This window comes from Thunnus maccoyii, chromosome 10, assembly GCF_910596095.1.
Source record: "Thunnus maccoyii chromosome 10, fThuMac1.1, whole genome shotgun sequence".
NCBI lineage: Eukaryota > Metazoa > Chordata > Actinopteri > Scombriformes > Scombridae > Thunnus > Thunnus maccoyii.
The window spans coordinates 1,768,894-1,913,072 of record NC_056542.1 but is presented as its reverse complement, the minus strand read 5'-3'; the positions used below and the strand labels follow the sequence as shown (position 1 = coordinate 1,913,072).

The 144,179-nt window shown below is 39.2% G+C and overlaps 3 protein-coding genes across 9 annotated transcripts in view; 1 reads left to right on the top strand and 2 right to left on the bottom strand.

Annotated features, from left to right (window-relative positions):
• The window catches only part of atp2c1 (ATPase secretory pathway Ca2+ transporting 1), a 46,253-nt gene extending 45,382 nt beyond the window's left edge, over positions 1–871 (bottom strand). The window contains exon 1 of one of the 2 annotated variants that reach the window (XM_042424607.1): positions 685–871. In XM_042424607.1, the coding sequence (XP_042280541.1) occupies positions 685–771 (87 nt within the window). In that variant the 5' untranslated portion in view covers positions 772–871. Of the gene's footprint in view, positions 1–528; positions 657–684 lie in introns of those variants that run through there. The other variant, XM_042424608.1, reaches the window with a different exon arrangement.
• Positions 872–5,255: 4,384 nt separating this feature from the next.
• pik3r4 (phosphoinositide-3-kinase, regulatory subunit 4) lies at positions 5,256–36,241 on the top strand. 3 transcript variants are annotated; one of them, XM_042424604.1, is made up of 22 exons: positions 5,256–5,563; positions 5,750–5,890; positions 6,927–7,661; positions 8,653–8,786; positions 9,695–9,905; positions 9,988–10,392; positions 11,307–11,441; positions 11,571–11,792; positions 12,673–12,846; positions 14,990–15,135; positions 15,233–15,436; positions 21,334–21,535; positions 28,291–28,382; positions 29,533–29,755; positions 29,845–30,010; positions 30,662–30,826; positions 30,920–31,131; positions 32,356–32,487; positions 33,211–33,311; positions 33,883–33,971; positions 34,417–34,537; positions 35,349–36,241. In XM_042424604.1, the coding sequence occupies exons 3-22, from the start codon at positions 6,944–6,946 to the stop codon at positions 35,517–35,519; spliced, it is 4,023 nt and encodes a 1,340-aa protein (XP_042280538.1). In that variant the 5' UTR covers positions 5,256–5,563; positions 5,750–5,890; positions 6,927–6,943; the 3' UTR covers positions 35,520–36,241. The 3 variants fall into 3 exon arrangements, with proteins under 3 accessions (XP_042280538.1, XP_042280537.1, XP_042280540.1); XM_042424603.1 differs by lacking the exon at positions 5,750–5,890; XM_042424606.1 differs by lacking the exon at positions 5,750–5,890 and having other exon boundaries at positions 9,695–9,906; positions 9,992–10,392.
• A 5,809-nt stretch (positions 36,242–42,050) lies between these two features.
• LOC121905978 (collagen alpha-6(VI) chain-like) lies at positions 42,051–124,927 on the bottom strand. Of its 4 annotated transcripts, none has more exons than XM_042424596.1 (43): positions 124,917–124,927; positions 115,904–115,975; positions 96,972–97,076; positions 95,132–95,740; positions 93,666–94,241; positions 90,430–90,999; positions 88,354–88,974; positions 87,594–88,154; positions 85,996–86,547; positions 84,839–85,414; positions 83,469–84,047; positions 82,735–83,096; positions 81,945–82,023; positions 81,708–81,853; positions 79,262–79,354; positions 77,678–77,731; positions 75,935–76,006; positions 75,804–75,830; positions 75,587–75,631; positions 71,977–72,030; positions 70,788–70,850; positions 68,726–68,791; positions 68,139–68,192; positions 67,080–67,115; positions 66,917–66,979; positions 66,745–66,807; positions 62,149–62,211; positions 61,944–62,006; positions 60,967–61,017; positions 60,819–60,854; positions 57,878–57,940; positions 57,716–57,778; positions 57,155–57,190; positions 57,017–57,053; positions 56,869–56,880; positions 55,119–55,612; positions 53,292–53,382; positions 52,069–52,719; positions 51,042–51,129; positions 50,126–50,580; positions 46,654–46,824; positions 45,043–45,090; positions 42,051–43,147 (listed from the first exon to the last, which is right to left on the bottom strand). In XM_042424596.1, exons 3-43 carry the CDS (start codon positions 97,045–97,047, stop codon positions 42,972–42,974), a joined length of 8,595 nt encoding a protein of 2,864 aa, XP_042280530.1. In that variant the 5' UTR covers positions 97,048–97,076; positions 115,904–115,975; positions 124,917–124,927; the 3' UTR covers positions 42,051–42,971. The 4 variants fall into 4 exon arrangements, with proteins under 4 accessions (XP_042280530.1, XP_042280529.1, XP_042280531.1 ...); XM_042424595.1 differs by lacking the exon at positions 124,917–124,927 and adding an exon at positions 124,787–124,884; XM_042424597.1 differs by lacking the exons at positions 46,654–46,824; positions 124,917–124,927 and adding an exon at positions 124,787–124,884.
• Positions 124,928–144,179: the final 19,252 nt, after the last annotated feature.

Genomic DNA, 144,179 nt, shown 5'->3' with positions numbered 1-144,179 from the left:
GCCGATTAATTTTCTGTTGATCGACCAATCGATTAATCTAATTATTGGAGTTCTTATTAATAAACGCCAGGAAATAACAAGCTATGATATTAACTGTTTAGCATCACTAACTTGATGTTGCTGTCTCATAGCCAGGATCCTACTGGTCGTATAATATAAATGTTAAGCATCAGGACAACATGTCAGGCAGCAGCTCAGCTCAGCTCATCCCCCGCAGCATCACGCACACTTCCCGCAGCATCACGCACACTCTCCGGGACGTTTATGTTCATGTTAGCCACAGTTAGCTCGCTAGCTGCCCCCCTCCGCCGGTTAGCTAACAGGTTCAGTGAGACCCAACATGGGCGAACAGAGCCAGAGACAGTGACTCAACATTTTATTAATTCAACTATAAATATGCTGGAGAGACTCGTCCACAGCCATGTCAACAAACAGCCATGTCAGCCCCGGAGCTCATAGCTGGCGTCCCGCGGTGACAGCAGCAGGCTAACAGCCGAAAACAGATCTCCACTCCGGGATGAAACTCACCCAACAAACCTGCCGCCCGCCTGCCGCCCTGGCCGGGTATCAACCTCCGGAGGAGTCGGTGTCACTAATGTGACCGTTTCATGAACCGGGAGGAGGATTCTGTCCCGTAATGACTCTATATTCTATGAGGGAAAAGTCAATAAACGTTAAACTTACCAGCAGCTCCCGTTTCTTCAGCATCTTCCGTGAAATCCCACCGCGGACAGAGTCCATCGTGTCAAGCTCACTGACGGCAGCCGCCATGGCACTTCCGGACAGAGTTTCAAAATAAACGCCGTGTGACGACGCGATGTGCACCGGAAATAAATTCTCTTTTCAATAGGCTATGTTATTTTTGTGTAAAGAATTTTTAAAAATTATATTCAAGGATAAATTTCAAGAAAAAAACAACAGCAGTACATGATAAGCAACAGTACATGGAGTACAAAAATTGATCCAGAGCAGAATTTTTAAAGTCCCGTCCACTCAGAAGCTTCTTGTTCCTGGAGCTGGACGTTTGATCCTCACTGATGGGTGTCTGCAGACTGAAAACTGGGAAAGTTTCTCTGAGCTCACTGAATATCAGATTTTAATGGGCGGGCCTACAAGCAGGATTTTTGACATCACAGCTAGTTTAGAGCCAATCGTGATCCAGTATGCAGCTGACACAAGTGTGATGTGTAAACTTGAAGCCTCCAGTGCACAAACACTGAGAATGGACTTTACAGTGACAGAGGAGACATCTGGTGCCCAGCAGGAAAACTTTAGAAATCTATTTGCAAATTTATAGATTCTTAAAGTTTTAATGAAGGAGAAGGAGAATGTGTAATTTCAAGGATTTTAACCTGGTAATTACACTGTTTTTGTGGGAAAAAAACAACAAATCGTACACACATTATTGTTCCAAGCAGGATATTATTATATGTCTTAATACATGTCTTGAGGGGATCTTTAAATTTTCATATATATATATATATATATATATATATATATATATATATATATACATGCATACCTATAGGCAACTCAAAGTGCTTTACAGAGCATGTCATGCATGTACGAGTGTCCAGCTCACTTGGATTTACAAGACACCAAAATACAGCTGCAGTAGTGAAACATTTTGTCAAACATAGACAAGAACAAAACTTCTTACATTAGAGCACAAACAAAGATCTTTGTCTTCTGCATAAAATCAGCCACACAAAAGGTTTCCTTCCAGAAACACAGCTCAAGTTTTGTTTTTGTTTTTATTTTATAAAATTCATCCAGAAAGACTCTTCAGTAATTAAGAATTTTTTTTACTAGTGTAGCCCTTGAATCATCATATAATAAGCAATAAAATATAAAATTGACTTACAAAATAGCTTATACAGAAGCATTTTACAACATTTTGTTGGAACAAAGTCACTATTTTGCAAGTCACAAGTCTTGGCTAAACTTTGTGTTCAGCCATTTAAAACCAGATGATCAGAATTAATGCTTTTTAAAATGTATATTTATTCATTTCAAATAAACTTTATAGGTTTCATCATAAAACTGATGAGGTGTGTTATTCCTGTGACACAGATGCCATCAGTTTGTTTGTCTGTTTGTCTGCTGCTCTGCTGTCAGATGTATTTATATTTTAGTATATCTGTTGCCTTACAAGTCAAAGTCCAGTTAACTTTAATCAGGTGGAGTCTAAAGTCACCAGAGCAAACAGTCACATTAGACCTGAGCTGCGTTAGAACCCTTCATGTTGGTCTCTATGATGAATTACAGCACTTACATCAACCAATTTAAGTCTACTGGCTGCGATAATTGATCATAAACTATGTTGGAAACCACATATAAATAATGCAAAAACAAAAATGTCTAAAACCATATAAAACTAAAGATATATTGAATCAGAACTATATATATGATATTATTCTCTCATAGCTCCAAACATCACACCCTCCGTGGAGGTTTTTGGGGAAACATACAAAACCAACACAAACCCAGTTTCATGCTGCAGAAGAAGGCAATAAGAACTGTAAATCAATCAGATTATTATGAACCAACAAACGTACTATTCATTAACTTACATACCTTAAAATTTGGTGATCTAGTTTATCTTAAAGCTGCACAGATAATGTACGAAGCACAAGATAATTTACTTCCCAACTGTTTGAATGAAGGAGGATAGATATGTTTAAAAAAAAAAACAAGGAAAAGGACAAATATAAAAAACAGATGAGGAGGTTAACTTGTGGAATAGTTGTGACAAGGAATTAAGAATGTGTAGTTCACTTTGCAAATTAAAAAAAATGTTAAAAATAAGGTGGTAAACAAATATAAAATTGAGGTATGATCATTATTGTGTATGGAACATTTGGAACTTTTATTTTTGTTTCTGTTTTGTGTTGAACCCAGCAGTGAAAGGGTTGATTGTTAGTATGTAATAAGCCTCAGCCTTTTCCATCAATATTTTTGTTTTCCTTTTAATTGAATGCCTTAAATGTATTTATTTGTATGTGCATTCTTTTTGAAAAATTGTCAATAACAACTGAAATATAAAAGCATAATAAAAAATACTACTACTACACTTAGCACTAAATGACTGTGCTCCATCACTTACATTGAAAGCGCATTTGAAGGGGATCTTTTAATATCCAGTATGAACAGGAGGAATGATTACAGCGAGGAAAACCTCTTTCATTGTTCATATGGACACCTGACTGCTGTTTATAGACACACTGGAAGAATTGTGAACCCTCCTTTGATACGAACAGACATGTTTTTGCGGGACAATTTAACGCTCTTATTTTGAAACCCACATCCTCTAATTTCCGGTTACCTCGCGGTTCACTTGACGCAGAGGACGGACGGACGGCGGCTCGCGCGTGCTGTCGGTGTCTAAACAAAGATCGTGTTTGTTAAACAGGCTGTCTTACTCGGTTAATTAAAACATGAAGCAACGTCATATCTGCATTGAAAAAACGTATTTACAATTAAAAACTATTAAAAAGAAATAAAACGAGAAGTATGTTACTGTTGTAGCTGCTGGAGGTGGAGCTAGTTTACACTACTTTATATACAGTTAGCTAGTTTAGTCCAGTGGTTCCCAACCTAGGGGTCGGGCCCCTCCAAAGGGTCAGCAGATAAATCTGAGGGGTGGTGAGATGATTAATGGGAGAGGAAAGAAGAAAAAACAAAGTTCTGATACACAAATCTGTTTTCGGTTTTTGGACTTTTTCTCTAATCTTTGATTTTTGCTGAAATATTGGATCATTTGAACATTTATTGAAATGAAAGCATGTGAGAAGTTTAGAGGGAAAAATCACTATTTGGTGGAGCTGTTAACAACTCATAGACATGTGAAATGTGACCCCGACTACACACTGCTTTTTGTAAGACGTCAAAAGACAAAAAGGTTGGAAACCACTGGTTTCATCTTTAACAATGTGTTGTATTTTAAAAGCTTGTTATATTATCCATTGTGTCAAATCTTCATCTGAAAAGTAACTAAAGCTGTCAAATAAATGAAGTGGAGTAGAAAGTACAATATTTCCCTCTGAAATGTAGTGGAGTGGAAGTATAAAGTAGAATCAGTACCTCAAAATTGTAATTTTAGTAGTAATTGAGTAGATGTACTTTGTTACTTTCCATCACTGACATGGATAAAAGTATATAAAAATACATCTTTTATAACCCATCTGTTTAGTCCGGCTTTTAAGAATTGTTTTGTGATTTTATGGTTTTATTATTATAAAGCTAATTTATTTATTATCATCATTATTATTTGTTATATTTTATTTTATTAACATTTTACTGTTTTATCATAATCTATTTACTTTGTGTAGTATTTTATAATTTGATTTTTATTGTTATTTTTATTGCTTGTATTATCTTTTATTATCTTAACTTCTTTTATTGTTGTCTTATTCAATTAACTCTTTTAAAGTGAGTTTTTGTTGTTATTGTTTTTTTTGGCTTTTTACTTATTGTGGTTTGCTTTAGTCTCCAAATCCATATTTACCATCCTGTACGTTTGTCAGTCACTTATAAATCGCTTTGATTGACACACAAGACGTATTATCACATTTTTGTTTTGTTAAGCTTTATAATACGTCAGAATATTACATTTGACAGACAATCCCCCCTTTTTCACCTCCTTACTTCAGGTAACTGACAGCTGTGACGCCAGTAGGTGTCAGTGTTTGACCTCACGTGCTGCTGGGACTATGGACTCTGTTAATGATTAATCAGTTGACAGTAAACAGTTGGACTGTTGTTATAATACAACAGATCAAGAAAACGATGATAAGAGACGTATTCTTTATTTGGGATCTGATTCGTGGAAGTGATTTAATCGTAAATTTCGAAAAAAAACTACTCACTTCTAAATCTTTGTGGTCACTTTTGTATAACTTTAGTATAAAGATATGATCATTTTGATTCATATGTTGTTGTTTTTTTAATTAAAATGTGTAAATTCGCCCTTTTCCCATTTGAAATAGTTCATAAAATAGTTCATGAAATAGTTGAAGGGAATAATGAACAAGCAGTTAGGAAATAACACTTACTAAACGTTTGGTTGATTGATTGATTGCTTGATTGATTGACTGATTGATTGATTCATTGATTTGATTTATTTTGTGGGTTTAACATAATTTAAAAACAATTTTCCCTTTTTATACCACTGAGTGTTCATCTTCTTAATAGACGATTTTTGAATTAACCGCCGTTGACCAGCAGGAGGCACTGACATCCACTCTGACCTCTGACCCGGATTCATAACAACTGCTCGAAGTAGCTAATCCGGTTAGCTTCGGTTAGCTCCGTGATCCAGGCTGCTGCTTCAGTTTAAACATATACGGTTACCGGCAGTTTACCGCCGCGGTGGTGGAACCGGGTGATAGCTGGGCGGCTATTTTAGCTTCTACACACCGTGCGTGAGATGACATGACGTCAGTGGACGTGACTCTGCGTTCAGGTTGACGTTATATACTGTTCTGCTAGCTTGCTAAAGCTAACACAGCAACAACAACAACAACAACAGTCCTGTCAGCAGCAGCAGCGACAACAGCAGCTGGTAACATCACATTTACAACGTCCTTTAATAACTTTAACACCGACTTTAACTGGTTTGTTGTTACTAATGTTAAAGGTTTGTTTTAGAGAGCTAATAGCGGTTAGCCACCATGCTAAATTAGCGCTTTAAAAGTGAATCATGTGACAGCTGCTACAGTCTAATTAAATCAGATCTGCTTTATTTTAGGTGTAAACACGGTTCACCAGCTGTTAAATCCAGATGTTTGACAGCAGTAAAGACGCAGAGATATCAGAGAAATCAACCTTGTTGCTGTGAATCTGAGCAGAGAATCAGGGAGGACTTGGAGGCTAAACGTGTTTCTTGATGGTGGAGTTCTTCTTTTTAGTTTTTCACTATAAACTGTATGGCCACAGTCTCAGTGCTGATCACATACTTAAGTGAACACGTGGCTGCGTCTGTTTATCCTGGTTTGGTCTAACGGCCTCTTAGTTCAAATTGATTAGTTGTTTGCTCCAAAAAATGTCAGAAAATAGTGAAAAATGTCGATCACTGTTTCCCAAAAAGCCCAAGATGACGTCTTCAATTGTCTTGTTTTGTCCGCAACTCAAAAATATTCAGTTTATTGTCATAAAGGACTAAAGAAACCAGAAAATGTTCACATTACAGACGCTGGAATCAGAGAAGTTTGACATTTTTTTCTTAAAAAATGACTCAAAACGATTAACCGATTATCAAATTAGTTGGCGACTAATTGATTACTCAACTAATCATTGTAGCTCTAGAGTGAAGTAAGAGGCTGTGGGATATATAATATTAAAAGAAGCTGAGCAAATATTGTTATTGATCCAGATTTACTTTGAATACAGGCGGCCAGAAACCGCCTCCAGCTCATCAAACCGAAAATTTTCATTTTGCTTCTCTGCTCACATTGTGATCCTTTATTTTCCTATAATCTCATGAATCTTTTAAATTCTCTCCGCACTGGTTGGTTGTGTTGTGTATCAATAATAAATCATTGGGTTCAGCTCCCTCTGAACAGCCTCCTCTAAACAAATACTGATGAAGCTCAGACATGTTGGTTCTTATTTTCTTAAATGATTGATTATCCTCCTTTGTACAGATGCAGCAGTAAACTAGTAGTTAATGTTGTTTTGTGATTTCACATAATCAGGATTGACTGTTGGCAACTATTTTGATAATCGATTAATAGTTTTAGTCATTCTTTAAGCAGAAATCCTAAACATTTGCTGGTCCCAGCAGAATCTGATGGTTACATGTAGGTGATGTTACAATAAGTTCCTAAAGTGGAAAAAAGGCGAATCCTGATCTTTGTGTTGATTCTTAAAAAAAACGCAACACTGAGCATCTTTTTAAATGATGTTTTCCTGTAAACGTTTCACAGAGGAGCGTTGAGGCGTGATGGGGAATCAGCTGGCTGGCATCGCCCCGTCTCAGATCCTCTCTGTGGACAGCTACTTCTCAGACATCCACGACCATGAGTACGATAAGAGCCTGGGCAGCACTCGCTTCTTCAAGGTGGCCCGAGCCAAACACCGGGAGGGCCTGGTGGTGGTCAAAGTCTTTGCCATCCAGGACCCTTCGCTGCCGCTGACCAGCTACAAACAGGAGCTGGAGGAGCTGAAGATCCGGCTGCACTCCTGTCAGAACTGCCTGCCTTTCCAGAAAACCTCCCTGACGGAGAAAGCCGCCATCTTGTTCCGTCAGTATGTCCGGGACAACCTGTACGACCGAATCAGCACACGTCCCTTCCTCAACAACGTGGAGAAGCGCTGGCTGGCCTTCCAGATCCTCAACGCCGTCGACCAGGCGCACAAGGCCGGTGTCCGCCACGGAGACATCAAGACGGAGAACGTGATGGTGACCAGCTGGAACTGGGTGCTGCTCACCGACTTCGCCAGCTTCAAACCCACGTACCTGCCAGAGGACAACCCCGCGGACTTCAACTACTTCTTCGACACGTCCAGGCGGAGGACGTGCTACATCGCGCCTGAAAGATTTGTGGACGGGAGCATGTTCGCTACAGAGAGCGACCAGAACACACCGCTGGTGGACCTCACCAACAACAACCAGAGGAGCAGAGGGGAGCTCAGACAGGCCATGGACATCTTCTCTGCAGGTAGACGGACACGTTGACATCTGAACATCTGCAAGTAGTCATGCTGACCAACCTTTTTGTCCCATTTTACCAAAACCATTCTACTTGTGACCATCATCACTGGTTGCACGTCATATATGTAGTTATTTGCACATCATAATTTTTTTTAATGATATTGTTCTACATGTTTTAAGTCATATTTTTAGGTAACACAGAGATAAGTCGACTCCCACGTAGAGAACCACTGGCTAAAATAATTAATAAATAATATTTTCCAAATTCTTCCTGGCAGCCATTGTTGCCAGGAAGCTTGCTGCAGATAAATAATCCATCACTGTTTATGTTCAGTAAACTTTATTTTTTTGTTAGTTATTGTAAGTTATTTTTATTGTTATCTGACACTTCTGAAAACTGATTTCATTCAAAGATGCTCTGACTTACAGCAACACAACTGTTGCAATGACAAGTTTTATTGTCAGAAATTAAAACTCCAAAGAGAAACAATAAGCAGACATTGACGTCTATTAGATTTTTTGCATTCAGCAGGTTGCAGTTTGTCAGTAAACTCACCAGCAGGGGGGGTTTTTTGGCCGTCATTTTTCATGAGGCATCTCAACACATATGTGCTGTTAGCCAAGACCACTCAAGTTGTCATTAATAGCAGTTTCTTATATTTCCTATTGACCTATATTATAGTGAATAAAAGACTGAAACAACGCAGCTTCTGCTAATGTGAGTTAATGATGTGAGGACAAAAGGGCAGAAGGATTCACCTCAAATTTGTTTCAAAATTAATAATATGTGTTAGTCATTCACCCTCAAGTCAAGAAAATTAACTCATCAGCCTACATTCTGCATGCAACTGTTTTTTTTTTGTTTTTTTGTTTGATTTACTTCAGTAAATCACCTTTCATGTGACTCTGATATCAGTCTGAGATGTGATCCGTGAAGTGTGTTTGAACTGTATCTAACAGGACTAAACCCCCTGCGGTGTGCGTCTTTGTGTTTTCAGGCTGTGTGATCGCAGAGCTGTTCACGGAGGGCGTCCCGCTGTTCGATCTGTCCCAGCTGCTGGCGTATCGTAAAGGACACTTCCAGACAGAACACGTCCTCACAAAGATCGAGGACCGGAGCATCAGGGAGCTGGTAATGATTCAGGACTCGCCGTGTCCCCCCCCCCCCCCGTCATCGGCATCATCGCGACGCCGGTCGACAGATTAGTTAAAGAGGCGGTCTGACAATGAAGCCACAACAATTTCAATAATAGTTTAGTAATTCATCAAGTCAAAATAGCAGGTTTCAGCCTCATCAAACGAATCCTCTTCAGTCTTTGGCTGAACCACAACAGCCCCTTTAACCTTTAATTGTCTGTGACTGACTGAGTGAGCAGCTTTGGGCCAAGTCAGCAGCCCGTTTTACAAAAACAAGAGTCAAAAACAGATCTAAGCATTTCATACCCGCTCCAGACATTTATTGGTTTTAACATTCATACAAAGTCATTTATTGTAAGACGACTCTTTTCAAGTCCTCCACTCAAAAATGTGTTTTTCTCCTTTTTATTTGGTTATTTGCAAAGTTTGTTTTCACATTCATCTGCTTGAAGGAGGAAAGTTCCTCTGAATTCATCTTAAATCTTCAGTTCGGAGCCAATCGTGGTCCAATATACAACTCAACACCAGCGTGATGATGATGTCGAAACTTGAAGCCTTTCACAGTGAAACAGAGGAAACATCTGGTGTCCAGAGGGGAAAAACTTTTAGAAATCACATATGTTTACATATTCAGAGATTCAGGATTTCTTTTTCATGAGGTAATTGAACTTGTCTGGAGGGCATCTGACTAAACAATCAGTTGATCATTGGAATATAATAATATAATATTTTACACTGTGTTTGTGTCCTGGGATCAGGCTCGGTGTCAGAAATGTCAAACTCTGAAAGAAGAAGAAGAAGAAGTTTTGTAGAAGAACAGATCTATTCTTCATATTGATAAGCAGGATTATCAGTGTGTTGATTCTTTGGTGTCTCAGGTTTGACTCTGGGTTTCTGTCTCAGGTGGCTCAGATGGTGCAGAGGGAGCCAGAGAGGCGTCTGACAGCGGAGGAGTATCTGAAGCACCAGAGAGGGAAAGCCTTCCCCGACATCTTCTACACCTTCCTGCAGCCGTACATGGCTCAGTTCGCCAAAGAGACCTTCCAGTCCGCCGACGAACGAGTGCTCGTCATCCGCAAAGACCTCGACAACATCCTGCACAACCTGCGAGGAGGTGAGAGAGTCTTAACGGTTCCCACAATGAAGAATCTTTTAGTCAGAGAGCATCAGTGTGCTTAAAACCGTTTCCTGTCCAGGCTCCTCCTCCTCCTCCTCCGCCTCTTTGTCTCAGGACGGCGGCGAGTGCGTGCCGAGCTCCCGGGAGGAGCAGGGCCTCATCGTCCTGGTGTCCGTCATCACCTCCTGCCTGCAGACGCTGCACTCCTGCGACTCCAAGCTGGCGGCTCTGGAGCTCATCCTCCACTTGGCGCCGCGGCTGGGCGTCGACATCCTGCTGGACCGCATCACGCCGTACCTGCTGCACTTCTGCAACGACCCGGTGCCGCGCGTGCGCGCTCAGGCCGTGCGCACTCTGGCCAAGGTGCTGGCGCTGGTGAAAGAGGTGCCGCGGAACGATGTCAACATCTACCCGGAGTACATCCTGCCGGGCATCGCGCACCTCGCCCAGGACGACGCCACCATCGTCAGGCTGGCGTACGCAGGTCAGTGGCTCCTCGGCTCTGAAACGATCAATCAATTGATCTTCTGTTGGGTTTACAAACGCCAAATATATCCTCTCATATACATTTTGAGGAAATGTATATGAGAAGAACTCCGTCACTCTGGTTTACTGCTGGAATATTTATTAAATCAGAACGTTTCGGTCTGTCCGACCTTCATCAGACGTGTGAGCAGCATCACAACACTTCCATATATACACATAGGCGATGCCTCGATCGTCCAATCAGAGGACTACAGAAACACCGTATGCCAGCAGTAAACCAGACAGCGTGAGGAAGTTTCTTCTCCTTGTTCTCAAGCTGCACCTGCAGAGATTTGTTTCAAAACTTTTTTTTTGTGTCTATAAAACGATGCACAAGATTTCTACAGCTCCACTTTTTCAACCTAAAAGTTCCAGATACTTTGGAACCAGAGGAGCTAAACTAGGAACGCTGCATTTCCACCACATCTGAAGAACCGTGACGATCAGTCAAATGAACAACAACACAGAGACGTCCTTTGTATTTATTGTGACGTTTGAGTTCATGAATGATTTGAAAAGGAGACGAGAGTTTTACCTTGTTTTATGCATGAAGCAGCCGCAGTGTCAGTTTTTTTCAATCATGGACTTTTTTTTTTACACCTGGAACTATCCTGCAGGAACTAAATCTCCTCCAGTTGAAACGCAGGTTTAGTTCTTGAGTTCCTGAAAAGGTTCTTGGTCCAGTGGGAAAGTTGCTGCAGTGGAAAAGCCCTTTAAGAACATTTGTATTTGTTGTGCTCTCTCTGCTATAAAACATGACAGGAAACCCTCCACGCTGTGTTTATCAGCGTTGTATATAGTGTATCAGCATGTAGCATCAGTTGTTTGCTCCGTTTTTTATTTGTTATTTTCCTTCTTCTGGGTGGTGGTCAGAGAACATCGCCCACCTGGCAGAGAGCGCGCTGCGTTTCCTGGAGTTGGTTCAGGAAAACAACGTGAACACGGAGCAGGACCTGAGCGGCGAGGACGCGGAGGAAACGCTCCACCCCAACGAAAACTACGACTCAGGTACAGACACACACGAGCACACACGAGCCGACGTTCCCGCCGTGGTTTGTTTTTAAAGTGTTGTTCTGTGTCGACATGAGGAACCTCTCTCTCTCTGTGTGTGTGTGTGTGTGTGTGTGTGACGTTCAGAGCTGCAGGCGCTGCACGAGATGGTGCAGCAGAAGGTGGTGACGCTGCTGAGCGACTCGGAGAACATCGTCAAACAGTCGCTGATGGAGAACGGCATCACGCGACTCTGCGTCTTCTTCGGCCGGCAGAAGGCCAACGACGTGCTGCTGTCGCACATGATCACCTTCCTCAACGACAAGAACGACTGGCACCTGCGAGGAGCGTTCTTCGACAGCATCGTGGGTAAGAAACGCTCGTACGGCTCGGATACGACCGCCGTTTTTATTTGAATGTGTGTTTGTTTGGACGGTGGATTGTTCTGCAGGAAGCTGTTTCATCCTTTACCATCAGACCTGCAGGAAACAAGAAGAGACTTTTTAAATGATTCATTTGAAGTTGATTCATCCATCGTTCCATACCTCTTATCTGGGTCCAGGTTGCATTCATTTAATTAATTATATCATCAGGAATTATTGTTGCATGCTGCTGGGAAGTACTGAATAAAATGAGATCTAATAATACATAATTCTAGTCCATATCGCCCGACTGTTTTCTGTCACACTGTCTTGCTTTGGCCGTTATAATCCTGAAGCAGGAATTAAATAGTCTGTGTGGTATTAAAAGAGTCTTAAAAAGTCTTCAATTTAAGCTGAAGATCCTCCGTCGAAAAAAACTGGTTTCAGTTTCTCAAACTTGAATATTTGTTGATCTCTGTTGGTCTTCTGTGATAGAAAACTAAATATCTTTGGATTTTTACACTGTTGGTCGGACAAAACAAGACATCTGAGGATGTCAGATGGATATTTTTTTCCTGATTTTGAAGATTAATCAAGGAAATAGTCAGTTTTGGATGAGAAGTGAGGACTGCTACAGCCAGTATGTTTAGTATTTTTCTCTTAAATTGGACAGTTAAAAGTTTCTCTGAGGCTTTAAGATGCTTTTTGGATTCTCCACCGTATTTAAGAAACAAAACATCAGGTTTGATTTTTGACAAAAAGTAACTTCAGACTAATTCAGATCACTGTTTCCACCACAGAAAGTACAAGAACACATAAAATACAGTTTGTGTTTCCTGTCATCTCACTTCCTCCCCTGTTTGTCTTCTGGTGTCGTTGCGTCGAAGGCGTGGCGGCCTACGTGGGCTGGCAGAGCTCCTCCATCCTGAAGCCTCTCCTGCAGCAGGGCCTGAGCGACACCGAGGAGTTCGTCATCTATAAAGCTCTCAACGCTCTCACCTGCATGTGCCAGCTGGGCCTGCTGCAGAAACCTCACATCTACGAGTTCGTCGGTGACATCGGTAAGATCGACGGGGGGGGGGGCAGCAGCAGCAGCAGCGGCGTGACAGGGAACATGTCACATGATTCACGTTTCCTGCTCATGTCAACCAGTATTTATTAGTTATTAGCTGCGGCAGTCATGTGACTCTGGGGTTGACGGCGTCCGTCTGTCTGTTAGTTGCTTCGACACTTCTGTCCAGGCTGAGATGTGGAGCTGGAATCATTAAAACTTTCCAAGCAAAGCTCCGGTTTCTGCAAAGTGAAGACTTTTCTCTGTTTTATATGATCGTTAACTGAATATTTATGATGTTTTGGACTGTTTGTTTAAACAAAACAAGACATTTGATGACTCACTTTGTACTTTGGGAGGTTTTAATGGACATTTTTTTCACTACTTTATGACATTTCATTGACCAAGTGAAATATCTTGAGATTTATCGGCTGAATAAATATAAAATTGTGCACAGACGTTTATGTTGCTCAGAGGAGAAATTCTAATGAGCGTCTACAGTGACACCAGCAGGTCAAAGGTCATTTCTACTTTCTACTCCGACACTTGAGTTCATGACAGAATACGTCTGAAAACTGCAGCTCTGTTACCTCGGCTCGGATAACATGCTCAAAATAACATAATATGCCGATCTGTAGCTGGTGTAACGTTCACCATGCTCACCGTCACCATAGCAACAAGCAGTTGCATGTTCATAGTTGATTAATCTGACATCTAAGTTAAAGAAAAGCAGCAGATTTTTCACATTTGAGAAGTTAAAATGATGTGATGTTTGGTATTCTTGCTTGAAAAATGAGAATTATCAAAATAGTCGCCAATTAACTTTCTGTTGAGTTGATTGACTAATTGATCAATCGTTTCAGCTCTACCATAAACACAAGCACAGCTGAGGCTGATGGGAGTTTTAACCTGATGATGGTGAAAAGTCAGAGGTTCACCAATCAATTACAATCGATCCTGAGGGGAAACATGAATACCTGCACCAAGTTTCATGAAGATCCATCCAACCATCCAATACCTGCTGATCGCTGAGTCTGGAAAACATGAACGTTTATAAAATGTTGTGCAGATGCATCAAATATTTATCAAGATGTTTCACTCTGGACCAAAGTGATGAAGCAGTACCGTGAGATTGATATTAACTCTAAATATGTAATATGTAGCTGTGCTATGATGCTAAAACTGACTAGCTGATCTTAAACTATTGAGAAGAAATAACAAGTACACCTCCACTGTATGATTTAACATTTTCAATAACAAACACCTCAGTTACAATAAATATTTAAGATTTAAATTTTCAGCATTTATTTCAGGGTTGTTGCATATGTGTCAAACTCGAGGCTCGCGGGCCAAATGTGGCCACGTCATTTTATGTAGAGAGAGAACGAGGTCTGATCGTAAAAGATCAAAAAAATAAGTCAAAAGCGGGCATCGACCGAAAACTACATTTCCCACAATGCATGCCGATTATGTTACACATGAAGTGACGGTATCCCGCCACTAGACTGCGATGTATCCACATCAATGCGATTTTTCCCAACAAGTGGAATTGAGAAATATAAATAAATAAAGACCCCGAAATGTCCAGAAAGAGAAAAACTGATGCAGAAGAAGAAAGACAGGAAGGAGAACTGAGTACGCCAAAAACAGCCTTCAAGAAAAACAACAAGTTGTCCAAGAACTAAAAGGCAAACTGCGACCGCAGCAGCCACAACCAAAAACAATGTGGTGTGTTAATAATAATAATAATAATAATAATAATAATAATAATATGTTGTTTTTCTTTATTCTCTGGGATAGTTTGATGGTTGGTTGATGGAGTCATGTGGGTTTCATAACCTTTCAAATTAAAAAGATTTATGTTATAATTACAAAGCAACAAGCAAACATATTTTTTTTTACATCTATGCAAATGTATATATATATATATATTTGTAACTTGAATAAGTAATACATTCAGAGTTATTTAACATTAAGGAGTAGTTACATTTATTTAACATTACATTTAGTTACATTTAAAAGTTACATCTGGCCCTTTGAGGGCAACGATGATGCTGATGGGGCCCTCGGTGAAAATGAGTTTTACACCTCTGATGTGTTGGATTATGTTGCATTTTATGATTTTATAATTAGAACTGTCTGTGTGTCTGCAGCTCCGTTCTTGTGTCACCCCAACCTGTGGATCCGTTACGGGGCGGTGGGCTTCATCACCGTGGTCGCGCAGCACCTCAACGTGGCCGACGTCTACTGCAAACTGATGCCCCACCTTAACCCCTTCATCACCCAGCCCATTATCCAGGTGAGTGTTCATCATCATCATCATCATCATTACAACACACCTTAACGAGCGTCTCACCAGTCAGCTGACCTCTCTCTGTGTGTCTCTCTCTCCTCAGATCGATAAGGAGCTGGTGCTGTTGAGCGTTCTGAAGGAGCCGGTGAGTCGCTCCATCTTCGACTACGCCCTGCGCTCCAAAGACATCGCCAGCCTCTTCCGACACCTGCTGCTTCGGCAGAAGAAGCGAGCGGGATCCATCCCAGAATGCCCCACTCCTGAAGACCCGGCCATCGCACAGCTCCTCAAGAAGCTGCTCTCACAGGTAGAGAAAAAACGCTAGATGATATGACGTTACGTTAGATGTAAAGCTGAAGACAACAGAACAACTTACTGCATTTTCTGCAAACGCCTGCAGGTCTGAGTCCCAATTAACCAAATTACTCAAAGAAACCAGGTTATGCAGGTGTTTACATGCACTGTGGTAACCTGGTTACTGTAAATCCATCATCACCGTATGCATGCAGCATGCAGAAGATCAGTAACCAGATCTCTCCTCTATCCCCGAGCTTGTATTAATGACAGGAGATGCCAGGTTTCTCTAATCCCCTACTCCGATTACGGAAACCAGGTTTCTTGTTTACATGACAGTTGAGAAATTAACTTCCTGGAGAAAGGAGACTGTAACCTGGTTACTTACATGCATAAAAAAAAAAGCACTGAATGAGCTGCATTTAAAGAAATTTCCAGTCAACTGTCTTTGTTTGTGGTGTTTGTAATGTTCTCAGTTTTATTTGCAGAATCCAACACACTTCACTGTGATTGATTCAATCTGAGGCGATCATGCTGTGAAGTCATTTTACTGTATTTTATCACTGATAGTTGTATTTCAGGTCAGTTTGATGATTATCTTGATACCGTTTACTGTCATTTTTGCCACAATAATTAAATCCACACATCACCTACTCACAGGTCAGAGATTAATGATGACTTTATTATGAATGATAGAGAGTTGAACTCTGGGGAATTTGTTGTGTTCAGTAATGATCAGTGATACTGTCTGTGGTCTGAGGTGACTTCAAACTTTCAACCAGAGAGGGCAGCGAAACACAGCTTTTCAGTCTGATGTTGAAGTTATCATCCCACACACACACACAAACAAACACACACACACACACACACATTTCCAGTAATGCGGTGCCACAGATTTCCCATAATGTGGTCTGAACTTTGTTGTTTTGGTTTTGTGAGTTACCTGAAATGGCTCCATATGGCCTGATGAAAGGAGACAGGGGGGGGAATGGGGCGGTGGTCTGTGTGCTGTTTAGTTTGTTGGGTGCATGCATGTCGCTTTCATTAATTCTGCTTGTCATCAGCTCACAGGACTTTGAAGAACAGACTTAATTTACTGTACTTGCCATTTATTTAACCCAGACGTGTTCCTTCAAAGTCTCTGTTGTTGTTGTTTTAAAACTCAACTATGAACTTTGTTCAGTTGAAAAACTGTGAATAAATCCAGAATCTTGTTGGGCTGTTTTGCATTAAGAAAAAGAAAGTTAGAATTATTATTATTTTGGTAATTTTTTTATGTAGTGGGAAGTGGGGGGGGGGGGGGGAAGTTCTGTTCATTTTCTCATGATGGACATAAAACTCTCTTGGGTTAATTATCAGTACAAAAGATGAACAGGTATGTTAGAAAAGATCTGGTTCTATGATAAAAAGGTCAAAGCAACAAGACAGCTCACTGCGAATGGCCCCCAGCTACTGGTCAGTCCTCCGCTCTGTTGCTGCCTTTGATACGGTTAACCATCAAATCCTCCCCTCCACGCTCATTGAGCTCGGTATCTCAGGATCTGCCCTCTGCTAGTTCATGCTCCACCTCTCAGGGAGATCGTTTAGAGCATTTTGGAGAGGGGAGAGGTGTCCAAAACCGCACAGTTTATCCACAGGGGTTCCTCAAGGGTCAGTGCTTGGTCCCCTTCTCTTCTGAATATACATCATCTCACTTGGTGCAATCACCTGCTCCCATGGTGCTGATGATATCCAGCTCGGATGCATGGATGAAAGAACGCCACCTTCAACTTAACCTCCCCCAAGACTGAGCTACTTGTCGTCCCAGCCGGTCCCTCTATACAACAAAACATCAGCATCCAGCTGGAATCAACCCAACTCATTCCCCCAAAGTCTGCCTGAAACTAGGGTGTCATGATCGATGACGAGCTAGCCTTTAAGGTTAATGTGGCTTTGATTGCTCGGTCGTGTCGATTTGCCCTGTACAACATCAGGAAGATCAGACCCTTCCTGTCTGAGCATGTAGCACAACTCCTGGTACAGACTCTCGTAATATCACGCATCGACTACTGTAACTCCTTACTGGCAGGCCTCCCCCGCATGTACGTTCAAACCTCTGCAGATGATCCAGAACACGGTGGCACGTCTGGTCTTCAACCAACCCAGAACAGCACATGTCATCCCGCTGTTCATATCCCTCCACTGGCTCCCAGTTGCTGCCAGCATCAAATTTAAAACCCTGACACTCGCTTACAAAACAGCAACTAGAACAACTCCCACCTACCTGAACTCCCTCATTCAGGTCTACACTCCCTCCCGCTCACTACGCTCTTCCAATGAAAGGCGCCTGGTACTGCCACCTCAACAGGGCCGTATGTCGCTAGCTAGACTCTTCTCCTCTGTAGTTCCTCAGTGGTGGAACGAGTTACCAAACTCTATTTGATCTGCATCGTCCCTCTCGATCTTTAAGAGAACGCTAAAGACCCAGCTCTTTCGTGAACGCCTCCACACCTGATGAACTGAAAAAAAACAAAAATCCGCTTCTGTGCATTTCATACGTTGCCTCTGTGCACTGCCTGTTGGCACCTATGTCTTATTGGACTTGAACTAAGCTTACTGACGTCGTTCTCTCCTGACTAGATCCCTGCTTGTGTTGTATTAACTGTCAAGATGTACGTCAATGTCGGATGAAATTGTAACACTGTCACTCCCAGGGTGCATTCCGGCAAGAAACATTGAATCAGCAAGCTTCATTGACTTCGTTGTAATTTATACCGCTCATATTTGGCTTCTTCTCCCCACCAGCTGCAGCAGAAAGCTCGTGCTTTTTGTGGTATTCAGAGCCGTCTGCCACGCCAAACTGACAGATAAATTATGATTTCTCAGAAAGAAAGTTAAAATAGCCATCATGATAACAAGTCCCGTTATATAAAAGAGAATAGAGGGCTGTTAAGATGCAAAATAATCTTTTTTTTTTTTCCACATGCAAAAAGTGACACAGTAAAAAAGAATGTGACAAGTGAACGTTTGTCGATGGTCGTCGAAATGGATTCTTTTGCATCTTAAGAACCTCTTTGAGGGAATCGGGTTGGTGAAATGTTTTTCATCACACCTCACATAAAGAAAAGCAGCGTGGGAGATTGTGTGGAAACATACACGCCAATCATTCCCAGATTTTCTGGTCATGTGAAAGGTATTGCTAATTTTTTGGGGGATCACTACATTTTGGGAGAACATATGTTAAATCCATTTTAGGTCATGAAATTCCCTAAGGACGGTGAGATATTGTGTCTCAGATTGATAGCAGTAGAAGTTGTGTTAAGGGGACATAACATGCTTTTTATGAATTTCTGTCAATTAGATACTTTTATAATGTCAGATGTTGGATGTTAAACTTGAGAAAGTCAGGGCTTCAACCTGCTTAAATGCTTCATTTGTAAAGTTACCTCGACTTTTCTCATCGAACTGATGTCAGATTGTTCGCACATCCTCCCAGAAAAAGGCCGTTCATGCTATAGCCTTGGTCGCTAAGGTGGTTGCTAAGGTGTTTCCATGTGTTGTTCACGTTGTCTACTCTCATATTTCAGATCTGATTCAGCTCCAACATGTACAGACGGATTTGAGGAGTTGACATTTGACCAATCAGAACAGAGCGTTTCAGACAGAGGCTGAACTGAGGGGCTGCATGAAGGACCAGCATAAGATAAATAAGGAGGTTTTAACTGCAAATCATGCAAAGATATTCCAGTAGAGCCCCAGAATATAAATAGAGAGCTGGAAATGTGCATGTTATGTCTTCTTTAAGAAGTGACTTGTATCTGTAAAATTGTACTGGTTGCCTACAAAAAAGAGATAAAGTTAGACATTTTCCAACAATGAGACATATGGGAAAGTGAATCTCTGGAGTCTTTTTTCTCAGGGAGGAGAGCACACATGAAAGGGAGTTAAGGAAGGAGGAACATAACATATAAAACAAACTGACAAGCTAAATCATCCTGACCACAACCTTATCTCTGTTTAAAATAAAAAAAAAAACTTAACACAGGTTTTAAACCCATGCAGTCACAGACTCAGACTCCCACAGACATTTTTCTTCAGCTTCCCCTTGATCAAAATGAAAGCCTCTGAGTAACCTTGAAAGCTCCATCATAACGAAACCACCAGGGCCGCCCGTAACAAGATTCCCAAATCCTGAAGGCACTTCCACAGAACTCTGGATATGTAATGCAGTTAGTTTTCGTTCCATCTGAAGTTCAGAGCAGTCCCCATGCAGCCAGATTCAGTGTGTGGAGCGCTGCAGTTTTTTTTGTCTTAATGTTCTTAGGAAAAACCACATTTCTATGAAACATTGTGCAAACACATGGATGACTTTTATAGATCGGGGCCAGATGCATAAAACATATCAAATTTATTAGGCCATGTGCACACATGGTTCTGTTTTATAAATCTCACTCATGGGGGAACTGGGCACACGAGCCTCACTTTCATTCCCACAATGAGTCATAAGTGAATGAATGGATGAAGACACGTCCTTAACAAGCTGTTATTATATCAGTTCACTGCCTGCTCCACCTGTCTGTACAAACAGGAAAGAAGAAGTGGAGTTTCACAGAGTGTGTCTCACCATTGAAGTTCTCCAACAGCCAGAAGAGTTATTACGTGCAACTGTTTGATACAGCTGTGCAGCTGTTTATAGCCACCATGTCATTAATGCATCACACGGACTGTAAAACATCGTCAGCAGTGATATATCCGGAATTTAACATATTTCACAAACAGACTTTACAAGGTCTGTCTCAACTAAAGATAAAAAAAAAAAGAATATTGGCAGCAAAATAAGATGTTGTCTCCTATGTAAATTAAAAGAATGATAAAAATGGATCACAAAAAAAAAGATTGATCAATGTTACGTTTGTAAATGCCCCTTTGATTGGAATTTTACAAATCTGTGCGTAAATGGAAAAATCACACAGTCAGTGCAGTTAACCAAAACAAACGTGTGTATTCTTGTGTGTGGCATTAATAACTAAAGTATGTGAGCGTGTACGAGGTGAGAGACACTAGAATTATTGCTGAAACGGTGTCGGTCCAATATAATCATATAAACGGCTTTCAGTTCAGCCTCTGTCTGAAACAGGCCGTATAAGGCCCCCCCCCTCCTGATGAGCCCACTCTGTTCTGATTGGTCAGCTTCTGGAAGCTACGTCAACAAACCATGAAACAAACTGTAGTAGCAGGATTTCACTATTTTTTTTTTTTCTTGTTCTTTACTCAAATTGTCAAATACATCCAAACATGTTCGAACCAAAAATCAGATCCAAAATATGAGAGGACAGTGTGAACAACACTTGGTACAACCTTAGCAACGACCTTAGCAACCGATGCTTACATCAGCTCGTCAGCAAGGTAGAAAAAACAGTTGCAAACGAAGTGTTCAAGGCACGTTGAAGCCCTGACTTTTGACTTGCAGGCAGCGTTTCTGCATACGTTCACCTCAAGTTTTGGAACTTGGATCATGTTGAACATCAGAACAGGAACAGAAAAGAACAGAAAACCAGATGATGTTCTCTTTTAAATAATTATGCAGCTTTGGTTTACTTCAAAGCTCATTTGCTTATATTTAACCCCGTGAAACATCTTCTTGAGAGTTACAGTATCACATTTCTCTCTCTGTGTTATTGCAGTGAAATAAAAACACAGATCATGTAATGTGACTGTTAAACACACAAAGCGTTGTTAGTGTAGGCTGAACCTCACATGCTGTCGGCCAAACTCGCTATGTTCAAAACTATATCTGTGAACTGCTTTGACCCTGAATCTTGTCGAAAAACACAAATCAATCTTTTAGTTTCCGGTCATGTTGCGGACGCCTCCGTCTGGAGCCAGACGGCCTCGTTCACTCGTTCTTGTTTCCTGTCCTGCGCTGTTCAGGGGATGACCGAGGCGGAGGAGGACAAGCTGCTGGCGCTCAAAGACTTCATGCTGAAATCCAACAAGGCCAAAGCCAACATGGGCGAGCAGAGTCACCTGGGAGAGGCGACCCACACCGGCGTCATCGACCTGGCGACGCTCGGCATCACCGGCCGCCAGGTCGACCTGGTCAAACCCAAAGCCGAGGCCGAGGATAAGAGAGGTAATCAGCAGTCTTTATTTGGGTTAATAGTTCGTAAGACTTTTGTCAGTGTTGCAGAGAAACTATAGACTATTCATTCATCAATGAGTTGATTAACAGAACTTTAATTGATGACAAAAACACTGGTGAATTTCATCCTCTGCATTTGTTTCTTGCTTTCCTTCATTTCCTGATCTTTTAATCATTTTTTGACTTATCACGTTACCTTCTGGCAATGTCAGATAGGAATTTATCGTTATTTTTTAAAGCGTTGGTTCAACCTAAATTTCAAATAACTGAATTTTTTTTTCATTAGCCTTTAGCCAATTAATTAAAAAAAAAAATCAGTAAAACAGTCAAGTTCAAGTTTATTTGTCACTCAACCACACATGAGTTCACACATATAGTAGATGAAAACGTCGTCTCTACAGGGTCCAGTGCAAGTAAACATACATATGAGCAAAAAAGAACACACAATAAATATATATCTATATATATATAATACACAACTCTGCGTCCCTGGATAGTAAAATAACTTAAAACACTGTAGATTAAAAAAAAACCAAACTTAGAAGGCAGGTACTTGTTTTATGTTTAAAGTGTGTGTGTGTGTGTGTGTGTGTGTGTGTGTGTGTGTGTGTGTGTGTGTGTGTGTGTGTGTGTGTGTGTGTGTGTGTGTGTGTGTGTGTTGCCAAGGTGTGTAAGACACAGGGTGAAAGTCAATAACGTACTTGTGAACATGAATAAACCAGTTTGAAATTAAAACAACCAATAGAAATGATGACCAAACTACAAAACATAAAACTTCAAGTTCTAACAAACAGTTGACAGATCTCCTGTCAGGTCTTGGTCCACTAGAAGCGCTCTGGAGCGATCAGTCTGTGACTGAGTTTCTCTTTTTGTCATGCTGTTCCTCTGATGGACAGTCGGTGGCGGTACCGTGTCATCAAAGGCAGTGAAGAAGAAGAATGCAAGCCATCAAACATGGATGTGAAGAACACAGCATTTAAAACATTCTGCTACTTTTTGAAGAGCAGAAATGCTTTTATCATGTTTGTGAACACACTTTGTGTTTTGATGAGAAACACTGACTGTAAACAGAAACTTGTTTACCAAAAAAAAAAAACCTGCACAGAGCAGCTGAAAGTTTATGGGTTTGAAAAAGTGCAACAACCTCAATTACAAATAAAGAAATAAATAAAAGCTTTAAACACGCTCCTGTCAGCACAAAGTCAGTCAGCCAGAAACAGAATGGTTCCCACCCAGAGGGTTTAATAAGGACCTGAGATCTAGAGACAGGAACCCAGAAAGTCATCTGAGGTCATGCAGAAAGCGAAACTATCAGCCTTATATAACCACAGAGTTTTGTTTCCATTTTGTCTCCAAATTAGTTTTCAGTTGGTGTTTCAGTTATAAATAGATCCATCAAAGGGAGATTTGTTGTTTGTTGTTGTTGTTGTTTTTAACTTGTAAACAGTGTATTGTCTTGGTAACAGTAGATGTCATCTGTTTGAAACTGTGAAGCTAAACATTTAAAGTTAAACAAAACAGAAGCATAAGAAAGTCATTCTGGACCTCGGGAATAATATGTGTGAAAAGATCATCTCAACTCAAAGGTCCGGCTTTAAGGAGCTTTCGCCTGCATTTAAAGGTCTTCATCGGCATGAAACTGTGATTACATGAAAGCAGCATCTCAGTTTGAAGTTTTAACAGCATCAAAAATCAAAGAGGATCCTCCGACACAGAGCAGAGCATCTATCAGTGAGGAGGAAGAGGAGGATGAAGAGAGGGAAGCCATCATGACAGCACATGTGACAGCTCGTTGACTGGGATGACAATCCAGTGTGAGTCCGGGAGGCCCTGCCTTATTTTAAAGAAGAGAAATCTGGGTCTTCACTATCAAACACAGGTTTGTGGAAGTGGCTCAAACAAAGGAGATTTCTGAGAACCATAGAAGAAGAGTTGTTGATGCTCACAAGGCTGGAAAAGGTTACAAAACCATTTCTAAAGAGTTTGGACTCCATCAGTCGACTGTCAGGCAGATCGCGTACAAATCGAAGACATCTTACACCACTGTTACCCTCCCCAGGAGTGGTTGAACAACAAAAATCACACCAAGAGCAGGCGTGTAATACTCCAGGAGGTCACAAGGGACCCCAGGGTAACGTCTAGGAAACTAAAGGACTCTCTTGCAGTGGCTCCAGTCAATGTTCATGAGTCCACCATCAGGAGAACATTGAACATCAATGGTGTGTGTGGCAGAGTTACAAGGAAAAAAAGACACTTCTCTCCAAACAGAACATAGCTGTCGTCTACAGTTTGCTCAAAATCAAGCCAAAATCAAACCTTTTGGCTTGAATGAGAAGCGTTCTGTTTGGCGATGAGCAAACACTGCATTCCAGCATTAGAACCTTTCTTACCTCATCTGTGAAACATGGTGGTGGTGGTATCATGGTTTGGGCTGCTTTGCTGCCTCTGAACCAGTACAGCTTGCAATCATTGAAGGAGCTGTGAGTTCTGAGTTGTACCAGCAAATCCTATAAGAAAATGTTGAGGTAGGAACGGGGATAAAATTCCTCCGAGCTGATGTGCACAGCTGATTAACAGTTATTGCTGCAAAAGATCACACCAGTTACTGAAAGCATACTTTTGCCTCCCACAATTATGTAAGATTTAATTATTTTCCTCAATAAATAAATGAAAAAGTTGTTTGTTTTTTTTTGTCTCCTTTGTTTTATTGGATCCACTTTATCTAGTATTAGGACTTGTGTGAATATCCGATTACGGTTTTAGGTCATATTTACGCACAAACTTTCAAGCAGCACTGTACAACCACAAGTTTCCACTCGACTGAAGTCCTGCACTCAGACTCTGCTGTCATCACATGACACGAAGAAGACTGTGAGATGCAGCTGAAATCTCAGCTACTCAGCAGACCTTTTAGTTGAGATTGTTAAGTCAGCAAACTGCTGTTTATCAAATGTGGTTCATGCGTTCCTTTGTGCTAACAGCCATCAGACCGCACAACAGTGCAACTACCCCTCCCTCACCCTTTCATGGACCTTGCCCCCCCCCCCCACCACCTGGTCACTTTGAAGCGAGTATAGCTTATATTGTGTTGTACAGTTTTTATTACTATTTTATCTTATGACATGCACTTTATCTCCTTGTTGACGGCTACATGGTTACTTTTATCTTGCTTGTCTGTCTTTGCTGCTGTGACGCCAGGAATTTCCTCCCTCGGGAGATCAATGAAAGTGTCATCTTATCTTATCTTAAATACAAACTAGTTTAAACCAGAGTCGATCTGCCTCCTCTCTCTGTTTCATATTAAAATTTTGTTTTTATTCATTTCAGAGTCCATCGCTGCAGCATCTGGTACACTGTTTTCATGTGATTTAGTTTGAAGTGATTTGCACGCTTGCTGTGAAAGTAACAAACTGTTCAAGGTCCCATGAAATTAAAAATTCTTCCTCCGTGTTTTGACCTCATGCTTCCGCCACAGTGGCCCACTATCTTATTGCATGATAAAATCCCGTCAACAAATGCATTTTTGCATATTTTAAAATTGGAATTTGTTTTATTTTGCACTCATGCTTTAAAGCTGCAGGTCTTCATTCATGAAGCTTCAAACTGCAGAAGATTTATGATGGCAAAGCTGTTTCATGGGACCTTTTTAATGTCTAACATGTCCCATAACCGCAGAGTCTGAAAGACAACACTACAAACTGCCGAGTCAACTTTACTAAAGTATCTAATCTGTTTGTGTGTCAGCGCTAACAGTTGCGTCCTCACGGTGTGTGGGTTTGTTTTCTGAATCCTCTAACTGAGATGTGACGTTAAAATGTTATCGGAGTTAAGATTCAAATGATCTCAGTTCATTTCTGTATTTATTTTTGATTGTTATTTTGCCTTGTATCTTTTGCTTTCTTTTCAGTGTTTGAATCATTCGATTGCTTCTGTTTGCTTTCTTTTCTTGTTTCTTTTATTTTCTTTTGTTTCTTGCTTTTTTTTCTCTCGTCTCTCTTATTAAGGGACGGCTTCTCAGTTTTTCAAATCTGTGTTAAAACAATATTCAGGGGCCGAAACAAATATTGAAACAGGTTTTCCTTGCTGTTATCATTCCTCCTCTTCATACTAGCCAATAAACTAAATATATGTCACGTCGGGCCTTCAGAGCTTTGAAAATATCTTATTCTCATGCTGCTGGCTCTACTTTAATACAACTTAATACTCAGGTCTGTCTTGCAAAAAGGATCTTGATCTCAATGAGATTACTTAGGATGTAAAATTTGTAATGAGTGTGACACAATAAGAAAGGTCACGGGGTCATTAAAACCAATCGGAATTGTCCACGAGGCAGAGTAAAAGTATAACTTGTTGACGTCCGTCCAGCAGTTGCTCAGGATCACAGTGATTGATGATCAGACTGATCATCAATCACCATCATTAGGCCCCTCCCTCTGTTATTAGGTTGTCCTCCTCTAATGAAAGTCTTTGTAGGATTGATATATTACCTTTCAATAAACAATCAGCTGTAAGATCACCGCACAGGAACATCATTCCATAATTTTACTTATTATTATTCTTTCCTTCCTAAACTACGAGTGGCTGTTCAGGTTCCTCTTTATCTGTTAGAAATCATAATTGAAATATAAGTTAATTCATTTTCTGAATTGTATCTTCCAAATATTTGAATTAATTAAATCAACAGATATGTTTGATTGAATGTGACCTCAACAGACTAAAATTCATGCGTTTTTGGATTTTTCTTTAAATAGCACTTTTTTTGCAAAAACAAAGACCAGAACTGAAACTATGAATCAATTCATCAATCAGCAAAAAATTAATCTGCAACAATTGATAATTTGAAGATTGATAATTTATTAATTGTATTTTTTAAAGCAATAATTCAAACAGTTCATTGGTTCTAGCCTTTGAAATGAGGGAGTTTGACTATATACACACAGATATCACAGATTAAACAAGTAATCAGGAAACTAATATGCAGATTAATCAACAGTGATAATAAAGACTCAGTGTTCATGGAGAAACTCCCTTCAGGGTTTATATGTTCTGTTATATCCATATTCTGTTGTGTCCAGAGCCTCTGGTTCTTCTGTTTTCTTGTTAGCGAGACATTTAAAGGCAGTATGTATTGTTAAAACTCCTATAGAAACAAGACAGATTAGTCATCATTTGTATCTCCACTTGGTTCATGTGTTACTCCACGTCTTTTGTGGAGCCTTTGAATTCACGCTCTGTGTATCTCCATGAACCAAATTACTACTAACTCTGTGTTCCAGATGTCTGAGGTAATTACTGCCGTCTGCCGTCTTGCCAAGCAATTTGAAAGAAAAAGAGCCCGGGGGGAAACTCCTCTAATCACTCACATTAATCACTTTATCTTTGTGTTTTCCAAATATCTGACAGTCTTCAGATTAACTGCCCACTGCAAAACATGTTGAGTCCTGAAACTGAATTTTTTTGTTGAGGTGTGTTAGCTTCAAGTATTTCAAGAGGAGTTCCTTTTATTTCTTACATTTTGCTCAAACACACAAGGACAATCTAACTGTATCATTCTTTATTTGGATTCCCATCAGCTTCCACAAAGTGGTTCCTGGAGTCCACACAACAACAGCAACAATAAAACAAATAACAATTTAAAATCACATTAATCAGTAAAATATAACAATAACTCAACATATGTAAATGCAGACAATACAAACTTACCTTAAAAACTAAATTGTCAAAATAAATAACTGTAAGAAAGTAGAAATATTCAAAAAAGTATCCAAACAGCAACAATTTAAAGTAATAACTAATGTGAGATTCGTCAATTTTTATTGTAAAGGAAATTTTTTAGCACAGTTTTTATTGTGTTTTTAACAGTAAACTCTGAAAACACAACTCTCTACTATAAAATGTAAAATTTTAAATTTATAATAAACAATATATGTCAAACAATACAAATATATAATATACACAGATATTTAAATTCATACTAACAGAGAAAAAGAAAATGGCAATGAATTTTAAAATTGTAAAAAATAATAAAAAATAAAATGAAAAGTAAATAAATAAAAAGGGTCTATATCCTCTGTCAGTAAATACATAGGTGTATCTATAGAGGGTCTGTCTGTATTCTGTTTCTATAATTAAGAGGAATTAACAAGAATATATGTGTAATTAGTAGTAAAGATGGTAATAATGATACTCTATTAATATTTCAGTTTCTGGTCTAGTTAAAGTGATTTATTAAAAGCGACCAAATTTTTATAGAATTTACCCTCCTGTGGTTTTTTTAAAATCTAAATGCATCATGACTTTTCTAACAACATATGGTAAATCATTAAAATAACAATTTAAAATAAAAGTGGACCCAGTGAACTACCCTGTGGAACACCGCAACATATTTTTTTCCCGTCAGAAAAACTGCCATTGAAAAATACTCTTCAACCACTTTAATCCCCCCAAAAATTTTGACTATGGTTGTGCTTTTAACAAAAAACTTTTTCAGTACAGCCTTAAACAGTTTATTTTGTCTCTTCTTTTTATAATGGAGAAAACATTTTTCAGTACATTCTTGATTCCAGAAAATTAATTCCAGTGCGATCATAACCAGCCGTGAAATTCCCAGCATCTGTTCAGCACATGGTGGTGTAACGTGTTTTTTAGAATTTAGAAAAATTTAGACTTTTTTTTAAAATCGTGGCCTAAGAAAGGTCTAACATCCCGTTTTTATTAACCTGTTGTGTTTTTTTTTTTTCCTGCAGCGAGGAAGCACACGAAGCAGGACTCCACCATGAACGAGGAGTGGAAGAGCATGTTTGGATCCCAGGAGCCGTCTTCTGCCCAGCCCATCACGGTAATCCCTCCATTCTGCTGTGTCAGCTGCAGGTGTGGTTTAGGTTTACTTGATGTTTACAGTGCTCAGGTATGTCTGGGCCTGGTCCTGTATCGCCAGAGGCACATTCACACCAACACTGTTTTTACCCTAAATGTGTTAAATTAGTTTGTTTTCACATGTTCTGAGCAATTTTCTTCAGGGTTGTCTCGAGAGTGTGAGATACTCCTCTCAAAAAGCCTAAATTCTCTCAAAAGCTGGTAAATTAAAGTTTTTTTAAAAAGTAGAAAAGGAGTGCAACTAAAGATTATTTTATCATTGATTAATCTTACTTTCTTGATTCATCATTTTGGCTATAAAATGTCAGAAACTAGTAAGAAAACGACCGTTATAAAGGAGATGTGTCGGTTGTCTTACTATCGTAAAAAACAAAGAAAAACATGAAATTCTGTCATTTGAGAAGCTGGACCCAGCTCATGTTTGGCATGTTTGCTTGAAAATTGACTAAAACAATCAATCAATTATTAAAATAGTTGCTGGTTATTTTTCTGTTGATCAACTAATCGATTAATTGAGGAATTAATCGTTGCAACTCTCATGGCCTCTAACAGCTGTTTAGTCCCAAAACCTAACAAATCATTAAAAGAGAAAAGTAAATACATTAAAATTAAGCAAAAATCAAACGAGGAAGAGTTTCTGTCTGATGTTTTTAGGGACTTTAGTGGAATATTTATTGAATTGTCAGAAAAAAGTGAAAGAGTGTTCAGATAACCTGACCGGCAGTCCAAAACCCCAAATTTAAATTTACTATCACAGAAGATACAGTAAGAAAACAGCAAATATTCACATTCAAAAAGCTGCTTGGACCCCTACAATAAAAAGAAGAAACTTCTCTACCCTTACAATGGATGCAGCAGTTATATAATTTCTTTGATTTACAGATGTTTAAAAGAAACAACTAGGAGGCTTTGAATCCAATTTTGAGACATTTCCAAGTAAAATGTGAGACTAACACGTCTATGAAACATGGAGGTAACTGTGAAGACCACAGCTGTGACTTTCCATCCATCCAAAGTGTTACTTCTCTCGAGGGAACTGACTGGACTTGTGCTGATTTGTTGTTCAACACGTGATCAAGCAGTCAGTAAAATAAAACTGGACTGGTTTGCAGGTGGCTGATGGTCCGGGGAGTCAGATCAGGAAGAGCACCGCGGCCCCGTCGGTGCCTGTGTTGCAGTCAGTGGCGAGTGGCCCCGCCTACCAGCGGCGCCTCAACACCTGCAAGGCTGAGCTGCAGCAGTTGGTGCAGCAAAAGAGGGAGCAATGCAGCGCCGAGCGCATGGCCAAACAGATGATGGAGAGCGCCGAGTGGGAGAGTCGTCCTCCTCCGCCAGGTAACATCAACATATACTGTAACCTGATCAACTCCAGGATGCAGACAGACAGGTGAGACTTCACACAGCTGTAAAATGTGTGTTTTCAGGTTGGCACCCCAAAGGGCTGCTGGTCGCCCACCTCCACGAACACAAAGCTGCCGTGAACCGCATCAGAGTCTCGGACGAACACTCCATCTTCGCCACGGCGTCCAACGACGGCACCGTCAAAGTCTGGGACAGTCAGAAGATGGAGGGAAAGACCACAACCACCAGGTGGGTCTTTAAAACTGCACCGAGCATGCAGATCACACATGATGGCAGAGTCAAGTTTCATAAATGATTTGTCTCTTGCAAAGTTACATGCTCTCACATGGGCTGCAAGTATAGCATTTTTTTTTAAATTAAAAGGAGAGGAAACAATCTCATGTTGCTAATTTGCTGAAACAGGCCCCACCAGGATTGTTCTCTGTCAGACTTCCCTGAAGGGATGTCATCTTGTTAACACAGGGAGTATGATGTCATCATAACTGATTGAAACGATGAACAAAACCAGTTGCAGGTTGAATTTAATTAGAATTTCCCTTTTAAAGACACAAAGCGGAAACCAGAAGCAGATTATTTCCACTGTAACCAGGCAATTCATCATCACACTGACTCTGATCTACAGCAAGTTCACCTTCACACGTGTGTGTCAGACTTCATATGTGCATATGTTCAAGGAAACCAGAATAATTCACTTCAGATTTGGTGAAAATGTTGAAGGATTTGTACAACATTGGGTCAGAGTTTTTCCCACAATTCTCCCACATTTGGAGTCCAGCTTCCGATTGTGAAACATTTCAGCAGCGACTGTGAGTCACTTTTTTTTCATTCATTCTCACATATTTATTTCTGGTCTGTTGCGTTTGATCTCTGTGCCTCCAGGTCGGTGTTGACTTATTCTCGTATCGGCGGCCATGTGAAGACGTTGACCTTCTGTCAGGGGTCACATTACTTGGCAGTGGCCTCAGACAACGGATCCATCCAGCTGCTTGCAGTCGAAGCCAATAAACCACCAAAATCCCCCAAAGTCCAGCCCTTCCAGACCAGGTGACCATAACACATCCACAGTTAAAACCTCTGTACCTGACGTCTGACTGGTGACTCGTCTCATTGTCTCTGGGTGTCTTCGGCTCCTCTCAGGTCTCTGGATCTCCAGGAAGACGGCTGTGCGGTCGACATCCACCATTTCAACTCGGGCGCTCAGTCCGTGCTGGCGTACGCCACCGTCAACGGCTCACTGGTCGGATGGGACCTTCGCTCCAACTCCAACGCCTGGACGCTTCGTCACGACCTCCGTCTTGGACTCATCACCTCCTTCACCGTCGACATGCACCAGTGCTGGCTCTGTCTCGGTCTGTGTGTGATAGTAACAGATTAACTGGCGTCTACATAAGTGTACATAAAGTCTTTATGTTGTAGCAGCAGAGAAAACTCCTGTTATATATTTTTATTTTGGCAAATATGTCAGTAATTATTTAGAAAATATTAGAAAAACTGGTGAAAATCTGATAAAAAACTTGCATAAAAAAAAGGGCTGAAGGATGTGTTCACAATTTTTCAAGTGTGTCTTAAAAGAACAGTCAGGATCCCAAATGAACAGTGAAACATGTTTTTCTTGCTGTAATCATTCCTCCTGTTCATAAGAAGATCCCTTCATAATGACCTTACAATTTGCTCTTTTTGTTACTCTACTCCCACCACAGCTCAACAGGGAAACACTGTTCAGGGAAACACAAAGAGAAAAAAAAGAAGAAAAAAAAGACTGTAAAAGTTGCAGATATCCACTTGATATGACTCAGGCCGTATTCAGACCAAATCAGGCAGTACGGGAAAGTCATCCCATTCATTTGAACGGCGGTGGTGCGTTTCAGCTGTGGGCGTTTTTGGCCCCAGTGGCCCCACACTGGGCCTGCAGCCAGAGAGTTGAACCAGAGTCAACTTCTGGTTGAATACAACCCGACGCTGCTGCGGAGCTGTAAATTGCCATGAGGAGGGAGCACATGAAGACGTTACTAAGACGAGGGAGGACATTCCTCTTGGTGTGATAACGTTAAAAGTAAAGTAGACTTTGCTGTCGGCTTTCTGACTCATTTAAAAAAAGATGAGAGAGAGAGAGAGAGCTGAGAGCACCAGTGAGTGAGCTGGAGAGTGAATGAAGACACACATCAACTTTTAAATGACTGTGTGGACACACTGTGGATTTTGGCCTCCATCACTTCCATTAAAGCACATTTGAAGGATCTTTTAATATCCAGTATGAACAGGAGGAATGATTACAGCGAGGAAAACCTCTTTCACTGCTCATATGGACACCTGACTGCTGGTCTAACCGTTATTTATACTTGAATAGAAATTGGGGAATTTCTAGTTGAAGATTTGTAAAAACCGGGGATTCTCTAATTCATGAAATACATTGAAAATTATGGGATTCTGACTCTCATACATTAGAAATTTAGGAAACTTCACTTTACGTGGTTCATGATGGAATTAAAATTTGTCATCATTTTAAACAAGTACAGTGGCAGGACATGTGTTACTGTGTTTTCCAAACAGCCATCCTTGTGTTTCCTCCTCAGGGACGAGCAGTGGCACCATGGCCTGCTGGGATATGCGGTTTCAGCTCCCCATCTCAAACCACTCCCACCCTGTACGAGCACGAATCAGACGGCTGCTAATGCATCCGCTCTACCAATCGTCTGTCATCGCTGGTGAGAGGACGAAGGCTGAATTATCTCACATTTCTCTCTGTCTGTCTGTCTGTCTGTATATTTAACATGTTGACATTTAAATATTATGTCCAAAGAACCTTACAATTGATGAAATTGGTAGTGTATGATTCAGATTTTATTCCCAATAAGATGAAAAATTGGCCTAAAAATTCTTTGAAGGAACATTTAAGAAAACTTTTGTAGGTTTTTACAAATGAGACACTACAGTGACACAGAAAACAGAGGACTTTGATAAGATATAAGTGAGATTCAGGTCATAGTTGTACAATGGATTACAAAGGTTTAAAACACGACAGATAAAGGAGAAATCGGAAGAGGAAGGAAATTTTACATCACAGTTGTAGGAATGTGTAAAAGTAATTAAACAATAATGGAAAACTTAATTTACTTTATCCTGATGAGAATTCAGACAGCAGTACGTCATGTGGACAAATCATTATCATGTGTTCTGGGATTGTCCATTTGCTCCCACAAGTATTGGAAAAAAATCAGGTAGATTATAGAAGAGGTACTGAAAACACAGATACCGAGATATTGTGTTTGGGTAGAACACCAACGGTAAATGTACTTGTTATTCATCTTTATCAACTGCAAGTGAGAAAAAAAACACTGGAAACAAAGTGAAGAAGTTCAGCTGTGTTTGTGGACAGTCAGTAACATCATATCAACCTGACATCTGTGTGTCTGTGTGGATGTGTGTAGCCGTCCAGGGGAACAATGAAGTGTCGATGTGGGACATGGAGACCGGAGATCGTAAATTCACACTGTGGGCGAGTTCTGCACCTCCACTTTCTGAGATGCAGGTAGGTGTGTCAGTGATGAAATGCAACTAAATAACTATATTGTAACTAATAATCTATATTTCTATAACTCCTCAGTCTGATCTATACAGTGAGTAATGTGTTGGTTGTGGCTCGTAGTGATGAACCTACAGAGAATTATCAGAGACTCTGCAGCTCCTCTCGGCTTTACGGAGCTTTATAGTGAGTTTCAGCTCATTGTTTATCTGTCCGGCTGCAACTTTACTGTTCTGGTTCACTCTCAGCGCTCTCAAGCCGCTGTACACTACCTTCTCAGCACCAAACAGACACAGTTAGCTGTATACTAGCTGGTGAACATAGTGGAGCATTTAGCAGCTAAAGAGCCAGATATTTCCCTCAGGAGTTGGTAGAGAGTAAAAACAGAGCTAAAAGAGAGTGAATATTGGACTTACATTCACCAGGTGGACAGAAACACGACTCCACATGAATGATAATGTTGCTCCGTAACTGCTGGATGTGGAAATAAACAACTGTTTGCCAACAAGTTCAACATATCAACTTAAAAGCAGAGTTGTGTTCACTACTTGTTTCTGTGTGTGTGTGTGTTTTTCAGCCGTCTCCTCACAGTGTTCATGGGATTTACTGCAGTCCTGCTGATGGGAACCCTCTGCTGCTTACAGCTGGCTCTGACATGAGGATCAGGTCTGAAACTAAACAGTTCCCTAAATCCATGATTTATATAAAAATCAAGATTAAACATTAATACACAGATCATTTTCTTAAATCCGTGTTCCTACTTGTAAAAAAAACACTTGAGCTCTTAAAACAGTAACTGTGACTTATGTACCAGAAAGAAGGGAGAAACAGTTCCAACCAATGAGTCCCTGATTGACAGGAACTCCTCGCAGCGTCAAAACATCTGCTGCTTAGTGAAATTCGGGGGAAATTCTCCTCACGGCCTCATGAATAAAAACAGATGAGAGTGAGACATGAATTTAAAAAAAAATCTACCGGCTGCCAAAAGCAGCAGATGAGGTCAGACAGCAGATACTGTATCATAACTCTTGAGCTGTATGAGAACAGTTGAATACATTCATTCTAGTAATAACAGTGTAATAAAGGTTATGAGTATTGTTGTGGTTTTCAGGTTCTGGGACTTGGCGTATCCTGAGAGGTCGTACATCGTGGCGGGAGGAGCCAACGACTCACTGCACTGCCCGTCTGTCCTCTACAGCAGAAAGATCATCGAAGGAACTGAAGTCGTACAGGTACACACACACTCTCACTGCTGCTGGATCAATCAATCAATCAATCAACTGAATAACCTGTAAGAGTCAATATGTTAACTGAGTGTCTCAGAGTTTGAATCCTGGATGCTTTAAAGATGGAAAATGGCCTCAGACACAGAGATGACAGTTCAGATGAATGTATAGTTGTTCTTTAAGAGGTTCGGCCTCCTCAATAATATCACTACAAGTTAGAAAGAACTGTGATTTGGATGATTGTGTTTCCAGTTTTTTGACCTGTAACCTGAAGCTTCTCGTAATCTGAACCTTAGAGAACTTGTAGGGTGAAGGTTGGTCGGTTCTGTCTTGCCTTTCTGTTGTATTTTACATATCGGGAAGGTGGCTGTGAATAAGATAAGAACATAAACAGCGAGAGATTAGTGTAATTTAAACAGCTGTCTGTGGAGATTAAGCTTCACTAAATGTGCCAGAGGAGAGAGAGGAGGGCAGCGTGAGAGGAAAAGTCAGAGGATCGACCAAGCGAGTAGAAGAGAGGTGGACTGACCAACACTGACATTCTCCTCGCTTTTCCAAAAAAAATATTTGCCAGTAGATAACGACAGTAATTATTTTCCTAGAATGATTCATCTGCTAAAATCATTACAAACAGCCGTCTAACAGCAGTTTGGTCTTGAGTAACAAACCTCAAAGATTACTGGTCTGATTTCCATGAAACCTGACGTGTATATTCATGAAATATTCCAGAACCTAGATTAGACTTTCCTGTGTATTTCCTGTCAGGCGTCTCTGGGTCAGTGTGAGGTTAAAAAAACAACACTTGCTGTCACTGCAGGAGATCCACAGTAAACAGAAGAGCGGCGTGGTGGAGGACTCGCCTCGCCGCGGCCCAGAATCCCTCCCCGTCGGACACCATGACATTATCACTGACATCGCCACTTTCCAGACCACACAAGGCTTCATTGTCACCTCGTCCAGAGACGGCATCGTCAAGGTCTGGAAGTGAAGAAGAAGAAGAAGAAGAGCGGAAACAACACACGGCGGTCTACGGCACAGAGGATATATCAGGCTTTGATACACACACAATTCTTGTTAGAAGATCAGTTCATTGTTGGTTTGAAAATATAGAAAATCACCAGAATTATGCTTTAATTGAGGCAACAGTTTATAAAACATTTTCCTCCGACACCTCGTGTTTGTCCCGCAGTCACATATTTAAAAAAATATTTTACAAGAACCAAATCTGATCATAAAAAAAAAAAAACCCAAAAAACATGATATCAAGTATTTCAGTTCTCAGTTTAATTCAAAGCCAACGAATATTCATATGAGTATTTGGTGAGATGTCATTACATAAAAAGTGAATAAATAACCAGCCTGACGCTGCACAAAGGCCCTGTTGACTTTAAAACTGACACATTCATGTCGTTTTTTCTGAAACTCTTTATTTGCCGTTAAAAACTGTTTATCAGCTGTTCTTTTTTTTTTTTTTTGAATAACACAAATGAATTCACTCTGTCTCTTTGTTTCTTTCAGTCTACAGCAGTAGATTTTGTACATAAGTTATTTTAAATCTGAATAATATAGTTTGATCAGAAACTTGTACAAAATATCAAATGAAGCATTTTTTTGTTGCAGAAATGTTACTAACTGCAGATGAACCATGTGAGCTGCTTGTTTGTCCATCTGCTCAATAAAATCTGCTGTTTTGACCAGCAGCAAAAATCAGCTGGTGTACGTGTTCTTAATGTGTCCTTTCATTCAGTGAAATAATATACAGTCATTTCAAGACCTGATGATAAGTAACTGGGTGATCTGTCCTGCAGGACGATGTTTCTCAAGATTAAATTTCCTCTAGAAATTTTAAGGAGAAGTTTATGTCTCATGTACCGTTTTAAAAAAAAAAAAGAAAAAAAAAGTTCCCAGTGTGTTAAACCAGCAGTCAGGTGTCTGTAATCATTCCTCCTGTTCATACTGGATATTAAAAGATCCTTCAATTGTGCTTTCAATGGAAGTGATGGAGGCCAAAAAATCCACAGTGTGTCCACACAGTCATTTAAAAGTCTCTGTGAAGCTTCTATTCAGCTTCATCAGTCTGAGTTAGTCATATCAAGTGGATATCTGACACATTTACAGTCTTTTTAGCATCAAATTCCCTCTTTGTGTTTCCTCGGACAGTGTTTCCCTGATGAGCTGCAGGTGGAAGTATAGTAACAAAAAGAGGAACTTTGGCACTAAAAAGACTGTAACGTTGAAAGATATCTACTTGATTTGACTCATTTGGACGCTGAAGCTTCATATTAGCTTCAGATAAACTTTTAAATACATTTTTACACAGAAGGAGGACTGTGGATTTTGTCCTCCATCATTTACATTGTAAGGTCATTATGAAGGGATCTACTACTGGAATATCCTTGCATGATTTGCAGCCTCTGTCTGAAACAGGCTGTTTAAGCTCCTGTCTCTTTAAGGCCCCGCCTCCTGATGAACCCACTCTATTCTGATTGGTCAGCTTCAGGAAGTTGCGTCATGATGACTTCCAGTTGCTCAAGAGGCTTCGTTAACAAACCATGAAACAGACTATAGTACCAGGATTTCACTGTTTTTTCTTGTTCCAAATGTCAACTTCTAAAATCCATCTGTACATGTTGGATCCAAAATATGAGAGTCAACAACGTAAACAACCTTACACTGGGATCAGGCTGCAGGAATTCGGCCCCATTTTGACACAATTTTGTTGTCGCCAACAAATTTCCAGCATCGGGAACGATGTACAGGTGATGTGGTGTCTGGGACGCCCCACAACGCCCCGATGAAAAATCTAATGTCAGAATTTTTGTATTTTCCTGTCTAATTTGACATCTCCTATGATATGTTCCTTGATGTTGACCAATAGGAAGACAGAGGGCTCATATATAAAGACCGATACAGAAAGTCAAAGTTGTTGGCTGTCCAGCTGAGCTGAGCCGCATTTGCAGCGTAGAGCAGCAGCTGCACAAGCTGATTCAGGTAGAAAAACAGTTACTGATGACTATTTTCCTGCCTGAATCAGCCTGTGGAGGAGGTTGAGATGAGCTGCTGCTCTCCCCGCTATCTGAGACACTAAATGTGGCTGCACTCGGCTGGACAGCAGCTGGAGACTTTCTGTGTTGGTGTTTACTTGTGTGTGCCAGAGACCACTTCAGTTATAGAGATTGTGAAACCACCCAAAATTAAAGCTGCAAGCAGCGTTGGTCGGGACCTCACACTCTGATCCGTCGGGATCAGATCATTTTGCTAAAAATGAGGGATATTCCTTACAAGTGTGGTGTGCTTTTATTTTGTAAATTTGATTGAAATGTGTGTGTAGAGACAATAAGTAACTGCAGCTGGACACAGAAATATGCTCATATATTTGAATGGAGAGTGTGAGCGAACCCACACCTTTTTTTTAAAGATACATTTTAGATATAGACTTCATTTGAACTTTAAATGAGTCATGAGACTTTTTTTTCCATGTTTTTTCTATCTTTTACTGTTTTTGAGATATTAGAGTGTGAGTTTTAAAGTCTTTTCTTGCTCCTCCTGTGATTTTATAATGAGAGTGTATTGCGGAATGTTTCACAGCACTGAGGGAGTGACATCACCAGGAGCAGTTGGAGAGGAGGATTTTAGAGTACGCTTCTTGTGAAATATCCTCATAAATCCCATGACTTTGGCCAAAGTGGTCAGACTTATAGTTTACACGTCAGAAGCCTCTGTTTGACACAAAGTTCACGCCTCTCCATTGTTTTACATTGTAAGGGTGATGTGGCACTGCAACTTTGAGGGCTTATAAAATCCAAACTGTTTAAGTTATTACAAAGTTTTTAACAACTTTTTTTCAGCATAGTGTCATAAGTCACCTATTAAAGGTTGAAGCCGATACCATTAACACCCTCGTGGAGATAGCATTTGTTCAGGGGCCAAAATTGGGGCAAAGTCTTATTTTGAAAGGCTAATTGAGGACTACACACACACACACACACACACACACATACATATATATATATGTGTGTGTGTGTGTGTGTCTTGAATGTTTTAATTTCAGACCATGGGCAAAAGTTCATTGCTGTTTCTTGTTGTAAGTGTGTTACAGAATAAATAGAAAACAAAGTTTTATTTGTCTCTCCCTTTTTTTTGCTGATCCTAAAAATGATCCGATCTGTGACTCAAATCCGTGGTACGATCCAAACCGTGAATTTTGTGATCCGTTGCACTCCTGGTGTTAACATGTCAGCTTTGTAAACTATATTTTGTATGTCTTTCACATAGATGAGAGTGTGTAAGTCATGTATTTGATACATTCATTAATACTTTCTGATGTGAACCTACACTTTTAGATCTGTGAATGTTTTTAGTGTTCAGTGTTTCTAGTATTCAGCACTGATCTGTTCCTGTATCACATTATAAGCTTTGTGGTACTTTATATATTTCTGTATACTAAGAAAATACAGGAAACACGTGTAAATCATGTGACATCTTGTCTGTTTTTGATGAGAACATAAATCTGTTGTCACAATAGAACAATACTATAAATTTGAATTTCACTTTGTTGGTAAAATCACACATCTGAACCAGTCCATGGCTAAAATGAGCTCTTCTTTGTTTAGAAACAATATGTATATGCTAAATGTCTTTAAAGAAGCAGCCTTTACACCACTCAGGCTTTTTTTTAAAAAGCAAATTGTTTTATTGGTATATAAAATTGCCCCCCACCCCTCCGATTTCATCAGGTGGGGGACAATGATATAGTTTGATGCGGTTTGTTGGTTTTCCTCCTGTCCTCCCCAATTTTTTGAGTCACTAGCTGCCACTGGTGTGGGGGTTGAATGCAGCTCATTTTTGTAGGATACAGCAGAAAGGCCTATATACATACAGTACATTATATACAAACTTTGTATGAAGTTTGGTGTTATTATCATTTATTTTACAATAATTATAGGTCTTATATTTATAATTCAGTAGTGGGGATGACCTATGAGGGGAAGGGAAAAAATGGAGTGAGGGTGACAGTTTAGTGATAAAATGCTGTAGAAAAATACCATCAAAGCTAAATTTTGTAGCTCTGTACTGCAGTTTTTCCTTTATTAGGCCCCGAGCCCCTAGCGGTTCACTCACACTCTCCATTCAAATATATGAGTATTTTTCTGTGTCCAGCTGCAGTTACTTATTGTCTCTACACACCTTACAGTACACATTTCAATCAAACTTTGACCAGGTCATGTGGGTTAAAAGTCTTTACTTTTCTAAAAATAGACTTAATGAAAATTACACACAAACTCATCAAGAGTTTTCAATTTACTAATTGAAATTCAAGTGAATGGGCCCAAAACTTGCTTAATTTCGATGACACAGGTGTGAGCGAGACAGACATATCTCACCCCGCAGAAAATTCTCATCCTCACACCGTTGAGATTTGATGTTTCACCATGACAGAGGAAGTTGCTATAACTTTATTGTAAATGCTCCAGTCGGCACCAAACTTTACATGTTTGATAAGAGTCCCGGCCTGAACACGTCTACATGACAATATTCCATCAGTGATGCAAACTGGCTGAATAGCGCCCCCTACGAAATTTCAGCGAAGCAGCCCCAGCAGCAGGCAAAATAGTGGACAAAGGAAGTGATGTTTATCTCCTGCTTGCACTGTCTGAAAACAGCCGGGTCTGAAGACATCTACATGCCCGTCACAGAAGCCCTTCGATTGCACCGCAGCCCACTGCGAGGGCCCGTTCAATGCTAATTGCAGCTTTAATCTTTCTTTTCTTTTTCTTTTCAGAACACAACATGGCCAGCATCACACACAGCCATGTAGCCATGATTAACAATTTCCTGACCCTTCCTCCCTGACGACCTATGAACTTGCGCAAGGTCGTGAACGATGATTGGTTGGGGTCATACTCGTAGTGTTGCCAGTCTCCCGACCAAGACACAGCAAGAATTAATGGCACTGTGATTGCCTAATCTGACATGGTGACCATCCTGAAAGACAAAAATATGGTGTAGTGTGATCTCGTCATTAGCAACAACCTGAGCGACCAAGGCTACAGAACTGACGGCCGTTTGTGAGCATGTGTGACGAGCTGACGTCAGCTTGTCAGCAAGGTAAAAAAAACTCTCACAAGCAGGTTGAAACCCTGACTTTTGACTTGCAGGCAGCATTTCAACACATGTTCACCTCGAATTTTTGAATTTTGACCATGTTTAACATCTGACATCAGAACAGGATACAAATGACACAAAATCAACAAAGCAGAAGAAGTCAGCTGCTGGTTTTCAGTCGTCCATAAATCCTCCCCGAACAAGCAAGCACACGTTCAGCGAGAACTCCATAGTTTTCTTCAATTTTTTATTATTGTTTTTTTTTTTTTTTTTTTACATGAAGCACCATTGGTCGGTTTGATAAACAGACAGTGATATTCCACTTCCAAACAGCGAGACAGACGTGACACAGACTTAAAAGCCTCGAGACATTTCAGACCTTTTAAGGTTCAAACTGGAGCTCGCCACTGGAGCCACTTCAAGCATGTGTTTATATTTGTGGAATAAATCAGAGACTGAACAGACAGGAGAAATTACACATTCATACCCTCCCCCCCCCTCCCAATCCAATCCCCCACCCCCACCCCACCCCCCTCCCCCAAGACAAGCGATGATCTGTCCCTCTCAAAAATTGTCCTCAATGTGCCCGCAGCAGCTCGAGTTGAGTCGGATCCTTAAATATGATATGAAAAGACAATTCTGGGTCGTATTTTAAAGTATATTTTATTCAATAGGTTCTTGCTTAGATGTGAGGACGGAAGCTGCAGCTCAGCAACAGTAAATAAAAGTACAGACAAATCCATCAGCTTTTAAACAAATCCAAAGCCGGAGCACAACCTTAAGACGGGACTCTTGAAGCCTCGTTTCCTGTGTTTCTAATGTGAATTATTTTGTTTTAATGACCTGAGTGAATGAACTTCTGTGCAGCTAAAAAAAAATGAAGCAGTACATGTTTTTTTAAAGGCTGACTCAATGTGGACTCAATGTTTTTCATGTAAGATCATTTGGGGGAAAAAAGAGCCCAACAAAGAAGGGCTGTATTTAATAATGAACACATTTTTGGGGAAGATAAGTACAATTTTTAGGGTCTGGTAGTTCGTTTAAAACCCATAATGTTAAACAACGTGTGTACGTGATGTCAAGTGTCTGAATTACAATTTATTTCTAAACACGGGAGCTGATGAACTCAGCAGTTTGGTTTCCACTGGTTGTGATCATGAGAGAACAGTTTCATATTTTTTAAAAAAAACAAATAATTATATCATTATCTCTGGAAAAAAAAACCTAAATAAACATAAAAAATATCATTTGAAATCCTGAGCAGGCTGCAACTTATGATCATTTACATTATTGATTAATCTGTTGATTATTTTCTCTATTAATTGATTAGTTTTGGTTTCTAAAATATCAGAAAATGGTGACAAATGTCAATCACAGTTTCCCAAAGATGACGTCTTCAAATGTTTTGTTTTGTCCACAACTCAAAAATACTCAGTTTACTGTCATAGAGACCAAAGAAACCAGAAAATATTCACATTTAAGAAGCTGCAGTCAGAAATGTTCCTCTGACTCAAAAAAATGACTCAAAACGATGAATCAATTATCAGAATAGTTGCCGATTAATTTAATAATTGGCAACTAATCGATTAATTGACTAATCGTTGCAGCTCTAAATTCTAAGATTTACATATTTGCAACTGAATGACTTCAACTTGTACCTTTACCTGTGAGGATCAGCAGAGTTACACTCGCTTCAACATCCAGCCGCTGTTTGTTTTACAGCAGCTGAACGGATAAACAGCCAAATGTGACATGTTGTGGATACCAAGCTCATTTACAAAAACACACTTGAATTTTTACCAAACCTGATGTGATTCCTTCATACATTCATTTTTGAGTCTCAACAAACTCCTCCGACCGCAACGGCTTCATTAAAAATAGCACCTGAAAGGAAAAAAGTATCCTGATAGAAGTGTGTAACAGCTCTGGAGTCTCTGATGAGCGTCAGTCAGGTGGAATCAACGTCCAACAGTTTGAGTTTTCTATTGTAAAATGTCAGTGAAGGTTTTTAAAAAAGAGCTCTAAAAACAAAAGGTGCTCTCTGGGAAACAAAACACGCGTGTTCAAGAAAAAAAACTAAACAAACTCAACTCTTTCTCAAAGCCTTTTAATTAATCTCACACTGCTGGGACAGTTTAAACTGGCCTGAAGGCCTTTTGTTTTGCAGAAACTAGTGAACAGTTTAACTGTCCCAGAACAGACTCAACACTTTGTGTTTGTGTTTTTCCTTGAAGATGCGTGTTTTTCTTATGTTTTCCTGATACATGTATGGTGAAGAGTGGCGGTTTTCTCCAAAAAATAAAAAAATAAAAAAACAAATCCAGCAGTATCCTTCTCATCGGCTCTCCGTCACACAGAGGTTTTCACACTCCTCCTGCGTCTTGAAGCGGTTGTTGTTGCCGCCGCAGCCGCCGTACCAGAAACGGGAACATTCGCTCTGTACGGTGTCGAAGAACCACATCATGGTGTAGTTCTGGCAGTTGCCGGGGTCCTGGCCGAGGAAACAGGATTCTGGATGAAGACAGGAACGAGAGACTCATTTATTGAGAATTTCTTGGTGATGAAGTCTGAATTTAAGAATCCAAACTGGGTGTTTTGCTTGTTTTACCCAGTTGGCCTCTTTCCTGCTTAACATTTCCCAATCATCATCCATTGTTTGCTCCCAGGCAACTATTTGTTTTGTTTTGTCATTTATGTGGAAATCATCAATCAAAACTGAACTGCAAAGAAATAATGAATAACAAATATCCATCTCCAGCTGAGGTTTGTGGTCGACTACATGTTATTCTCAACAGCTACATTAGATCCTCTTTGGGGATCTCCAGGTGTTTGTAGGCCTGATGGGATATGTTATCTGTCATTAAGAAACACACAGAACAAGTCAGTCAGAGATGTGTTGGACCCAAGAAAAAAATTGGAAAAAGTCTAACATCTCAGCTGGTTACTTTTGAAGGACAGAGACACATGATCACAACTCTGTGTGCTTCATAACATCTGTAACAACAGAGTTTCTCAAAGACGGCTTTCATAGTTTTGGGGGAACTCATGTCCAGGAGACCAGAGCTCATCTAGTCTCTCTAACTTGTGTTCAGGCGGAGTGAAAAGTCGTCTGTCTTAAGGTTTTCCATCCACCTGTTTTTATTCATATTTTCAATTTGTGCATACACCTGAAATTCAGAAGAATCTCTAAATATCTTTAATATTGTATCTTCTTGTCTGAGGTGTAACAGTAGTTGTGTGGTTAAAAATCAAAAGTATGTATGTAACATTCCTCAAATGAATACATGAAACAGACAGAAATGTCGTATTTCCATCATGTTTTCCATCGTTTGAGCTTTGACTGTCGCTCTTTTAATGATGTCATCACATTGTGTCTTCTTCTGCAACGGTTTAATGGTTGGAATTAGTGCCGCAAGCTGTTTATACATTTGCATGGATTATTTCAAAATTTATTTGCTAATTTTCTGGAAACGTGTTTAACATCTGCACTAAATTTGGATGGAAACTTGGCTATTGAGAGAGAAGAAGGAAATAAGGCATATTGTTTAAATATGGGGATAAAGGCGCATATTTTCAAACCGTCTCTCGACATTCATAGTGTTGCATAGTGTATAAAAAGTGACAGAAATAGTTGTTCAAACCCTATTTATGTTCTGTGAGGTGGGTGTGAATGTTGGATCAGTTATAAAAATGGCCGCACACAGGCTTCCTAATCCATGGTTGGAAAGGTGTGGGGAGGTTTCTCAAGCTATTTGACCATCCAACGAGCAGCTCTGAGGAAGAGTTCTGGCAGTTTAAGTCAGACTTGAAGTCTAAGTTGACTTTCATGTAAATGAACTGAAACCAACGGCTGCCCGGAAGGAAGGAAATCAATCTAACAATGGAAAGGATGATATAGAAAATGCTCAACAAGACTGTGACAAATACATTCTGTATAGTGATTTAGCTCCTCCATGGAGCCATGCAGAGTTCAGGAGTGTTTCCTCTTATATACAGTACTGTAAATTATAAAGGTTTTTGAATAAAGAACAAGAGATCATCAGAACCATTTGTCTATAATATATATATTTTGTATGGTGAGTTCTGTGTGTGTGTGTGTGTTTTTTTTTTTTAGCTTTGTACTGTTTGTCGTTGTGCTGTTGTATGTTTTGATTGTGGGGGACTACGGATGCAAATTAGCTTCAGGCTAACTCCGGTGCAGTGCATCATTTATGTTTAAAACTGCACGCTGTCCCAATCAATAAATCAAATCAAATCAAATATTAGAAAATAGTGAGAAATTGCCATCACAATATCCTACAGCTCACAGTGATGTAAGATGAAAAAGGAAGAAAATGATCACATCTGAGAAGCGCATGTTGCAGCTGTAGGAATGACTGAAATGATCCTGAGTGGTGAATCTTTACCTCTGGAGTCGAAGCTGGTCGGCTGCGGCCTCGGCAGGGTGTTCAGATCTGTCAGAGACGACACAGTCAGCCAGAAGCTACAGGTTTTTAATCAACAACATCATCATCATCATCATCATCATCATCATCACTGCAGCGTTACTGGGTGTCCTATTATCCTGGAGAAATCGGTTAAGCTGCTGTTTGTGGTGAAGCAGCTTCATAAAAGAAGTTTACATCATCACACACTGAGTTTAAACTGAATTAAATAAAAGCAGGAACTGAACTAACAACAATTATTAGCCTATAAAATGTAATGGGTCATAGTGCAGTGACCAGAACATGTAAAACTCCCCATGAATGTGTTTCTGAGGCATTTTAAAGTGTCTGAGGTTGAAGTTTCAATTATATATCATTAATGTAGTAAAAAAAAGAAACCTCTAATAAGGTTAAGTAATATCTGACAGGCCAGCCCTCTATAATATTTAAAATGGTAAAAGCTTAATTACAGGCAAATACCCTAAAATCTGGCATTTTTTTGTATATTGGCGTGTAATGAGAAGAACTGCCTCTAGGGGATGCTAGCAGGGTTTTACACTTTTATTACCTTTGTGTACCAGTTATTAATCAACACTTCATGTGTTTCCATCCACCTGTTTCTATTCACATTTTTCAATTTGCGCATAAAAAATGCAGAAAAAATCTCTAAATATCTTTCATATTGTATCTTCTTGTCTGAGAACAGCAGCTGTGTGGATAAAAAAATCAAATGTAAACAGACTGAATAAATAAATGATGAGGGACATGAATCATGTGACTTAAACATCACTGATGAGCTGAAAACGTCAGATCTGTGTGACGTGATGAGGACTGTAACCTTCCTCACATCAATACATGAAACTAACAGAAATATCATATTTCCATCATGTTTTCCATCGTTTGAGCTTTGACTGTCGCTCTTTTAATGACGTCATCTCGTCGTGTCTTCTTCTTCTGCAACAGTTTAATGACACCGACTGTTTGTCTGCTAATATTCACACAACAATAAAATTTGCATTACATTTGGATGGAAACCTGACAACTGTAAACCAGCTAGTAACTGTACAAGAAGAAGTCTTAAACTGTAAAGCTGCTGTGTATTAGATATGTTTTAATACTTGAAAAAAAAGTTTTAAAACCTATTTACAGAATCTACTTTTTGACGTCCAGAGCTCTTGTTGTTTTTTTGTTTTATTTTACCTTTAACCATGTAAACCGAATTATTCTTTTCTTGTTTTTGTGTGTTACCTTTTGTTAATTTCTGCTTTTATAATTATTTTGTCTCTGATCTCAGTTTTATTAGTTCAGTCCTTGTGATATTATGACCCTGTACAGTGGATCGAGCTACAACAGAAAGCATTTCACTGCTGTTATTTACAGAATGTATTTGATGTGTATGTGACAAATATTGATATTGAGATGAAGAAAATAAAGAGCTACTGTATGTTATGAGACATTATAAAAGGGACAAGACACAAACATTCAACCTGACCAAGAATTAAAGTGTCAGTAAAGGACATTAAACATTAAAGGTAGGCAGTCCACAGACAGAGACTGCTTCGCTTTGTGGTCTGGTGTGCAGTCAGGACTTACTATGTGTGCCACATGTCCGGAAACATTCATTTTCCGTTCTAAAGCGGTTGGCGTTACCACCGCAACCACCATACCAGAAGGGAGAACATGCACCGATGGCTTTGTCATAGAACCAACGTTGGACAAAGTCTGTACACGGGATGCCAGTATCAACATCCAGCTGACACGGGGCTGAAAGCAGAACACACACATTTACTACAACCACTAACAAGAACAATCCTCCAGGGCAGCGGCTCTGCAACAGCTTTATTGGTTGTTTTAATGAAACTCGTACGTGTGAAATTAATCAAAAAGTGATGTCCCGTCCACTGGGAGTCTGTGTTTTAAAACTGAGAGTCTGTCAGATGTAAATGATGTTGAGAGCCGCTGCATCAGGAGAACACATGCATCCTGTAGACAAGATCTCATCTCAAACATGTTCCAGGTTTAGTTCATTCAGTGTAGAAGAAGTGTTAATACAAAAAACAAAGGTGACAAACAACGTAAAAGATGTGATTAAAAGTTTGTGCAGTTCAGACACAGTTATGAAGCATGCGTTCAGCTAACAGGAAGTTATGCTGTTAGAGAATTACTTTAGGAGAGAAAACTAAATACTGAAGCTTAAAGCAGCTTTTTCCTGTCACATTTTTGTCCCCAATATGCTGAGGAGGCTTTAAGAAGAGTTAAATCATCAGTATGTTGTTCTGTCTGTCCAGCACTGTTATATTGTTTAGAATAATGACCTCTGCAGCCTCTCTGGATCACTAGCAAGACTTTCAGGCCTCTAATCTCTGCTGGTGCAACAGTATCACCAGGATATTTCCATTTATTGCTAGATTTTGTCTTTTTTGTGATTTTTTTTTTTTTTTTTTTTTTTTTTACATCTTTTGAATGTTTCTGCTTAAGTCTGTACATACAGTATTTATAACTGTAGTGCTGTCTATTAAACCATATGATCTGTAGAAACATCTGTGAAGGTGTTTGGTGCAGTTATGAACTCACTGAGAATCATCACCATTTCTGCAGCTCTTTGCCACTTTCATCCTCTTTCAGCTCATTGTTTCTGGTTCTCCGCCTGCACACAGACTGTCTCTCCTGCTGAGTCTCATGGCTCTCAAAACCCAGAATAACAATATGAGTGAATGTTAAGGCTGCATAATTTCAGCCTTCCAGTGCTGTCCTGACACCCCGTCCAACCTTCAGTGAATTTACATTCACTTCAGTATCCAAGTTACAGCTTGTTTTCTCCAGTCATCTGATTTCTTAACTGTCATATAAACACCTAGATTTCTCTTGGAGAACAAAGATTCCTCCACCATATATACACATTACCTGGTTTATAATCATTTTACAAGTAGTTATTAGTAGCAGTAGTTCTTTATTGCTCTATTGCTTTTTGCTATTTTTAGGGACCGAGCCCAATAGGTTTTACTACTGTAAAACAGTAGTCCTCGCCTAAGGGCGAGCACCCTATTGTTTTTCGTGTGTTTGTTTGTTTCTTTCTTTATTATTACGCCAGTTCAGACCTAAATTTGACCACCTAAGCATGCTCAAAAACTCACCAAATTTGGCACACATATCAGGTTTGGTGAAAAATTTGATAAAATGTAAAAATGAATCCCCAAAGTGCCAAAATGTGCTCTCTAGCGCCACCTATGTAACTAAAATGGCCACCACAGCCCGTAGGAATGTCATAGAGAGATCAAACCAAAACTCAATTATTCGTCTCATGAAGACTTACAAATCATACACTGACACCCCTGACCTAAATCTAACAGGAAGTCTGCAATTAGCCTTTCAAAGTAAGACTTTGCCCCAATTTTGGCCCCTGAACAAACGCTATCTCCTCCGAGGGCGTTAATGGCATCAGCTTCAAACTTTAATAGATGACTTAATAACACTATGCTGAAAAAAAGTTGTTAAAAACTTTGTAATTACTCGAATGATTTGGATTTTATAAGTCCTCAAAGTTGCAGTGCCACATCACCCTTACAATGTAAAACAATGAGGAGGCATGAACTTTGTGTCAAACAGAGGCTTCTGACGTGTAAACTATAAGTCTGACCACTTTCAAACCTGTATCAATGGATTCGCCGCGAAATTTCCTACTAAAATATGATTTTTAATGTAAGATTTGGCCAAAGTAATGGGATTTATGAGGAGATTTCACAAGAAGCGTACTCTAAAATCCTCCTCTCCAACTGCTCCTGGTGATGTCACTCCCTCAGTGCTGTGAAACATTCCGCAATACACTCTCATTATAAAATCACAGGAGAAGCAAGAAAAGACTTTAAAACTCACACTCTAATATCTCAAAAACAGTAAAAGATGGAAAAAACATGTAAATTCAAGATTTGTAGGTCAAAGTCTCATGACTCATTTAAAGTTCAAATGAAGTTTGTATCTAAAACTATGTGGAAGCAGTAAATGTTCAAAAAGGTGTGGGTTCGCTCACACTTTCCATTCAAATATATGAGTATTTTTCTGTGTCCAGCTGCAGTTACTTATTGTCTCTACACACCTGACAGTACGCATGTCAATCAAACTTTCAAAATAAAAGCACACCACACTTGTAAGAAATATCCTTCATTTTTAAAAAGCAAAATGATCTGATCCCGACGGGCCAGAGTGCGAGGTCCCGACCAACGCTGCTTGGAGCTTTAATAATTACTTATTTTTCCTTATTATTGCTTACTGCATTGTCCAGGAGCTGAAACCGAACATTTTTACTCTCTTCTACTTGTGTAATGAGATGTAACAATTAAGAATCTTGAAGTATGAAAGGAGAAGCAGAGAGGCGTCCTCGTATTTAAAATTATTTAATCCAAAATCCAACTGATTCTGAAACACAATGACAACAGTGGCAGCCTCTAAAAGATGAAATGAATTGGTTTCAAATAATTCTAAAATCTGATCATTGTTAGGAAAGATGATCTGCTGCATGTGAATGTGGATTTACAACCCACATGTAACCTGACAGACTCGTTCTCGACCCTACAGGTTAAACAACAACCAAAGCAGGTTTACGGATGAGAGAAGACACATCTTCAACAATCTAAAGCAAGTCCAGTTATCTTTGACTTTACTATTCTATATTTATATTTGGGGTGTTTTATATGTATATATAAAGAGAAGGTTTGTTTTTCTCTCCTAATTTGGCACACGTAACACACAATCTGTGACAACGACAGCCTGCTCCAAATTTACGCTGCTGACTGCACTACAGTAGATTAGAGGCCTTAGTCATCTTTTGTATAAGTCATGAAAAAATACTTCTGCATCAAATCAACAATTTTTAGTAAGTGTGCAGCATGTTTTCAGGTCACACAACAGAGCTGGAGCAAACTGTCCCCTAAAAACTCATTAGTATTATTAATCTGCATGAAGATGGGTGGATTATGTATTATTTATGAGTTTACCTAAAGATAACGGCTCTCATCAACAGCTGCTGACAGAGTGTGTGTATTTGTGTATAAAGTGGTGTGTGTGCTACCGTCGACAGTAGTTTCTGAAAGGAAAGCCTTTTCGTCCCCTCTGGTCAGAGTATCCAAGATGTCCACCTGCTCTGTCGGAATCTTGATGATGTCAACCTGCTCTGTCGGAATCTCGTAGATGTCCACCTGCTCTGTCGGAGTCTCGTGGATGTCCACCTGCTCCGTCTGAGTCTCGTGGATGTCCACCTGCTCCGTGTCAGTCTCGTAGATGTCCACCTGCTCTGTCGGAGTCTCGTAGATGTCCACCTGCTCTGTCGGAGTCTCGTAGATGTCCACCTGCTCCGTCGGAGTCTCGGTGACGTCTACCTGCTCCGTCTGAGTCTCGGTGACGTCTACCTGCTCCGTCTGAGTCTCGGTGACGTCTACCTGCTCCGTCTGACTCACGACTCCCGTCTGCTCCTGGAACCTCTCCTCCACCTCCTCCGTGAACAACTCCTCCTCCGCCGTCTGCTGCCTGGACGCACAGCGGCCAAAATACAATCAGTTATCATTATATTATTGTCATACTATTACAGTCCTGCTGCATTATTTCTGCTCGGCTGTGCTGGATTCTAAATCTTCCCTCTGATATAACCAAAACTGTATATTTCATTTCTGCACACAAGGGCTGCAACTATTGATTATTTTCATACTTGTTCTGCCCATAAAATTCCTCTAACAGTTCCTCAGAGCCTTAGTTGATGTTTTGTAATTGTTTTTTTTTCATTCGACCAACAGTCCGAACCCAAAGATATTTAGTTTTTTCTGTCATAAGACTAAATAACCTTCAAAATAATCACATTTGAGAAGGTGAAACCAGTTAATGTTTGGCATTTTTTCCAAAAAATGACTTCATCAATTATCAACATAGTTGCTGTTAAATAATAAAATAATAGTAAATAATATCACGGTAGTATGTAATTCTGTGTGAGTTACCCGTCGATGATAAACGTTTCTCTCTGTTGTTCTGTCAGCTGGTTGCAGGTCCGTTGTAAAGAAGGAGGAGGATACGTGTTCATTCCCTCTGAAATAAGCACACAACACAAAAATACATTCATGCAGTGTCGAAAGATCATTTACTTTACTCAAAGTAGCAACACCACAATGTAAAAATACTCCATTACAAGTAGAAGTCCTGCTTTTTAAATCATTCCTGGGTATTAGAATTAAAAATACTCATAAGGCAAAAAAATAGAAATTAAATGATGGATTTATGTGTAAGCAGTATTTTTTATGTTGTAGGTGGTCAAAGTGGAGCTAATTTTAACTACTTTATATTTTTCAGGGTAGTTTTAATCTGTAACAATGCATCACACTTTACAAGCTGATGAAGTAACTGTAGTTGTCAAATAAATGTAGTGAAGCAAAAGTACAATATTTCCTTCTGAAAGTAGTGAAGTTGAAGCATAAACTAATATAAAACTAAAGCACTCAAGTTAAGTACAAATACCTCAAAATTCTACTTAAGTACAGTAAGTAATAGAGTAAAAGCAATGTCCACCACTGCATTCATGTTTATTGTTGCTTAGAAACAATATGAAGAAAGACGTTCTGTGATTTTTGGTCACATTTTATCTTGTATTTAGAAAATGCAAAATGCAAAAATAGAATAGATGTTGAGAGTAGAGTAATAGACTTTTGGTAAAGACATTATTTTGGCTTGTTGTATATAATTTAAGTGCTGTTTTTGTTTTTATTTGTTTTGTTTTCATGTTTGTTTCTATGTTTGGTTGTTTGTTTGTGGCCTGGGGGGGGTGATGAAATATATGGGCTGCATTGCTTATAGTATCCACAGTTTGAGGAAATGGAAAATAATAATAAAATATATATTGAAAAAAAAGAAACAATATGTATAAATGTATTAACTAACTTCCTTGTGAACTGGATGATATCTGGAGACAGAAAACTTTGCAGAAAGTTAAAGACAACCTGTGATTTTATGACTGTAACTGTCTGCTCTTACTGTTGAGGGCGGAGAGGAAGACTCTGAAGAAGCGCTGGGTGTAGCCCTGCTCGTTGGCCTTCAGCTGCCCAACATGGACCAAGTGCTGCGGTAAAGGGAAACTGGCCAGCTCCTCCACTTGCGTCCGGTTGTAGCGGTCGCCCACCGTCACCACAAACATGGCCACCCCCTCACACTTGGCCTTCTGGGAGATGTAGTGCAGCTTTGCCTGATCCTTGTAACCCGTCTGGGTGCCCACCACAGTAAGCATTACCTTCTTCCTGCGGGGCGCTTTGCTCTTCAGCAGCACCTCCCTCAGGGAGTACTCCAGCGTTCGTCCCAGTGCCGAGTAGCCGCCCTGCTGGTGCATGTTCTGGACCAGGTGTGTCTTCATCAGCTGGTCGTCCCTGTACTGCTGCAGGCCAAACTCCACCTTAGCCTGAGCGCCGCTCTGCTGGACTACAGCTACTCGGGCCTGGTTGCCGGGCCGCGAGGGCTGCGGACTCACAGCCAGCTGCTCCACCACAGAGCCCAACAGCTGCTGGATGCCTGCGTACTCGTCAGCCTGCACCAGCCTGGAGCTGTCCGCCACCATCACCAGGTCCACATTCACCTCCTGAGGCCGCATTGGTTCCTGGATGGAGGCACACTCCTCTGTACGTCTGCAGGGGTCTGAAGAAACAAGAAACTGTTATCATCCAGAAACCTACCAAACAGTTAAAATATTAAATCCAACTTGCATTTATGCAGGTGAAGTGGGTATCTGCCACATTTACAGTCTTTTTAGCATCAAATGTATACAATTTGAAATTATTAATTAAGTTTTAGCTAAACTCTCTTCCTGTCCACAGAGAATAGATTAGCTTCCTCTCTACTGTCGCTGCAGCAGCGACAGTGTTTGCTGCAGGTCTGATGCTGCTGACTGAAACTTCACAGAAAAGGATGAAACAGCTTCCTGCAGCACAATCCAATGTCGCACCAGTTTCACTTGGAGTTTATAGAAGTGGGACGTCTCCCGACAGCCGCAAACACATACAAAAACATTTTACAAGTAATATAACTAGACTTTTAAAAACCTTCCAAGGTCTTTTCTTGGGGAAACTAAACTGAATACTTACATATGGTGGCTTTTAGTTTAAATAAATCTATAAAACTATATTGTTACTAGAATGTTTTTGACTGCATAATTTATATAAATATAAATTTATATAAATATAAATCCAAGCACAAGCCTCACTGCTTACCGTAACATATAGCACAGTTCTTGGCCTTCCTCAGGTCAGCATCCATGTCCCTCCCCAGCAATAAGAAGATGGAGTTTCCTGTTTCGTCCACCTGGGATGGCACAGCAGTTGTCATTTTTCACAGTGTCGGTACAATCACATAAAGCCACAAGATAAAAATCTCCAGGCTCAAACATGTTTACTCTGCGTGCTCTCTTAAGTAATGATGACGTGATTCTTGGCTTTAGTTATGTCTTCCAGGAACAGCTGCAGTCTCTTAATGCTGGAGACAAATTTCTGGCAGTGGGCAGTGAATGTAATCTTACCTGTAAAAGGGGACTGTAAGCGCAAAGAGAGTTGGAATGAAGTCATGTGTTTGAGAGCCAAACAAGAAACCTTCTTGACTGAAAAATGAGCTGCACAGATGTTCAGTGTGGGTGTCTGAGCTCTGGTGAGAGCAGTACCGTCTGGCTCACTGGATTGACAAACACTGAGACTGACTGCAGTGTCAAAGCGTTAATGACAATCTGTTTGCTGTCTGTCAGACTCGTGATGAGCCTTGAAGACCTGTGTTTGTATTTACTGTCATCATAAAGAGCTGGATCATCACACTCCTCCAATCACACCTGAAAAACCTAGATCCAGATGTTCTCCTGAAGATGATCTCAGCAGCTGACTGACTTTTGCTTGAGGAAATTTGGGCTCAAGTCAGCAGTGAGTTTGGTCATCTCTCTATTAAAAACACATCAGTGAGCCACATCGCTACACTGGGTGACATGTTCCTTCATCACGAAGAGTTTGGTCACGGTAGTTTGCTTAGAAACAGCTTCAAAGACTTATAACAGCATCATGTTTTCAGTCTCCAGAGAGTAGTTCTGTGTAAGGAAGACGTCACTGAGCATGCGCTTACAGCTTCACTAGCTTGTTGTGCTACAGATCACAACCTTGTGACTTTGTGCTACATTATAAATTTGTGAAGCTGTAAACAGAACTGCATTCCCGCACATGTTCAGTGGTGTCTGCCTTACACAGAACTACTCTCTGGAGACTTAAAACACTCAGTGACGTGTTTTTGGACAACAATGGATGTCTACAGCACAGATAAATAAGATTTATCAGACTTTGTTCCTTCCTTTGATCAAGTGTCAGGTCCGACACTATGTCACCCATATTTGTTTACTTCTTTTACTGATGAATCTAATTTGGTTATATATTATCAAGGTAACGTTAGCTTTGTCAGCTGTGCAGTTAACTACACAACAGTTCCACCAGAAAGTGCAAATATTAAGGAACAGCTGATTTTTACATAAGAACTATTTTTTTCGTTTGGAAGAAAGCAGGGAGTTTATATGACTCGTCCAAAAAATGGCCACATGTGGATGTGGAGTGAAAAGCCAGCCTTCATAGAGAAGGGAAGATGCAATAATTGTTAAACACGGGGATGATGCTGCACATTTTCAGACATTCTCTCCTAGAAGACATTAATAGTTTTGCATGAAAATTGGCAGAAATAGTTGTGTGAAGAATGTTAAGATCTTCAGAAAGTAGTTCAGTGTCTCTTCTCTCCCCCGCACTGCTGGCTAATCACTGGATGAAGTGGTTGTGAATGTCGGATTTTTGGTTTTGGAAAGTTTTCAAAGCTATTCGACCATCCAACAAGCGGTTCTGACAGAGTATGCTGGCTGATTAACGCTTGAGACACCTCTGCTGCTGTCCTCACATTTGACTTCTACACTGCTACGGGTTCATGGGTCAGTTTGAAGTGATCGTTCATTCTGTTGTTTGGATGTAAAGCTCCTGAGCTCACTGAGCGATCAGAAACGGCTCTCTGTTTATGAATAAACCCACCTCAATCGCTCGTCTAACATCAGGAGCGTTCCCCAGTGAGATGACTGTAGGGACGATGTTGAGGGCCCGGTACTCCATCACGGCAGTAACAATGTCGCCATTATTCTGTGATGGTCCGTTGGAGAAAAACACGGCCACCTTCCTCATCAGAACTCCTGCCCGGGTGCGTTTGAAGACGTTCTGACCCACGAAGCGCATGGCGGATCCCAGGTAGCGCTGGTTGGATGTGCGCTCCAGGGCGATGTTCTTCACAGATTCAATCAGCTGGGTCTTGCGGTGGTAGTCCTGGAAACGGATCAGGTACTTGGTGTTGGCGCTGTATCCCACCACAGCCACACGGGCGCCTGTCGGACAGTTGCTCTCAGCGATGGCGATGTCCTCCAGCAGAGAGAGGAGGGCTTTGCGCTGCCTCTCGAAGGCATTCTGGTTCACATCCTCCGACATGTCCAGGCCGAACACCAGCTCAGTGGGGTAGGCCGGACACTCTGTCTGACCTGTAAAACAACGAAGAAGAGTTAAAGTACTTGCTTACACATACTGACATATCATCAGCTTTTAAGTTGCTTACTTTACCTTCTTGTCTCGCTCAGGTCCCTTCTGCCTGTTATTCCTGACTTTTAAAGTCAGTCCAGTTTGATAGTTTGACTGAAGCAGCCGGTTATGGTTATTAAGTTGACCGTTACATAATCTGTTTACTAAAGCCATCTTGCCAAAGGAGCTTAAAACTTTTACCAAAAGTCTGTTTCTGATTGTTTCTCACTAATCTTTCTGTTGAGCTGACATCACCAGAATATTTGACTCATATTTCATCACATACAGTGTTCCTCTTGGGGGATGAAAACATGTTTGCAGTGTCTGCAGAATGAAATTCGGCAACAGAAAAACACTTAAGTTTGCGCTTCAGTCCTTTCCAGACATGAGCAATGTACATCCGAACAGAGTCAGCTCTTATTTAGCAGCACGTTAGGTAAATCAGATGAACTGATTTACATCTGCAGTCTCAGTAAATGGTGTTTGTGCTCCTGATGGTAATTGCCACAGGCTTATTAAATATCCCAGTTTATGTTTCTCTGAAGCAGCAACTGTAAATGTCCACTGACTAGACCATCAAATTATCGAACTGTGCAAAGCAAACTGGACATAAACAACAGACACTAAAGTCTCCTTGGTGTGTGTTCAGACAGAACATGAAGCCAATTTTACATGTGGCACAATTACTTGTTAATGATGCACGGAGACATGAATTCACCCGCGGAGTCATGAATTGAAAATGTTTCAACTTGAGCAAATAATTTGTGTTGTATGCTGGAGTTTTATGCATTTGCCAAAAGACTGGATGGAAATAACAGAAAGAACTAAAGTCTCTGGTGAGTTCTGAGTTCAGTCAGAAGTTCAGACAGAACGCAAAGCGACTTCTCGCTTATTATTATTCTTATTTTTAATGTATTAACTTTTGACTGTATGTTGGTAAACCTGCTTATCTTTACTCTACTGCCAGTTAATATTATTGTTTGTATTATCAATTTATCTATGGAGATATTTTTTGGTTTGGGGAATAATGGGTGTTGATAAGTTAAATATGTTCTAAGAAGAGTTTATATCTCAAGAGGACGTTATGTAACTGCCTTTGTCTAAAATCAAGAAACTGGTTTTGAAACAAGATCTGATGTTTGGTGATGATCTCACTCAACAGCAGAAGTTTTGTTGTGGACTCACTGTGTTCTGAGTGAGAAAATGAAGACATACATACCGATGGAACATGCTGTGTGGAGAGAAGAGAATATATATCATTTAAAGTTGAACTGCAGTTTTTGAAACAATAGATGAGATCAGTGCATTTTGTCTTCTGAACAATGTGACTCTTTAAAAAAAGTTCAGCGTTTCTTCTCCACACTTACCACAGTTGTTCCTGATGTAGGTGATCAGCTGACACTCCTGATACAACAGAAAACATGCATGTATGTATAAATGCTGTGTGAAAGATTTAATATTTTTCTTTACCGGCGGCAGGTGATGTGAATTTAAGGCGGACTTACGGTCATGCCTTTGCCTCCAGGAGGACCTCTGGGACCCTGGATGGAAGAAAAGGAGACATTACTAACTTGGACTCTTTCATTCAGTCGATTTTCGATCATTTACCAAAAATTTTCAACAAATCCAAGTTGTCAGACTGTTCACTTTAGTTAGAGGAGGATTTAAGATAGTATATAAAAGTACCAAAGTTAAGGTGGAGCATGAAAATGCCAGAATTATGGCGCTTCAGTAATGATTTTTCTGACACATATCTAACATATAACAAGAGATAACTGAATAATTAACTCAGGGAAACAGGATTAGAGCTTCACTGTGTCTTTAAGACCTTCTGTTTATTCTTTTTTTAATTGAGTATTCATTACATTTACAGCAACATATCAATACAACAAAAAACAAATTCACACTTACCCAAGCAAAAAAAAAAAGTTAAACACAATTACATCATGTAATCACTTTGAAAATAACATGTGTTGTTGTGTTGAAGTCTCAGAGTTAAGGTGGAAGGGATTCAAATTTAAAGGATGAATATTGATGATGAAGATAATAAAAACTTCCTCACTCACCCGGTGTCCTGGATATCCCGGATCTCCCGGCACACCCGATTCTCCCGGCAAGCCTGAGTTCCCCTGCAGCCGATCAGAACAGAACACAAAACTCACCGATGAAACAAAAAACACAGTTATTCATAAAAAAATAATATCACAGGTTTGTTTGTTGTTGCTCACCCCGCGACCTCGGTTCCCTTTACGTCCTGGATGACCTTTGACTCCCTGCAGGCCGTCCTCACCCTGAACACGAGAAAAACACTCTTCATTCATCACATAGTAAATTCACAACAGCAAGCATCTCGGTTCTCATAGCTTGACTCCGTCTTATCTTTGGATATCAAAAAATATAAACATAATCACTCAAAGACGCGATTAAATGTAATTTCAACATCTGACCATCCTGACCAGATAAATTATTACATGTGTTGTTTCTCTTATCTCAAGGCTGCAAGAGAATTTGGACAAATGCCAGAAAACACAACATAAATTCAATATGTCATTAATACAGACATGGCTGAAAATGTTTTTAAATAAAACCTACATTTTCTCTGTATTAAAGTGAAACTGACAGAAGTATATGGTATCCATCATTCTTTTTTTTCATATTGGTACCCTTTACTTAATATTTTGTAGCTCAGCCTTTGGAGGCAATAACTGCAGTCAAGCACTTTCTGTAACTCTGAATATAGTTTCTACTCTTCTTCACTGGTAGTTTGGCCTCTTCTTCAGCAAACTACTCCAATTCTCTCAGGTTTGATGGGTGTCGTCTCCCAGCTGCAAGTTTCAACTCTTTCCACAGATGTTTAATGGGATTCAGATCAGAACTCATGGCACTCATACCAGTTCAGAACTGTCCAGTGTTTTCTTTTCATTCACTCTTGGCTGCTTTTTGATGTATGTTCGGGGTCATTATTCTGCTGGAAGACCCATGACCTACGACTAAGACATAGAAGCAGCAAAGTAACCCCAAAACATCACTGAACCTCCTCCGTAGTAGGCATGCTGTTCTTTTCTCTGAAAGCTTGATTTTTTCCTCTGTAAACAGGGTTGGTGTGATTTACTAAAAAGCTCTACTTTAGTTTCATCTGTCTGAAGCACATTCTCTCAGAAGGACTGTGGCTTGTCAACACGCAAAGGCAAAGTCCAGTCTGGCTTTTTTGTGTCTCCCTCTTAGAAGTGAGGTCTTTCTGGGTCTTTTACCATGGAGTCTGTTTTCATTCAGACAGCAAGGGATGGTGCAACTTGAAACTATCGTACCCTCAACTTGAAGATCAGCTTGGATCTGTGCTGAAGTTTTCCTTGGTTCTTTCTCAACTATTCAAGCGATCCCTCTGTTCAATCTCGGGCCAATTTTCCTCTTGTGACCACATCCAGAGACGTTGGCTACAGTTCCATGGGCCTTAAACTTTCTAATAATATTGGCAACAGTGGTCAAAGGAACATCAAGCTCTTTGGAGATGGTCTTGTGACCTTTTCGTTGACCATGCTTGGCTATTACTTTTTTTCTAATATCTTCAGACTGTCTAGTTTTCCTTCTGTTTATCATGTTCAGTGTGATGTACACAGTGGCACAAAACAAAAGAGTGAGTAACTCTATCGTTTTAAACTGGATGCATGAGTGATTATAAGATTGAAAACACCTGTGATACTACTTAAATCACAATAGTCTGCTTGAAGTATCACTATGAATCAATTATTTCTTACAACTTCTAAAGGGTACCAATAATTTTGTCCAGGCTGCTTTAGAATGTCTTTGTAGAATAAACATGAATTCAGTTATTTTTTACGACTTTTTTGTTTTGTTCCACAGCAAACCAAACATAGACATGCACTGATGATAAAATATCTTGGTGCAGTATTTTAATAAAATGCAAGGGTACCAATAATTTCAGCCACATCTGTAAATCCTCCCATATACAGCTCATCTAATGCAGTTCTGTGACTGAAAACAGTCTGAAAAGGCCTAAATTATGTGTCTCCATGAGAATTCGGTGCTGTGTTTCACTTTTCTTCAAACATCCCTTTTTCAAGTTGTAAAATTAATTGACAGGTTAAAACTTCTGCAGCCAAAAGACTGAAGTTCATTTATGTAATTTTATTTTTTCTACACAGTAAATCTGGCCTTCACTCACCACCTTAAAAATGAGTTTCATCCCTATTCTTCATTGTATTTTTTCCCCAAGAATAAATTCTACTTTGAAGTATAGTGCAGTTTATTTTGATTCAGTCTCACACAAACAGTCCTGCTGCTAGAAATACTCACTAAAGCACCACATGTGGATTCATCCGCTGCTGAAAATAGTCCCTGACAAATTTCCTCCTTTTTGTTAAAAACTACAGCGACTAGTTGTTTTAGAAAATGATTGAGCCTTCAAGTAGAAATCAACGGGCTTGGAGCTGAGAGCCACGGACAGAGTGGGTCTGTGATGTCTCTTATTTCTTTTCCTTGCACTTACAGGAATATAGAGTTGTGAAGTGAGGGGATGCGCTGGTTTCTGAAGTGTTTTTCCTCATTCTGTGTTCCCATTTAAATATTTTCTTTAAACAAACACTGCTCCTAGCAACGCATGGGACCTAATTTTAAGCCCTGTGATTGTTGTGTTGTTTCTTGCTGAAATGCATCTGGGACTTGTAGTTAACTTCTTAGCTTAAATTTTTTGATGTCCACAGCCTTGTAGCTTTGAGTTTTTAATCAAAGAACAAGATATCATCTAACACAGTTGTTCATCTGTTGTTTTGATGATTCAGTCGGTAGAGTTTCATGTTAATCCAAGTTGTTGAACAGCTCCAGGTGTGGGTCACTAATGTCTTCTGTGAGAAAAATAAATGACTTTTATTGCAGGAACAAGGAGCGCCTGTTTCACAGCTCTATTGTTTTGATGCTGAAGCCACTGACGCTCCACATCCGTCCTTCTGATTGCTTGTACTGTTGATAATCTTTGATCTACCGGGGAACGCTGCTGTTTGTCGGTGCATTCACCTCCAGCTGGAGGTTTGGAGCCTACACTGATATCACAGCCAATGTTCCAAACTGAGTCACAGTCCAGACTCATCCATCCTTTCATACTGTAAGGGTTTTATTATCTGAACTGATGTTGGTGAAAATGGATGGACTCACCGGTAAACCAGGGTAACCAGGGAAACCAGGATCTCCCTGTGTAGAGACGGTAAAAGGGAACATTTTTATTATTTAAAAATGAACTGTGGTCATAAAAGTATTAAAATCTAACAAAGGACTTTTTAAAAAATGTGTAAGGTGACTCTACCTTGGCACCTTTGGGTCCTGCAGTTCCATAACCGTCTCTACCATCCTGACCCTGAATACACACACACACACACACACACACATACACAATCATTATCTATTTATACATTAAACAGTTAACATTAAACTGCATTAAACTGCATTAAACTAACATTAAAATGGATCACAACTTGTTCTGGAACAGAACAGTTCCAACAAATCAATCAATGAAATTAAATGAATGACATGAAACGATGATGAACAGTTTAAATCACAAGCAATAAAATACAACCTCACTCAGCGGTTCTACTGTTACAGTTTCACTATGTCTGGTTCATGGTGGCTGATGTCTGAAAACATGTTTACATCAGTTTTCTGACTTTATGGCTCTTTTCTACTTGTGTGTTACACGTTTTTGCTCAGTCAGGTCTCCTGATGATGACGTCTTTCAAGCAGCTGTAATAATGATCATTTTGGAAAATGAAAGGAAATGAAATGCGTTATCCTGTAATTGCAACTTTTGGCTACAGCGGCCGCTGTTCATAAAAAGTTCCATAGTCTTGCTTTAGGTACATTTTGCTTATTTATGTCTATACTTTTGTTTAAAGGTACCTTGTGGAGTTTCACGACTAATAGTAGTGAAATGTTTTAACAAGGAGGTTGAAACATTTTATTTGTATCGTGCGTGAGGATGAAAATGCAGACGGACACATTTCTGTGGTTTTATGTTTTTTCCACTGATCCAAAAATGTTTGTAAACAATGCACAAATATTTTTGCAAACTGGTTCTGCAAATGTTTAATGAAGGAAATATTTTCAGCACATATAAACAAACTATATATAAACAGAAACTCTACAGGGCTTTAATTAAGAATTCAGGACTTTTACATGTAATTTAGTATTTCATAATGTGGTATTACTACTGTACTTTTACTTCAGTAAAGTATCTGAATACTTCTTCCACCCTTGATACAAACACAGCTGATGTTTATGTCTTACCGGCATTCCTATGGGTCCCCGCGATCCAGGAGCACCCTTCACACCTGGCTCTCCTTGTTGACCCTTTAACGACAAACAGAGCAACACGATCATCCAGTTGGAGTAAAAATATTGATTAGTGCAGCTTTAAAATTTTCTGGAGATATAAATCGAATGCTCTGTTGATCAGGATTTAAGTGTCTCAGATGATACTGATGTCACTCACCTTCTGTCCGTTCGGGCCACGGCGTCCGCCTGTTCCCGGGTTTCCAACTGTTCCAGGTCCACCCTGCAGGAAAACCAGAACACTGTTACCGTGTTCATCGCTGTCACACCTAGGGCTGAAACTTATGATTATTTTCATTATTGATTCATTGTTTGGTCTTTAAAATGTCAGGAAGTGGTGAAAAATGTCTCCCAGAGTTTCTCAAAGTCAAGATAACGTCCTCAAAGATCCTGTTATTTTCTGATCAACAGTTGACAACCCAAAGATATTCAATTTACTGTCATAGAGAACTAAAGAAACCAGAAAATATTCACAGTTGAGAAGCTGGAATCAGAGAACATTTTTTTTTTCTTAAAAAATTACTCAAAACAATTAATTGATTATCAAAACGCTGGCTATTAATTTTCTGTCAATTGTCTTATTGTTGCAGCTCTACTCACGTCATGTATACTTTATTACATATATATTACGTATATTTATGTTTATTTAGCAGGGATAATGCATATTCATAAACATGTCTGTCAATGTACTAGAGTTGGCAAGAAAGTTGTTTTTCATCTGAAGTCTCAAAACAAAAGACACTGTGCAGTTAAAACTGCATGCTAGTACACCTCAACAAAAAGATTCAGTTTCACCACTTTTCTAAATAAGTGCTCAAAGGATATTAAACTACAGATAACCTAAGAGTACTCTTTTACTCCTATAACACAGTTGGACTCATGATGGAAATGTGTTTTTTTTTAAAAAAAGGATGAAAATTGATGCACATTCTTCTTCTTTGTCAAAACCTGGTGCCTACATTACCCATAATGCAACTCAACCATGGACAGCTCCTCCTGGATACAGACAAGACTTTATACTACTTTTTAGACAATGAACACCTGGAAACAAGCGCTGAAGTGGAAAATCAACTGACAGCCGGACTTGTTAGTAATAAGTCATTTATAAGTTATTCGTGTGCTTGTAAACGAAGAGTTAATTATTAACTAGTGAGACCTTAAGTCCCCCTACTTATCATTTATAATCACTATATAAACAGTTAATAAATGGTTTTTAACACACTTTATTGTAGTCAAAAGCAGATATAAGGACATTTTAAGTGTCTATTATTGCACAGTTTTTGTCAAAAATTATAACGTCTCCTATGAAGACATATTTTATATTATTACAGCTGTGTGTTACTATATTAATTATCTGTATATATAACAGCAAACACTTCTGCTTATTACATATTGGTATAATAAACACATATCTGCTAACAACGGCATTATAATGTGTTATAAACCATTTAAATAGGGAGTTTTAAAGTTAAGTTTTACCAGTAAATCATTACAAGTTTACAAACACACTAATAACTCCATTATTAGTGAATCTCTAGATGAAGGCATTCCAATGACACTGATAGTTTAGCATATTTTAGCTGATTGAATATATGTTACATTCATGTCATATCGGCTCATTATTTTCAGCTTTTTCTACTGTAGTGCAGTCATGGAGCTAAATTACATGCTACATGATTTATGAGCATCTAGGCTTCATTTGTTATTACTGACAGATATGTAAAGCAAATGTTTGAACTTTTAAATTAAAGCACATTATTATAAAAAAAAGTAAAATCTAAGCTGGTGATTGAATCTCACTGTATTTTCATGAATAATGACCCTGTAAAGTTCACTTTTTCTGCTCATAAATTATGCTGTTGGCTCTGTGCAGTCAGCAGCACTATAATTACTCACAGATTGAATATGAGATCACATTGCCACAAACTGAAAGAAATCTGTTTATTGTAGCTTTTTTGGGCAGTAAAACATGAACAGAAATGTAGCGATAAGCTGAAGAAATGTACGAAATGTTACCTTGTAAGAAAGGTTGAGGCTGGGTTGAAACTGTGAATTATTGTGATTACTTTTGATTAGCTGTTTTTTTTCCAATCAGACCACTGAATGATCTGTGTGGGTGGTTTCACAGTTCAGTTACTGTAAATGGAGCATTTCTTCCCTTACCGAGTTTGTTTAGTTTGTCTGTCCAACACTCAGTTAAAGAGCAAAACATCCCAACAGCTAAAGACCAGATCAGAAATGTCCTGTTAAAGTTCATGTTCCCCAGAGGATGAATCCCAACAGCTCTGGTGACCCCCTGACTTTTCTTCTAGCGCCAACATCAGGCCAAAGTTTCCACTTGCATGTAAGAAATCAAATCAAAGTCTAATTGGCAGTTTGTGACTTTTTTATGATCCCATTGCTGCTCTCCTGAGGACAAACCCTTAAGATTTTAACAAAACTTTACCTTTTTAACTCCAAGCCTCTGAAAACAGATAAATCCTGAACCTTGTCATTGTTACACAGAAGACACCATGTCGAGGACGTACGTTCATAAACAGCCTGACTCTCCAGAAGTTTTCTTTCATTGAATATGTATTTCTTGTTATATCTTGTCTGAAACTGGACTTGTACTGGATTTAACTTTTTTTTACGCTGATACAAATCTGTGGATGAAATGAATATTTAAAATCGACATATGATAGATTTGCACAGTAACTGCTGTAGGAAAATAAACGTATCATAACTTGTAGGTAATGTGCTGCTCTGTTTAAATGCTGTAAGGCATTTTTAAACCTCATCTGAGATTCTGCAGCTCTGTGCTTCTTTCAGTTTGTTGATTTGGGGCGACACAACTCAAGAGTTTCATGACAGACAAACCTCTTTAAATCATCTCAAAAACATCTACTTATATTATTTTTCATTATGGTTAAATCTTTCTCTCTGACATCCAGGGTTTTTCCAGGGCTTTTGGAGGGCTGTGGTTGCAGGGAGGGGGTTGTTTGGTGGGAGGGTTTGGGGGTTCACACTGCACGCCATGAAAAACAATAATCACAAAATAACAACAAGGCTATTATATATTAAAGGGATTTGAACAGTGATTTTCTCTCCTATACTGTAGAGACGGGTATCGTTAGAATTTTGACTTCTATCTGTCTGATTCTTTATTGATTCTCTTATTGGTTCTTTTTCATTACTAAAAAAATGCTTTGTTTTTTTAATTATTATTTTTAAAAAGAATAAATTTAGAACATGATTAGAATTGATTAGATTAAACTGATTGATTTCTTAAACTTGCAGTGCAGAACTTTTATATATAAATGAATGTCTGTGCCAAATGAGTTCACTTAATGCCGATCAAACCTTTAACCACCAGATAAATCTCTCTGTATTTCACAGTATTCAGAGTTTTTAATCTGGTGTCGGGTTTGACATTCCTGTGCTGGCCGGATGAGTCATACTGAGCATGCTCTTTGCTCTATGGGCAGAGCATGCGTACCACAGACCTCCGCCATCCAAGCGGCTAACTTCTGGTTAGCTCTCTGCTAACTTGAATGGGGATAAAGTCGTTTAACCTTGCGGCTCTTAGACTTCCCAAATGTTATCAGACTAAATTCATCAAATTCATCAAACGAGTCATTCTGCAGGGGGTTGTATGACGCTCAGAACTATTTATCCACCATTTTAAAGCCACAACAGTAGTGACGAAGTAGGCTACCGCGGAGCCTATGATGTAAGCACAAGTCGACAGTGTTTTTGTAATTACTCTCACTGCCAGAAGGGGGAGACAAAAGTCCTGCGCTGCAGCTTTAGATATCACTAAATATTGTTACTAGAGCAGCATGTAGAAGTAGTAGTAGCTAAATTTACAAGAATTTGACCAGTTAGTGGGTTAGCGTTAGGGTTAGCTAAGCTAAACTAAGTTAAACAGGTGACATACGGACAGCTTTGGTTTCAGCTTGTTCATAACAATAAGCAGTTGAAAATACCTGCTTTTCTACATGTTTATGCTTGTTGAACAGGTGGTTTGATTAAGTACTCATTGGTTTTTTACTCGTGAAGGTTTTATGACCCTTACATGCAGCTCACCTGTCTGTGTGTCTCTGTGGAAGGAATTATGGCAGGAATCAGCTGTGAGAGGTTATTTCTGCCTCCACATGATTGAGTAACTTAACGAGCTCCATGCAGGACTCATAAATAAAGATAACTGGAGGGCGGGTCAGATCTACACACCACATGGATGAGCCTCAACGACTGAAATAGCTACAATCAGAACCTTTAACGCATATTCTGTGTGATATTAGATGTGATTTCTGTACGTTCCCGCTCGCTGTCCACTTCACAAACCTGATAAGACAGTATTTAAATCACTTTTAGTAGATAAAAGTAAACTGGAACCAGACAACAGATGAGTCCTAGAAGTCAGGTGACAGCTGTGGTGACATCAGACTGTCAGTCTCCATGATTTGTGACTTGCAGTGATGAAACCGTCACATGACAACCGCAGAATTAGCAAACGCTTGTTAAGTAGAGTCGTTGAGGGGATGGGGGCAGGGGGCAGGATACTGCTGTTTTACGGTGAGAATACAAATCAAATTTTGGATGATGTTCCTGTTTCTTTTATGACTTACAACTATGTGTTTGTAGAAGTTTAGAAGAAAAACTGTAAAATCTGATGAAATTCAGGACATTTCTTTAGATTCCTGATGTGAACATATTGGCTGGTCTTGGGTCAGATGTTGGTGAAGTAGAGTCAGTGTTGAGGTGATGTACTGACCTGAGGTCCAGGAAGACCAACGATTCCTCTTGGTCCCGGTTGACCTCTGACCCCTCTGGGACCCTGCAGAGACAACAAGGACAAGTTTAACACAGTGGCACGTGTACGTTATTAATGTCACTATGAGGACAGAACGACTTCATGTTTACTTCATGTTGGTCTGATCACTCACCTGTTGACCTGAAGCACCTGCACTACCTGCGAGTCCTGGATCTCCAGGCTGTCCAGGTGCACCCTGCAGAAACACACATACACAGTGTTCAAAAAGGGTGTTGTTTAGAAGTGATGTAAACCAGCATTAACAGCACTGAATGTTGTTTGTTTTCCACTCGTACCTTCTCACCCAGTGGCCCTCTTCTTCCCTCTGGACCCTGAAAAGCAGAAAAACAGCAGCGTCACACAAAATGTTTGAAGAATAATTAGATATATGTGATGACATTATTCTCTGAGGCTGGGATATTGTGCATACTAGGTGCATTTCCATCCACCTGGAAATGTCAAGCAATCAAAAAAACTCTCGAAATATCTTTAAAATATGTTTGTTGTTGTCTGATGTGTAACAGTAGCTGTGTGGATAAAAAGCAAATGTAAACAGACCGAGTGAATAAATGAATCATGTGACTTAAACGTCATTGAAGAGCTGAAAACATCAGATCTGTGTGGAGCGATGATGATGAGGAGACTGTAACCTTCCTCACATCAATACATGAAACAAACACAAAAGTCATATTTCCATCATGTTTTCCATCGTTTGAGTTTTGACTGTCGCTCTTTTAATGACGTCATCTCGTTGTGTCTTCTTCTTCTGCAACGCTTTAATGGCACCGACTGTTAATCTCTTAATATTCATTCACATTTTTGCAGAAATAAACTGGAGAAGATCTTTGCATAATAAGTTGTGTATTTCTAATGAGGTCAAAATTTTACATAAAATCTATCCAGTGATTCTCCAAATATGTGAATGTAAATACATGATGATAAAACATCTACACATTTTGAAATTACAATAAAATTATAATAACATTTTGATTTGATTTAAATTCTCTCGTTTTCAATGCAACTGATGTTAGTCACCATTTTAATCTTAAAGATATGGTTTGTTACTGTGACAGTAACAAAACTCTAGATGAAGTTAAGTCAGTGGAGTGACTGTTAAACAGCCTATAAGCACTGCTTTAAAAAATGCTGTTAAAGGTTTCCTCTTACATCAGTTTGTAAAAAGCAATAAATTGAAGATTACAAAGATTTTTAATCTCTAATATGTACAATTATACATTAGAATATGCAAATTCAAATTCGCCCCCACAGCTGTGACGTCATCTAGAACCATTTAAAGCAGGTTTCAGCTACTTCCTGTTGTACTGAAGGTAAGAATGAAGGTAAAAAAATCTCACCGGGTTTCCAGTGATTCCATCCTCAGCTCTCAACCCGTCCGGTCCAGGTTGTCCCTGTAGATTTAAACACATCGACTTTCAGCAGAGCGATACGGGAAGAACTGATCTGACCAGAGAAGTTTCAGGGTTTATGACACACTTAAATATTTGTAAACAGGGAATCATTTTCAGTGTAAGAATCACAAACTTGGCAACTAGTTTTCCCCACAATAATCTATTAAATTGGCATTCTTAAGATGTTTCCTGTCAATAAAAACAGAAAAAGTTGCTGCAAACATTAACAAAACACTGCACTAGAGTTTCTGGACTTAATCAAAAGTTGATCCAAAACCACAAATTTATCAAATAACTTGCACAAAGCTTAACCTCCAACGATGCCTGATATGCTCCAACAGACAGTCAGCTGACCGTCTCATATTACTGCTGTTGCTCTTCATTGCATCTTCATAGTGTTGTTTGTCATTTCACTTGTAACTGGTCAGCTATGTGACAATTTGGATAAAATCGTCTGCCAAATGACAAAACGTGAATATAAAATATAAATGCATCAATCTGAACACACACATGCAGTTTGAGATGTTTCTTACCGGTAAACCTGGGTTCCCCCGCTCTCCTTTGGCTCCGGGGACGGTGTTATCAGTACCTGGTTCACCCTGTCAGACAAAACACAAAGCCAAAGTGTTAACTTGAAGATAAACTCAACATCATGTTCCCTGAAGTGGAGCCTCCAGCTGTCCCAGCTGTGTTCCAGCTACACTGCTTTCAGTGACTTTAGATTTGGCTGAGGATGCTGAATGCATGTTTAAGATTTTAATCTGAATTTTCAGCCCAGTATGGTCTTGAGTTTTTAACCATAACAAGCTGACTCTCACTCTCTTCTCTCCAAACATACAGATTTTTTTTTTACTGGGAAGTCAATGGGAGGCTCTCAGATTCATCCTGAAGTACCAGTCAGCACAGTAGTCCTGTTTCTCTAATGCAAATAACAAGACCCAACGTTTTATTGAGATTTGGGGATTTTATGATGTAACACCTCTTTCAATTTGCTCGGCTTTGTTAAGAGGTCAACTCATTATTTATAAATGTAGTGGAGATCTGAAAAAAAGTTACTGAGTCCCTGTTTGATCAGTCTCACACACCGTCTCCTAGAAATGACATTTATAAACTGCTACTGCTGCTCAGATTACCTTTACGGTCAACATAATGAGAAAAAGTTGTTAATAACGTATCTGAACGTATTAATGAAATGTTCATAGACAATTTATTTCATTTGTTTTCTGTCAAAATATCAAATCTTGCTGTAAAATATCTGCTCATAGTAACTACAGCTTTATTAAACATTCTCATGGTTGTGTTCAGACTCTGGCAGCACTCGGTTAAGGTTAGAGACAGATCCTGGTCTCTGTTTAATACACGTGTTTATTAACATTTAAACAAATCTGCAATATCTTTCACTGAGCTGAACCTGAAGTGCTTTTGTGGTCTAAAACTAAAACACACGCACAGGACTCAGGATGTGAACCTCTCTCTCTGATGTCAACGTCCACCATCCACCCTGACCTCCGTCCTGTGACTTAATGCAGTACATAAATGTACATTTCATTCAAAAAGATCTGTTACAAAGCTATTACATATGCAAACGAAGCATAATTGGGAAAATAATTTAGTAATATATAAATGTAATTTCTAGGAGAAAGCGTTGGATGGTGAAGCCGTCAGAATCTTGACCAGAACTATTATGTTGCGTTCATGTAATAGAAACAACTAAAATCTGAGAGCTCCAAGTTAAATAACATTCACATTTTATTCACAGAGAAAATCACCACTCTGTCCTTCCAGGAGATTGTAATCCTGTGACCAGAGAAGTGACAGCAAATTTAACCTTATTAAATTAAATTTATTAATAACAATTTAATAAGTTCAATTCTGCATTTGACTGTGAGAGTTTGACAGTTTTCTGCAATCTCTGTAATATTTATGCACAAATTACTTTCACATCTGTTCAAAATAATCCAATTCAGGACTGATGTTATGAGTCCAAGTTAAACAAAATGAATCCTTGATCTCAGTAAAACAACTTCTCTGTGCTGACATTGTTGCACATGAGACTTTATTTCCCCTGAATTCGTCCTGTCAGGCAGAACTTAGGCAAGGCAAGTTTTATTTATATAGTATATTTCATACTGAGGGGAAAACACAATGTTCTTTACATGGATATTAGAAAGAAAACAGAAGAAGAGAGAGAGAGAGAGAGAAAATAAAATAATAATAATAACAATAGGGATCACGATATTAACAGTAATAATGAAAATAGTATCAATGATAACAACCATTTGCAACAAGCAGACAGGGAGACGCACATCTACATTATTCAGTTACAAAGGATGTATTACATATTTTTGAAAGGAAACAGAGAAAAGAAATGTTAAAGAAATGAGAGACTGAGCACATCTTAGAGTAAACTCAGGGAGACTATTCCAACATTTAGGAGCATGAAACTTAAAGCAGCTTAAGGCATCGGTGATGTCAGTGGAACACAGGTCATTGCACAGAAAATCAGTTATTTGATATGTAATTTTGCAAACAGCATATTTGCCACAAATAGATTTTAAATCCACTCATCCAGAGAGAGAAAACACTGAAACTCACCGGATCTCCTCTCAGTCCTCGCTCTCCTTTCGGTCCCGCCTCTCCTCTGATACCTGGGATACCCTGAGGACGACAGTTCAACCCATTAATCAACCAGCCGGAGGTCAGAGGTCAACACCTCCGAGCTTCACTCCGACATCACTCTGTGATGCCTCATCTGGAGGGTGTGACAGCTAAAGGGGAATTCCACTGAACTAAAGCAAGACAGTTTGTTCTCATATTCTTCTGACAGAGACCTACCTGTCTGTGTGACTAAATAAACAAATAAACACAAAACAATAAAAAGAGGAAAAACAAAAAAAGACAAAATGATAGTAATGCATTTGATTTGTTAATAATTTACATGAAAAACGTTTTTATTCTTTCAAGACTGCAGGCTCTGTAGTATCTGCTAAATACTGTAAATATCAATAATATTCATAAATATAAAAAAGTAATTTATCATAGAAAGTATAAAGATTTAAGGTAAATTAATCAAATCATATGTTTATTTATTGATCTATCAATGTTTTATTTTCTGTCATGAACAAATTGCAGATTCACATGCCCCTAAATTATAAATAAATGTAAGTCATTAAGTTATTTTGTATTTAAAATGTACATATTCATGATGCAAGAATGTAATTATCTTGTAAAAAATGTAAAAATAAAGTGAACTTTTCAATAGTAGTAGCAATATGAAGATGGCAAATATTAATAAGAATATTTAAAAACTAAGTAAAATAGCTTGTTGTTATGTAAATGTTAATTAGTTATTCATATGAATCATGACTTTTTTAATAAACGTTATAGTAACAATATAAAAAGTACTATGAAATATTCAGTATTTCTATGAAATTCTCCAATTCAATTTTTTATCTTTTTCATGAGGACATTATAAATTTAATCATAAATTACATGTAAATGCTAACATGCTAAGTATTAGCATTAATACTGTTGATAATATGTTTAGCTAGTTAGCTTTTACTTTGATTTTGAATTATGTTTATTTCATTGTGTTTAATAATTCAAGCTTTGGTAGAAAAGCATCTTTGTCAATATTCATGATAAAATGGGAAAAATACAGTAAGTTTGAGTTGTACAATGTTGTGTGAAATTTAGTGAGTGGAGGGTTTTCTGGTTTGATGACTATGATGACAGACAGACAATGATCTGAGTTTCATAGAAGAGAAAATATGAAGTATTTTACTGGGTTTCCTTGATGTCCTCTCTCTCCTCGACCTCCATCCCGTCCCGTCACTCCCTGCAAACACAAAACCAGAAACAGCTCAGCACTGAGAGCCCGAAAACCCCCCCGATCAGCTCGTTTCCTGAACACACCCGCTCATTTCCTCCATAATGAAAAAAAAAAACAGAAACATTCAGTGTCTTCACATCATCAGGCTGCTTCATCTGGTCTTATTAGTTTGTTTGCCTTAAGAGGAGCATCTCTTCCGCAGGCAGGTGAGGACTGTGGCCACTAAAACGCTGCTCTGCTGTGACCACAGGGCAAAAATAAAGTGGAGAGAGTCCTCGTTATATAAAGTTTTCAATAAAAAGGGCACTTCAACTCTCACGATTTCAAAATAACACAGTAATCCTAATAATGGTTATTGCGCTGATCTGGGCATATTTTAATGCATCTGTCGGTCTGACTTTCTTCTGTTGGGTTTTCCACCTCTGACTCCTCTGCGTTCAGTGTTATCTGTGAGCTAGTGGATAGTTGTCCAGATGACATGCCAGATACTCTGAGGTTACCTGCCAGATACTATATGGTTATGTGCCAGATACTGTATGGTTATGTGCCAGATACTCTGTGGTTACATGCCAGATACTCTGTGGTTATGTGCCAGATACTCTGTGGTTACATGCCAGATACTCTATGGTTACATGCAAGATACTATATGGTTATGTGCCAGATACTGTGTGGTTACATGCCAGATACTCTATGGTTACATGCCAGATATTCTGTGGTTACATGCCAGATACTATATGGTTACATGCCAGATACTATATGGTTATGTGCCAGATGCTGTGTGGTTACATGCCAGATACTCTATGGTTACATGCAAGATACTGTATGGTTATGTGCCAGATACTGTGTGGTTACATGCCAGATACTGTATGGTTACATGCCAGATACTATATGGTTATGTGCCAGATACTGTGTGGTTACATGCCAGATACTCTATGGTTATATGCAAGATACTGTATGGTTATGTGCCAGATACTGTGTGGTTACATGCCAGACACTCAATGGTTACATGCCAGATACTGTATGGTTACATACCAGATACTGTATGGTTATGTGCCAGATACTGTGTGGTTACATGCCAGATACTCTATGGTTACATGCCAGATACTGTATGGTTATGTGCCAGATACTGTGTGGTTACATGCCAGACACTCTATGGTTACATGCCAGATACTGTATGGTTATGTGCCAGATACTGTGTGGTTACATGCCAGATACTCTGTCGTTACATGCCAGATATTCTGTGGTTACATGCCAGATATTCTGTGGTTACATGCCAGATACTGTGTGAATTCCCGACCTTGGTGGTCCAAGACTGGTTCATTTTCTGGCAACATGAACTGTCTGAGGTCATATTAATATGCTTAACATACAGTGTGTTAAACCACCTGTTAAAGCCTCATTGGTTAATGCTCTGCGCTCCTCGATGCTTTGGGTCAGTAAGGCTCTAGGTCTGAATTGCGTTGGGGTGCTTGGACCATATTATACTTGCCTGCAAGTCTAATTGTATTTGTTTTTTTACCTAATTCTTTTTGTTTTTGTGATTTACGTTAAAGTCCAGATGAAACAGCATCTAGTGAGAGTATCTAACTTCCGTATGGTGACGTATTTCTGAGTGAAACAGGACAGACAGGCAGGACGTAACGTTGTGCTGCTAAAAGTTGAGGATTGATTGATGGGTAGATGTCATGATATTATTGGTTGAAATTGGTTGGTCCACGCCTACATAAGCGCATGTCATATTTTTGTTTTACTGGAAGAAAACATGATTGGATTTTGATATAAGAATACAAAGAAATTGATGTGTTTGTATTTTTTTTGGCAAATATTGTTGAATAGATGCACAATATGACCAGGGATGTGATCTCAAAGGGTTAAAAAGGCATTTTTCATTTCATCTCGACTTTGGCTGGTGTAACACTGTAACTTCTGTTTGGGATTAATAAAGTTCTCTGTCTGTCTTTCTTCACTCTATTGGGTTTTGTCCACCTCAGCCTTCTAATGTTGCATCACTGCTCTCTTTTCTGACAGCCTACGGGCAGCACCTAAATAGGTAAAATACACAAATTCACAATAAAGTCCAGCTTATGGCACCTGGGTCAGCCTCGGTCTCACAATAATGTTCTTTATACTACAAGTGTTTATGGAGTTTTGACCTTTTCAGACTCTTTTCCTTCTCTATGCACCTTGGAAGTACTGAAGATGAAGTTGTGTGAAATCCCTACTCTGCTTTTGTCCCACGTTCTTGTCATATGGGATGGATGACAGAGACAGAAAAGATTGTTTACAACTTGTGAGTATTCACGTCAGACAACTCAGGATAGTTGTATGATTATAGAGTTGCTTGAGTGTGGGTTAAAAATACTGTGCACTGACAGTATTACACCATATTCAGAAAATGTGGGTGGAAACACACTGAATGACAGACTCTGTGTGACATGAGGCGGCCCTGTTTTTATGATTTTCCAGCACTTCTGTATTAAGAGGCACCAAGTCTGATACAGTATATCAGAGTTTTCCAGTCATAATCATGACTTGTAAGTTGCAGAGGTGGAAGAAATCCTTTACTGCAGTAAAAGTACCAATACACCAATGTCAAAATACTCCATTAGAAGTAAAAGTCCTGCATGAAAAATCCTACTACAGTAAAAGAACATCAGTATTATGAGCTTGATGTAGTTAAAGTATTGCAGTAAAAGTAGTGGTTTGGTCCCTCTGACTGATATATTATTATATATGACATCATTAGATTATTAATAGTCAAGCATCAGTGTTAGAGCAGCATGTTACTGTTGTAGCTGCTGGAGGTGGAGCTAGTTTACACTACTTTATATACAGTTAGCTAGTTTAGTCCAGTGGTTCCCAACCTAGGGGTCGGGTCCCTCCAAAGGGTCAGCAGATAAATCTGAGGGGTCGTGAGATGATTAATGGGAGAGGAAAGAAGAAAAAACAAAGTTCTGATACACAAATCTGTTTTCAGTTTTTGGACTTTTTCTCAAATCTTTGATTTTTGCTGAAATATTGGATCATTTGAACATTTATTGAAATGAAAGCATGTGAGAAGTTTAGAGGGAAAAATCACTATTTGGTGGAGCTGTTAACAACTCATAGACATGTGAAATGTGACCCCGACTACACACTGCTTTTTGTAAGACGTCAAAAGACAAAAAGGTTGGAAACCACTGGTTTCATTTTTAACAATGTGTTGTATTTTAAAAGCTTGTTATATTATCCATTGTGTCAAATCTTCATCTGAAAAGTAACTAAAGCTGTCAAATAAATGTAGTGGAGTAGAAAGTACAATATTTCCCTCTGAAATGTAGTGGAGTGGAAGTATAAAGTAGTATCACATGGAAATACTCAAGTAAAGTACAAGTACCTCAGCATTGTACTTGAGTAAATGTACTTAGTTACTTTCCACCATTGGTAAGTTGGTGTGAATTCTATCTACAAGTCGCAATCTCGTAATAACAACAATGCTGATATGACATGAACACAGCATTATTAGTGGAGAGCAGTGTATCATCATCATATACTGTATGTATATATCGTCATATTGTCATACCTGTTGTCCATCGACTCCATCCAGTCCGTCTTCTCCATCCTCGCCCTGCAACGTAGGAACAGAACTGGGTCACAGCTGATTTTTCTTTTCTGTGTGTTTTCCAATGAGACTCTATTTGTGCTTTAATGTTTATTCAAACATTCCTCAGTACATACAACACATCACATTACTTCCTCACTTAATTGATGTTAAAGTTCAGCCAGTCTGAGTCACTCACCCTGTTTCCCCGAAGGCCTCGGTTTCCCTGCAGACACACAACGCAGTTTGATTTACACACACATCATGAATGCTTCTGTCAAGTTAAAATACTACTCACTATTAACATCACAATCTAAAGTATTACTGTACCTTCATTCCTCTGAGTCCAGAACAACCCTGGACACCTTGAGGTCCACTGGGTCCGGGACCCCCACGCTCGCCCTGCAACACATACACAAAGAGACACATGAGAGTCCAGCAGTAGAAGAGATGTTGATTCAGCTGTAATATATCATCACTGTAACAAACACTGATTCATTCGACCCTCTGTTTTACAGTTTACATTTTTTAAAACAGGATTTGGGTGATTTACACACATTGAAAGCCTCAGTGAAGATTTTAGGGCTGCAGCTATTTATGATTATTTTTATTTTTGGATAATCCAGCAATTAAGGCTCTAAGGTTTAATGTTGTCACTTGATGTATACATGTTTTATGTATTTTAGTCTGTGTGCCTCAGTCTCTGTTTTACCTGGCTGCAAGACAAAGTCCCCCTCAGGGTTGGTAAAGTTTCAGTTGAACTTGTAGGGCTGCAACTAATGATTATTTTTATTATCGATTTGTCTGCCAATTGTTTCTTTCTTTTTTTATGAATCATTGGTTGTTTTGTCTATAAAAAAGTCAGAAAACAGTAAAAAACAAAAAAAAAAAAGTCTGTGAATGTTTGTGAAAAATTAACTGGCGCTCAAGGTGATGCAGCTAATTCTCCCATTTGAAAACCAAAAACCATCAAAAATTTGGCCTTTTTGCTTGAAAAAAGACTTAAATGAGTAATCGATTCTCAAAATTATTGCTGATTAATTTTGTGTAGAGCAACTAATTGTTGCAACTCTACCACCAATTATTTTCTCAGTCAATCATTTAAAATACTTAAATCCTGTTAATCAGAGTGTCTGATGCTGTATCACTGATGACAAATGTAGTTCTCCTCATCACTCTCTGTATCACAAAACCGGATGGATTAATCATCTATTATCATCTCTGTTAAAGCTTCCAAACTGCCTCAAATCTCTTCTCTAATTTAAATCTCGTAACGACAGAAACATGACCTAAAAACTACACTAAAACCTTTAAATTAAACCGACCGCAAACTGCCTTCCAGATGGATTCTTCTTAGGGATCTTAAAGTTTTACTATGTGGCATTTTTATTAGTCTTGTAATTGTTTTTATTAACTCTATTTGCTGTTTGATTGTTGGTGAATTTTCTCTGTGCTTACCTTAAATCCAAATAAATGTTATCACTCAACTTAATGGGCGTTATCAGTAGTTATCAGTAGTGGTAGTATAGTAGTTATCAACATAATTATGGGTTAGAAGGAGCCTGCTACGCCTGCTAGTAGGTTCACAAGGACGTTATCATCCATTGGTAAGGTGGACGTCACCTCTGAGTTACAGTCTAGCTGTAACTCAGATCTAGCTGCCGTAGTAATTATGTAATTATGACGTATCTCAGATGACGTCAATATAAGACGACTTGATTGGATGATACTGGTAGGTGCCACGGTTCTATTCCAACGGGTAGATTTGTGACATCACAACTAGTTTGGAGCCAGTCGTGGTCCAGTTTGCAACTTACACAAGTGTGATGTGGAAACTTGAAGCCTCCAGTGTACAAACACTGAGGATGGACTTTACAGTGATGATGTTTTCAGAATTTTTATCCAGGTAATTGGAAGGAACACCATATCAGACACATTTTAGTCAAAGAAGAGTATTTCAGTCTCTCAACATGTCCGGAGAGGATCTTAAAGTTTAAATTTAATGTAATTTTTACATTTAATTTAATGTAAATTTAATGTAAGTATTGATAAAATGAATAAAAATGAACTTACAGCAACACCCTCCTCTCCTGGGAACCCAGGGTGACCCTTCTGTCCAGGCTGACCCTGTAATTAAAACACACACAACAGCTTCAGTGGCAGAAAAATCGAGTGAAAATCTCACAGGTCAAAACTTAATCAAGAAGGACATCCAGCTTTAAAACCAGTTTCCTTGATGATAATAAAATTGAAAGCGTTATGTAAGAAATATTTCTAGCAGAATCTAATTTAAATATCCACTTTTCAGTTTTAGTCTTGAGCAACTTTTGATTCACACAACCATATGAACAGCAGCTAAATTTGTACGTGGTTGCTATCTCAGAATCACATTAACTGTCTCATTCTTTTTCTAATACTTAATTTAGTGATTTTTCCCAAAAAAACAACATCAACAGTTAAAACAACAACAAAGGAAAATACAGAAATACAATACAACAAGGAGATTACAGATGCTGCATGTTGAGGGTGATAAAGTCGATTTGAATATTTTAATGACCATCATATTGCAGAGAACCATTTCTATTGAAAATACTGTCATGGTCCAGCTTGTTCTCTCCCTCTGTCTGTCTGTGTGTGTCTGTCTGGGCGTGGCGCTCTGTTTCCCTCTGCTGCCGATCAACCTGCACACTTGTAACCCATCCACGCATCAAGCTCCTGCAGTATATTTATATCCCGGCTCTACACTCCAGTCTTTGCCAGATTGTTCATTTCGCCAACGTGGTACTATGTTACGGCCAAGTTTAAGTTTGCCTGAACTCTGTTTGACTCTGTGTTTTCCTGTTCCTCAGATCTCAGATGGGTCAGTTATGTCTGGCTCGCCCAGCGTCTAGCCAGCTTGTTTTCCAGCCGACAGCTCAGCTCTCTCTGCCTGCCCGCTCTGCAAACCTCCATCTCTACAACTTCTCAATAAAACTAGATTTGAATTGTTCCAAGCTGTGTGTCTGAGTCCTGCTTTTGGGTCCAAAATTAGCTTAACCTCACAAATACCCAGGTATGGTTGTGTACGGCAAAAAATTTAAGGGATCAAAGCTTATGACTAACATACAACTGAAATAGTACCCACATGGGAAAATAAAATTGCAATAAAACAAAAAAATGTACATGTTATTAGCACTCAAAATAAAAAGGTCAGAATATCAACACATGTATGTTATCAGTGATCAAGATGCTGAAAAGGATCGGAGGAGGATAAAATTATTTCGATAAAATAATCATTAAAATTATTGTAAAACTGTACCTGCAAACATGAAACATTGATTTAACTTAACTTTGACTTAAGTTAGTCTGTATCTCAAGATAACCGGCTGCTATACTTTCATCATGGAGTCCTTCCTCTCAGCCTTGAGGAGAAACATCTTTAACCTTTGTGACTGTTTACTTTTAACACTGACCCCGGAGCAAGTGGAAATGTGAAATGTGTCCTGGTTTTACTTTGAGATATCAACTGCTGAACCAGGCCTGATGTTTTCTTTATGAAATCACTGCTTGTGTCTGCTCGCTCTCAGCACAGACCTGACTTCTTATTGCATTTGACACGTATTCCCAAATGTTCTTGACATCATGTTTGAAAGTTCAAGGCTTGTTTGTATGACTCACCTTTAACCCCAGGGGGCCCCGAGAGCCACGGATACCTTCATGTCCTGAACATTTGCACATGACGCCGCAACACTCCCTGTTTGACACCGTGTCCTGCAGAGAGACAGAGAGAAACAAACAAACATTAAATATCAAACAGAGACATTTTTCATTACTTTTATTTAATGTGATTCTGTTTATCTTCTCTTGAGTCTTTATGGGACGTCTTTGTATCAGCATTTAGCTTCCTACCTCTACAAGGTTTGTTTACTTCATGTATACTTGTGTGTATGTAGATAAAAACGTGCTCATATATACAGTAGCAGACAAAAGTTTGGACACATCTTGAATGAGAAAGTGTGTCCAAACCTTTTGACTGGTACTGTATGTGAATGTATTTGTGTGTACATATCAAATCATTAACTCTTTTGTTAAAATTGTTATTTAAATATGCAAATGAATTAATAAACAAAAGAAATGTAAAAGATTACAGATTGTACTGGCTGCAGATGCAGTGAAAACATACAATGAAAAGCTTTCTGTTCTTTCTGTTCATTAACATCCATGAAATACATATTTAGGGGTTTATTGTATAGTTGTTTTACCACCAAACAAACTGTATTTACAGACTAATTTGGTAGCTTGAAAACATTCCTTTAGAAAGACTTTTTAGGCACTATATTTTATTTAAAAAACAAACAAACAAACAAACAAAAAAAAACCTCCTGCAATGTCCTAATTAATACATCTACAGAAAGGTCACAATCTGCACATGCTGCAGGTTTTGGATACTTTTTTTCTAAATATAACATGACAAGTTCTACATAATATGGAACATCAGAGCATTGTAATGGTACAGTAAATAAAAATCAGGTTCAGTGGATGTTCACAGAGTTTAATTCCATGAAAGCCGTTCAGGCTTACTGGAATCTGCTTTTTGGCCATTCTTTGACTTGGTGAGTAATTTGCATATTTTCTCTAGCCAACACTTCCCTGAGGCTTTTTTCCCTCTTTTTTTCCCATTTCTGCAAACAGACATGCCTGGACAGGAAAACCATTTCTGAAGGAATTAGTTTCTGTGATTCTTATCAGCTGAGGAAGTTAGGAGGAGGGTGACCTCTTATTATTTATTTATTTTCATTTTCATGATTACAAGGAATCTATATCTACCTCAGGAAAAAAAAAAAGTTTTGTATCTGGATGTAACTTGTATCCGTACAAATAGATGAACTCTAACACATATGAGTGATTTAAGAAAAATTGTGGCATTCAATTTTCTCGTTTTTAGAATGAAACTCGCCCATAAATTGAACGGTACAGGTCGCCTTATATGGACATGAACAGGTGACATTCATCACGCTGAAACCACACAAGAAAAAAGAGAAGAGAAGTTTAGTTGAAGAATACAAATATATTCTTCCATGAGGCCAAATGCATAAAATAATCGTCTGAATTAGCTCAGTAAGTGACAATGATCCAGCTGAAAAACACTGCTACCTTTCTGATTGGCAGGTTGTTTAAGCAGTGTGTTTAGAACTCCTTGACATTTTCAGAGAGCAGATTAATATGTATAGTCCTCTTGTTAGTCAGCTTGTCCAGAGTTTGATGAAAAGATGGATATCAGTTTAATATTTGTGTGTCCAGCAGAGATGGAACATATCAGGCCTTGCCAACACAAAGATCGGAAGCAGGGGGAAACTGCTCGCTTAACACCATAAAACGTGAAAAAATAGCTAAATAATGTTGAGAGACTAATTCTTGTATTTTCAACAACAAAATTTCAAATTTATTTCAGTGGAATTGCTGCAATAAGTGGATTCATTCGTGAAGATTTTGTAAGTTTGTGCAAAGCTTCACAGAGTTCAACTTTGGTCAACGTGTAAATATGAATTTGTACAGTTGACCAATATCAAAATGTCTCAACAGTACTGAGCCCAAAATGGAGGCTATCATATTATATGTGTCAAATTGTCTTTTATCTGTCGTGTCTAGTTCTTATTTTATTTTAATTTTAAACCTATTTCATTGGTTTCATTATTTTTTTATCATTATTATTTTTATTTATCATGTGCACTAGTCTCATATTGTTGTACTGTTTGCAATTGTTCTCTCTTATTATCAGTCTGTCAGTCATCTGTAAAGCACTTTGATTTGTACCGACCTGCACAAAAGTTCTGCACAAATAAAGTTTGATTGATTGAATGAAACCATCCAGTTTTAGATTAACCTGCTGTGTTCGAGTATAAAATGCTCCACACAAGACAAGAAGCAATATGGTTTGCAGTCAGCAGTGAAATGAAAGTGGATGAAGTAAATATGTATGTTCTCTTAAATCAATGGCTTTTCCTTGTACAGTTAGCATCCAAGCCAGCTAGTTCATCAAGATATAGCTCCGATGCTAACACTTCTCTGCAGAATTCTGTTGCAGCTGATGTGAATGGACACAACAGTGACATGAATGACTTACAATCTGTTTGAGGATGGTGCTGCCGACACTCGGCATGCCGATGCTGAGAGGAAGTTTGTAGCCGAACCCTCGACCAAACTCCACCATCTGCAGCTGAGCGGGATCATGCACTACATCCAGAGCCACAATCAGCAGAGCGCTGACCCCTGCAGAAAACCCACAAAAAAGATAACAGATTCATGCCTTCATGTGTCATTGATCTGCACAGAAAAAACCTCTGCCTTTCTTAGTTTTTACCAGACTGTCGCAGCTGCTCTGATTGTTGCTCCAGTGTCATCACGTCTTCATCGAGTCCGTCTGAGAAGATCACAAGCACCTGAGGGACAAGGTTGGTCAAATGTTGGACTGTTTAACATGTAAGAGTTCATGGAACAAACTTTTTACTTTTAACTTCTGCTTTGAATCATCCATTCACTTCTCCAGTGTCATTACTCCAACCCTGACAAAAATGTGTCCAATAAAAGCCTGACAGAGTGACAGATTAACACAAATAGTGGTACAGTAGTGTCTTCTTATACTGATCAACCTGCAAATGGGTTGTTCAATCCCGCATTGGGGTCAGATTTGTGGTTTGGGATCAGAAAACACTGAGCACAATGAGAAGCATTTTAAAAAAACTACAAAGAAAATATATGAAAATCTATTGAGAGCAATTTTCCTGACTTCTTGGACTGTATCTAAAGGCTATGACTATAAATCAGACCTTCATGAATGTAATATCTTCTACATTATCTTGAGGTGGACTCATTTTCTAATTTTCTTCAGTTCTATAAAGACTCTTTTCACTTCTCAGTGCTGGTCTTTATTTATTGCAAGTGCAAAACTGTGCAGACTGACCAGTGTAATGTCTTTACTCAACAAGCCACTGATTTGTTAAACAACACTCAAGGTTACCACCAAGAGTACTCAAATCAACGAGAGTTCAGAAAAGTGTCACCTTTACAAAACCGTGTCTTTGGGATGTCGACAAAACAAAGTGAAAGAGTGTTTTTTATGTGTGCAAGATTGTGTTATGTCAAAGACTCACCTTCACACCAGCTCTGGACTGGGCCCTGAACTTCTCCTCAAAGGATCTCAGCAGGTTGGTGTTGAAGACAGTTGCCTCTGCCAAATTCAAAGTCATAACTTTCCTCACCACATCCTCGCTGTAGCCCTCGAAGTTGAAGTCGTCCAGGGTACGTCCATCACGGCTCACCACTCGGAAAGCAATGTTGGTCTTGATGGGGGTGGTGCCAGTGCAGCACATACCTTGCACGGAGGAAACGTAATTGACGATCTCCGGGAGGAAGGTCTGGAGCCTGGTGTGGCCGCTGACCAGCGTCTCACCGGGAAATCCGGTTCTTTGAGAGATATCGAATCCGAATGCGATATCGATGCTGCAGTCTTTTTCTGCAAAAAACAGTTATTTTCATTATCGAATCATCTGCCAATTATGTTCTCAACTAGTCAACTAATCAGTTTATCTGAAAAAAGGAAACATAAAAAAATGTCCATTATAATTTGTTAAAGCTCAAGGCAACATCTTAAAATGTCTCATTTTGTCATATCAACAGTCCAAAATCCAAAGATATTCAGTCTACTACCATATGTGACACAGAAAAGCTTCAAATTCTCACATCTGAGAAGCTGCAATGACTGAATATTTAGCGTTTTTGCTTTAAAAAATAATGAAAGATTATTAGATTATCAAAAGAGTTACTGATTAATTTTTTGACAGTCGACTAATCGTTGCAGCTCTAAAAGACATACTTCTTAACTCACCAGGTTGAATGTCTGGAACTTTGGATTGGCAGATGGTGTCGATCACCTTTCGCTTGATTTCTTTCAAGCTGTCAAAGTTCTGCACGGTGAACACCTTCTGTGGAGTGCCACAGATCTGCAAGAGCTCCAGAAGGTGGACGTTTCCAATGCCGATGGCAAACACCTCGATACCCAGATCCCTGAGACGGTCGGCCGCATCCTCCACATCATCCTGTGATTCCCCGTCAGTGATTAAAACCAGATTCTGGGAGATCTTTTCAGACTTACGACTGCCTCGGTTCGCTGTGAAATATTCCCTGATGGAATCCAGGGCAAATCCGATATTGGTGTCTCCACCACGTTGTTGCATATTAAAGATGTGCTTAGTCATCTCCTGTTCGGTGTTGAACGTGTCTAGATAAAACTCATTCTGGAAAGTACTGCTGAACTGGGCAAGTCCAACACGCACTAAATCCTTACTGACTTCAAAGCTTTGTATCAGTTCTGTTGTGAAATTCTTCATGATGCCGTAGTCCTTCCGGTCGATGCTGGTAGACTGATCGAGTAGGAAGACCAGGTCAGCCTTCTGTTTTTCACAAACTGCAAAAACAAAGAGAGGAATTTTGTCCACATAAATAATAGATAAGGGTATCATAAACTTGGTAACCTTCAAGCCCATCGACTTTGAATTTATGCTTTCCATACTCTTCTATTGGCAAATGCACATAATTTTTAGCTCTGACCTGTCTGGTTTTAATGCCAACACCAAATAAATTCATTACCTCACTCACATCATCTGAATAATACATTAATATTAAGAGCCTAATGGATAAATTGGCAGGATGACATTACTAGGTGATATTTGCTTATCACAAAGAAGAAACATTAGAATTTTCTAATTTGAGAGAACGGTTTGTCAAAATCCCCCCCCCCAACTCTACTTAAGATTCTTTTCCCTCAAATCACAGCTTTCCACTTCAAAAATCAAGTGCAATTAACATCATTATTTTGCTTTGTCTTGCAAAGAAAACTGGAAATTTACTTTGCTCCAGTCGGTCTTGTGAAGCGAGAAAGAAAGTCAGGCTGGAAAGACATTCTGCTGTTGGATTTTTCAAATTTAAATGTTTTTTGACTTCTGTGAGCACCATAAAAGAATTTCCATTCACCTTGATTAAATTGGGATGATGGCCGTTATTGGCAAAAGTATTTGCATGGCTAAATGCTTAAAGTGAGAGAATATGGAGCATTTTGTGGCTGGTTAATTGACCCGTTAAATGTGTAGCAAAAGTTTTGTTGTAGGTTAGCTTTGTGATGCTGTAAATCTTTGTATCCTAACTTTGAAGATGTAGACCTACTGTGTACAAAGGTGGGATTACACTGTTGTGTGTTACCTGGCTTGGTGGAGTTACAGAAGACATCAGAGATATTCTTGTACAGAGTTTCCAGGGCCTTAAAATTGTCCACATAGAAAACTCTGGATGTCTCGCCAGCCATGATCTCCAGCTGGACCTTGTTGGCTCCCTCCACTCCAATACTGAAGACGCTGATCCCATGGTTTCGCAGTGCTTCGGATGGATTTTCAAGATTGTTAGGGTCAGTAGCATCACCATCTGTGATCACCATGAGAATCTGAGGAATCTTGTCTTTTGCCCGACCGCCATGTTCCGCATTGAAGTACTGTAACGAGTATTGCAGAGCCTTGCCAGTATAGGTGTTTCCATTTGGGGACTTCAGTTCTTTTATTGCCCTTAAAACGTTTTGTTTGGACTCATACTTATTCAGAGAAAAAACAGATATGGGGTCGTCAGAGAAGAGAATGACCCCAAAGCGAGTCAGATCTTTGCCAACCGTGGTATCGTCCACCAGTGACTCCATAAACTTCTGCATGCTTATAAAGTTGGCCGGTGTTATGCTTGTGGAGCCGTCCACCAGGAAAATAATGTCTGCTTTTTCTGTCTTCACACAGTCTGTTTGAAAATACAAGGACAAAGAGCAAATGGGGTCAGATGGAAAGTTGCATTTACACCATAATGAATCAGTAACTTAAGGTAACACTTGGACAACTATACACTTGTTTACTATCTTATCAACTCTAACAACTTCAAATCTTATTTAAATGCTTGTCTTGTTAGATAACAAACTACTAACCAAACCAAAGAATCAGCTGGGTTTTGTTGCCAGTAGAATTCCATTTGCTACATTTATGAACCAAAGTTTTAAGTTTATGTTTCTTTAAAATTAGTTTTAGTGGAATACTGTTGTCCAGCAATGCTGTCATTTTGTAGGTAACCTGGAAGTTAGCAACAATTAGGATTCCCAAGGCAGATTTCCATTATAATTCTTCATATAGTTTTTGATTAATAAAATAAAAATAATAGGCTGTGTCCTAAAAAAGACTTATAATATGTACATGTTTTTTTCTTTTATAAGACGTTAGTCAAAGAGTTAAAGAAAAGAGAATGAGAGCCTGCGGTTTACAAACTGTTATGCTCTATTACAGAAATGTTTTTGATGCCTGTTGTATTTTGGGACATTCCAGCACTCTCACCTCTCTCACAGAGCTCCAAAGCCACCTGGCTCTCCAAATCCTTCAGAGCGTCAAAGTCCCTCTCAGAATAGACTCTTTCTTCTAACCCACTGATCTCCAGCAGCTGGGTGGTGTTGGCGTCCACCACTCCAATGGCATAGATCTGCACTCTCTTGTCCCTAAGTTTTTTAGCGGGCTCTTTGACCGCGTCTTGGGACTCTCCATCTGTTATCACTACCAGCCTCTGCCTCTGGTCAGGACGCCCTCCTTCGGCTTTATCGAAATACGGTGACAAAACTGTGATGGCTTCACCTGTGTCCGTGCCTCCACCGATCTGAGTCATACCATCGATGGCTCTCAACATGCCATCTTTGCTGTAGTAGTCGTTGAGGCGGAACACTAGGCTTTGAACACTGCTGAACTGCATGACACCAACGTGCACCTTATTCTCCCCAATGTCGGATCTGCTAATCACAGATTTCATGAATTCTTTCATTTTCTGGTAGTCGTTTGGATTGATGCTCCCAGAACTGTCAATCAAGAAAAGGAGGTCGCTTGGTATGTCTTTGCAAGCTGTAGAGACAGAACACAGACATGTTGGTGTGGCTTTCCTCTTTTTTTTCATAATTTTCTTGCCTTAGGATCCCTTTCAACTGCTATCTACAAGGGCTTAATGTAGTTGACCCAAAAGGCATCCATACCAGCAGAACCACAAACCACACCAAATGCATTGCATCAATTAATTTTCAATTGATGTAACATACACTGAATTCATTATACAATGTATGGTAGCCAGAATGTGCCAAGCTGGGGAACAAATGTGCTAAAAATAACTGTTTTCCTGGAGCATCAATGCTAGGAAATGGGGCAGTGGTGTATCCTGATGAGTTAACACATGTCTGTTTGTGATAACATATGTCAAGATGCCATCGTGTGTGGTCTTATGTTGAAAACAATGGTTGGGGGTTAAAGTGCTGACCATGAACCACAATGTCCCCTGGACCTTTGTTACATTAATGCCCCTCATATCCTGTTATCTCTCTACAATCAGCTGTCCAATAAAGGCTAAACAAAAATGTTTTGTTATGTTTTGACATCATACAATGCTGGTGTGTTGCCCTTAAAGGATCATTTAGTACATTTCAATCTGATATATTTCCCATTGTGGCTGTGTGGGTCATGCTAACTCTCACTCACAATCGTCAACACACACCAAGGTATCCAAAGACTCACACATAAACAGTCTAATGTGCAAGTTGCCCCGGATGTAGTTCCGTATGCAGTAACCATGATGGCTGCCTCAGGTGGTTAATTTTGTATGTTTACTTTCTTTCAGACTCTGAGACAAATGTCTGAAATGATTAATGTAGAATCATGTTTATTTGGAAAGCTGTAGGAGGCTCGGATACCTTGCCTTCATATATGTCACTTTGTGTGAGTCCTTGTTTCCCCAAATCTCTATAACAGAGCTGACGAGTGCAAAAAAGCATCACCCAAAGATTCACAATGGCCACATTTATGGAAAATACATCAGGTTGAAAAAAATGGAATTATCCTTTAACTGCCACATGCATAATATGGTTGACATGCATTTTAAACTTTAGTCCAATTTTCCTTACTGTCTGATGAACAGATGTCTGTGACAATGTCATCCTTGATTGGCGTCAGGGCATCAAAATTATTGACAAAGAAAGTCCTCTTGGGGTCGCCGGCAATCTCTTGTAGCTCATTTTCATCTGCGTTTTTCACTCCAATGGCATAGACAGTGACGTCCTGCATTCTCAGTCTTTCTGCAGGGGCCTTGACTTCATCAGAGGATTTTCCATCAGTGATGACCACCAAGTACTCTCGGACTTTGTGACCACGAGTGGACGACGCTCTGTCAAAGATTGGCCTCATGAATTCAAGTGCTCTTCCTGTATTAGTCCCACCTCCTACTTGTTTAATATCTTGCACAGCTCTCTCCAATGCCAGAACATTTGAGTGGGTGTTCAGATCAAATTCCACGTTTGCTGAATCTGCGTATTTTGCAACCCCCACGCGGACATGGTCTGGCCCAATACGGAAGGTATGAAGAAACTCCATGATGAACTTCTTCATGTCATAGAAGTCAGAGGGTTGAATGCTTCCTGAATGGTCAATCAGGAAAAAAATATCTGCTTCATCCGTTTGTGTGCAGCCTGGAAACGAAAAGCAAAAATATTATGAGTTCTTTTCCCAATTCATCAGCTGCAGACTGTCTTTACATTCATTTACTAAATATCCAATGCAATAAATACTGTATTGACATACTTAACAGACTTAAAACTTATTTTTTACTGTACCTCTTGTTTTTACAAAAGCAAACTAAGACAACTACAGAAAAGCACTGGTTCAGACCTTTTTTGATGCCAGATCTTCTTTTTTCGACTGTGACTGTTTGGCGAAAGATATTATGACAAAGACTTTTCTGCAGACTCTGCTGCAGAGGTTTCAGTTTGGCAAAACTGTCCACAATAAACACATGCTTCTTGGCGGGGTCAGATGCAATCTCATCCAGTTCGCCCTTGTTGGCGTCTTTGATTCCTACAGCGTAAACAGTAACACCAGCTCGACGGAGTTCAGCTGCTGGCGCGCTCACGTTGTCCTGAGATTCACCATCTGTGATCACCACCGCCACCTGCTGGATGTTTTTGTTTTTCCTGCTTCCTCTCTCCACTGTGAAAACGTTCTCCCGAGTGAATTTTAGAGCCTCTCCGGTCTTCGTACCACCTCCACGGTAAGGCAGGATTTTGATGAACTTCAGCAATTCATCCGTGTTTTTGAAGGTGTTGAGGTAGAACTGTGCTGTGGGCATATCATTGTACATTACAATGCCCACTTGGACTTTGTTCACACCAATGTCCAGGCCGCTCACTATCGAGTGCAGGAAAGTGCGGACCAGCTGGAAGTTGGCCGTTCCAATGCTTCCAGACTCATCAACGACGAACACGATGTCTGCCCGATTGCCTGCTTTGCAATCTGTGAAAGGAATGTATAATCATTAAGTCACAGTTTACCAATTCAGGTAGCTTTAAAGATTGAAATGAGGAGTTCATTGTTTCATACAATTTATGAAATTCTGTGAGTAATTTCTTGCTGACAGATGCTAAATATGTACCAGACTTGATAGAAGAGGTCATACAGTAACATCTGTCGTTGCCTGGCAGCTTTTTTGGGACAGAATTCCAGGTATCGAGAAATTTGTAAGCCCATTCATCCCAGCTTTCTATTGCTTTCTTATGCCAGGATCAGACCAAGCAATATGAGCTAGGCATGAGATGAGTGTGGATGTGACAAATATTCGTGCGATTTGAAATAGTGGAAGACAGCTGACGCAGCATCTAAGACGCCTCACAATGTCCCTGTCTCAAAAAAGAATACTGTGCCAGAATATTTTTGTCTTCTCTCACTTAGTCGGACAGTTTCTTGGTTCCTTGGTGTTGACCCAATTGGACCAAAGAGGAATGATGTTGTTAGCACGACTGGAAGGTTATTCACCAGTTGATGCCTGGCACTTCCTTCTAGATCTTACTTATGTACCTTATGACTTATGTTCCTCTTGCAAGTTGTGTTTTTTTTTTAACTTTATTTTTACTGATATTTTCAGACAAAAGAAATGGGTTTACATGGACAACATAATACTTTAATTAACCCTGTCTTGTAGACTGTTTTTTCTAGTAATTTACATATTGATCATATTAAAGTAAAGGTACAGTAAAGGTCCATTTCTCCATACAGTTTATTTCCTGCTTTGATCACACAGATTGCTATCTTGCATGCAGCCAAAAGTATTTTAAAGAGAATTTATATTTATCACACTGCCTCCAGCTTTCATTTTGTTTCAGACAACCCCTCGTTGTAGGGGTCCAACATGTAGTCTGACATGTTTCTGGACTGAGTAACAGCAAGAATAATTGCCAAAACTGACACAGTGACCATCTTGGAAAGCAAAAATATTGTGTACTCTTATCCTTTTATTAATCTAATCTAATCTAATCTAATCTGTTAACAGTGGTATCTGTTTTGTTCTGGATCAAGCCCTCTGCCTCCATCCTAATCCATGCTGTGGTTAAAAAAAATAGTTCAATGGAGTGAACAATAAACCAGGATGAAGGGTCCACCAAGTGTCCCATGCGGGAGGTATATGACCACCTTAAATCTCAGGCGGATGTTAAATCTCTTCTTGTGATACATGTCTGGAAAGTTATAGAGCTATTAAAGGAATGAAACTGGGTTATTCATCTGTCAGTAAGAAATAGCTCACAAAACTTCACATCTGAGATTTTTCCAAAGTTAAAAATTGGAAAGTGGGTAAATAATTTAAAATATACACAGACTGACTGTGGATAAACAGATGCAAACTACATTTTCAAAGGTGCATTCCAGTTATTGATTTTAATAATAATGATAGTATAGTTCTTAAAATGTTTTCACCTCCAGTCAGAGTGGTCTCATCTTTCTCTTCTTCGAAAACACCCTTCAAAGTAGGAGCAATGTTGGAAACAGAATAGTATAAATAAGGAGAAGTGGATATGAAACGCATTTGCGATCTCCTTGCACCAACGTTTATCCCCACCACAGTCACTCCTTCTGATTTGATCGTACGTGTCCCGTTATACACAGGATCATCTGAGTCTTTTCCACTCACAACAACCAGGAATTGTCGGTAGCCCTGGTCTGCCCGGCTTCCTCTCTCACTGGTGAAAAACTCAGTGCTGGCTTGCTGCAATGCTTTGCCCAGGTTCCGTGGCTCGTTGGGTTGCAATCTCTGCTGGCGGAAACGCCTGACAGTGGTCTGGGTCTGCTCTTTGGTTTGGTAACTGTTAAGATGAAATTCAACCTTGATTTCTTGACCATACTGGGCCAAACCAAGGCGGTAAGCAGAGGCTCCGATGTTCAGTTGATTGGTCAGTCGGATGAGCATAGCCCTGACTTGCTGGAAATCTGCTTGACTCAAGCCACTGTCCACCAGGACGACAATGTCTGCAAACTTTTCTGCCAAGGCTGAAAGAAAACAAACAAACAAAAAAACAATTAGGAACAACAATATTAGAACTCATGAATGTCTCATTATTGTCACATATTAAAACAAACATGACTGTTTATTATATCTCAATAAAAAAAGAAAGAAGAAGGTCATTGAAAACCTGTAAACAGACAGTTGTGTAAGAGATAAATAAGTAATAGTTCAAAACAAAAAAACAACTCCCCCCACAATGTCAGCATGGTGATTTTATGAAATAGCTACATTTCACATCAGACATTTCACACTTGAAATATGTGTGTGAAATGCCTGAATTGATTTTTTGTTTTGAACTATTACTAAAACCCCAAAGCAGGCAGTAATCCTTATTCCTAAGTGTTGCTATCAGACTTTTTCAGTGTCAGAGGGTCTAAATGACGCTGCAGAGAGCTCACTTCTCAGCCAAGGAGTCATATCTGTGGAAAATGTGCTTTCCCACACTAAACTTGCATAACAGTAAGTTCAATTAAGTTTGTCCCTGTTTCCCAAACAACATCTGTCTCTTAATTCTGCATGTTTTGGCTGACGCTGCATAAATGCTGGCTGACCTCAAACATCACTGGAACCAGAGCATGTAGCCTGAAATGTTATGTGGAAAAAGATATGCTTTTGAGGAATCACAGTAAAGAGGTAATTAATTTGAAATACTGCATAATGTCCTCAGACAGTGAGACTTGGTAACATAATCCCAAATTAACATAAAGCAAAGTACTGGAACTGCACTGCACTGCCAAAAAAGTTAGAGGGATGCTTCAGCCTGTGAAAACAGCTGTATAATGTCCTCTGTAGACTACACTGTCCTCCCCTAGTAATAAAAAACGCAGAGTCAGTCAATAGTTTTAAGAGGCTTTTAAAAACTCACCTGTTTCGTAAACACTTTATCTCATAATGTGTTATTGCTCTCTGTGTGGCTTTCACTGTTTTTATTGTTGTATCTGACTTCTGTGTAGTTTTTATGGTTTTATTGTTTTTATATTGATATTACGTGTTGTTAAACTTTTTATTTATTCATTTATTTTTTTCTTTTTACTCTATTTTATTTCTCTCAGTTGTTTGCATTGTGCAGCACCTTGTAACTCTTGTTTTGAAAGGCGCTTTATAAATAAAGTTTACTTACTTGCTTACTTACACATTTATAACAGAAAATCTATCTGACAAACCAGAGGCATGAAATACATTTGTGTTTACCAGGTAGAGAAGGTCCAACAGAAAGATGCTACTGTGTTGCATTATGGGAAATGTAGGATCCAGTGTTTTTTGACACATACATGGTACCAAAGATCAGGATATATTGACCTGTGCTATTTTGATTTTGACCTTTCTTTTCATCTCTTACACTCTTTATAGAAGTACAATGCTATTTCTGGAGTAACTGAGGCTCTTTGTTTCCATTTTTAACTGCAAATAAATGAAACATTTTTATTTTTGTTAGTTTAAACAGATTTTAAGTGTAGCTCACTGGCACACAACTGTCAATTGTGTGAAGCCACACAACAGCAAAACACCTCGTACTCTAGCTGGAATGAGAGCTGCAAATATTATACTTCCCTTTTTGCTGTTCAGTGCAATTTAATTAAAATTAAAAAAAACAAACAAAAAACTGTAGCGGCCTGGTAGCCGAATGGTTACTGTGCATGCCACATAACTGTCCCTGGTTAGACCTTTGTCTGCCACTTCACGAACTCACTCTCAGCTCCTGTGCATCTCCGCCCAATAGACATTTAAGGTATTTGTTTCACTGTGATCAGTATTTTCAGATTATACTGCAATATAAACAACTCTATAAGGATGTTTCCTGTAATTCTTTGCCTTACTATCAGTGGTGGAAGAAATACTCAGATCCTTTATTTAAGTAAAAGTATCAAAACAGCATTGTAAAAACACAAGTATTATGAGCTTGATGTAGTTAAAGTATTGCAGTAAAAGTAGTGGTTTGGTCCCTCTGACTGATATATTATTATATATGACATCATTAGATTATTAATAGTGAAGCATCAGTGTTAGAGCAGCATGTTACTGTTGTAGCTGCTGGAGGTGGAGCTAGTTTACACTACTTTATATACAGTTAGCTAGTTTAGTCCAGTGGTTCCCAACCTAGGGGTCGGGCCCCTCCAAAGGGTCAGCAGATAAATCTGAGGGGTGGTGAGATGATTAATGGGAGAGGAAAGAAGAAAAAACAAAGTTCTGATACACAAATCTGTTTTCAGTTTTTGGACTTTTTCTCAAATCTTTGATTTTTGCTGAAATATTGGATCATTTGAACATTTATTGAAATGAAAGCATGTGAGAAGTTTAGAGGGAAAAATCACTATTTGGTGGAGCTGTTAACAACTCATAGACATGTGAAATGTGACCCCGACTACACACTGCTTTTTGTAAGACGTCAAAAGACAAAAAGGTTGGAAACCACTGGTTTCATCTTTAACAATGTGTTGTATTTTAAAAGCTTGTTATATTATCCATTGTGTCAAATTTTCATCTAAAAAGTAACTAAAGCTGTCAAATAAATGTAGTGGAGTAGAAAGTACAATATTTCCCTCTGAAATGTAGAAAGTAACATCACATGGAAATAATCAAGTAAAGTACAAGAACCTCAAAATTAAGTGCAGTAGTTGAGTTAATGTACTTAGTTTCCACCACTGCCTACCTTGCCTCTGATCCTCCATGGAGACGCACACAGTTTGCAGCAGACCATCCGTCAGCCTCTGCAGAGCTTGGTAGTTATCGATGGAGAACAGGAAGCGGTCTGAAGGCTGGTTGGCAATGGACTTGAGCTGCTCTTGGTTTGCTTGTCCCACCCCAATGCCAAACACAATGACTCCATGACGTCTCAGTTTCTGGGCGGGCCCTGTCACATCATCTGTGGAGTCCCCATCTGTGATGACCACAGCGATCTGAGGCACTCGCTTACGGGTGGAATGTTTGAAATAATTCTCCAGGAGGAAGTCGATGGCCATGCCTGTTTGTGTGCCTCCTGTCATGTAGGGAAAATTGTCAACTTGATCCAGCAGGGAACTCTTGTCCATGTGATCCTGCAGCAGGAACTCCTTCTGAGGTCTGTCACTGTACTGCGCCAAACCGATCCGAACTTTGTCAGGGCCGATGTCGAGGCCTGAGATCACGCTCCGGAGAAACCCTCGGACCTCCTGAAAGTTACTGCTGCCGATGCTGGAGGAGCCGTCGACCAGGAAGACGATGTCGGCCACGGTGGCTTCGGCACATTCTGAACAGGAGGAAGAAGAAAGTCAGCGTGTGGAGCAACAGGTGGAGGAACATTTAATGTGTGTGTGTTTGTACCCACGAGAAGATACAGAGTGAGTCCATGTTGCTGATATTCTAATGCAACATAAAACCTTGACAGTAAAAAAAACTGTGGTTGAACTGGTCACCTCTATACAAAAGGAGGGCAAAATAATGAACACCTGCATCATTTAGATTATTCAGTTCAACTGAAACTTTTAAAAAACTTTGACGTCACTTTTTAAAATTCTATTAATTCTATCTATTTTTGTTGATATTATTTCTGTTGTTAGCTTAATACTTTTAATGTGAGGCACTTTTTCACATCACATCTTTCGAAAAGTATGATAAAAAATTGATTTAATTACCACTTTTAGGCTGAATTAACATCTCCCTGCCAACAAAACCTGAGCTCTAAAAGCTTCAATCAGCAACAATAATGAAATATTATGCATTAAAGTTTGCTGTTGATCTTGGAAACTTGACAATTTCAAATCAATATGACCAAAAGCTCCAGAACAGATACTAAATGGACCTAAGGTATGATTGTTCTGTAAACAATGGTTATTGATGTTATTTTTTTTTCAGTCAAGTATTTTCATAATCGATTAGTCTGCCAATTATTTTATCAAATTAATCTATTAATCGTTTAGTCTATTGTCAGAAAACATTGAAAAATGGCAGATATAATTTCCAACAGCTCAGGGAGATGTATTAAAATGTCTAATTTTGTCCGACCAGTAATCCAAAACCCATATACTTTGAGTTAACTAACTGATTAATCGACACTTGGCTCAAACATTCCTCGGATGTGAGTACCACTGGGGTCAGATCAATGAATCACCACAAGCTGTGTGGAATGACACATATTACCTTTAGACAACTGCAGGAATTGACGTTTGGCTTCCTCTACAGTTGTGCACAGCGTCTGGACGATGCTCTGAGAGATTTCCTGCAGCGCCGCAAAATCTGACACACTGTAGACATGCCGACTGTACGGCTCATTCGCTATCTCTCTCAGCTGGTCTTCATCTGCGTCTTTAATACCAATTGCATACAAAACAATTCCCTTTCTCCTCAGATCCTCGGCGTGCGACTCCACGTTATCTTGTGATTTGCCATCGGTGATCACCACGGCGATCTGCGGCACATTCTGATGCGAGCGGCTTCCAGCGGCCTCCACAAAGTGATTTTTCAGCATGAAGTCCAAGCCTAGCCCCGTCCGGGTGCCGCCCCCCATGTAAGGCAAAGCGGCGATGTACTGGAGGATGTCGGCCTTGTTCTGATGGGTGTTGAGCTTGAACTCGGTGCGTGGATTGTTGCTGTACTGGACCAGCCCGATGCGAACATGATCAGGCCCGACGTCGAAGCTGTTGACCAGCGTGTACAGAAACCGACGGATCTGCTCGAAGTTTTCGGGGCCGATGCTATGCGACCCATCCACCAAGAAGACGATGTCGGCCACGGCCTCTTGAGTGCAGACTGAGAGGGAAGGTTGTCAAGTCACATAAAGGTCTTGCTGATAAGAAGCTGCAGGGTGCTACAGTGAAAAGCTCTGAGCACCCGTGCAGCTCTCGTTTCTAAGAAAGCGTGTCAGCCAGATGTGAAGAAGGGTGATTTACAGACAGAGGTGGTGGGTTGCACCTGGTGCCAGCAGACAGTTTCTGGACAGGAGGAGGTATCTACTCCGAAAGCTCTTACCTTCAGGTTGACTCTTGCGTGTGAAAGCATGAAGAAATTGAAAAAAAGAAAGTTGTGTGGCTCACAGCTGGTGTTCATCTCCTTCTGAAAGTGCTGGTGGCGCAAACAGAAGGTCGACAAATGGCTGATCAAACCCTACCTTTCCTTTAACTTCTCCTTCTCACAATATGTTCAACATCAGTTCATCATTCCAACTCTAAACCTTTCTTGTGCCTGGCTGCACAAAACTCCCCTTAATAGTTCTCATCAGATGTTTTACATTTAATACTTTGGGATGTACCTACAAACACCGAATGTTGCAATGATAACATCATATCTGGTCAGGTTAATTTTCTAAGTGTGTCTTAAAACACCAGTCAGGTGCCCATATAAACAGTGAAAGAGGTAATAATACATGATTTATGCTGTATTCTTCAGTGAATCTCAAAGTGCTACATGCTACAGCGTTAAAAAACATACCACATAAATAAAATAACAAAATTGTAAGTGCATTATGAAGGGATCTTCTAATGATCAGTATGAACAGTTCATTTGGACTGACCTGACTGTTGTTTTAAGACACACTTAAAAAACTGTGAACTCATCCTTTAAACATGTCTGGAGGAGAAATTCTAAGACCTAATTAGGTTTGAGAAACTTCTTTAAGTAAGGGAATCATATGAGAACTATTAAGGAAAATATGTTTTAATGTAAGCAAACAGTCAAAGCTATTTAGCCCAAAGTGAACCAATTAATGCGTCATATACATGTGCTCAGCAGCAAACACATTCCTGTGCAGGGTTAGTACTGGTGCTCCAACAATGTTTATAATGAACATAAACTTCAAAGCATACCACACATCTGCTCTATAAGGCCTTGTGCGTGTCTGTGTGTGTATGTGTGTGTGTGTGTATATAAATCGGTTATACAGATGCCGTGGGTTGATGTAATGTTGAGGCAGGGGTACGTTTACCATGATCCTTTATGTGCTGGTATGCAGGAAGTTAAGTCATAGCTGAATAATCATACCCACCTGTCTTCTGAGCAGCGTTGCCGTAGAAACATGCTGCTATGATGAGGCTGAGGAGAAGACCCCGCCTCCCCTCCATGCTGGAACAGCTCTCGGGTTTCTCTCTGCCTACAACACAAAGACAAAGACGACTATAAAGACAGAACAAATCTGTTTCCCATCTGGAAGAGCTCAGTGGCAGCGGGGGGACACGTTTGTTCCAGAAGGTCGTGTTACAAAGACTGCATACATTTACAGACATAATAACAGGCCACGCCCACCGTGACTTTGCATTACTGGACTTCAAAACTTTTTTTATTTTTCTCAGGAATAAAAACACCTCTAAGCTGTGGTGAGGCCGGCTGCACGACAAACAAGTGGAAAGTCTTGACGTTTTGTGAAATAATGCACTAAAACCTTTCGCGTGTGTGCTGGAGCAGTAGCCTGACTTTAGCATCTCTGGCTAATGGTGATACATCACAACATTTGGTGGTGAGAGAATTATTCAGATAATTTATAATTTATAAGAAGAAACAGTAATACAATCAATGCCAGCCCTGGATGTTTCCGTGCCAAGTCTCAGTTGGAGCTCCCATCAACAGCTACTAAAATCTGGCATTCTGCATTTAATTTACAGAGAGAATAAGATACTGCGTTGATATTTGAAAACCTGGACATATAAATCCAAACTATAGCGTCTGCCTGGATAGACGGCACTAGAAAGAAGAGAAAAGTATGTTTGTTTTAAGTGATTTGAGTAAATTGACCCTTTAAAGAGGACATACTTTGCTGTTTGTGTATTCCTGTTATTTTTATACTGTTATGATTTTGGATGTTAAACATAGTAAAAGTTCAGAAACTTGAGATGAACGTGTGTTAAAAATCCAGGGCTTCAACCTGCTCTGAACGCTTCGTTTGCATATTAATTTATTATTAATTTATTCATTTGCATATTTCTCATCTGATTCAGCTCCAACATGTACGGAGAAGTTGACATTTGGGGTAAAGAAGGAGAAAAATTTTTTTAAAAGGGATATTCATTTTTATACAAGGGGTGGTTTTCATGGTAATTTAAGGTCATTTTATGGTTTAAATTAAGGGATAAATTTCATGTTATTTGGTTTAAACAAACTCAAACAGATGATTCATTTTGTGTGTCAGAGTCAAAAAGGGTCACAAATCAGGGTCCACTACTGAGGAAATGGCAGAAAAATTGATAGAGAGGAGTTCATATGTAGTTGTGGATAAAAACACAGATATATAACCTCCTCCCAGCTGCTTTCAATTCAATTCAATTCAATTTCATTTATATGGCGCCAAATCATGACAAAGTTATCTCAGGGCACTTTTCACATAGAGCAGGTCTAGACCAACTCTTTAATTTACAGAGATCCAACATTCCCCCATGAGCAGCACTTGGTGAGAGCGGCTAGAAAAAACTTCCCTTTAACAGGAAGAAACCTCGAACAGAACCGGACTCTAGGTGGACGCCATCGGCCTATCAAACCCTCTCAGTGATTTAGAAATCTGTCAGGATCTGGCAGCGTGCTCACATCTGAGGTATGAGGAGTGTGTAAAGTGGGCGTCTTCTGCAGTATCAGTAATTATTGAAGTTATGTGTCCCTGCGCACTGTCATGAACTCATCTCCTCCAAGTCACATCAGACCACAACTGCAGCTCTGGGATTATACGGAATAAATCACCACATGAACGACGTAAAGTCTCCAATCTAGTCTGTATTACAGCAGTGTCTACCAAGTGCATCTCATTGACAGAAAAATATCCTTGTTACGTAACTGTCTTAAAACAATACTGACATGCCCATATAGCAGTGGCAAATAGCGGCCAGTGGGCCAATTCTGGCCCTGCAGAAAAAATATTTGGGCACCTGATGAAAGATTGACTTTCGTAGTTTACATCAAAACCATTACATAATTTTTCACCAATCTACTGTAGATGCCAAAATAAATACAAGGCTACTGTAAATCCCAATTATTGTAATATCACTTTGTTACAGCTAAATGAGGAGACGCATTGACACTATGGTTGCGTCATGATATTTGAACAGTGAACGGTGCTGAAATTAAGTCTAATAAACGGCTGGCAGTCGAACAAAAATGATGTGTTGATGCCATTTCCCCCCTCAGATACAGTCCTTAACACTGTTATAAATCTATTTTATTCTTAAATCAATTAAAAGAAATAAACAAAACATAAAGATCTGCCTTTCCACTGCCCAGCAATGAAAAGTCCTGGAAAAACTGTCCCATGGTTGAACCTAATTGTCATATAGTATGTGCATTGACAGTTATTATGCACTACTGGTCAAACGATTTACAACACCTCCATTTTTCCAGTTTTTACTGAAATGTAAGCAGTTCAAGCCCAGTAAATAATATTAAATGTACCATTAAGGTAAACCGCAAGAGCTAAAGAAAAAAAGAATTAGGTTGCAAAAAACTGAAAAATAATGTCAGTTTCAGAAAACCAAGTAATTGAGTTCCAGCGATGGACGCAAATGAAGCCTTTAACGTTGATGCTATGGACCCCAATGAGCTGCATCCTTAATAAAGTCTCAGTTGAACCGATGCAAATGGTTCCTACAGATGTCCCAACATGTGCCGATCGCTTCATCTGTCTGTATGAAAGCGTGGAGGAGGAGGCGTGAGGGGCTCATTAACTGGAGTTTTATTTTTATAGCACTTTAAAAAACACACAGTTGCAAAGTGTTTGACCAACACAAATGAGAAATATAAACAATTAGATAAATAAAATGAATCACGTTATGAGACAGCATAATGAGAAACAGACCAAAATAGAACCAACAAAAACATACGACGGTACAACACAATGAGAAACAGACCAAACTCAACTAACCAACACATACAACGGGGATGGAGATCTATAACAAGACTTACCTATAAAGATGTTTTTTAGAAGCTGCTTAAAACAGTTTAAAGATTCAGCAAATCTGACGGATCAAGGAAGATGATTCCAGAGGTTTAAGGCTAAAACTGCAAAGGCGCAGTCACCTTTTGTCTAGCTGGGGTTGGACAATGGATTTGAGGAATGAAGAGGCTGAGAGGTGGAATGAGAGACAAGGAGATGTAACTGGGGATAAAGTCCTGCAGGACCTAAGATATTATCAACAGGACCTTGCAGTTTATTCTGTATTTCACAGGAAGCCAGCGGAGGGATGCATGGACAGGGGTCATACAGCTAGTTCCAGTTAATAGCCTGACAGCTGCATCTTGAACCAGCTGTAGATCAGCCTGAATGAGGCACAAGTAGAGGGAATTACAATAATCTGGATGGGAGAAAATTAAAGAGTGAAATAATAGTTTGAGATCCGTAGAAGACAAGATATATCAGATTTTTTTGATATTCAATTAAAAGAACTTCTGTTTTGTCAGGGTTCCGATGGAGGAATTAAGAGACAACCAGTCAGTGACTGGCAGCATCCTGCAGCATCCTCTGATCTATATCTAGCTGCCAGGGTTTCATTCTACCACAAGATAATGATCCAAAACAAACCTCCAGGCTTTCAGAACCACCTCCAAAGAAAAGAACAAGACGGTAAGCTTCAGATCATGGAAGCAGTAGCAGTCATTGGTTTGGGATGAACTGGACAGAAGGGTGAAAGCAAAGCAACCTGACAGTGAAACACATTTAACAGATTTGGAAGAACTTTCCCAACAACATTTGATTTCCATTGTAGAAAGAATGTGTGTTCAGCTGTTATATCTGCAGAAAGTGTCTCCTTCATCGTGTTAAAAACATAATTCAGATTTTGTTAAACAAAAAGATCCCATGAGTTCTTTGTTTTTTTATTATCTCCAATTGTTTATCTGTTCTTTTCTTGAATTTCAGCTTTTTCCGCTTTAAATATAAAATGATTTATTGGCTCTGAAGATGGAGGTTTTCTGGTTCACTTCAATACAGCTGCAGCCATCATCCAGTAGTCATTAGAGGAATTAAAGCTTCAATCATTCAGCCTTGGTGGCCACTTTCTGCATGTTTGATTTATTCTCATGTGTGCAAAACAAATGAAGAAAGCTGTACAAATACAAAGGAAAGAATCGTCCTGCACACCCAATCATCTGCCTCCTTCCTCCAAAGAACTCAGTGATGTTGTGCGCTGGACTCATCTGTGCCGTCAGATTTTTGCAGCTCACAAAAGCATTCTGCCAAACTTCATAACTAGTTCAATGTGCTGACGCTTCTTCCCAACTTCATCTGGAGCTCCAGAGCAACCCTGCGGCTCGGCCGGCAAATACATTCAAACCATTTCTGCCCTCACAAGTTTCACAGAACTGAAAGCCGTCCTATCCGCTCCATCTGGACCTGCTTACTGTCTGACGGTTCCATTTCCTGTGATCTGTGGGCAGCGGACGCTGTCTGGCCACATCACAGGGCAGATGAACTCAAAAGTATTTTAAATATGATGTAAATTTTGCTCGATGATGCCGCTCACTGTGCCATCTCACTGATGTAAGGACCAGAGCTGCAGACACAGAGCAGCTTCCTGCTGCTTTTACTACCTCTCTACTCTCTCACTCTCACCACAATAAAGTCTCTGCTCTTTGTTTACATCTTTTCTTCTTCTTCATCCTTCCTGCTTGGTCCATCATATAAAGATAAAAAAAAAGAGTCAGAAAGTTTCACTGAAAAAGGAAATATTACCATTTAAAACATCCTTCATAACCTTGTCTTAGACTCAAATGTGTCTCCAACTAGAGGCAGAGACACAGATACTGAAACATCACCAGCTGACAAACGTCCCATAAAAACAAGTTGCAAGTCTTTAGCCATGCTGAGGGCTCTGTGAGGCTGAAATCCTGTGGTGCAAACCACAGGATTTTTGCTAAATATAAATGGAAACACAGCTTTAGTGCTCTTACTGTGTGATCAGACAGAACACAAAGGGAATTTTAAAGGTGGCATGATTTCATACAAAGTCATTTGTAAGATGCAAATGAACAAAATTTGACACAACGGCGTCTCAACGCAAGCTGAAAGTGTTTCAACTTGAGCAAAAGATTTACAGGAGTCCTGGAGTTTTATGGATCTGTTTCATAAATGTACTGATAAAAGAGGGAAAAAGGAAAGAAACTAGAAGGAAATAACAGACAGAACCAGAGTTTCTGGAGAGTTCTGTCTTCAGTCAGAGGCTGAACTGTACAACACAAAGGTACAGATACACTCCACCACCGTTGGGGTCTGACCTCTTGACTGTGTTCCACCAAACCACAACATACAACAATCTTTGAAGCTAAAATGCCAAAATTTGCTGGTTACAGCTTCAGATGTGAAGATTTGATGATTTTCTTGGTCATATATGACAGTAAACACTGAATAAAAACATAAACTAAACACGTACAGAGTCGACACTCTTTTTTTTTTTATGTCAGCATGATAGTAAACTGAATATCTGGAGGTTTTTGACTTGGCAAAACAAGACATTTGAAGACATCGAATTGGGTTGTAGGAAATGATAACGACCATTTTCCAATATTTACATTTTATATAATATTACATTTTACAGACAAAACGATCAATCAATTAATCACAAGAGTAATCAGCAGATTAGTTGATAATGAAAATAACGGTTAGTTGCAGCTCTATGTCTGCTCCTGCTGGACCTTCTCATCAGTTGTATTTTGGTTTTTCCCAGTGTGGTTGTTTCCAACTTTAACCTTTTATTACAAAACAACTTTTTGAAAGATGTCAGATTTGTGTTTTCTTTCCTCCTGAACGCTTAGTTTTCTTCTGCTGGAAACAAAATCCACACTTTCACTCTTCAATGTTTGTGTTCAATTATCTTTTGCTGCTTCTTTTTTTTCCTCAACTTCACTCTCTCCTCCTCCTCCTCCTCCTCCTCATCCTCATCCTCCTCCTCCTCCTCATCCTCTCTGCATTTCCAGTGAATTTCGTGTCCAGTATTACACATAATTTACCATCATATTATTGAAATTTCATACTCCAGCCTGCCTGAATGGAAACAAAGAGAGTTGGGAGAAAGTGTTTTGAGTTTAAGACTTCCCAACATGCAAATACCAGAGAATTCAAAGGAAACTGAGCTCTGATTCTTTGCCAAGTTGCAGGGGATTAAGTTAAGTGAGGGCGGCAGAACTGAAATGAATCTGATCTTCCTCCTCAAGGCCTCTGAGTGTGAAAGCAGCGCGATAAAAGTGACCGGCACATATACCGTATGAGTGCGCTTTCTTTTTAATGTGAGGGTTGTAAACATGTGTGCATGCGTGCACGGTCCTCTCTGCTCCCACAAACATGTTTAAAGCCTGTGTTTAATCACCTGCCAAATGGTTGAGGCCCTGCAAGTGGAGGAAATGGAGTTCACTCTAATGTGAAGCATGTGAAGGTAATCACAGCAGAGCGGCTGATTGAGAGGAGGGTCTCCGCATCGTTTACCCATCCAAGTGTGTTTACATGGACCTCCAAGTTTCGCTCCAACTGTATTTACATGGTCAGAGTTTGAGCAGCTCTTTCTATAGCTGGAAGGTTTGATGTTAAAGAATGAGGGGCCTCTTTGTTTAGCGTGTCAGTCTGCCTGTCCAACTGAAGTTTGGCTTACAGGAATGACCACAGAGTGTTGGGGAATTTTAAGGATTTCCTCTCACTGATACACTGATGATATTACAGTCCAGATGGTTCTCCGGATGTCGGCTGAAGACCAATATCGGTCCTTTAAAGAGGACAACTCAGACAGATTTACATCTCCTTTAAGGAGAGACAGAGACATCACCCAAGTTTGTGCAACACACTAAAACAAAACACTTTTTCAACAAATCTATTTCGAAGTAACGAGGATCAACACGCATTTTGTTTGAATTTATTCTGATGCAACTCATGCAGAGTAATCCTAAACTATGTGGCAGAGCTGCCTGTGGTGCCGAATTCAAAACATTTCCTCAAATTACTGCTCAAATGGTTCGTTGTCATGATTATCAGCTTTCCAGTTTTCGCCATTTTGCATCAGCGAAGACAAAATAAAGACAGATGGGGACATTTCAAGATGACACATTGGATGCAAAGAAACTATTTTATGATGTTTATGACCAAAGCACCATAAATTAATAGAGAAAATTGTGAAAAAGCAGCTGATTTATCAGCGCGGCCTGACCTCTGCAGCAGGAAACTGAGTCTGAAATTTAATGTCTGAGTAAAGAAGGTTTAAAATCTGCAACATTGGTTAATGACAGAGAGGGAGAGAGACGACAGCAGAGAGAAACACACAGACAAATAAAAAACTGATTCATTACAAAAACAACCAGTTTAACTTCAGCAGCAGAAAACACTTTTTTTTACACTTCAACTCAGTATCAGGTCCCATTTAGCTGCAGATTAGATGAAGTGCAGCTCACTTAAATTTGTAGTTTTAGTAAATACCTGCTAAATTGGAAAATTGCAGTGATGCTAAACTTTTTGCCTCTGACGGTAATTTGCGACATGCTGATAAAAATCTCCCCACAGTGTTTGTTTGCAAGCTGGAAAAAAAAAGGCCGTTCCCATCGTCCATTATCATTTTGTTTTAATATTTTCTTGAGCTTTAAATATTGTCATACATGCCACAGCTCTGCATGAGAGGAAAAATGTACAAAGTCTATGTGGTCTGGGAGTTGATTTTGGATTGTGAAAGCTGCAATTTGGTTATAAGACAAAGCTTTTATCCGTAGTGGGTCCAGGTTTGTCCTGCATGGGGTCTGAAGACTTCTAAACTCTGAGGCAGTTTGACTTCTTGCTTTCTTTCTTTCTCTTTCTTTCTGTCTCAGTGTTGGAATGTCTGGGAGTGAAACCAAGACAAACCAGCTGACTGTTAGAGCTCCAGTGGGATGAAACCTCACTGCTTTATCCTTTAAACTGGCAGTAGGTGGAGTTTTTACTCTCTCATTAACAGGACGTCACATGTTTGGATGGTTTTTTTATGTTTATGATGATCAGCAACATTCTCACCAAAACACCTCTAATTAACACGTCATTAACACTAATATTCACACTTTAAACTCTTTATCCTTCGAGAGATGTTTATCTTTAATGGCTTCTATCATCCAAATGCAAAGGTTTTGTTTCAGGAGTCCCTGTCGTACTTCTTGTCCTTGATTTTTAAAAGGAGACACATTTTGCTACGGAGTTATTATTATAACAAAGTTCAGGAACAAGACCACGCCCCTCTCTTTCACTAAATTCAATCACCTGTGCCTCACTAATTCAATCATCCGTGTATACCTATATAAGCGTGTCTAACCCCTTTCTCTCCCGTACGTCTCAGTTCTCACGGCCCCCCCCCCCCCCAAACCCCATTCTTCTCCTCTCTCTCAACGGGTGTCACGGTGGCTCACAGTGGTGAGCGCTTGTGCCTCACAGCAAGAAGGTCCTGGGTTCAAACACTGGCCGTCCCAGGTCCTTTCTGTGTGGGGGTTGCATGTTCTCCCCGTGTTCGCGTGGGTTTCCGCCGGGTACTCCGGTTTCCTCCCACCATCAAAGACATGCTCGTTAGGGTTAATACTTCCACATAAGTGATTCTTCTCGTCCTATTCTAGGAACCACAGGGTGGTGACGAAGCAGAAAGCTCATCGAGACACGTGTCCCCCACCCTGAGTCTCGACCCCCGGGTTCCTAGACGCACCAGCCTCTTTGTGGTTCCATTTGGTCCCCGGTCGTCCCAACGCCATCGACCCCCTTCATCCCTCTCCTCTACCCCATCATCCCACCGTACACGACCCGGACCAACTTTCAGCTCCCATTCATCCCCCGGCAATCGACCCCTTCATCCCTCTCCTCGATCCGCATCCAGCCCGCCGTACACTCTCCTCATCAATCCTGAACCCTCTCGACAATCCAAATAAATCTACTTTTATACCGTTCAAATGGTCTTTGTTAGTGAATTTTGTGATTTTCTGCTATTTATACGCTGTTATGATGTCGGATGTTAAACGTGGTTAAAGTTCCAAAACTTGAGGTTAACGTACAGTAGCTGTCAAAAGTTTGGACACACTTTCTCTTTCAAGGGAATGAGAAGGTGTGTCCAAACTTCTGACTGGTACTGTATGTAGAAAATGCTGCCTGCAAGTCAGGGCTTCAACCTGATCTGAACGCTTTGTTTGCAACAGTTTTTTCTACCTTGCTGATGTCGGCTCGTTGTGCATGCTCATAAACAACCGACGTTTTCCACTTTCATATTTCAGATCTGATTCAGCTCCAACATGGACGGATGGATTTGAGAAGTTGACATTTGGAGTAAAGAAGGAGAAAAAGCAGTGAAATCCTGCTACTGTTTGTTGATATAGATATAGATATATAAAATCATATATCAGTCACTGAACAACAATCAGGTTTTGAATGAAGGATTTGTACTTGTAATGGAGTATTTTTACATGGTTGCATTTGTGCTTTTACTTAAGTAAAGGATCTGAGAACATCTTCCAGCGAGGTTTTATAAAAAAAAGAAGCCAATAGCTGTCGGAGCTCACAGCTGCTCTCACAGTGTTTGTCACCAGCTGTCGGCGCTGTAATTTCTTCACAGACCCACCAAGAGGCAAATCAGCTCCGGAGGTTCACCAACACCCCAATTAGGACTGACCCTGGATGAGGCAGTGATTACTTCGACCTCGACAGTTAGATACACATCTTGAGAGCACATGTTTGAACAGTCCTGAGCTTCGTCTGCACGATTTAGCGATTGCTGGCTGCCATTCTGTTGGAAAATGAAGCACATCTGAGCGCCACTGATTGCAGTCATGTGTCTGTGAAGAGGCTACATGTTTAAAGGACACCGATGTCAACATATCTGTTGACCCATAAAATCAGATAAATAAAGATTAAAGTTGAGTCTGAACTAATAATCACTGAATGCTGTGTAGTATGGGACGTTATGGTGCGTTAAGTGAGGTGTAATCTGTTTAAATCATGCATATCTGACACTCTTTATATGTTCTAAACTTATTAACATTGATCGAGACTCCCAGCCTGCCTGTGAGTTTGTCTGTTTTACTACAGACTGATTCTGCTTGCTAGCTGCGGCGGGTGGAGAAATAAAATCAATGAATCATAAAAAACTCTCAATTTCTTGCTGTGAAGCTGACATGAAAACTCTTCTAGTTCAGTAAATTTCTGCTGTCAGGCGACTTCTGCTGGCAGACGGCTGAACACAGGTTGGAGTCGTTGTGGATTGAACTGATTGAATGTTTCAGCAGCGCTTATCGACACATCTCACTTCTCGCTTTTTTTTTTTTTTTTTTTGAAACTCTTTATTTTGTAGCAGCAGAATGTATTACGCAGTTTACATCCAGGTAAAAGCAGTTACATGTTTCTCTGCCATCCAGACTTAAAGAATTTTATACAATTTGGGAGAGGTGAAGTGTGTACATAAGAGTCTATGCGGGAGAGAGGTGATGTAGGCGTTCTCAGTCTGTCGTAGGGAGAGTGTGAGCAGTGTCTTAGTTGGTGGTGGAGGGAGAGGGTGTGAGTCCCAATGTGTGGCAGGGAAAAGGTGTATGGTGGTAGAGAGAGAGGGTGTGTCATTCCTTCAGGGTCATTCCGAAAATAAAACAACAAATCAAAGTGTCACTTATTCACTGCCTCCACAAAATCTGGCCATAAAGGTTTTACATATTTGACCCACTTGGTCCAAAATTTAATGAATATATTTTTCTGAAGGTGAAGATATAAATGTCATTTACTATATCTATCCACTCCTGTGTTGTGGGAGGTTCAGGAAGCAACCATTGCCCTGTGAGCGCTTTTTTACCAGCGGATATTAAAATACCAAATAAATATTCATCAGGTTGTCTTACCTGGAAATCACATCTCGCTTTTGATGTGGTTTCCCAGTTAGACAACAGTGTTCTTCCAGCTCTGTATTTGTTCCCATTCCTGTTTCAACATGACAAAACTCCTGCGAACAAAGATGGCTCCATAAAGAAACGGTTTTCCCAGTTTGGTGTGGAAGAACTTGTCTGGCCTGCACATCCAACACCTTTGGGATGAACTGGAACACCGACTGCGGGCCGGGCCTCATCACCCAACATCAGTGTTGGACCTCACCGAGGCATTGAATTATAAAAATCTAGATTACAACCACTTTAAAGATGCAGTTGGTACATGTGGTGTTTTGTTGGCATGTTGCTCAGTGCCGTTACTTCAGTTCATTCTGGATCGGTTTTTGTGCTGAAGTGAAAACTACATCTAACTGGCACACAGTGTTGGAGTGATTAGAGATACATGAGCCACCAGCTAGGTGGCTAATCTGGCCAATCAGAACAGAGTGGGCTCATCAGGAGGCGGGCCTTAACAAGACAGGAGCTAAAACAGCCTGTTTCAGACAGAGGCTGAACTGAGGGGCTGCATAAAGGACCAGTAGAAGATAAATAAGGAGTTTTTATTCCAGTAGAGCCGCAGAATATAAATATAGAGCTGGAAATGAGCAGAATATGTCCTCGTTATAAATACCCCCAAGCCTCAGGGTTTTGAGAAAAAAAAAAAGAGCCACTTTAATCCTGTATGTGTGAACAGGAAGCAAATCTCAGCAACCTGGCTCAGAGATCTGGTGGAAAGCCTGAAACTTTTTCACATTTTGACTTGTCACAGCAGGACATCAATGGGGTCCAAGTTGTAAACCATACTAGCACACAAACATGCACAATAGCTGGAACACATGCCAAAATGTCATCTGTGAAAAAGGTCTGTCACATGGGCGTTATCTTCGGGTGTTCACATACTTTTGGCTCTATAGTGTATCTTGTCTTGTAAAAACCTCCTTAAAACAGACATTTAATCGTATTCCACTAACAAGAAGGTGAGAAGGCAAATTTATTTTTAATTGGTTTATTCTTGCACTTCTGAACATGACTGACAAGGTCAAAAAATCTAAGTTTATAACTTATCTTGCAGCAGTGACATGATGAAGGTCAGTCAGAGTGCAGAATTCATCAGGCTGTGTAAGTCAATACTGCTGCAAAGCACTAACATGTGTTGGTCCTGTCTCAGTGTTTGGAGAAAAAAAAACACACACAAAGTTTGAATGCCTGAACTTCAGCTGCATACTGTGATGTCGCTGTCAAACATCAAGGACACCCAGGCTCCCTCAGACCCCCTGAGCCCCTGGATACGGCCCCCGGTGCTTTACAGAACACTTACGCTGTGGATATTCTTCCCTCCTCCCCCCCTCCCCCTATTTAATGTTAGTGATTGCACTGTTTGAAAGGCAGATGTTTGTGCTCTGGCTAATCTAAACACAAGAATTTGTTATTTCAATGTATAGTGCTCATGTTTGGACCAGGTGATAGAAAACAGCCACGACTCCAAACTCAAAACCCGGATAGGAATTTGAAGTTATGCAACAAATCAAGATCTGCTCACGAAGAAGTGGAGAAGGATTTTTATAGAAAAGTATGTTGAAAAAAAATAATTAATCACTGTGGATGTTTGTAATTTGTGAGGTCATATATAGATAAAACATGTTTAAGGAATGTCGATGTTGTGTTAAACAGGAAAGATCTTCAGTGTGTCAGTTTATTTAAGTCCTAAAACAATACTGCATTCATGCCTAGCATCTCATTTAGATTGTCCAATGTTTTTTTGAACTGCACCAGAGAGCAGCATGTGTGCATCGAGCTGGCAGCTGAAACTAACCTACAAAAAGGTCTTGACCTCTTGACCTCGATCCAAGATGGTGAGAACGTAGAGTATATCTTCAGGAACATTTCATATCATTTATGACAGAAGAATGTTGACAATATTAATTTATTGGATGGTAGGAAATCTTCTTAGAGACTTATAAGGTGGAATAAAACAGTGTTATGCAGGTACAAAGAAAGTTTGAACAAGAAAGGTCTCTTCCATTAAAGTGAATACAAACTGTGTCAAATTTCTTAGTCATCGCGAGCTGTTGCGCTGCTCAGCTACGGAGCGATTACTGCTGGAAGATTATAAAGAAGACAACCATTTAATTCAGTTGTATTTCTGTAATACAGCTCCCGTCTCTCACAGTGTGACATGCAATAAATGTACCCGATCGGTGTTGTTACACAGTCTCAAGGCGCCTTCAGCTGGTGTGTTAATGTTATGAGTTAACAGCCAGACACTGATGGTTAGTTGAGCAGCTAGCTGGCTAGCATGCTGATGTCACTGAAGCACACAGACAACCAGATGATCAGAATAATGTGTTCACGGCGAGAAACAGATAAATAACTAACCGTGTGTGTGTTTAAATCTAATGAGATGGAGATGTGGTTAGTTTAGAGAAACAACCAGCTGTTCATGGAGGACTACCAACATGGCTGCCAGAGCACATGAAAACCATCAGATTCAAGCTCCATTCAGTTTAAGTGCCTGGTAGCTCCATCTTGTTAAAAATGTTGAGACTTCCCACATTAAATCAACCAAATTACTCTTAAAGTGGATTTAAAACGGACAAATTTTTATGGAGCTTGAAAAGAGAGCAATCATAGCTTTTAAAGGAAAGACAATGAAAAATACTATGCTCAGATCTATAAAAGCCTCTATTCTAATTGGACAGAAGAGTAAATCAAACAATGGAAATGAGCCGGTCTGTCCCCTCATTAGCATGTTCTCATTGAGCATGCACCACTATTTTCTAACTCAGCCTTGCAGAAGAAGAAAACAAGCCAAATCTCTGCTAACTGGAAATACTTGTGGTTTCCCAGTTCACAGTGTGCACCTTTGGGCTTTCAGTAAAAATCTTATGATGTTAGTCACCACAGAAAACGAGCAGAGCAAATTACGGTCTGCTGTTCATGTAGAGAAGGCAGAGGAACGACTTCATGTGGCCCCGGCAGGTTACTGCAGCCAGAAACACCAACATATCTGCAGCTGTTTATAAAAACGTCTTGACTGTCACTGCTTAATCCAGAGAGGATCACAGTTTGATCCTCTGTTTGACGCTGCCTACAAAGTGAAGATGATTTAAGGGTGCTCTCCAATGCTGAGCACACACACCAAAGGGCTCTCACAAACTTAGCAACACATCAACAGTATTTAGCGGCTTGGTTTTCCAGGCACACACTGCATGTGTAAGGTTAGTTAATCACATTCTTTCACTAGTTGTTAGAGCTGCAATGATTAACTGATTATTGCAATGGAGTAGGTGGCGCTTTGCAGAGCTCTTCAGAACATTTTGTCATTTAAGTATTATTTTGGCATAATATAAACAAAAAATTCCCGTAGTCTTATATCCAACTTGCTTCCTAACTCAAGGAAAAAAGAAACCATGGCCGGTAAAAACTCCAAAGGTCGTAATACTAACACTGCAGCGTCCAGGCCTGTCGGGACCAACCAGGGCCTCTATTGGCCCAGGTGACCCTGCTCCAGCACCTCCAACAGCTGCAAGACAGACTGATATCATGGCCTTTAAGAATGAAGTGCTGCCATTGCTGCAAGCAGATTTTGTAACTATTTGAGGATGTGCTTGGAAGTGAAATGTCTGCTATTAAATTAGAGATACAAGCTGCCAAAACAGAATTCTCTAACTTTAAAGCTGCTATAAAGAAACAAGGTGACAGTGATGGAAAACACCTTGGAAGGGATTGAAAAGGGACTTTCTGGATGTTCATATGATGTCACAGTTTTACAGTGCACAGTGCAACAGCTGCAGCTGGCTGCCTTTGAGGAAAAATGTGAGGACTTGAAAGGAAGAGCCAGATGCAATAATATCTGAATAGTTGGTGCACCAGGTGCAGCACAACTGCAGTCTCCATGATGCTAAAAGAAGCTTTCCAGCTCAAAAAAGCCGGACAGAAGGCACCAGACCTCACAACCACCACCGAAACAAGGGTCCCCATCCTAGAACCATGTTGGCCCATCTTCAGTACTTCCATGACTGCTCCAACATCCTGCACCTTGCCAGAGAACAGAGCCGAGTGAAGGTGAATGATACAGCTAGAGTCGCCCATGCACGAGCAGCATACAACGGCTTCAGACAGCTGGTGCGTGGGATCGAGGGACTTCATTTACTACTACTTCACCTGGCACAACTTCATATCACTGTCAATGGAGTGAAGAAGATTTTTACCTCACCAGATGAAGCCCAGAAATACATCACACAAGACATTACTAAACAAGCAACTGCTGCCTGTTAATGACTGCCTCTCATGGAACGAGGTTATCTATCCAAACTGACTTGACATAATCTTAAACCAGCCTCAGTAAGTATTGTGCCGATGTCAAGTTACTGTCGGTAGAAGCCTGTTAATATACACTATTTACATTATACAGTGTACATCATTTAGATGCAACTTGCAGATGTGTTTAAATTTCAATCATGAAAAATTAAAATAAGTTAGAGAAATTTCCCCCTGTCCTGTCCTCTCTTAAAGAAGATATTGATGGTTTGGATCCATTACTCTTATCTCTGGCTGGTAGAATTAACACTATAAAGATGAACATATCGACCACATTTCTTTATATGTTTCACTGTATACCAGACTTCTTTTTCTTCCAGACTTCTCCCAAGAAAGAAAGCTTTCTCCAGCTTTTGGAATAAAAGGGATCCAGGTATATGGAAAACTATACCACATAGACCTTTCAATTCTACTATTGGGCAGCAAATATCAAAATGATTTCCTATTGGACTAAAGGCTGTATCATACTGGCTACTTCTAGAGAGAGACTCTTGTAAGAACACCTCATTATTTGCCTTATTATGCTCTAGTCTGCCATATTCAGAGCCTATCAACAAATATACTTCTAACCCAGTTGTTATTCATTCTTTAAAAGTATGGAAACAACTCAGACAAGCCTTTGAGATCTGTAGATTCTCAATACTCATCCTCGTTGTAAAGAACCGAGTTTTCCTGCCATCTTTGACAGATGCTCATTTAAGAAGAAAACGTCCAAATTCTCTGATTCCAGCTTCTTAAATGTGAATATTTTCTGGTTTATTTAGTCTCTATGACAGTAAACTGAATATCTTTGAGTTGTGGACAAAACAAGACATTTGGGCTTTTTGGGAAACAGTTACCAAACCAACTAATCAATTAATTAAGAAAATAATCAACAGATTAATCAATAATAAAAACAATCGTTAGTTGCAGTCCTGGCCTTCGGTTCTGAAACAGACCCGAAATGTATCCGGCCTGAACAGGAATACATTTATTTCCGAAACAATTGTTTGATAAATCTATTATTAATCAGTTTTTAATAATCAATAAATCATTTAAGGTTATTTACGGAGCAAAAAGACTAAACATTTTCTGGTTCTTAGTTGTTTTTTGCTGATAGAGTTTATGCTTTTCTCTTTGGGTTTTGGACTGTTGGTCGTACAAAACAAGACATTTGAAAATGTCACCCTGAGAAAGTATGATGGACACGTCACTCTTTTCTGACCCTTAATAGACTAAAGGGTTAACTGATTAATAGTAATAATAATTGACAGATTAATTGATCATGATAGTAATTGTTAGTTGCAGCCCTAAATGAGACTATACATTTTAAAATAACTGCAAGACAGACAAGATTACCCAGGGAGACCATGAGATGTGGAAAATATTTGCGTTTTTGAGTGCATCATATAGAAAAGTGTTCCTAATATTTTGTCCACCCTATTAACAAACATGAGGGACACTTTTCAATATATTGCACTGCAGTACACCATCACCCACTACACCTCAATAATAAACATCAAGTAGAATTATCACCTTTCTGACAACGTCGACAAAAACTGAAAGTAGAAGTTTTGTAAAAGTAGAATTTATGGCAGAGCTGTTGTGTTGGACTGCATTAGATTGTACATGTGTTCCTAATAAAGGGCTCGCTGAGTGAATATTTATTTTTCTTAGGAATAACTGGATATTTTCACCAATTCAGGCCTCAAAAAACAAAAGAAGGAAGGAATCTGAGAGGGAAACTTTCTCCTTCTGACTCTTGATCAACTGCTTGCAGGTCAGTTGTGATCAAGAGTCTCTTTGCACAACTAAAAATCATTTGGTGTCTGCTTTGCTTTCTAATTGTGGAGGTCTCTGTTTACTGTCTTCAGATTTATTCATAGTATTTGCCCCCATGTTTGGAGCTGAACTGGGCCAAAACACCAACATGTATCCTGATCCTTCCATGTGAAATTCACTGCAGAATAACTACTGCTCTCTCTGTCACCACGTATTTAATGTGAAACAGGACTAAATATGAAGCCATCTTTGATTTGTTTAGTCTAGATTTCAATCAGTCTGGACCCCATGAAGCTGCTAATAATTGATGAAAGGAATTTAGACTATGACATGCTGCTACAGGTTTTAAAGACTGTAATTTTGTTCACATGTTCTCTGCAGCTTTTGCTTGTTTGCCTTCTTGGTCAAATCTCCCATGAAAACGAAGAATGACGAATAAAGAATGCAGGCAAAGCTAAGCGCTTCTCAAAGGGGAAGAATGAAGGACAAATACAGAAACTTTTTGCATATAATGTGACAACTACAATAGATAGTCGTGAAAAATTGTTGAGCAAAGGATTCAGAATTTGAAGTCAGGGTGGCAGGAAATTCCTCATTATGTAATTCCTCAGCAGATAAAGAAAAACAGGAAAAACATCCGGGAGAAAGTTGGGGCTGAAGCTAATTTTGTAATTACCTTTAGTCACAGCTTGAGGACAACAACACCTTAAAGGACGGGTTCACAATTTTTCCCATTGCGCCTCCATATGAACAGTGAAAGAGGTTTTCCTCACTGTAATCATTCCTCCTGTTAATACTGGATATTAAAAGATCCTTCAAATGTGCTTTCAATGTACAGATGGGTGACAAATTAAAGGAAAAACTGGTCCGAGTCTGAATGCTTTACCCCTACAGTGAGGTTATCTGGTGGCTCTGTTATGCTGTGGGAGGCATTTTGCTGGCATGGTTTGGGTTCACCATCATCATCAAAACACCAGATGAGGGAGTATCTTTTTGAAGAACAGTGTTGATCCTTTCAGAAGAGTTCAGAGACTGTAGAATCAAAGCCAAGGCTTGAGGAACACCATTCTGTTGATGTGAAGCTTCTATTCAGCTTCAGCAGTCTGAGTTAGTCATATCAAGTGGATATCTGACACATTTACATTCTTTTTAGCATCAAATTCCCTCTTTGTGTTTCCTCGGACAGTGTTTCCCTGTTGAGCTGCAGGTGGAAGTATAGTAACAAAAAGAGGGACTTTGGCACTAAAAAGACTGTAACGTTGAAAGATATCTACTTGATTTGACTCATTTGGACGCTGAAGCTTCATATTAGCTTCACATAAACTTTGAAATACATTTTTGCACAGAAGGAGGACTGTGGATTTTGTCCTCCATCACTTCCATTGTAAGGTCATTATGAAGGGATCTTCTAATGGTCAGTATGAACAGGAGGAATGATTACAGCAAGAAACAGGTTTAATGTTCATTTGGGCTCCTGACTGTTGGTTTATGACACACTTGAAAAATTGTGAACCCGTCCTTTAAAGAACCACATATTCAGTCTGTTTTTTTAATGGAAAAGGCCTCAGTGGGAATCAGTCCGCTACCCCAGAGAACCTCAAGGTGAAACCTCAACACAAAACATTTTTAACATTCAGGAACTGTAATATTTAATGTCCTTATTTGACTATCACAGAGTGGACGGAGTGATCTCCACCACCAGCTTCAGTTACACATAAATTCCACTTTAAGCTCTTAAAACTCACAAAACGTCCCACAGTGACCGTAGCCAGGAGATATTAATCTTCCACAGGCCAGATTAAAGCACAAAAGAAGCAGAAAAGTAACACCCAAGTGCGTTCTGTGACCTTTTCATTAAACACAGGTTTTACAGCTGATTTGTTGAATGTACTTTATGTTTTATGATACAGCGAAAACCTGCTGCAGTGACGAATTCACAAACTCAAGACACTAGAAATGGAACGTGAACCTAAACAACTGTCAGACTTTTACAACCACACAGCTGTTTGACTGTTAGTGGAAGAAATGATCGTGTGTTACCTGTCAGAGATTCAGCGTCTGGCTCAAAGACACTTCAGCAAGATGACAGGAAGTCCAGAGAGTCGGATGAACCTGGAGGAGGAAGTAAAGACGTTATTATTGACAGAGAAGTAATCAAACTACTGCTTTTATTACTACTATTACAACAACTACTACTACTTTTACTACTACTACTACAACTGCTGCTACCACTGCTACTACTAAACTATTAACACTAGAACTACTACTGCTTTTACCATTTCTACTACTACTACTACTAATCCTCACTAAGACCAAGAAAGTGGTTCACATCACTCCAGTTCTCCTGATCTTTACACTGGCTTCCTGTCTGTCAAAGAGCTGCTGCTGGTTTATAAAGTCCTGAATGGTTTATGGCCACATACAACACATTTCTGATCTGCTGCTACCATCCAGACCTCTCAGGTGGTCTGGATCAGGTCTGCTTTCTGTTTCCAGAGTCAAAACTAAACATGGAGAAGCAGCGTTCAGTTTTTATGCTCCACATATCTGGAGAAAACTCCCAGAAAACTGCAGATCTGCTGCAACTCTCGGTTCCTTTAAATCACAGCTGAAGACTTTTCTGTTTGCCGCCTTTTATTGAACCAAATTTGAGGCTTTTGATTAATATCTTACACTGCTCCTGTTTTATGTCTTATTCTATTTTAGTTTATTTTTATTTCCAATCTAACACTTTTTAATTGTATTTAAATGTCTTTTACATTGCCTTGTGTTGCTTTTACATTTTGTCTTGATGCCTTTTATGTTTTATGTTAAGCACTTGCCTTGCCTTACTAGTACAACTACTAAACTGTTGACATTATGACTACTGCTGCTACTCACATTACTGCTGCTGTTACAACATCTTCTAGTTTTGCTGCTACTTTGACGACTACTTGTAGAGTTGCTTTAACTATTACTACTACTCCTACCACTAGTTAACATTGCTTTCAGTATAGATGTACTGTGTCTCTTTAGGTTTGTGTTTTTTCTGATGTTTGGTCCACATCCATCCATCAGTAGAGGCAGACAGTGTGTGTAAACAGCATCCTGATCTGAGACACTGCTCCACCCTGAGAGCAGATAAACAGGAAATAAAGCATCACTTATCAGCCAGCGACAGAGACTCTGCTGAGGAATCATCTGCCTGCAGGGATCAAAGTCTATATACATGTGTGTGTTTGTGTGTGTGGTCCACTGTTTACATTAGTACACTTTACTAGACTCAACATTTTATATCTATAGTTTATAGTCTGTGAAAACCGCTGTAACACCTGCACAGCTGCTCTGTGGCCTGAGATCATGGGATTATACAGGAGAGCAGTTTACTTCCTAAATGTCACACTGTTAGTGAGTAAGTAAACTTTATTTCTACATTCTGAAATACCTTTTTAAAGCTGGAATTACACAGTGCCTCATAGGTGCACACAGTATCACGAGTGGCCAAACATAGAGAAATAAAATGATATATAAAAAGAACAACAAACTATAGAGATACGATACAATATGATATACTGTATCATATTGTGGGGCCCAGGAATGGATTTTTGCCCCTGTCAGGTTAATCGGACCACCACCTGTTCAACATTTTGGTCCAGAGATAGAAATCGACACCTACTAGGCTCATATTTACAAGAAACTTTCTGTCGATCCTCTCTGTTATCAGAGGATGACTCACACTGTAAAACTCTTTAGGGAACCTGCGTTATCACAGTCAGCTGAGGGAGGTGGAGGGCAAATCAGGTCACTAAAGAAGTAAATGACAGCCCACAGAATCTCCAGAGTATGTTAAAGTATCTGAGGGGAGCGGCCTACATCCTTAAACCCTTACAGTCATGATCCTAATCTGATCATCTGATTGGTCCTTGCCTCTCTGCTGACCCTCCCTACTAATGACTGTACATTCAGAAACATAAACTAAGACCAAAAAAGGCTTCAGGCTCCCTCTCCTGTATCACACACACACACACACACACACACACACACACACACACACACACACACACACAACACACTCCTCTGTCTGTGCAGCAGATCTATGACATACACAAAGGAGAAAAATCATGTATACACGTTATGAAAAATGATCAACCGTGAAATAACCTTCTCACACTTAAACTGTGTTGTATTATCATTGCAGTGCATACGGTTGCGGTTGAGAAAGCCTTTGCACACGCCTGCTCCTTTATTGTGTATGTGGTGCGTTGGGAAAGTCCTGCACTGATGTGACCTTTGACCTCAGCAGTACCAACTTCTGTGAGAACAGCTAACGGCTGAAGGCTACTGCGACAGATGAAGATAAAGAAGAGAAATTGATAAAATGTTCTTTCTGGATGTAGTTCAGAATGTAATATGTTAAAAAATCTAATTAATTTGAACATGTAATTCTTTCTAATTAATTTTTAAATAATTAATTAAGATTTAGCATAAGAATATGAAAATATTCTTGCATGTGTTTTGGTAAGAAGCTTGTTTCTTTACATGAAAACTCCACAGGGCATCTTTACAGGATCAGTCTGGTGATTTTCTATATTTTTCTTCTTGTCAACAAATCTCATGTTTGGATCCAAACCAACAATGAACTGATCAACTAAAATACTATTTTACAAGTATTGTTTGTGTATCCAAGAAAAGGATAATATACAGCGAAGGCTTCATTTTGCAATAATGACCTGCTCGCTGTAAATTATCCTGATTATTACACAACTATTTACAAAAGAAATCAATAATCTGAAATAGTCGGTTAGATTCTACAGTTGGTTTAGTCTCAGGAGAGTAGTTCTATGTGGGGCAGACGCCACTGAGCATGTGCAAGAAGACGGTTCTCTTTACAGTAAACAAACGCTGTTTTCTCACGCTCGTCATATTGATGAGACTCTGAGCACACAGACACTGTAAACCTCTCAGAGAGCTTCAGTACAAGGTGCAGAGGTCATGATATGAGCTGTAAACAGAACTAATTTGGTTTGGTTTTAATTTCTGGGTCATTTTTGAGTGAATTCAGTAACTATGGTGCCCTGACTTGTTTGTTTGGCGACTGAGGCTTATGGGTATTGTAGTATTCAGAGCTGTCTGCCAAAATAATGTACAAAACCAGATTTTTCAAAAATGAAACTGGTGGTCAGAACATAAATATATATTATTTCATTAGGTTACATTATGCGGAAGAGTCTCTTGTTTAAAGAAAACATTTAAATAAAACAAAAAACAGCAGCTTCTCACACTTCACAACCCTATTGGTGGTTTTATGACACGTTGCATTCTACAACCATTTCTTCATTGGACGTATTGACTACTGGGACTCTCCGCTGGCCACAAGGCAACTAAAGTTAAAAGTTAAAGTTTATTTATTTAAAGTGCAAAATCACACCAGGGTGTCTCAGTACACTTACAAAACAAAAAAAAAAAAGATAAATTTTGGTAAAATGGTCCAAAACACAGAAAACCATCTGAGGTAGCTCATCATGTGACACACGTATATTATCACATCACTACAACTGATGGCAAGAATGGAGATATTAGTGAGATAGTGTAGCTGCTCTACAGCTGCACTGGGGTGAGGGAAAAGACTATATCAAAGCCATGTCAATGGTGTTAAGGCAGGTCATGTGATTACAAGAATAAGTATGTTTTGAGTCTGGATTTAAAGATTTCAACAGACGTAGCCTCCCTGATTATAAGCGGTAGCTGGTTCCAGAGATAGGGAGCTCGGTAGGAGAACGCTCGACTGCCTACTGACTTTTTCTTGATTCTGGGAACAGTAAGATATCCACCATCATGTGATCGGAGTACACGAGGGGGAGTATAAGGGGTGATGAGGCCAAAAAAATATGATGGTGCACGCCCATGTAGTGATTTATAAACTAAGAGAAGAACCTTAAAGTCAGATCTGGCTTGGATTGGGAGCCAGTGAAGGGAGATTAGGACTTGGATTACGGGGGAGTCAACAGGACTCCAAGAAGTCAAAGACAAAGATAAAGTCAGAGATATCAGAAACATACAAATACTACGGAAATGTAGTAGTGACAGGCTGTTTGATAGAGCAGATGTGCAGATAAAGGAAAGATGATACTTTCAATAATCCTTCAATAAATTATACAATTGTGCCTTGAATCAATCTCCAGAAACACAACAGGGGATAAAAACACCAAATACTACAGTGGAGTTACTGATATGCACCATAAAAAAGATCTTGTATTGAACTGTGCTTTCATATTATCGGAGTATTAGAATGAATGTTTGTTTTTTTTTTGGATTTTTTTGTCTTTTAACGTCTTGGCACCATGTTGGAAATAAGTTTTTTCACTTTAACATGTTATCCCTTGGATTTGGACTTGTTTTATGTCTGTAATCCATAAATCAATCATATCATTGACTGACAGAGGATGTCAGAAACAATTTAATTATACGACGGCAGCAACTAATGATTATTTTCATTATTGATTCATCTATTGATTATTTTCTTCATTAATTGATTGGTCATTTGTTCTATAAAATGTCTGAAATGGTGAAAATGTGTATCACTGTTTCCCAAAGCCCCAGAAAATATTCACATTTAAGAAGCTGGAACCAGAGAATTTGGACATTTCTTCTCTTAAAAAATTACTCCAAACAATTAATTGATTATCAAAATAATTCATTCAATAGTTGGTTACTAACTGATGAATTAAATAATTGTTGCAGCTCTAAATTATACTGCTGGAGATAAAAACTAAAAACACCCCAATTATTATGAAAAACTACAGAGACCAAAGTAATTCTACAATGTATTTAGAGGGACACTGTGCCAGCAAATATATAAAAATATTATAATACATAAAATTTATACCAGGTAATATTACACAGTTTAAATTATAAACAGTTTTTTATTTTTATTTTTTTTAATCCGGCCATATATTAAATCAACTGAATGTCTGTCCATCACTGACTGACTGAGTGATGAAGTTACATCATTGGTTGGCGGCCAAGTGTTGAGCTTCCCAATTGGCCGTTGCTCTTTTAAAATGAATCAGTGCTAACAGTTTCTAATTTGTCCTCAGGAGGCGTTTACAGCGGAGCCCCGAGTGCCGCTCACAGTCCCAAAATAACTTTTAAAAACACACATTTACCAGCTGAAGCATCTCACATGATCTGGAGCACCAACCCACGGATACAAAGAGACACAATGGATCTATTTTACCAACTTGCACGGGGGCAAACAACTAGTTAGCATGGTTAGCATAGCCGTGCTGTGCTGTGTAGCCCACAGACTGTATACAAATAAGGTGTGGCTGTGGTGTCTGTGGTTTAACAGCAGCGTGCTGGGCTGGTTACAGGTGTGTTTATGGTGTTTGTGTGCCCTGAAAGACGTCATGGTGCGGATATAAAGTCACACAGCTGACGGACTGTTAGCCTAGCATGCTAGCATTCTCTTCTAAACATATGGATCAGACCGTACGTCTACAGACATCTGCAGATAGAAACAGCTGAAAGAGCGGGGGGGGGGGGGGGGGGGGGGGGGGGGTGGGGGGGGGGGGTTAATAGATAATAAGGATATTTATAATTACACTTAAAGTAAATTCTCTCAAACATCCCAAGATATGAGTGGAAAGTATTGTTCTTACAATTGCATTTATAACCTTTCTTTTTACTCAAACATTGCTTAACTATGTCATGCGATATGCAACTTCAGTGCATTTTAACAACAAATATTACAGGAATCCACATCATAGACACGACTACTGACTATCCCTTTAACAAACTGGCCATTTCGGATATTGACCATACACGGTCCAGACATATAGCAGGTTTTGACCTCATCTTATTGCTTAAGAAAAACTTCAAAAAAAGTTGAATGGGAAACAGATGAGTTGCAGCTGAAAGGAGGAGAAGGAGGAGGGGTTCTACAGTGAATTCAGTCTCTGAAATCTCTGAAGTCTGCAGCAGATCTTTCAGTTACACTAAGCAGCATGTCTGCAGTATGGAGGTTCATTAGTGACAAAACTGTCAGAGCTGTGATCAAATCTCACTAACTTATACTGTTGGTAAGAGGTTTTTCTTCCAGGTCTTTCCCTGATAAATCAGTATCGGACATCCCAGCATGCAAAACTAGAACTGCACATTTTAATTGATAAAAATTATGATATGATAAAAATGTTAAATCTCTGCGATCAGAAATTCTTAATTCTGCAAACATTACAAATACGAATCACCTCTTACAAACATTTAAGTTATGGTTTTATGGATTAAAATCCTATTTTTAACATCGGACATTATAGATGCAAACGACTTTTAAACAATTTCTGTCATAAGAAGGATAATAATTAGTTGCTGTGTTTTTAGAGGTTTATGTTTTTGTGTTCTATGTTTTATTTAATTTATCTTTATTTATTTTTATATTTTTTTAATATTAGACCGTCCTGTGGGGAACTGCCTCTCATTCGGCTGTATGTGTATTTATATATGCATGTGTTTAGAATGACAATTAAATAGATTTGAACTCATATACATCCCGGTATCATCTTGGCATTTCAGCAGCTGCTGTGCTTCTCCACAACACACACACACACACACACACACACACACAGCCTGACCGTCTCCTCTGTGCTCCGGGGGCGGGGAGGTGATGATGAAATACTGAGTGGAATTTGACTTGAGATTTGAGTCGACTTTTATCTTTTAAAACTGAAAGGTTCTTATGGAATAGTTATAGCTCACTACAAGCACAAATAGCACTGCTGGTTTGAATTCTTATGATAAAGTGGACCTATAATTTATGGAAGCCGAGAAAAGCCGTACTTGCATTCATTTTTTTTAATGCCGTTATCTTGAGATCTCGAGTTAATTACTTTGTTATCTAATGAAATCAATCAACCCGTTATCACGAGAAAACAAAAGCTCATTTCATTACTTATAATGTTTATCAGATATTAGGAGCGCCACACCAGCATCCACAGATGGCATCTTGACAACTGTAGCAACTGATTTAAGCTGAAGATGTCAGAACAAGGAGTTCCCATTATTATTAACAGCACCTGGTTATAATAAGATGGAATGTTTCATGCAGGAGAAGTACCAAACAATGCCTTTCAAGCATTTTCACTTTATTAGACTTAATGAGAGCCAGGGAAGTGGGGTGGAGAGAGAGAATAAGAACAAAGATATGACAGATTTGAACCCATGACCTTAAAAGCCTCCTAAGGGCTTCTTGTGATTGATCTAAATAGTTGAGCTATCCATGTGAGGAGAGGAATGAACAAATGACAAATGAGCTCCACCCATGATAAATCTTGTGATAAATTAACGTGTTATTTCGAGAAATCAGCATTTTGTTTTCTCAAAATAACGAGATAAATTAACTTGTGATCTTAAGATAACAGCATTAAAAAAAAAATAACTGCAAGCACGGCTGTTCTCGGCTTCTGTAGAAGTTAAATGTGTGAGAGGAATCATTATACAATCTGGCTTCAATTCACCACCTCACCATCTGCGTCGCCAATTTCCCCTGTTTCCAAAATATTTGTACGCATGCGTCAAGAGTTTCTGTACAGGTGCACACATTCTCAACTCAAGTTTGCTTTCAGAGATCACATCTTTTTCATGGGAAGTTGCATGCGCCTCTTTTGAGGCCCCTGCACCCTTCAATAGTTTTTGAACCAAAAGCATGTGTGGTGAATTGCTGTAATCAGCATGTGTTTTGCATTGAGAGTGGATCGTACTGTATGTGAATGACTTCAACTTTAGACTGAAGACAAAGGAGCCAGATTTCAAGCAGAGATTTTGCATGAGAGGAGGGTCCGTAATGTCAAACATATTTTTGCTTCAGAACACCCCTCTTATTGTTAAAGGACCAAATTGGTGTTTTTTTCATGTTGTAGCCTTTTTACCACAAATTGAGTTTGTTTACTGTAGCATTCCTCCAACATGTGAGGAATATACCCCCCACTCAAAACCTAAAACACTGCAGTAATATAAAGTGTATGCAACTTTCACAAGTTTTTTTTTTACATGCAAAAAAACTCCGGTATGGTCCTTTAGCTCCAGTCACTACCAGTGTGACTCAGATGTGACCTAAACATAGTGTTTATTCACTTTATTCACCAGTCAGCAGGGGATTTAATCTTAAGCAGAAAGGTATTTTTACAGACTGATGAAACATATAATGATCTGAGAGTCACAGACAAGACATTTGAAGACATCACTTTGGTCTGTGGAAAATTACAAGAGCATTTTTTGCTATTTCCTGACATTTTATAGAGACTAAACGATTCATTGATTAAGCGAGACAATAATCAGCAGATTAATCGATAATGAAAATAACTGTTAGTTAACTCCAAACTATCATAAAGTTTAAAAAAATTATGAAAGTTGCATAGAAAACTTGAATTTACACTTAATTTTTTACCTCAGAAAGACAAATATCTCACTCAGATGAAAACTAATTAACTGAAATTAACTGAAAATTTTTAATTTTGCAAGATTTTATATGTTTACTCAAATACTCTAATCTGTCAGCTACTGATGCAGATTTTACATACAAAACATACAAAAAACTCTTTAAAAAGACACATGAATACATATGAAATATATATAAACATGCACCATCAGTAGCATAATCATAGATAAGAGAATTTTTGCATGAAGAAGTAACTTTAAAGGGTAAAACAACTGAATTTGATCCTAATATTTGTCTTTTCCTCCATCAGGTGATACAGAGATTTTTTGAGGATTTCAAAGGAAAGTCCTCCCCCCAGTGGATCTGAATTCAGCTTTTAGAACAAACTGTCTAAAGGTGGTTCAGGTGACAAACAATCCACCTTCTTTGTATTTTATCCTTCCCACAATAATTATGCATTTGCTTATATTTTTCATTCATGCACAAAAGTGAAGAGACTGAGAGTCACTTACAGATCTGCTGCTCTGCACCCGCGCCCTCTGCACACAAAACACGCGAGTCCCACGGCCATGTAGGGTGGTGCAGGCTTGTTTCTGCATGAAACACCTCCCAGCCGTCAGCTCCGCCCCCTGGATCCTGCACAGATCTGCTGCAAGGGTGGGAGAAAAAAAAACAACAAAAAGTTATGATCCTTTACTCAATTATCAGTACAACAATACAGAGCTGAAGCTTTCTGTGACAGGTTATCCTCATTTTAATGAATGACTCACTGCTCAGACCATCTGAAATCTGATACTTTAAAAGGTAATTCAAGTGTTTAAGTAGAAACAGAGATGTTATTTTTCTGTTTTGATCAAAATCAGGTTTTGTACATATATTAAATCATAATGCAGTCACTTGAGAAAAAAAAAACTGCCCTGTTTCTCTGAATTAATAAGATAATTATCTCAGAATTCTTAGAAAAGTTTTCATGGAAAAAATTGTTCTGCTCAGTTTTTCGGATTAACAAGATGCCTCAAAATCCTGACTGTGGTAACGCCGCCACCTGAACTTTGTTGCGTTTAAAGTAGTGTAATTACGGTAAGGATGACCGAAGTGAAGTGAAGGTCTTGTAAGATACATACATGCGTTTTTTTTTCATGTTCTTTCTGTGTTCTTTTAACACATAATGCATTGCACTTTTTTCTCATGTTTGACCTGTTGTAACTGTTATTTTGTCTAGAGGTTATCAGATAAATCCAAAACATAGCAGGTCCAGATGTTCTCTCTGACAGTATTAAAGTGGAGTCGTCTCACTGAACCTGTTTGTGGAAACTAAAACAACCTCTCAGCTCTGTAGGCAGCCTGGTGTGTTTGTTTCACCTATTTCTGAGCTTTGACTGAACATTTTTGCCTGTCCTGAGCTGTCTGCGCTAAGTCGACAAACTAATAACAAAACCATCTATATTACTTGAAGACACGAGTACTTGCCAACGTTTGAAACCAAATTCAAAATAAAACCAGATTAAACTAAACAGATGGAACATGTTTGCTTATAAGAAGTCAAGCTCTCTTTAATTTCGAAAAAGTTTTTTTTCATGAAGACTTTCATTCAGAAAAACAAGGCACATTTTTTTCTCAAGTTACTGCATTAAGCTTCCGTAGCAGAGCTTCAAACAGCATGATAAAAAAAAACAAAAAACAGAATTAGAGCTGAATTAGTGAAAAAAAAGTTTCTTAGGTGGTAAACAAATGTGAAACCCATCTCTAGCAGACAAAGATCCCTTCAAAAATACCAAAATATGTACAAACATTTAATTTGGAAGACTCGGGGACAGGATGCTTAAAGCCACCATGTGTTGGCCCCCAGTGGCAGGCAGTAATGTAAGCTGTTTATTAAAGGCTTATATCAGGCATTGGATACATACACAACACTTGTTAGCAGATCAGTTCATTGTTGGTTTGGATCCAAACCAACAATATAAAAAATCACCAGACTTATCCTTTAAGAAACATACAATCTCTGAGCTTAAAACTCTGTTGCCTTTGCAGCTAACGGCAAACTGGAGCTAAATGTTAGACTTCATAGAAACCTGATAAAACAACCTGAAACCTGGGAGTGAGATAAACCTGTCTCATGTCTGTCTTCATTACAGAGCTGGAGTCAGGACATGGTTAGCCTAGCGTAGCATAAAGACTGGAGGAAGGGGGAACCAGCTAGCCTGGCTCTAAAGTTAGAAAATACATCTATCAGCTCCTCTTAAGCTCACTAATTAACACCTTGAATTCCTGAAAAACTCTGAGAGAGTTTGATTGACAACTTTCTCATAAATCTAGTTGAATCAAACCAAATGTACATGTGCACCAGATTTGCTCTAAACTCAATGTTTTGTCATCAGTGCATCTCATTTTATCAGCAGATTGTGTGTTTCCCCTGGAAAGTCCCTGTTCTTCAAAGTAACCGCAGCCTGATTGAGGCAGATTATAGGTGAACCAGCAACAATCCCTCAGGTCCCACCCTTCTCTGAACACCCACCCTTCACTGGGGCCTCCTCACAGGAAACCTGTTTTTTGGTAGCGTGCTTGGTTGTGCCTCTGAGGCTGCAGACATGGTTCCTGCTGCAGAGAGCAACTGAGCTCTCTGTGCTGGCTGCTGCTTCTGTCTTTTCTCAGTCCATCAACAGGCTCTGCCTCTACGCTCATGCATCGCATTACATAACACTCATCTGGAAACACTTTTGTCTTTCCAATACGAATTTAAAGGAGACATATTCTGCGCATTTCCAGGTGTATGTTTGCATGATTTACAGTTAGAAACTCCTTATTTATCTTCTACTGGTCCTTTATGCAGCCCCTCAGTTCAGCCTCTGTCTGAAACAGGCCGTTTTAGCTCCTGTCTCTTTAAGGCCCGCCTCCTGATGAGCCCACTCTGTTCTGATTGGTCAGCTTCAGGAAGCTTCCTCCGACTCCGAAGGCTACGTAAACAAACTATAGTAGCAGGATTTCACTTCTTTTTCTCCTTCTTTACTCCAAATGTCAACTTCTCAAATCCATCTGTACATGTTGGAGCCAAATCAGATCTGAAATATGGACCACACATGGAAAAACCTTAGCAACCACCTTAGCAACCACCCTAGCAACCACCTTAGCAACAAACGGCACTTTTATGGGCATGCAAATGATCTGACATCATTTCGATGGGGAAGTAGTGGTAACACTACAAATGAATCATTCAAAGCAGGTTGAAGCCCTGACTTTTGTCTTGCAAGCAGCATTTCTACGCAAGCTCACCTCAAATTTTGGAACTTCGACTATATTTAACATCCGACATCATAACAGGATATAAATAACAGAAAACCACAAAAGGCAGAATATGTCCCCTTTAAATATGCTCTCAAATTTAGGAGCTACTTTTAGAGCTAAAATAATTTGTGAATTACTCCAAAAACTGATTTGATCTGTGATAAGAAGAATTTCAGACTGAAGACCAGTTGATTGGGAACGGTTGTATCCCCAGTTGGTAAAACACTGATTTTTGGGTCAGTGGTTAAAGTTAAGTTTAGGCAAGTAGTGGTGATGGTTAGGGTTAGGATAAGTCTCCAGGAAATAAATGTAAGTCTATATAATGTCCCTACAAGTGTCCTAGGAGAACATCTATGTGTGTGTGTGTGTGTGTGTGTGTGTGTGTAGGGTGGGGATGACCTTTGTGGAAGATGACTTAATTTCTGCAGAAGTGAACTTACAATATCCTTTTGTTTTGAGTAATTTGTTTAGACCACAGAGGTCAGGGAGGAGAAGCTGGGAAATTCAAAGGAAGAAGAATAATGTGTATGTAATGTGATATTATATCTCATCATGGTGTGTGGGGATCAAATCATGAACAGACATTCTCACATGGAAAACATTACATCTGGAGACAATAATTTTGACTTCAACTCTGTGGTCCAATCCATAATTTTTAACCACACTGATGACAGTTATATTTAGTTTAGTTTAGTTTATTTCAGTCATTTTGAATTCAAATACACATGTAAATAAATAGTAAATTAACAATAGTAAGTCATTTCTTTTGAAGCAGTGACAAACCAAGTAATCATTAAATTCCTTTGCAATCTCTTCTGTGTTTTGATGGCGTTGTCGCGGTAACCAAGGTCAGGGAGATGAGCCTGAGACTCCCTAGATACCACAGATAGGTGCAGATTTACATCGACACAACCAGACTGAACTAAGGTAAAGTGCAGTTCCTTGTTTAGAAACTAAATGAACCAATAGAGTAATTTTTCATATTGTGGGATGATATGTTGGGGAACACCTTGATGTTTACTGTTTCTGTTCTCCGCTTGGCCAAATGATCAATAAATATTCTCAGCATAAGACATCGAAGGCTTCTGGACATTTACTTCTACCTGATGAGTTGACCATTGGTCACCATTCCTCCACAACAATTTATTTTTATATGTTTTATAATTATTTTCTGCTCCCTTTGTTCTACATTTTAACTTTTTATATAGTAAATTATTCTTTTTACAGGCATTTTCTGGTCCCCTAGTGATATTCACATACAAAATTTGAGTTATACTGTAGATGTTTATATGTGTGTGTGTGTGTGTGTCTCAATTGATGATAATTGAAATATAAATCTGTTTTCTTACTTTGTTCACAAACATCACTGACCAAACATTTAAATCCATCAAGATAAACGAATTGGTATTTCTTCACTTCCTTTGCTGAAACGTCAACCATGATTTAAAGTTTTTGTTCATTCATGCACACAAAGTAAGAATTATTAGTTTGAGAGCAGAACTATTTCAAGTTATTTTCATTATCGATGGACCTGTCAATTATTTCTTTGATTAATCAAATAATCGTCAAGTCTACAGACAGGTTTCCATCCAAATGTAGTGCAAATTGTAACCGCATTTCCCAAAAATGGTCAAAAATAAAATCTAGTGAATGTTTGTTTCCATCTGCTCCTGTTGTGTGAATATTAGGAGACAAACAGTCGGTGCCATTAAACCGTCGCAGAAGAAGAGACACAATGAGATTAAAAGAGTGGCAGTCAAAGCTCAAACGATGGAAAACATGATGGAAATATGACGTTTCTGCTGGTTTCATGTATTGATGTGAGGAAGGTTACAGTCTCCTCATCATCATCGCTCCACACAGATCTGATGTTTTCAGCTCTTCAGTGATGTTTAAGTCACATGATTCATGATGTCATCATTTATTCACTCAGTCTGTTTACATTTGATTTGTATCCACACAACTAGTTTTACACCTCAGACAACAAGAAACACTTTTTACAGATATTTCGGGAATTTTTTTTCGAATTTTTCACAAATGCACATAAAAACAGCTGGATCGAAACACTTTATGAAATGTCAAAAAGAATAGTGAATAAACTGCCCAACACGACTTCCCAGAGTGACGTCTTCAGTGTCTTGTTTTGTTTCACCAACAGTCCAAAACTCAAAAATGTTCAGTTTAAAAGGATACAAAACAGAGAAATGCAGAAAGTCATCTTATTTGAAGTGTTGGAACCAGAGAAATCTTTTGGCAATTTTTGACTATTTTTGCTTGAAAAATCACTTAAATCAATTATCAAATAGTTGAGTAGTTGATTATTTTTCTGTTGATTAATACTGATTAATAATTATTTGTTTGAGCACTCTATTTGAGAGCATGAATATTAATTTCTGAGAAGAAATTGTGCATTAAGTTGTCATTTCAGGGCAGGATTAATTACTGTGAGAGCACAAATTATTCATGTAAAGCAAGTTTCATTATTTTGAGAGCAAAAGTTAGTCAAGCCTGCGCACAAAGGATTCATTCAAAAGCAAAAAGAAATAAGTATTTTTTTGAATTTTCATTTGAGAGCCCAATTTGTTAATTTGAGAGCACAATTCAGTAATTTACGCATGGAAATTTGTTCATTTTTGTCTCCATGACACCTGGTGGTCTCTGTACTCGTCTGGTAATGTGACTAGAATATTACCTCTATTATTTTTTTCTATTTTCTTCTGTATGTATGTGCAAATGATTAGATGTTATAGTTTGTTTCCCTTTTTTGGTGAGATGTCTTTATAAACCATTTTGGGTTTCCTTGTTTTTTTTTACTCCTTCAATCCTTTATGTGGTTTTTATACAATTAAATTAAGTAAATATCCTGAACAGAGATGTAAGACATGGCCACTGCTAGTTCTCTTTCAGCTCTGAATCACTTCTTGTTACAGTCATAACCGTCCAAATGTTCTTCCATGTAACTCACTTTGAAGATGAGGGATTCAGACCTTCTGGGATAAAGAGTTCAGTGACCCTGAGTCATCATCCGGCTTCACAGCGGAGACAAACCACAGACCTCTCTGTGAAATATGTCCTCACTATCAAGACAGTCTGTGTGAACAGTCATAGCTTCGTATTATGCATTTCCTGAATTTTTCTACATTTCATGTAATAACCTGGAGTCCTGGAGTTCTGGATAATTTTGTCACTTCCAGCAGGGGAGGAAATGTTATTTTTTTCCTTTTAAAGGACTAAAATGATGTCTTACAGTTTCAAAGGAATAATCATTCATGGAAGCTTTGAATCATTCCAAAGAAACTGGAAACTGGAAATGTCAGAGATTTTTAGATACAACATCAGTCTCTCGGTTGGTTCAGACTTTTATGTCTCAACATCCATCAGATTCATTACAAGGAAATTTTGCACAAACATTAATGTTCCTCAGAGGACGAATCCTACTGACTTAAGTCATCCTCCGTCTTTTCCTGTAGCGACATCAGCAGGTTACAACTATCGGCTGTACGGCTGTGAAATGTAGTTCATACATTCATGATCCCCAGAGGATGTACTCTACTGACTTTGGTGATCCTCTGACTTTTTCTCTAGCGCCACCATGAGGTTGACATTTTAGTTCTTTATTGAAATATCTCAACAACTATTGGACGGACTGTTGTGAAATTTGGTTCATACATTCATGTTCCCCAGAGGATGAATTATAATAATGTTGATCTCCTGACTTCATGTCAAAGTTTTATTCTGTTTTCTGTTTCATTTTTTGCACATATTTTGATATTGCCTTGTATTTTATCATTGCCATTCTTTGTTGTTATTCATGCCTCTTTACTATTGATGTAATTTCACTCACTACTGTTGTGCCTTTCACTATAACTTGTACAGCACTTCAGTTAACTCTGGTTGCTTCTAAACATGCTATATAAATAAACTTGACTAGCTATATGTGTTCAGCTCAGCCTCAGACTGAACTCACCAGAAAGTGAAACACCTGAAACACTTTCAACTAGCACAAACACGCCTCCGTGTCAGTCCGCTGCCCTGGGGGAATTCCCATCTAATCACATTTTTTTGACTTTGTATGAATTGCGCTGCCTCTAAAATTTGCGCTGCATTATTACTGTTATGGTGGTCATGGTGACAGGTCCCAGTCTCTTTGTATTTGTGTTTTATTATGTGTTTATAACAATGTGATATTAGAACAGAAGTTGTCTGAGTGTGGCCATTCAACACATGTGCTAATACAACATTTCTTCATATTAAACAGAGTGCACAGTGCAGACCCATGACTCAAAAAATGATTGTTACTTGCAAAGAGAAGATAAATTTGCGGGTCCTACAGTCCTTTTGAATGCTCATGCATGGGTCGCAAGTATTGTGTTTTTTTTTTATTAGTTAAACGGGTCTCATGTTGCAAGTCACAGTTTGCATGTTGCAAATATGGTGAAATGGACCCGTTTCATGTACGTGGATTTATCATTGTATGACAAGCTGATTATTCTAAATTATATTATTGATTAAATATATATTATATATGACATATTTGGGTGAAATGTTTGACTTCTATTTAACCCTGAATGTAACTTTGCTCCTAAGATGGTCTTTTTAATCTGATATCAATCCTGGATGTGCTGCTATCAGGTCACATGACCTCCTCAGAAATGTGAGAAATGTGCAGGTTGTGTGAACCAGTCAGGACGCAGACTGTTGACTTAGTGAAACAGACGTAAGCCAAGGCAAAAAAAAAATATAAAGAAACTGATGACTTGACTCAGCTTATTTTCTGTGACAAGCAGACACGGTGTAAAGAAGCGTAACACTCTCTGACAGATACTTAAAAAATAGACCACAATTGGTCTGTGTGTCTTATCTTGGAAATCACACGCTGCTGCTCAAACACAGAATCCAAAACCACTGTGAGGATATTTTATAGATGTTGAGAGTCTCCGAGCTGGTTCTGAGCCTCACCTATAAAACCAAAATCACCTCTGAAATTAAAAACCATGAAGGAGGTTGACACTGACCGAGTGCCAGAACTGAAGCTTAGAAAATATGTAAAAGCTTGCAGGCTTACAGCATGACATCATATAATGTAATACTTATATGTACAGTGAAACACGCCTCGAATTGAAAAAAGTTAAAAAAAAAAAAAAAAAAGTATTAAAAAATAATAGTATTTGGCTGAACACAAACTGTGATTATTTCCACATGTGCAGATACTGTAAAAATCCACATAACAGCTTGTTCTTGGTATTATGTGACGTTTTAATGACTGCCAGCTTTCCCTGAGCACCCACAGGCCCACAACAGCTCCAAGTCCTCCTCAGTCCTGCAAGAGGACCAGAGGATCCCCTGTGTATATACAACAGCAGGAAACACTCACAGACTTGAATGTAAGTGACTAAAAAGCAGATCATCCCCTACAGCTATCGTTGGCTGCTTCTTGTCCGCCTACAGAGTCTGCTGCTCTTCTCTCAGGACAAATATCAAGACTGAAAATCTTAATGAAATATTGATACAATAGTCCAACTCAGTGTGAGTTCCCGAGCCGGGAAGAGCAGCGGGTCAGCCAACTGTTCATCACAGCTGTTAGTCAACACCCACACAGCAGACAACAGAGCTACTGAAAGTCTTCAAATCTTATCAAAGCATAATTCTGGTGAAATTCAACAAATCTCATGTTTGGAGCAAAACCAGCGATGAACTGATCTACTAACAAGTCTGTGAAGATTCTCAGTTGTCCAGGTTATGGACCCAAGGAGGGTCAATTCAACCCTCCTAGGATGATCTACTAACCAGTATTTTGTGTGTATCCAAAATCTGATATATCTTATTCCTCTGTGCCGTTGACCTCCGTTGTTGTCCAGAAACTATTAAAAACACATCAGTGAGCCACACCGCTACACTGGGCGACATGTCCCTTCATTATGAAAGTTTGGTCATGTTAGTTTGTTTAGAAACAGCTCCAAAGACTAATAACAGCATCAAGTTTTCAGTCTCCGGAGAGTACTTCTGTGTGAGGCAGACGCCACTGAGCAATGTGCAGGAATGTGGTTGTGTTTACAGCTTTGCTAACTTGTTGTGCTACGTATCACAACCTCCAGACTTTGTAAAACATTATCAATGTCTACAGTACAAAGTCAAGAGGGTTTGATGTGTAGCACAACAAGCTAATGAAGCTCTGTGACAGTTGATGACAGAATATCTTTGGGTTGTGGTCGATTAGTCATTTAGTCCAACAAATGTCAGAAAATGGTGAAAAATGTCGATCACTGTTTCCAGTAGTGCAAGATGACATCCTCAAATGTCTTATTTTGTCCACAATCCAAAGATATTCAGTTTATTGTCATAGAGACTAAAGAAACAAGAAAATATTCACATTTAAGAAGCTGGAATCAGAGAATTTAAGTGTTTTTTAAAGGAAAATGTCTCACAATGATTAATTGAATTTTAAATGATTAATCAATTTTAAAAATGGCTGGGAACTCATTTTGTCTATCAACTAATCAATTCATTGACTAATTGTTCAAGCTCTCGTTGGGAGAAAACAAAACCTTTTAGGTTGTATTTCGGGCTTTGGGAAACAGTGGACGATATTTTTCACCATTTTCTGGCATTTTATGGACCAAATGACTAATCAGAGAATAACTGAATCAATAATGAAAATAATCGTTAGTTGCAGCCCAAAACCCAACAAACTATTCTGATCAGATGACAAAAGAAGTCACACATAAAAAATAAACACATTTAAGACATTGAAAGATCCATTTTGATTGCAAATTATGGTTGATTGCACACACACATACTGTACAGAGTGCTGACACAAAGTGGAATGATTTCCCAGATGAGTGGAAGGAAAAGCATTAAAACAACCCACAGCCCCAAAGTACCCAACAACCTGTCCAACCACACACACATGTTCCTATAAAGAACTATGTTACATAAAGCTGTTAAACTTAATCTAATGAAGAATGATTAATCAGAAAACAGGACCAGATCTGGTCCAAAGTGTCCAACAGGATCAAATTCCATCAGACTTGCTTCAGACTGCAGATGTTTTCTGCTTTTCTGCCAATAAAATCTGCTGCTGTTAATTAACTGTAGCTGTGATGTTTACAAGCAGATATTATTATTATTGATAATATCTAATGTCATATCATGCAGATGCTTTATGAACTTATTCATTAAATATTCTTACTTTATTCAAAGACAAAAGCTGGATGCAGACTGTATTAGTCTGTAGGGGAGCGATGTCCTTGTATTTTAAAGTGGATCTCTGTTTTTTTCCTCCTGCTGCATTTTATCAGTTCAGTGTAACCCCTGAATAGTTTCAAATAAATTGCCTGTTCTGAGTTTATGTTGCTGAGATTTGTTTCACTCTTAGACATGAACTGAAGCCAATAATCTGCAGCTTTAATGAGCTAAAAACAGTTTATTGTGTGTTTTGGTAGCTTTCAGCTGGTCATTACAGACAGTAGTTGTTATTATGGGTCAGCCTGCTGGGATACAGTTTAGTCCACTGTGAATATTAAACAATATCAGTTTTATCTTTGTTGGTTGGAAATGCTGCTTCGTTTTTGTTTGATCTGTCTCTTCAGTAATGTGTTGCAGATCAAATTATCTAAACAACTACCAGCAAATCTGTCATTAAACTTGCTGTGGACATCTATGGCTCTCAGAGGATGAATCTTAATGCTATTAGTGAGTCCTTGATCTTTTCTGCAACAATTTTTTTAAAAGAGATATTTTCCTGCCTGTAATCAATTAGCAGGTTGTATTTTTGTATTCTGTATTTTTGTTATGTCTTCCTTCTGCCTGGAAACCAGCATTTAAATCCAGTATTTGCACAGACTCCATTGCTCCTCTCTGCTCTTCTTCTTTACTGGATTCATGTTAAGTCTGCGGTGCCCGTAGTGACTGAGTCTGTGGAAATATCTGGTTTAATAATAATAATAATAATAATAATAATAATAATAATTGTAGAAAATCCTCCTTCTTGCCCAGACCTAGGTGGGCGGACTCTGTCCTAACCTAACAAGCCACACCTGAACTGATAAGAAGCCTGGCTCAGGCCTTGCTCAGTCTTTTCCCTTTGTATGCTGCAGCATGGTGAGCTGTGTGTTATTAGCTACCTTCTCCTGTTGACTGTGCATCAGATGCATTCTTTGACCTTTAAATCATCATTACCATCAACATCTGAGAACTATTCATTGTAAACCTGTGGACAAGACAGTAAACTCTTGAACTGCTCCCATCTCTGATCCTCATACTTTGGCTGGTGTGCCAATGCATAGGCTCTCTAAATAACCCAGCTACCACAAAAGTCAAGTTTTGTCCACTATGTTGCCTGCTGCTAGGGCTGCTTCGCTGAAATTTCGTAGGGGGCGCCAGTTGATGCCAGTTTGCATCACTGATGGAATATTGTCATGTAGACGTGTTCAGGCTGGGAGAAGTTTGGTGCAGACTGGAGCATTTACAATAAAGCAACTTCCTCTGTCATGGCGAAACATCAAATCTCAACGGTGTGAGGATGAGAATTTTCTGCAGGGTGAGACATGTCTGTCTCGCTCACACCTGTGTCATCAAAATCATGCAAGTTTTGGGCCCATTCACTTGAATTTCAATTAGTAAATTGAAAACTCTTGATGAGTTTGTGTGTAAAACAAATTGATTTCCTAATTTTCATCAAGTCTATTTTTAGAAAAGAAAAGACTTTTAGCCCACATGACCTGGTCAAAGTTTGATTGAAACTTGTACTGTCAGGTGTGTAGAGACAATAAGTAACTGCAGCTGGACACAGAAAAATACTCATATATTTGAATGGAGAGTGTGAGTGAACCGCTAGGTGCTCGGGCCCTAATAAAGGAAAAACTGCAGTACAGAGCTACAAATTTTAGTTTTGATGGTTTTTCTACAGCACTTTATCACTAAACTGTCACCCTCACTCCATTTTTTCCCTTCCCCTCATAGGTCATCCCCACTACTGAATTATAGATATAAGACCTATAATTATTGTAAAATAAATGATAATTACAGCTGCAAGCAGTGTTGGTCAGGACCTCGCACTCTGGTCCGTCGGGATCAAATCATTTTGCTTTTTAAAAATGAGGGATATTTTAAGTGTGGTGTGCTTTTATTTTGAAAGATTGATTGACAGGATGAGAATTTTCTGCAGGGTGAGACATGTCTGTCTTGCTCACACCTGTGTCATCAAAATCATGCAAGTTTTGGGCCCATTCACTTGAATTTCAATTAGTAAATTGAAAACTCTTGATGAGTTTGTGTGTAAAACAAATTATTTTCCTAATTTTCATCAAGTCTATTTTTAGAAAAGGAAAGACTTTTAACACACATGACCTGGTCAAAGTTTGATTTGAATGGAGACTGTGAGCGAACCCACACCTTTTTGAACATTTACTGCTTCCACATAGTTTTAGATACAGACTACATTTGAACTTTAAATGAGTCACGAGACTTTGACCTACAAATCTTGAATTTACATGTTTTTTCTGTCTTTTATTGTTTTTGAGATATTAGAGTGTGAGTTTTAAAGTCTTTTCTTGCTTCTCCTGTGATTTTATAATGAGTGTGTATTGCGGAATGTTTCACAGCACTGAGGGAGTGACATCACCAGGAGCAGTTGGAGAGGAGGATTTTAGAGAACACTTCTTGTGAAATCTCATAAATCCCATGACTTTGGCCAAATCTTACATTAAAAATCATTTTGTAGTAGGATATTTCATGGTGAATCCATTGATACAGGTTTGAAAGTGGTCAGACTTATAGTTTAGACGTCAGAAGCCTCTGTTTGACACAAAGTGACATGCCCAAAGATTGCCTCCCCATTGACAGCGTCATAATTCATGTATCAAAGTTTGAAGCCGATACCATTAACGCCCTCAGAGGAAATAGCGTTTGTTCGGGGTCCAAAATTGAGGCAAAGTCTTATTTTGAAAGGCTGATTGCGGACTTCCTGTTGGATTTAGGTCAGGGGTGTCACATATGATCTGTAGGTCTTGATGAGACGAATCATTGAGTTTTGGTTTGATCTCTCTACGACATTCCTAAGGGCTGTGGCAGCCATTTTAGTTAGATAGGTGGCGCTAGAGAGCACATTTTGGCACTTAGGGGGTTAATTTTTACATTTTATCAAATTTTTTAACAGACCTGATATGCGTGCCAAATTTGGTGAGTTTCTGAGCATGTTTAGGGGGTCAAATTAAGGGTTTAAGTGGCATAATAAGAAAGAAAGAAACAAACAAACACACGAAAAACAATAGGGTCCTCGCCCTTAGGCGAGGACTACTGTTTTACAGTAGCCCTCTGCCTTTTGGGCTCGGCTCCTAATAACACCAAACTTCATACAAAGTTTGTATATAATGTACTGTATGTATATAGGCCTTTCTGCTGTATCCTACAAAAATGAGCTGCATTAAACCCCCACACCAGTGGCAGCTAGTGACTAAAAAATTGGGGAGGACAGGAGGAAAACCAACATACCGCATCAAACTATATTATTGTCCCCCACCTGATGAAATCAGAGGAGTAAGGGGCAATTTTATATGCCAATAAAACAATTTGCTTTTAAAAACAAAAACCCCTGAGTAGTGTAAAGGCTATTTCTTTAAGACATTTAGCATATACATATTGTTTCTAAACAAAGAAGAACTCATTTCAGCCATGCAGTGGTTCAGATGTGTGATTTTACCAACAAAGTGAAATTCAAACTCATAGTATTGTTCTATTGTGACAACAGATTTATGTTCTCATCAAAAACAGACAAGATATCACATGATTTACATGTGTTTCCTATGTATTTTCTTAGTATACAGAAATATATAAAGTACCACAAAGCTTATAATGTGATACTGTTACATCCTGTTTCATAATGGTGGTGAGTCTGTATAGGCCGGTCCTCTTTGTTCAGCTCTCTCTCTCCATCTTCCTGCAGCACCTTTTTTGGTGTTAGGTATCCGGCCTTCCTTTATTCATTCATGTTTCATTAAGTTTCTGTAATAAATTCACATGTAGCACTTTACTACTGGTGTGGTCTCCATTATTATGTTCGGTGTTTGAGCCAGCCGTGGTGAGTGGTATGTTTAAATAAAATAAAATAAAATATATGAAATTCAGTGCTCAATTATTGCAATATAAGGCATGATACCTTCCTCTTTTAAATGCGGTAGTGAATGAAACAGCCTCTGTCCACATCATCAAAACCTGATGATAACTTAGAAACATGAACACACGTCCCATCCTGCAGCTTGTTGAACGAGCCACCAAACAAACATTCACCGCTAATGTCAGTTAGCAGCTAGATGCTAATTAGCTGCTTAGCTGCAGCACATTAAACAGCAGGTAAACATACCTACAGATGTCACTTCAGACCCGTTAGATGCTGGTTTGATTGTTACCCTTCAAAATCCCTGTTAGCGACGGGCTGTCTGCCCATGACTTGTACTTACAGCAGTTTGTTTACTTTGTCTTAAATGAGACATTAAATTTTGCAATTAATCCGCAGTTCATATGCCTGCCGAACCGTGGGGGGCCATCTGTACGGATCACGGATCAACTACGATCAGTTACACCACTAGTTAGCCCTTTGGGCTCAGGCCCTAATAATAATACACTGTCTAGACACTACAGTAGCTTTGCATGATTCACAGTTCCAAAAACTCCTTCTTATACTGGCCCTTTATGCAGCTCCTCAATTCAGCCTCTGTCTCCAACAGGCAGTCTTAGCTCCTGTCTCTTTAAGGCCCCCATTCCAATGAGCCCACTCTGTTCTGATTAGCCAACAATTAGAGGGGCAGCCTGCTGAAGCCTGTCCCTCAGCAGTCTTCGTGTTAAGTTACTGCTGATGAAAACCCAACATTTCCTGGTTCACTGCTTCAAATTAAAAGCTTTTAAACAATAATAATAATGGGTGACTTTTATTGTGAAGAATTTACAGAAAATAAAACATGTTCCTCACTGAATTAGCAGAGCTTCATTTGTGGCGCTAATAGCCAGTCAACAACACTTATGGAGATATTTGGAGCTATTTGTTGAGCGGATCAGTTTGAAATAATGCAGGGAGGAATAGTACAAGCAGAAACAGCCACAGTGATGATAATGTCTGATGAAGAGCTGCAAATGACCAGCACAACTGTAACAGCTAAACTACTTATTATACTTTGCTGTGCTGTGTAATGAGTCATGTCTCAGGATGACTAACCCCCAAACAATGGAAAAGCACCATAATGTTAGCGGAGCGGAGCAGTGAACTGGTGCACTGTGTGGAGCAGATGACCATAATAAGAAATCCGTCACAAGCCGGCTCAGGCTGAAAGTAGGAAAAAACGTTGGAAACTGAGCATTTAGAGCAGTCTGACACAGCTGCTTTTTGCTCACAGGGATTACTTCTACATACGTTTACCTCATTATTTGGCACTTTGGCCCCTTTAAACATGAACATCCGACACTGTAATATTATATATATGACTGAAAATAAGGGATATTAAAAATAAATGTATAATCTGGCGGTTACACAACAGAGCTGTATTATGTTAACAAATAAGGCTAGTTGTCAGACAAGTCTATAAAACTATGTTCTGAGAAGGATTTAAAAGCTGTCCATTAAATGCTTTTGCTCCAAGAAAACAATTTATCAATCCAGACAGAGAGCAGATATATGTGAGCTCAAAAAAATACCCTTTTGAAGATACAAGCCATTGCTGTATAACAGGTAAATGGTAAATAATGTTTTTTAAAGTTTGTGCAGGGGACATTATGTGACCAGATCATGGCGTAACATGTAATGCTGAGATCAGAGATAGGACTCATCAGTTCAGGGAGACAGACTTTCATGTCATGTATGTATAAACAGAGCTACATAGAGACAGCCATGTCTCTGGAGCCAAAAAAAAAAAAACACTCCAGAAAAGCTGTATTATACATTGTATTATACAGACATATTTCCACAGTAGGGCTGCAACTGCAAGATTATTTTCATTATCAGTTAATTTGTTGATTATTTTCTCGATTAATAAATGAATCATTTGGAATGCCAGAGCTGCCTATTGTTCATCATTAATAGAGGAGAATAAAAACAGCTCTAGGTTCCTTTTCAGCACTTTGGCCAGGCAGACAAAGAGTCATAACTCTATTGATCCATGTATTCCTATAGCTCTCAGTAGTAACAACTTCATGAGATTCTTTAATGATAAAATTCTAACTATTAGAGACAAAATACATCATCTTCTGCCCTCCACAGGCACCAATTTATCCTAAAACACAGGAACCTTAGAAACAGCTGTAAAACCTGACATATGTTTTGGCTGTTTTTCTCCAATTGACCTTCCTTAAATTAACTTCAACAATCTCTTCATCTAAACCATCAACCTGTCTCTTAGACCCCATCCCAACTAGGCTGCTTAGGGAAGTCTTTCCCTTAGTTAGCACGTCTTTACTAGATATGATCAATCTGTCTTTAGTAACAGGCTATGTACCACAGTCCTTTAAAGTAGCCGTAATTAAACATCGTCTTAAGAAGCCTACTCTTGATTCAGACATTTTAGCCGATCATAGACCTGTATCTAACCTTCCCTTTCTCTCTAAGATCCTTGAGAAAGCAGTCTCTAATCAGTTATGTGACTTTCTACATAACAATAGTTTATTTGAGGATTTTCAGCCTGGATTTAGAGCACATCATAGCACAGAGACAGCACTGGTGAAAGTTACAAATGACCTCCTAATTGCACCAGACAAAGGACTTCTTTCTGTGCTTGTCTTGTTAGATTTTAGTGCTGCATTTGACACCATTGACCATCACATCCTATTACAGAGACTGGAACATTTAATTGGCATTAAAGGAACTGCATTAAGCTGGTTTAAGTCCTATTTGTCAGATCGATTTCAGTTTGTACATGTTAATGATGAATCCTCCATTCACGCAAAAGTTAGACATGGAGTTCCACAAGGTTCTATACTTGGAACGATACTATTCACCTTGTATATGCTTCCTTTAGCTAATATTATTTGGTAACACTCCATAAATTTTCATTGCTATATGGATGATACCAAATTATATTTATCAATGAGAACTGATGAATCCAATCAGTTAACTACATTCCAAGCATCCAAGCAAGTTATCATGCTTGGCCCTAAACACCTTAGAAACACATTATCTTATGATATAGCTAATCAAGCTACGTGTGTCACTACAGTCATTGTGTATTGGGGTCTGATCGCTTCCAACCTACGCTCAACACTGCACCTGAGCGCCTCCAGTGTACACACACATACAGAGCACTCGCTGCTGCTACTGCTCTGCTGATGTGCTGCTCATGCTACGTTTGCTGTTTAGACACGGTGTGATGTGTAAATGAATGCTTCAGGTCACAGTTACCCCCATGAGACGCAACCTGCAGGTGCAGACAGCTGCATAGATTAAAATGAGAGTGTAGCCTATCTGCTGTTGCATGTGACATGCGCATAAAAAACGCGTCTGACACGCTTGCTGTCTAGACACGGGTCAGTAACAGTTTAATTGCTTTCATATTACAAAAATGACAAAACCCTGAACCTCGCTGGCACCATCACTTGGACTCTGTGTGTAGTTCAGTGAGAGCTTTCTCCTCTTGTTCTCAATAACTCCTGAACAGTATTCAGCCTGTTTTATCAATGTTAACTTTAGAATCAATTTTTCTCCCAAGGAAAAAATCTGAACTTTATTTGACAAGGTCAGCAATGTTTAGAGTTTTTAAGTAGGAGTAACTCACCTTCCTCCCTGGGTCTGCAGGTGGTCCCTTTTGGAATTGGAGGTCATGTGACACACTTGAGTCCCCAAAAATACTTTTTCCTACAAACCAAGACACAGCTGTAAAACAATGAAACAAAAAATTACTGAGCTTCACACACATTCAGAAGCAATTGCATTATTACAATTTAAATTAATAGACCAATAAAGGCTCATGTATTACTTTTGTTCCTTTCATGTGTGCAGAAGGACTGTAATTCACATCCTAATGTCCCAGAAATGCAGAAACCTGATAAAAGTCTTTGGCATATGCACCTGGTGAACAACTTGGAGCGAAGTATCTGTTTCTCTTAATATTTCCAAACAGGAAAAGTTCAATTAAGCAGCTAGAGAACACCGATGTGAGATTATAGTTCAGTTACTTTCAGTCCAAGTGTCTGCTCATTGCATAATTTATAACAGACATTTTAGACCAAAATTAATTAATTATATTACTTTCATTTCCACAATAAGGTTTAAATGTTGTTTCAAAGCCTTTTCCCCACAGCCAGGAATTAAAATCTGGTGAGGCAACACTCACTGAAACACAATCTTTTCTTTCTTGATGTTTTGGTGGCCTAAAGGTAGAAAAATATCTTTAATCAATTCAGTTAATTGTAGATATTTAAAGTTTCCCAAGCATAAAGGTCATGGTCCACAGCCAGCAGAGTTCAACTTTCCTTAACTTTGACCATGGATATATTATAGGAACTAAAATATAAATTTACATGTCAAAGTCACAAATATTTTACTTTATTTGACTTTGATGTTCAAATTAACACCTTTGACCAAAAACTAGCTTAGCTTGCTAAGTATCAGTTAGTTCAAAATTTATGAAAGAAAAATTATGTGCTAGCTGAAATGGAAGTGCTATAAGAAGTTTAAGTCAAGTGAAGTAGTGAATGAACTTTAAGTATTGATTTAAATTATTTTAATGTTTCTATATAATGTCAGTAATAGCCAGCAGTCTATTCTAAGCTAAACTTAAGTTTCATACATCAGTGGAGGCTTGAAATGTCTGTAACATTCTGGTGTCAAATCAATCTCCATTAAAAACACAGTAGGTTGAATGTTGTCCTTCTAACTGGTGAAGCTGCATTCATGGCCAAATATTTATTGACATTTTGTTTACTCCTTTTAACACCTTCTTCAGTTCAGCATACAGCCAGTCCCCCAAACTGTTGATTAAAAATGCTATTTGTACCATCAGTTGTCCAGCCTCTTGATGTGAATAGTAATTGTGAGAAATGTGAATCTCTGAAAACTAACATGACTGACCTGCATTTAAATAGTGTAGTCTTTGTATGGAGTCAGCTGTGTATGTTGTGTGTAAAGGTGTTTACCTACAGTAGTTACTGGGACATCTTTCATGCTTCCTCTCACTGTGTGCTTAATGATGAAATGGTTTTATGAGAGAGTCCTTGTAAAGTCATGAATGCTGAGTGATAACAAACCCAGAAACTATCTGCAAACTAAAATCTCTGTTCTTACAGTATTGATAAACTTAACTGTTGGAGCATATTTCAGACATATATTACTGCACATATGTAAGGCTAACTGAGCTCTGCCAGTAAAGTTACTATACCTCTCTTACTTCTAGACAACTGAATAACATCACTCCATAGTAATAGAAACTAACCCATGTTGCTCTGTGAATGAGCTCCATACAGACCTTCACTGTGAGGATACCTGCAGCTTTTCTAGTGCTCTAGTGACACCTTGTGGCTATGACGCAGTACTGCTCTGCTCTACTGGAAACTGCAGGTTGCTTTTGTTAAACACAACATTTTAAATCTAGTTGTACTATACATGATATAGTCTTTTCTTTTGTCTATGACACGCGATAAAGGTCC

Excerpts from the sequence above, each read along its gene's own strand:
- pik3r4 (XM_042424603.1), top strand. The coding sequence starts at position 6,944 with ATGGGGAATCAGCTGGCTGGCATCGCCCCGTCTCAGATCCTCTCTGTG. Across the intron at positions 10,393-11,306 it reads CGTCAGGCTGGCGTACGCAG|AGAACATCGCCCACCTGGCA; the intron begins GTCAGTGGCTCC and ends GGTGGTGGTCAG. Across the intron at positions 15,136-15,232 it reads TCACCCAGCCCATTATCCAG|ATCGATAAGGAGCTGGTGCT; the intron begins GTGAGTGTTCAT and ends CTCTCTCCTCAG.
- LOC121905978 (XM_042424596.1), bottom strand. The coding sequence starts at position 97,047 with ATGGAGGGGAGGCGGGGTCTTCTCCTCAGCCTCATCATAGCAGCATGT. Across the intron at positions 79,355-81,707 it reads GCACCATCCTCAAACAGATT|GACACGGTGTCAAACAGGGA; the intron begins GTAAGTCATTCA and ends GTCTCTCTGCAG. Across the intron at positions 50,581-51,041 it reads GAAACGTTTATCATCGACGG|GCAGCAGACGGCGGAGGAGG; the intron begins GTAACTCACACA and ends CTGTGCGTCCAG.